This window comes from Leptosomus discolor, chromosome Z (assembly GCF_034619465.1).
Source record: "Leptosomus discolor isolate bLepDis1 chromosome Z, bLepDis1.hap2, whole genome shotgun sequence".
Taxonomy (NCBI): Eukaryota; Metazoa; Chordata; class Aves; order Leptosomiformes; family Leptosomidae; genus Leptosomus; species Leptosomus discolor.
The window spans coordinates 64600483-64722378 of NC_141419.1; the positions used below are offsets into that span (position 1 = coordinate 64600483).

A 121896-nucleotide genomic window follows, 5' to 3' on the forward strand; every position below is an offset into this window, starting at 1 on the left:
AGGGTGCTCTTTCCCAGATTCTTCACTGCCTTCCGATGCCTTTCCTAGGCTTGCAGGTTTGGTCTTTCTCCTGGCGGCATTTCTGTTCACTGTCTGCACTGGTTTCCAGCAGGTTGGTGACCCCACTTCTTCTTGTGGTGCAACAGAGGCTAGCAGCTTGTCACAAGGATGTGCAGCTCTCTGGTTCCTGGCAGGGTGGTTCCTGGCACTACCAACCATGGGGGCTGGGGAGCCTGTCTTGTGGAAGCCCTTAGCTGTGCCTGGCCCCTCTCATAGCCCTCCCTAGGCACCTGCACTGGCCTTTCTTGGAGAAAGATGGGTTACATGGACCTTTAAGTCAGACTGGCCGCAGCTGCTGTCATGGTTTTGTAACTAGGCCATAGGAGTTAACTGAGTTATTCCTACCTCAAGAGCTTAACTCCTGACACATCTTTAGAAAAGTATTGAGGTGAGAGCATTAGGAAATTGCTCTATTGGTTAATTACATTTGCTAATTTTTAAAAAGGAGCTCTTTTTTTTACAGTAATTAATCTGGCTTCTTCTTCTAGCCATTTGATCTTTTTAAGTTTCTTCCGACTGAAGAGCTCTCTGTTAGTAGCAACCAGCTCTACATGCAACTGCTCCTGGACAGGGAGAAAGTCACCTCTTAAACTTCCCTTGGCCGAATTGACTAGACTGTACTTCTTCAGTAATTATCTTTTCCTGGATCTCCCATCGTTCTCCTTGTTTTTCCCTGAGCTCTTTCAATGCTGCAATGGGTCTGTCTTGGAGGCTTCTGGCAGAGATGTGGGATTCCATAGTGGCTGTACAAATGCCACGTATAGCTACAGGGTAACACATCCCTACTTATTCTGGTCGTAGTCCTGTGCTTATTACTTATTTTGTCAGGCACACTGCCAGGGCAGGATTAGTGGGTTAACCTGTTTGACTCTGAACATTTTTGAATCCTGGCTTTCCAAACTATGACTGCATTTTGCATATAGCCTTCACTCCTACATGCATATCTACAGACATAATGCAACATGTTAATTTGAAATTGTCTTACCATTGCGATACAGATCTGACAGTAGTCATGACCCAACCTAGTCACCATTCCACCAGTTCTGCCTCATCTTCTAACTTTTCCAGCTGTATGTTTGCCGTTTTCTAGAGGAAAACACACCAAATATCACTGGACTGTGAACGGATTCCTTTGGCCCACCAGAAACACAGCCACTTACCATCTCTCATTGTAGTTTTGAGATCTAGCAGCAGGAAGACCTCTGCCAAACTGATACACAAAAGCATCTTCTGGCCAAGTTTACGCTGGTGGGTAGGGTTTATCCAGTGTGTGACTCAAAACGGGACTGAAAACTCTGTTGAAGTAATGCTTGGTAGAGATCCAGGTTCTGTGTACTTCATAATTCATTCCAGTCTTCAGACCATGGCCAGTCCCCTGTGGCCGATTAAGAGTAATTTTCCAGGAGTTAAACTATGAAGTATGTTATGAAGGCATGCTTTGAAAAAAAAGAAAAAAAGAAAGAAAAAATAAGTAAAAAAAAAAACAAACCGAAAACAGAGAAACAAAAACCACCAAAAGAGCCCTTCGTGGATTTGGTGGCAGCAGAGTGAGAGCTGTGGTGGCCCTAAGGAACAGATGAACATAGAAATGCAAGCTTGCTAGGCTTGTGACTCTGTGTTGGACTGAGTCACAAATTAGGTCGACTGTTGCTAGCTGTGTGGGGTGGGTTGGTTAGTTTGCTTGGTTTTACACCTACAGACCTGAATTCCTTGGCCAGCTCCTGGGACTGCTGCCATCAGGTTTTGTTCCCTCTGCCCTCCAGCCTCACAGTGTGGACATGAAGCACCGGGCCTGGCCCCAGGCATGCTTCTCCCTCTGTCTGCTGCTTTCCTCACCTGTAACTTGCTGCAGCCTGCAGTTTTTGCTGAAAGTAAAGGCTTGGTAGCTCTAGAAGAGCTAAGCAGGCAAAAGCCTGCTTTGAGGCAAGAAGGGCAGCTGGCACACTGGAGAATTTCAAGACAGAGAGGGGCTGGGAAAGACAAACAGGTAGCAATATGAATGGGGAGAGCACCATCTGAGGATGAGCAAGGGTGCTTGAGTCTGTGTGATTGAGCAGGAAGACATGTGGCTGAGGGAGCAGAATGGAAGTCGTGGTTTTGATGGAAGTTGTTGCTTTGAGCCTGAGGCTGTGCTGAAGGAGCGCGAAACTTCCAGAATGTCTCATGAAATAATCCTGCACCTCTGAATATGCAATACTTTTATTCATGCAAATGTCCCAAGAACACTTGACAGAAAAAGTTGTTCACTGCAGGAAAAGAGGGAGTCCAGGCCGCACATACTTCAGCCACAAGTTCTCTGTCCTTTCAGTGTGGAAAAATAAAATAAAAAGTAGACTTGGGTACTGAGATTCAATGGGTTTGTGCTATCAAATGATTTATATCTTCTCAGCTTTATTGCAGTGAAGATAATAAAGTAGAGATAGCTCACTGTGGTTTGAAGGTGAGTGATCACTGGGACATTACATATACTGTGTTTTTCTTAATGTGTTTACTGAGAACTTCACTGACTCTAAGTATTTTGCATTTATCAGTGGTTTTTTGAGGTCATATCTTTTATGTGGCAATTATCTATAAAGTTAATGCAAACATCTAGGACTTTTTTCTCTGTAGATATTTAGTTTCTAATTACTGGTCACCAAACAGGGGCCTGCTGGACTTTCGTGCATGTGACCACTTCTCGATGAGCTGTGGATAGACTGCTCAAATACAGTGATTTTTGTCTTCTTTTTTTTTTTATATCTATCCTGCAAGCTGGTTTCTTCCACAGTGATAAAACCTCATGTTGCTGCTAGAATAAAACTCAAACAGTCTAATATGAATGTTCATTTATCACTTGTGGAAATGAATTTCCAAATAAAGCCTTATATATTGTCCTCCATTCAATAGCAAAAAAGCAAACTTAAAAAAATAATAATTAAAAAAAAAAACCCCACAAAACAAAGCACAGCTATTTACTGTGGAGTGTTTCCTAAAGGCAGCAAAAAATTACAAATGTCTCATTAAAAAGATATTCCATATCTCAGAGGCAGCATAAACTACTGTATGATGTGGCAGTTTCTATAGTGACTACTCGCTTTCCTTTGAAAGCACACTAAGCAGTCAGACAAAATCAGACAAAACCAGAGCGACTGGCTGAGGTGTTGTGTAATTATTCCCCGCCCCCCTCCCCCCGCCCGCCCCCCCCCCCCCCCCCCGCCCCAATACCGAATACACAGATTTTCTACCCTTGAATTGGAAATGCCCCTCCCTGTGAAAGAGCCTTTGTTGCAGGGTAGAAAGGAGGAGGCCGCTTCAGATACAGCTCAGCACGGCGTGGAAAGCAGAAAATCAGTCAACCAGCTGAACTGGCTCCTGGCTTGCAGTCTGGCATTTGGCTGGCTGCAGCAGGACCCTCGGTGGGACGGCTGCCCCCCAGTCACGCCACCCCTGCCCCTCAAGGCACTGCAGCCGCCTCAGTCTCTCTGTCGTTGGAGGCAAATCACCAAGCAGAATAACGTAAAGAACATTAACAGCACAATGTTACACTTGGGCTTCCCGAAAACCTCTGGGCTGTGCTGTGGGGAAACGCAAAGCGTGGTTATAGACCTCGCTTCCCCTCACCCCTGAAGTTCTTTGTTCTCTTCTATCATCTTTGCCCTACTTTTATTTGATAGGGGTTTAACAACACTTTTTTGCTTTGTGATACGAGTGTTTCATGGCAGAGCACTGAGTGAAATCATGTGCTTGATTCCTGCTGTAAGTTTTCAGATGATTTTTATGAATGCCTTGTTGAGCACTAATTCCTAGAGAACAGAGAATCGGAGACAGTTTATTTTTTTTTTTCCACTCGTGGCTGCTCCTACTATATTAGTAGCATCCGCCTTGACATTGTCACTCAGCACTTCAAGAGCTGCCAGACAATCCCCTGTGGCTGACGGATAAGAAGTGGATATAAGCAGTTTAGTCATGGGGAAAAAAACCCCAAACCACTTGGTGTCCAAAGAAATATGACTCACCTGACAGTGCAGGCTGCAGTAACATTGAGTTTAACCTCACTTCTAAAGCAATACTACTCCAAATATGTCCTGGCTAGTTCTGAGTAAACAATTCAGTGGTGCATGATTTATTTGATTTGTTTCAGCTCTCCTTCTGCTCACAGAATGGTGGTGAGACAATCTTGATTTCCTGTCCTTGAGTTTCTCAGTAAAGTTTCCCCTCTCTTCCCTAACTCTGGATTTATGGCAAACATTTTGCTGTGAGAATTCAGTGCTTAAGACTGGAGGCACATTAACTAGAGCATCAATCACACAGCGTTGCTGTTGTGTTTTGGGTTTCATGCCTTTTCTGGATGGATATAGCTTGTGATCAAAAGCTTGGGACATAACAGCTGTTTGAAGAGGGGTGTTTTGGATATCAAACCTGTGAATTTAAAATTTGCTCTCTGCAGGTACCATGGGAATAAAGTGAAATTACACCAATAATCATGGGAAATGAGCACAAAAGGAAAGATTGTATTTCAAAGAACAGAGAGACAAAAACGTGCTTGTACCTTTGCTGGTAGCACTTCAAAAGATAAGTTGGCACACTGACTATGAACTGTTCTTGTGGTAGTTAGTTTTATTGTTGCTGAAAAATGTTCTGGTGCTAAAACTGAGTACAACTATACTGTGCCTTTGGAAGGACAATCCTGGTTTTGATGTATTAATATTCTAATACAGAGTAAGACAAGAGCTTTGAAAAGGAAAAGGGGATGCTGCAGGGTGGGTTTTTGGTGAGAGAAGCATCATTAAAATTGTTGCTGCTCTTAACATAAAATGCACTTTGATGATGTTTTAGTTAAAAAAAAAAATCATGTTGTCAACTGCCTTTAAGTTGAGGAAATTGAGTTGTGGATGAGATTATGACTTCAGTAACTCATCTTCAGTCTGATGCAGTATGTTTCTTCTGTGCCTGTGACAAATCCAGCTGTTCTAGACACAGTTCGTAAAGGAGCACCACAAAGTAACATGGTGTCCACACATAAATGCTGAAGAAAGGGTGACAAGCTGATAAAAATGGTGCTCCAGAAATTAGAAAAAGGCCGATTTTAATACTTGACTCTGACATAGACTTTCTCTGAGACCTTGAGCAGACCCTTGAAGCCTGGTCAACGTGAAGCAGTCTGGTGCATAATCTGAGCTGGGATACTGTCACTGATGTAGCAGTCCACAGGGCAGGGTCCCAAGTTAGTCTGGCATAAGGTGCTTTACACTGGAATGGCTTATTGCCTTCTCAGAAGGGAATATACTTTATGGGTACAAATAATAGGGTTCATGGCTGGGATTCTCAGTATTTCTCAGAGTCGACCTCATTTTCTTCTGCAGGATCAGAATCAGGGTAATGCAAGCTGGCTTTGAAAATCTAGCTCTACAATGTCGTTTCAACACTACTGCTAGCATCAACTGGTTTGTTTGCAACAGCAGTAGAAAATGCCATCTGCATCACTTCTGTGACTTCTATATTATCATTGTAAAGGTGTTTGAAGAATATAAATTAATAATTTCATACCAAAGTTTGTTGTTTTACTACCTCCCAGGGTTTATTTACAGATTGTAAATGGATACATTAAAGACAAGTCAGCCATGTGATTTATGGAAACGTTTATCACCTCAGACTATTTTACTTGAGCACAGATGCATTTGTGAGATTTACACACAGGCTGGAGAGGAGCTCAGAGTGACCTTGCATTTTTTTCAAGATTCACAGGCAGGCTTTTGTGTGAAACAGCTTGCTCATTTCAGAAATAATGTTACTGATATGTATCTAGTCTTCTCAGGAGACAAAAGCAGCGACAGACCTTGCTGCTGTGTCTCATTTGACTACTCTGTAACCCCATGCTCTCCACTACATGGGCGCAAGCTGCTGTTTCAGCATTTTCCGCACCTGTAAGGTGTTTCCTCCCTCGTTTCAGACCAAGTCACTCTGTCACCCACCAGTGCCCAGGAAAGTAGTGGACTGGGCTAGTTTTTCTCTTGGTATTTGAGCCTGGCTGTTCCGATGACAAATTCATCTACACATTTCTAACATGTAGTGGAAAAGCGTTGGCAACTTTAAATGCTTGCATCTCCCTAGGTCTAGGGTCTGCTTTGTTCCACCCCAGGTAATGCCTCGCTCATTGCATTTTCATGTATTTCATGCTTTATTTTGCAAGTACAAGTGCTCCCTTTCAATGAAAGCTCACTTGTTTCCATGTTGCAGAACTGAATTTTGAATCGCTAGCAAGGTTTTGTCATCAGCTGAAATTAGAAGAGATAAAAATGACAACAGGATTTTTCAACTTGCTAAATACTCCTGTGGGAGAATAACAGAAGATCGATGAGGAGAATTGTAAACACACTCAAGTGACTTGCAGCTGGGGTGTCGAAAAACACAGATATCATACTAATTGTTGTTTAGTTCTGTGTGTTTGACAAGTAGAACATCTGTGATCAGATAACATAGGCCTGCAAAGGACTGGGAGGCACCTTACCAAACACACTTCAGATTTCTGCCCTGCTGTGGGAAAGATCAAAGCACAGTGGAAAAATACACCTCAAAAGTCCCTGATATAATAGGCGAAAAGCAGCAGGGTTTTTAGCTTTTTGCTCGCTAGCAGGACCAAGCTCTGCGGTGCCTGCATCCCTGCTTACATGCCTATGCCTGAGTGCTGCTGCAGAGATCCCCCGGATCACTAAGTAACGAGAATAAATTTGTTCTTTGCATTTCATCCATGGTTTTGTGGTTATTCCTGTGCCCTGTCTGTGCCGGCTCACACAACACCTTTGCAGGTTGCCCTGTGCAAGTATGTTCCTTCACAGAGGGCAAGAAGGTTGCATCAACCTTACAGGCAGGTCAGATGGGATGCAAAACAGGCAGCTCTTGCTTCAGGCAAGGGCAGAAGAAGGTTGTATACACGGTCTTGACTGATGTTTATCTGGCGTGGGGGAGGAGGGTTCACTAAAAGAGCACTTTCCTGAACCACAGGTGAGTGTTGAGGCCCCTCTGTGGGGGCATTGCTGTGCCATGTGTATGCCATGAGGAGGAGCGTGGAGCCTGAGGGTCATCAAATGATAAACTGGTAAGAGACAGGAGGCACACTCACTGCTATGAAGGCTCCCACCTCAGCAAAATCTCACTTGATGCAAAGAATAGTCTAAACCAAATCTGAGATGCAAGTGGTTGTGAGTGCAGAGGAAATATGGAAATAAATGTTGCAGCTAGCCCACCAATGGGAATGTAGGAGGTAGCATAGGTACCAGCCTGCAAGTATAGGTACGCAAAGATGTCATGTCCCAAAGCTTCCTTTCCTAAAGTATTATAAGAAACTCTGATATATCTGGTATAAAAGAAATATCCAGTATTATAAGAAACTTTGCTTGCAATGACATTTGCATCATGCAGGTGGTTAAAAAATGCCCTGTCCACAAAACCAGCTAATTTTTAGCATCAGAAAACTGTTTGGTTCCAAAGAAGAAAGTAGAAGTATTTGTCTTGGATTAGATAGAAAGATGTAGTAGTTAGAAATGTCCTGATATCCAAAGAAGGAGTTTGTTAATGAGACATCATTTGTCTCAGCTGGTAATATTTTCAAAAATTGTTTACATGATGAATTAGCAAGGAAGTTTTATAGTTAACTCTGGCTCTCTGTAGATTCTTTTGCTTTCATAACAATGAAACAATATTGTCCTGTATTGTTGGAGGTATTTAAAACTTGCCTGGACATGCTTTGGGGAAACCTGCTGACCCTGAGCCTGCTGAGGCAGGGAGGGTGGGACTACAAGTGCCAGTCAGTCCCCACGATTTTGTGAATCTTTTTTTCCCAATGCTAAAGCTGCTATTGATTTCCCCGCCCCGCCCCCCCCCCCGAAATGAACAGATTTGACAGGTGCATATATCATTTAGGTTTAGTGAGCAATTATCAATGAAATAGAAATTTAAAGAAGGATAAATAGGATTTTAAACTTAAAAATTTAGGGGCTAGAAATAAAACCAAGGCTGAAAACAGTAGGTTAAATGAGATCATTCATTCCTTGAAAAACACGTCAGAATATTCTAACAGTAAGGCAAGAGGAACTGAGGCAACACAGGATGGGCCCAGGTTGGTAAAGCTGAGGCCAGAACTATTTTTAAAAAAAGGCAATGCTCCCGTGTAGACAGAGGACAACCCCGCGAGCACCAGAGGGGTGCCGCATGCTATCTGCTTTATTTGTCTCCATCCTGAGATACTGACCCAACTGTCCCAGTTCTTTCTCATCGGCTTGTCAGACTGGCCACTTCCATGTATTGGGGAAAACCCTGACAGCAGGTCATGGCCAGAGGTCCATGGCATAGTTCTGAAGGGCCAAGTACTAGTCCTTGAAGCGGCAAAGCTGCTGTGGGATGCAGGGGTCCTTCCTGCAGTAAAGGCATTGACAGGATGTCTAGGGGAAAGGAAAGTGAGACCCACTGGGCGATCAGTTAGCGTGAGTTAATTGTGCCACTGCTCTGCTGCTGCTAATGCTCAATTAGCACTTGTTGGGACCATACTATGCCAGACTTTAGCTCAGGTGATAAAGGCAACTGAGAGTAAAATCAGACATTGCTTTTAATTCAGTGTTTTCAGTTATCAAAAGAAATGTACCATTCTTCACAGGTAGGTGCTGATTGTAAGGCCTTGCAAAGGAATAAATGAAGTTAGATTTCTAAGCAATTATACTGATCGTTAGAGAGGCAAATGCTCATGGAGCCACTTCTGAAGTCGCTGGGACCAAAGGAACAGGAGTTAAATATTTCACTCTTCTTGCCAACGGCACCAGTAGAATGTGAGATCTGTCATTTTCCTTGTGGTAAGGATGAAAGACAAGTGGCTTTGACAGTCTTGATTAAAATCCTACCCTGAAGCAAAAAAATAGGGTTCAGACAATTGAACTGGTGATTTTACCCTGACCAATCTCTCTGTAAGGCCACCAGTTCTTTTATCATTTCTCCATTATCCAGTATATTTTGGCTGCGATGGCCACGTGAGAAATATCTTTGCATGAATCCTCTGAACACTGAAAAGCTGCAGAACTGTAGTAGCTGTAGTAACTGCAGGGAAACTTCGTCTCCACTTGTTGGAAATAGATCCATGCCCTGGAATAAATGCTGCACAGGATGAAATTTCTGTGACCATCTGTCCATGGCAAAACAGCCAGCAACAAGTCTAATGCAGCAATGTGTCTTGCAATGAGACTTTCTTGTGACCAGATGTCCATAGTAGTGATTTTATAATGAAAAATATGCAGGAAGAGGACAAAAAACAAAATGGTGTTGTTCTTGGTATCTGAAAGATGTTTGCAAGAAAAAAATCCTTTGTGGGAATTAAATTAGAAAACACTGACATGCATCATTAAATTTTAACACTCATCCCTAATAAAAAGGGGAAAACTAAAGGAGACTGGGCAAGTGATTGATGCAGGCTCGGCAAACCGTAATTCTATTAAGGCAGCTAGATAACTGGTAAGCCTCTGGAAATGCTCTGTCAACTGTACTTGAATTAACTTGCCAACTCCAGCCCTTCTCCTGCTTCTACAGCTGTGCTGAGTCCCGTAGCCAGAGTGGGGATACTGCTGCCATGGGAGAAGCAATGCTGGCAGGTGCTGTGAGGACTCAGTTTGTGACCGTTCCTCCTGCATGGCAATATGTCCTGCTTCCCTCTAAAGAGGGTGGTGTGGGAAGTGGGGGGAGGCAGTAAAAACCCTCTTCTGTTCCAATACTAAGATTTATTGATTCTTGAGAACATTGCATTTTACAGTGATCTGCCTTTTCCAGTTAATGCAACTTGAATCTGAACCTGGAAAATTTATGATGGCTTTTTAGATCAATACAAGCCTGCCCAGAAACACACCATTTATGCAGTGACCAAAAAAGGAAGAGAAGACAAGGTTAGGTATTTCAGCTGCAGATTAAGGAACAATAAATATGCTTTGGAGATGAAGCCTAATTTTTCTAGGAGGAGATCCAGCTGTTTGGTGCTCTGGGAAGAGATCACAAAATATGCCACAGCCTACAAGTAATCTTGTTTAGCTGTAAACAAAAATTTTGAGCGAGGACAGCATTGAAATATTGCCTCTTAAAAAAAAAAAAAAAAAAAAAAGCATCTAATCTCTTTCATGCAGTGCCAGAAACAGGCTGCACAGTTTTCAAAGAGAAGAAAGTATTGGCCCTAATAGCACAGCTGAGTTCTGCAGATGTGTTTTCCACATAAACATGTAGTTTATACATTTCAGAAATCCTGTCTGTTACTGAGATCTCAATCCTTCTTTGCCAATGGGCCAGTCTAGGTGACTTGTCTAGGTCTCTGCCAGACTTCCCTTCGTCCTCGAGGCTGCATCTCAGGATTTGAGGGGGGGGGGGGGGGCTTAGATCAGACCATTGCCTGAGACAGCCTCCTGAGGCAGATGAGAACTCATATGAACAGCTAGAAAAGTCCTGAAGGCTCCACGTATTTTTTTAGTTCAATTATTTTCTTTCAACAGGGTGCCATATTAAAGCTATAAAACTAAAAGCACTGCAATGGGAAATACTGCAGTATAGGAATAGTGGTTACATATGGTAACCCTCCATGATATTTCATACCAGATGAAGTTGCCTTAACAATGGTGTGTGATCAACAAATGGTTGTGCAGTGTCCTCTATTTTATTTTTTTCCCCTCTTCCTTTCATAGCCATAATGATGGGCATCCAAATTTTGAATATCTCTTATCAAGACTGTAGAATCAAGTGACACCCCCTCCCTACTCCTCCCTTTCCCCACCCCAGCTTAACCTAGACGAACTGGTGTTGCTCTGAGCCTCCAATAAACTTTGGTAAGCATGAATTGCATGTTTTATTAGGACACCAGCTTAACTCTCAGTTGCATGGACCATGCATAAATGCCACTGTCAACTTCTTCACTGTGGTTCTTGACTTTTTTCTTTCTTTTTTTTTCAGAAACATGTTCCAAACATACCTATCACAGAATTGCAAAGCCCTCCATCTCAAAACCTCCAGGTTCGGTAAAAATGTTGTTGTTCTGGCCAGTACCAAGGTCATTGGAACTTGTGTGAGTTGTCAATACTTGGCATATAACTAGCAGGAGAGCCTAAGCACCAGCTCAGTAGCCATGAATAAGGTAAGGTGTGTGCCCCTGACCTCATTGCCCATTTTTTGTGTTTCAGCCCTTTGCCACCCTGAAGGCTGTGTCCATTTAGGGGAAGCCGCCACAAGGTTTCCATTCTGCTGCACCCAGAGGAGTGAAGATATCCATCTGTGGCCTGTAATGGGGGCAACAGCACATGGCCTAGCCACTGCACACTTCCAGAGCATTACCAGTGGGGTGGAGGGCAGCAGGCAGAAGATCAGCCTAACCTGCAATTGCCCTCCACAAATTACTTAATCCAGTGTCGGCTTCCACCTAAAAACCTAGACAACTGTGCAATCTCCTAAATGGCGCTCTCTAACTAACTTCTTCAGCTCCAGTTCTGGGTGTGAAGAGGCTTTTGTTAGGGGAATACAACATACATATGCAACAGCATACATACACAGGCAGTCTCATACTCACCCCATGGGTAACCATGCTCCTGTTAAGTGTACTAAACCCTTCCCCTCATCAGGGTCACGGGTGCAGAGCCCACCCTACTCTGCTCTGAATACAAGACGCATGCATTTCTTAAACTAAGAGCATCCTTTAGGTTGCTGGGAAACAATGCAGATGTAAGATCCTGAGTGGTTGGGACTCAGCAACAAATTGCTGAAATAAAAGCAAAATGGTGGTCAGGTCCTTGCTGCCAAACACTGCTGAGTTCTGGAACTCACCTTGTCCCTGTTTGGCTTTTGAAAGGCTTTGTGCAAGCACCTAGGATCCACTGAGGAGGTCTGTGAGTCACATGAGCAATAAAGATATGAAGAAAAGGACAGAAATGTTTTTAAAAGACTGAAAAGTCAACAAAGAAATGTGTTAGGGAGGCATCAAGATGTCCATTCCCAACAAGCCTCTGTTTTTATTTCAGTGAGTGTTTGAAATGTGCTTGGCCTTCCAAAGGAAAGTTAGAGTCCTCCAGAATAAACTTCTAATCTCAGGCAGTTTATGGTTTTCCATCACTGCTTTCCCAATACAGCTGCAGTGGATTGCAAAGCATTTCACAGATGCCAAGCCTCTGTGATTCAACCCTTTCGCCTGACAGTCTGCGACAAATGCGCTCATTTTCAATAAAGGTCATAAGTTAAAGGGAAGCAGGAGAGCTATAAAATGAAAACGTATGCTATCTGCAACACTGTGACAGAAACAATATAGAGAAGATATTGGTAATGCAATGTAAACACTGGATGCAAGCCCAGTAACAAAGCTAGAAAAGCAGCATTTCAGCTAGCAAAACCTTCTTTCAGAAGAACTGGAACTATGGGAAAGAGTTTTAAGCTTGTCAGCCTCTGTTTTGCCCCAATGGTTTGAAATTGCAGCAGCAGGGGTTCTTGTTTAGAAAAGACATCTTTCATGTCCATGCTGCCAGGGACAGTGAAAGGCATCACACGCTTATTTTTTTCCATGGCCAATTTGAAGAGTGAGGCAAATCAGAAGGGAAGGTGTAGCAACGACCTTTGTGTAAGTAAGGGCAAAATGACGTGGGATAACAGGTAGTGAGCTGGAAGTGGACTTGCAGGCCACTCTCTGCAGAGCCAGACCTGTTTTCATTTGTTGCTGCTTTGTGCTGGAGGGGCATTTCCCTGAGGAAATGTTGTGTGGGTGTGTGGGCATGTGGGGGTGTAGGGGTGTCTATGCGTCTATGTCCTTGCTTTTCTTATTCAGCTTTCCCGGGAGCAGCCCATAGATGACAGCTGAAAGTCCCTGGTGGAGACCATGGTTAATGGCCCCAATTTTAATTGGGGATGCTCACCCGCCAACTTTAGAGTTTATTTAATGTTTGATCTAGAGGTTGTTTGCTGCTTATTAAAGGTTAGACACTAAGATGTGAGTATTTGGACTCAGTTGCAAAAGTTCAGTGTAGAATTATTAGTTGTCCCCAGTTTGTAAAAAAATGTTGGTAAATTTTCAATTTTATCTCCCTAAATGAATCGTAATTGTGTTTGGTGTATTTCAGTTGGGATTAGTAACACTTCATGCTTTCATTCAAAATAAATCTGAAATAGCTCAGTGCATCAATGATTGTCTGATTTCAGTAGTGTCACTTATTGCTCATATTTTGGATGAAAACAGAGCCTCCCCCTCTTCTTATTTTTGCACATTCCTGCCTCGGAATTTGAGCTGGTGAGTGGTAAAGATCAAGATGTCAGCGAGACTCAAACTGATGTTTGAGTTCATACGTACCTACATTGAACCTTCTTTATTTCTGCTTTTAGAATTAACATTTCTGTATGTGTGCAAAGGACAACTAGGAAGTATCTAACAATGAACATACGAATTTGCTTGAATGAATACCTACTTGCATGCAAAAATACATACCTGTATGCATCATAAACAGTTTTAGAGGCAGAATTTTAAAAACTAGTACTGAAAACAGAACCTTAAAGTAGGCAGAAGTGGCAAGAGGCTGGAGACAACTTGATGTGATGACTATAAAGAACTGCAGACCTGTCATGAAACAATATCTATGGTACAAAAGCTGACTTGCGTAAGGGTGAGTGATAGCAAAATTGCTATGGGTGGTTCAGTGTATAATGAATTTCAAGTTTTTAATGCTGTGTCAGCTATTGAATATACTATTACATGGCCAAAGGCGGTTGATATGAACAGTGATTAAATCTTATGACCCTTTCAGCAAATTCAGTATTAGAGATGCGACATGCCAAATCTGTCAGTATGTGTTATGCTAATCTCCTGCCGACTTTTGAGCAGTTCCCCTTTCAGGATGGTGGCAAATGGCCAAGGGTCTGAGGCAGGTGGCAGAGTCCCGAAAAATTTACAAATGGAAAAATAAGATAATTTTGTTATCAAGCAACTTTAGACATGCTGGAATTCAAATCTTGTTGCTATCTTTTAATGGGTCTTTGTGAGGGATACTCTGGGAAGTACTTTGTCTTCAGTTTTGAGACTCTCCAACAACAGAAAGAGAGTAAACCCGAGTCTCTGAAAATTCTAGTAGATTATATTAAACACATGTATGGAAAAAAGAGCCCAGAACATCGAAGGTTAAGTACAATGCTTTTGAAATTAGAAGGGAAGAGTATCTGAGGAAACTTCAGAGGGCAGGGCAGGCAACATGACTCATCTTCTCGTCACTGCGACCAGGCAGTGTGCGAGAGCTGCCTGGGCACTGTCTTCACTGAAGCCTTACAGTACCAGTGCCATTACTATGGAAAAGGCTGCAGCAACAGGCTTAAGATTCTCCCTTTTCATTAATTTGTTTTTGCAGCTTGTCCTGAGGTGCTATATATCTGTTGATTTTGTTTCACGCAAGTAGGGCCTCCATTGCCGTGATTAGCTGATTTTGTAGAGTTCAGGTTTTCCTCTCACACAACATGCTAGGTTGGAGAGTAGTGTTTCATTACAGATCCAACATGACTTGCAGTTTCCTGTTTTCTTGCATCGCTCCTGAGGGCTGTGTTGTTGACTATTTAAACACCCTCTTATTAGCAAGTGTCCTTCTGTGTTGAGCAAGCAGACATCGGCTTTATTAAACAATATTTCCTCTACAAATTTAGGCAATTATTAAGTCATTAGAAAGCAGAGACAGCAAAAAGTAAGCTAAAAAGCTCATTTAGCGAAATGGGAGTGTTAAAATAATCATTGAAAAATGAGAAGAGGTTTGATCAATTTTGGAAGTCCCTGATTCATCATAAATATTTTTGCGCTCGTGTTTTCCCTACCAGTAAGAATGCAAAGTAATACATACTGTTTGAAAAACGACAGTGTAGACAGTATCTAAACTTTTTTTAAAAAAAGTACATCTTGGAAGTGTCTAATTGGGAAGGAGGAAAGGGGGAAGAGAGGAAAGCGGCATTGAGAGGATATGAAAGATGGACTGAACAAAGTAAAAATGAAACACAGCAGGACAGAAGAAAGCAGCAGAGATGGAGAAGGTATCATTTAGAAAACCCAAATGCAAGGCTCTTCTGCAGGCAGAGGCCACCTAGGAGGCTGCTGGAGTAGAGGAAGGCTTCCTGCACTCTATCACAGAGCTCACCTACACATTTATATGCAAATGATGGACTCTGCTCCTCTCCTGTTGTTAAGCAATGAGCAAGGGGACCAACTCCCAGTGGTCACCCGAAATCCACACAGGCCTGAGCAGGTGTTATGTCCCCTGTAGTCATTCGGATCTTAGTATTTTTTCCCAGCCTAGCTTTTAAAAGAGATGTTTTTGCAGCATAGAGGAATACCTTGGGGAAAGAATAGCATCAGAACAGGACATTCTTGATTGCTTATAGCTGAGAAAAACTGGAAGTAGTGTGTTTGTAGCCTTACCTTTTGTGGGACACTTGTGAAGCCAAAAGGGTTCTGTGCAGTGTCAATTAGTCAAAAATACAGATGAGGCTATTTCTGAAATGTAGTAGTAAACTTATGGGGCCTGAATTATTCAGCTCTATGTTTTGCCTTCATAACTCATAGCAAAGCATCAGGTTTACTTACAAAAACCCTAAAGCTACAAGAATGCAAATGGAGAGCTGGATTATCATGCCCTTTTGAAGTCAATTCACTCTCACTACTGATCAGCCCATGCAATTGGAAACACTGAGTTTGGTTTCTGCAAGGCTGGGAGACCCTAATATGCCTATGACCCTTCCTGCTTATTCATATTTCAGAGCTGCAAGGATGCTTCTCTGTGCTTGGAAGAAAATAGTCTTCATAAAACCTCGGTGGGGCTGATTGAGACATATGGGTGGTTGAGGGTGAGCTGGCTCTTCAGTGTAGGAAAAGCCCTTTCCTCGGGAAGCCAGCAGCCCTAGGAGCCGTGTGTTCAGCTCCTCCAGGGAGAGTGCTTTCTGTCCAGATCCAAAGGTTGCAAACAGGAGCTGTAGCCATAAGAGTGAAAATGACATCATCCATTACATTTTTAGCCACTGCTTTATTTTAAGCAGTTATTTGCAAATGTGATTTTAACAGGGGTTAGTCGATATGTTTGTTTCTATCTGACACAAAGCTGAATGAGCAACTCATGCACAAAATATATCAAGACTTGTTAGATTTCCATTAATTCTGTGAAAAGGGAATTTGCCCTACAGACGAAATGTGTATTATAATAATTAAAAACTAATGTGTGGAAACTTGAATTTGGATTTCTATTGCTGCCTTTCTCTCATGAATGTCCATGTATACACTTTTAAAATACCTTTAAAAGATGGTTCACCCTACAGAACTCTAGTGTATAGCTGCATGTATATAGAGAAATACGTTTGTGTGTGTGTATATTTGTGCACGCATGCAGAGATAGCACATACATGTAGATATACACATTAGTCTCTCTACATAGTGTATACGTTTTATATATATATTTAAAGAACCACAGTGCAAGTGTACAATGTGTATTTTCAGCATGGCTGAAATGCAGCCATCATGACGAGGCAGAAGGAGGACCATTAATAATCATTGTACAGGAAACAGCCTTTTCAGGCAAATGCATCAGGCAAATTCCCACTCTTTTGTGAGACCCAGTGCTATCTTGAACATGCAGGTAACAAGGAAGCAGGCACTGAGTTAAACTGTGCACAGCTAATCTACATGAACACAGGCTCAGGTTATCCCTGCTCTATCCTCCTCCTCATGCATCTATTTGTTTGGGGCAATTGTTTAATAATTTAACTGTTAATTGGTGGAAATATGTTGGCCTTAGATACTGCATAGTCTGTGCTTTTATAGGAAGAGCCAGGATTGAGCCAGAGAAGGACATTTTCATCTGTCTGAAGTAGCCACTGTTGTTTCTTTTCAGAGTTCTGGAGCACCCTGCACCAAACTGCATTTGTGCTAAAGGGTAATTATGTAACACAAATTGATAGTGTTAATTATCCCTGAGTGTACATGAAGCAAAACTGAATAATTCAACAACTAAACAAAAAAAAGAAAAAAGAAAAAAAATTTTCCAAGGAAAACATATACTTCTAGCCAAGTGGAGTAATTAAAGGCTTGTGACCTCTATGAGAGAATGTCTTTGCTCTAGATAGCACAATGTGCTTGTTTCTTACATTAGGAAAACTGTATCTTTATCTTGTCAGACTATCTCAAAGACTGGGGAATTAAGAGGTTTGTGACTTCAGTGTGGCTATGAAAATAGGGTGAACTTTACCGGGAAATTTTGTTCTCAGCCCCTTTGCAGTGTTTCGACAGATGGATTCGCTGCTGCATCTGAGCTTTCCCAGGACACTAGGTGGGCAGCATCCCCACATATATACACGCTAGACTGGGAGCTGGGCGGAGTCCAGCCTCATGCCCCAAAATCCCACAGGAAAGCACTGCCTGGTAGTGTTACTCAGGCTTCCAAATTCCCACTGACCTTCTGGGTGCGTAGCCAGGGAGCCCACAATATATTGCTTGATACTCATGCCTCATACTCTATTGTTGCCACTGGTGGAGCTTCAGCAGGGATCATGTGAGGGAAGAAAGGCTATTGTCCATCCTGGCTACAGCTGCGGGATGAATGGAAGGGGGATGGGCAGGGGGCTGCATAGCCACTGGGGTCTCCTGCACTCCTGGACATGTGCAGGGTTAGTGTGCATGGGTGTGTGGTAAGACAGAGCATATTTCCATACCTCTCCCTCCTCGTCCTGTAGAACAAAGGACATGCCTGACTTCAGGCACATAGCCAGTGAGAACATGGGGAAAAAAGTGATATCCTTGGAAGGCTGTGGAATAAAATGTGTTTAATACAGAAGATCCATGTGCAGTGGGAAAAAAAAGTGCATATAGGACTGCTATTTTTCTTATCTTTAGAACCACACTGCAACTATTATATGTTAGTATACTACATACAAGATTCAGGCAAATGAGCTCACTGCTGATTTTTTTTTTTTTTTTTGGAAATGCGATGGTTTCTGTGCTATAGAAGCCACTTTGAAGTTAATCAAACTGTACATAAAAGGCTGGCACATGTTTCATTTTAATATGTTATCCTATTCTGTATTTACAGTATCTTCACATACAGCAGGCAGGTTGCTGATTTCATTTCTACCAGTACAAATCCAGAATCTATTGGCTTTGATGTCAACACACAGCAATGATAATATGACAGCGCAGTGTGCTCATTTATTTACCAGCTGTCACCTGTTAACTGTTGGTCACATGCTCCCGAAATAGTGTTTAACCTTAAGAGCAGCAGGGCCATCCTAGTCAATCGTATGGCCTTGGGCCCGGGTTTTGCACATGTGCAACGTTGCATACTCACAGCAGTACCTCTGATGTGACCTCTGTGCCTGCGCAGAGCCGTTCTGTGACCTCGTCAGTGAGAGCTGGTTCTGGGTAGCAGGGCAGGCTGAGCTGCTCTACCTGTACCAGGCTCATTGGCCGTCTCTGCTGTGGGTGGTGCGACTCGCACTTGCTGTAGGGAAATTTTCAAACTGATGGCTTGGCTTTTTTTGGGAGGTATGCATGGAGATGAGATGGCAGTGAGTAGAAAAGGCTCCTTACCAAAGAAGAAGAGATTTTAACATAGCAGACAGCTAAATTAATGTCATCTTACCTGATGATACAATAGGCCATTCTTGACTGAAGCCCTTAAATTTTGAAGAGCAGGGATCAGTTAGCTCTTCAAAAATCCCTAAGTAATCTCAGAGCTCCTGAGACCCCCTTTTTAAAAATCGTGGCAGATGGGTGTTCCCTGCCCTGTATCCTAAACTTCATTGAACCACTCCCAGCAGCTTAAGACAGTCTCAGAATAGCATCACAAAGTGGAAACTCTCACTGTTTCTTATTTCATGAATAAGAGTTTGGCAAGTGGTGTAATTACTAGGATCAAATCCAGCACCATCATGATTCCTTCATGAATTTTCTGACCCAACTGCTAGTAAACTTTATCTGTGTGTGCAATTAAATAACGTGCACTCAAGAGATGCGATTAATAAATTACTATAGATCAGTGCAATGTCTTTGGGAAGCAGTGCCCAGTCTCACACTGGTGTGAGTGGCTCTGGACAATAAGACAGTGGCAACTTTTTTTCTGATAGAAGAAAGACTGCTCTGTAATTCTGCTCCTGGTGTTTCACTCTGGTGCATCAAATGCCTGCCGGCCTCCTCCTGCATCCACTGAAAAGCAAGTTTTCTGTACATAAATGAATAAATAAAAGGTCTGGAGAATATTTTGGAATGCAAACACTTCATTTATTTTCTATTACTTTAATCCAGAAGCACAGCATAGAAGCTGTAGCTGCTGTGAACCAGTGTGTCACTACTGTGACATGAAGCACATGTGTCTGTGCTTTGAAAGAAAGCACCACTGACTTGTAGTTTTTTTCCATTTTGCCAGCTGTAGCATCAAAAAACCTTCATTTTTTTATCCCCCATTCATTAAATATCAAAGGTAAACACCATTTCTCAATAAAACACAATATGATTTTCCATTTTGACAGCCAAAAGATCTCTTTTATTTATAGGAAGATCTCTGTATGCATCTAACTTTTTTAATTATTGCATTCCCAACATTGCCAGCTGAGGCAGGAATGTGAACCCAGTGAAACGAAGATGTCTGGGTTTTGGAAAACCAAGTGAAAGACTTTGCTATGTTGTACTGAACAAGGAATCATACCATCGAAGAATCTGTGTTAATGGGCTACTTTTGAGTGAAAGAAAGAAAAGTCTGTAAGGTAATAATTAAACAAATAAGAAAAAAGCACAAATAATAAGGTCTCATTATGGTTCAAAGTTATCATTAAAAATGAACAAATAGTGAGCCTTCACCACATCTGTGAGCTATTTGGCATGTGAATTGACAAGCACCACATACACCAACTGCTGTACATGTACGGAAGAAAGTGGTAAATGACATGTAAAAGTGCAAGTAAAATGACATTGCAAAGGCAATGATTCTTTCTTAAAAGCAAATTAAAAAAGGGACCTATAAAGGCAGGAGTATGGAAGTGTTCTTTTCCAGGACCTTAGATCATAAGTTCATGACTGCAGGGTATAAAAATCAAAATCGCAAGGAGTGACATGCCACAACCATAAGAAATCTCGCCATCAGCCTCCTGGGATACCATTAAACTAATTGAGGACAAGATCAAAATGGTCTGGGTAGTAATTTTCAGAGTTATACTGACGACATCCATCCAACAGCTCCAGCATCATGCAGGTTGCAAATGAAGGGGAGCTGTCAAAAACCATCTTGTGTTTATGTTAGAGCATTGCTTTGTGTTAAAAGCCTATACTTACACAAAGTAAACTTTCTGTCTTTTTTTTTTTTCCAAAGTTGTACACGCATATCAAGCATGCAGACAGCTTTAAACTATGTTTTAGCTCAGCTATCACCAGTATACCCCATTATTTTTTTTGTTCAGTGGAAGGGAAGGAATAAAGAATATGATGGGTTTAAGTGAAGGCAAAATGATACCCATGGCATATGCCTCTTGTTTGGTAAATACAGTCTTGGCAAAAGGAGGAATAGAATATTTCTTCTATATTTCTATTGCTACTGTACTGTAAATTCTATGTTATACTCTATAAACACATTAGCACCAAAAGGAGGGTAAGGGTAACCTCCATCCTTTATTGGATGTGGGGGGAAACATAATGACAAAGGACAAGGAAAAGGCTGATGTACTTAATGCCTTCTTTGCCTCAGTCTTTATTAGTAAGACCAGCTGTTCTCGGGGTACCCAAACCGCTGAGCTGGGAGACAGGGACAGGGAGAAGAAAGAAGCCCCCATAATCCAAGGGGAAACGGTTAGTGAACTGCTACACCACTTAGACACACACAATTCTGTGGGGATGGACTCACTCAGGGGTACTGAGGGAGCTGGCAGAAGTGCTCACCAACACACTTTCCATCATTTATCAGCTGTCCTGGGTAACCAGGGAGGTCCCAGTTGATTGGAGGTTAGCAAACATGATGCCCATTTACAGGAAGGACCAGAAGGAGAATCCGGGGAACTATAGGCCTGTCAGGCTGACCTCAGTGGTGAGGAAGGTTATGGAGCAGATCATCTTGAGTGCCATCACACGGCATGTAGAGGACAACCAGGTGATCAGGCCCAGTCAGCATGGATTTATGAAAGGCAGATCCTGTTTGACTAACCAGATCTCTTCCTATGAGAAGATGATCTGCTTAGCGAATGAGGGAGAGGCTGTAGATACTTACCCAGACTCTAGTAAAGCCTTTGACACAGCTTCCCACAGTATCCTCCTGGAGAAACTGGCTGCTCATGGCTTGGATGGGCATACTCTTCACTGGGTAAAAAACTGGCTGGATGGCCGGGCCCAAAGAGTTCTGGTGAGTGGAGTTCAATCTAGTTGGCGGTCGGTCACAAGTGGTATTCCCCAGGGCTCAGTATTGGAGCCAGTTCTGTTTAATATCTTTATCAAGTACCTGGAAGAGAGGATCTAGTGCATGCTCAGAAGTTTGCAGATGACATGAAGCCGGGCAGGAGTGTTGATCTGCCCAGGGATAGAAAGGCTCTACATTGAGACCTGGACAGGCTGGATCAATGGGCTGAGGTCAGTTGTATGAGGTCCAACAAGGCCAAGTGCTGGGTCCTGCACCTGGGTCACAACAACCCCATGCAGCGCTACAGGCTTGGGGAGGAGTGGCTGGAAAGTTGCCTGGCAGAAAAGGACCTGGGGGTGCTGGTCGACACCTGGCTGAACATGAGCCAGCAGTGTGCCCAGGTGGCCAAGAAGGCCAACAGCATCCTGGCCTGTATCAGCAACAGTGTGGCCAGCAGGAGTAGGGAGGTGGTGGTGTCCCTGTACTGGTCACTGGTGAGGCCGCACCTTGAATACTGTGTGCAGTTTTGGGCGCCTCACTACAAGAAGGACATTGAGATGCTGGAGCATGTCCAGAGAAGGGCAACGAAGCTGGTGAGGGGTCTGGAGAACAGGTCTTGTGAGGAGCGGCTGAGGGAACTGGGGTTGTTTAGTCTGGAGAAGAGTAGGCTGAGGGGAAACCTTATCGCTCTCCACAACTACCTGAAAGGAGGTTGTAGTGAGGTGGGTTCAGTCTTTTTTAAAACTAACAGGTGCTAGGACAAGATGAAATGGCCTCAAGTTGTGCTAGGGGAGATTCAGATTGGACATCAGGAAAAATTTCTTCACTGAAAGGGTTGTCAAGTGTTGGATCAGGCTGTTCAGGGAAGTGGTTGAGTCACTACATGTTAAAAGACATGTAGATGCTGCACTTAGGGACATGTTTTAGTGGTGGACTTGGCAGTGTTAAGTTAATGGTTGGACTTGATCTTAAAGCTCTTTTCCAATCTAAACAATTCTATGATTCTAGGTATTTTCCAGTTTCAGGTACCAGCAGTGAGAGGTAGAGTACTGAATCACTATTTTGGATATCAAGTGTCCTGATTACTAAATACTGTGTTTGGGCAAGTGATTATAAATGTATACATTAGGTATCAAACACGTGAAAACATAAATGAACAAACATTTAAACAATATAGAAACCATTCTGGTCATTTATCTTATAAAAAAACATTTCATGCAAAGTCCCTTTGCAATGTCCCTGCCAAACCATTTTCATCTGAAGCAAAATACCATTGATCACTGTGGCACTGCTCTTATTTTCACTAATGGACGTGGGGATAGCTCTGGTCCTCATCTATAGATGTACTTACCCAAGCCTGCAAGAACTGTTTCAGAAACTCAAAGCTGTTATTTGCCTAAAGCTGATTCTTAGCCAAAAGTTGATTCATCAAAGTGGTTGCTGAGCTTTGATTAGGAAAAATGAAGACCCAGTAACTGAAACAATCCAGGACGAGAGATTAGAGTTAAAGACATTTTTCTTTTTGGGAGATGAAAATGTCCATGACAATGCCAAAAATTCTTTGTGGCTCTTACTTTATGCCTGTTCTCATTCTGCTTTTCACTTTGGCAGAATTTGGCCCTTGGTTATCCATTAAATTCAAGAGGCTACAGGAGCATTACCAGAGAGAGACATTTGGCCCCAAACAGATAGGATACTTCTAAGAGAAGTGGTTTTGTGTACATATGTATTTTGGGGGTGCATAGATTTGAGATCTTTTTAGCCTGTTGGGAGGTTGCATGTAATCCACAACTTCAGATGGAATATTCTTTATTGCTGCTTGGGAGCATATGAAGCCATGCAGTGTCAAAGCTGTGCAGTGCCTCCTTCGGTACAGAGTGAAGTTCACGTCCTGTCTTGGGGTTGTTCCATGTGATAGGTAGTCCAAGAGTGATGATATTGTTATGTGCATTGTACATGCTGTGTGCTTCATCAGGGAGATGTTATAACGGTTCTTTCTGTGCTAGCTGCAGTAATCTAAAGCAAGCCATTCAGACATGTGTGAGCCTGGAAGACACACAATACCAGGTTTCATGGAATAACATAACAGTGTTGGGCTTGAATTTCTACCAAAACTGGGGCTGTTGAAAATTAGAGAGTAAACTGTTTTCAGTGAAGTAGTGCAATAAACCATGAGAATTGTTCTAGCTATAGAGCAAAAAAGGAACAAACTTTACTGTCATGCTCTGTAAATGTTCTTTGTCAAAACCCACACAGTTTGAATTACCAGACGAGCCTCTTTTTATGGTGACCATGATGTCAGGATTGCTTTGATTTTTCTCGTTTGTTGAAATAAACAGAAAATATCCTTGTCTGCTAGTAACTACCAGTGAACTATAAGCTCCTTGAATAAGCCTTATCAAAAAGCCCTTTGGCCAAGTTCTGCGTTAGAAAATTACACTGAATTAAAAAATTGGAATGAAAAAAACTTTAACTTGGTAATCTCTAGTATTTTCTCAAAATTTCAGCTAATTAATTGTCTTTTAAGATTTCTGCATGGCTCTGAATGTGGTATTTCTGTTCTCACACTTCCTGCTGACCTTACACTTCAAGTTACCTTTACCTCTGTTTTGTCATCTTGATACTCTGCTATGTTCAGGAGTAACCTGGGGACTACTTGTCCAATCACAGATCCTTTCAATGCTCTGGTAGAGGTGACAAAATTTACCACTGTTGTATTACCTCTCAGAGTTTTTTGCCAACGGTGAATTAAACTAAAACAGCACTGAAAATTATGATTTTCGAAAAATCCAAGAGAAAGGGCTGAAGAAATTGGCTCTTTCATGAGGAGATCTATAAGTCATGGCAGTCTTTTTTCATTCGAATATAAGATATTTGGAATTTAATTATTATCTGGGATTCACCTAAATGCATTTACCTTAACTCTCCACATATCCACAGGGGTGGATATGTGATCTTTGTATGGAGATGGATTTTTTGTTAGTCCCTGCGTGATAAATGTAGTGCAGGAGAAGGGGCTGGGAGACAATGGTAATCTCTAGTTCATCAACTGTTTATATTTTTCAGGAGTACAAAACCAGTGATCCACTCCATTGTACCTCAGGAAAAGCTGAAGCTTTATTTCTTGTTTCATCTTTCAGGCCATAAATGGATGCTGACAGTAATCAGCTGGGGGGTGGGTGTCTTCTGAGCATGCCTAGTGGGGAGGCTTGTTTTTTCCAAAGCACAGTTTCTATATTGAGAAAGAAAGGAGGGAGCTGAGTTGTGCTGCATTTCTCTCCCTTGCAGTCTGTTCTGGCTCAATGCCCTAGGCTGTGCAAGGGAGTTCAGCCATCCTCCAGCACGGCCTTTGGATAGGAGTTAGAACTAATGAAGATTGAGGACCAAAAGTGCTACAGCAAGAAGAGTGAAAAAAGGTTTTTGGAGGTGAAGGATGAAAATAACGTAAAATATAGCCCCTTGTTTTGTACAAAACTGATGCCGGAACGCAATACTAACCTATTTTCATAGCTAGGTACACATGAGAAGCCTCAATGTCCCCCATTTCGCTAGTCCAGAGAAAACGTGAAAAAAGCAAACAATACAAAGGAAATCTGAAGTACTGTTGTTTGAGACAAGCAACCTTCCTTGCCTGCATCGAAGAGGATACTCTCCATCTAGCTTAGCTGATTGTAAGCTTTGCTTTATCATCACTGCTGAGCCACCAGTTGGATGGGATCCTAGAGCTAAAAGCCTGAAACTTGCAGAGGAGTACATTTGGCAGCAGTTGCTGATGTCATGGTACCTTTCAGGACAACTTGCTTCTAAGCAATCAAACTGGAAATTTCTTCACAGCTTGGTGGTACAGACTGCGCTTGTCTTCTGCAGTCACCTGCAGAGCTTCGGTTTTAAACCAGCTTTTGACCCCATCATGCCACCAAAGAGAGTGGCACAGTGACAAAAATCTTCCCTTGCCTTCTTTTTTTTCTGCTCCATTCCCCATTTATGCTTTATGGAAAACTTCATGGATGGCACTTTCCTTTGGCCTTACAATAGCAAATTAAAACTTAAAGCAGGGGGTTTGCTGTGTTTGCCTGTGCTTTCCAGTGTTACATACTGCGATGAACATTTTGATAACAGGAAGGAGAAGCCACGTTGGGCTGGCAGCAGTATAGTCACAGGATACATTTCTTCTAAGCTGCCAGGGAAGCAAGAGGCAGCATAGCTATTCAGGGCAGGGCCAAAGCTGGGAAAAGGAGGGCTGTGATAGCTCTACTTCTCTTGTGCAGCTCTGCTCTTGGAAACACAGTTCGCAAGCCTCTGGTGACGGTGTTACTATAGAGACGATGTCCTGTGCCACTTGCCCTTCCACTGCAGCAACTTGCATGAATAAAGTCTGACAAAAGATTTCTGCTCTTTTCTCTAAGATGGAGGGTTTATATGACATGTAAATATGCACTCAAATGCTCTCCTTATTAATCATTACACAGAAATTTTGCACATTCCTGATTTCCCAAAGCAGAATGTCTGCTCTGCTTGAATTTTTTCTTTCACAAGATTGATTTAGATGACAAGTTAATACTGTACTCTCCCAATCTATGTAAGGGCTCACAGGTCTGCCTGCAGCACTTATTTTTACTGCAGACCAATTACTGATCACAGCTATGGAGATTTTTTTTTTTTTGCCAGGTAATTATTTTACTAAGTGCTACATAGAGTACAACACAAGCAAACCAACAGACCATGTGGTCACAGATAAGAAATCAAATGGCATCTTCTGTCCCGAGCTTGTCCCTCTGCTGCAATCCACTTGACCAAGGCATGTACAAGAGCAAGCCATTGTTAGATAGCCACCTAAACTGGTCTGCCTCTCAAACAGGCAACTGAAATTACCATTGCATGTTACAAATTCCCTTCTGTGTTACAGCGAATTGCAGAGACTCATGGAGTTTAAATGGTGTTTCCAGCTGGGTTTTGAAAGCCTTGGGACTGGTGTGATCACACTGTCTGTCGGCTTCTCTCCTTCCTCCTCCCTGGGACTTCTGGATTTTATGGGCAGCTTTCATTCAAGTTTGAGTTAGTGGATGGTGTCGCAAATGCAATTAAGTTCTTGCACACATTATAAGCATTAGGGGCAGAGTACAGAGAGACAAATTAGGGCCCCTGTTTCAGAGAAAGGTAGTAAAATGTGATTATTATATGCTGTTTGGAAGTAACCTGGGGCTAGCCCATGGCTGTATCCTGCTCAGTTGTATGTGTAACCCTTGACTAGACTCAGTAGGCATACTCAGGTGGCAGTACCACAGAAAACATAGCAAGGGAAAGCTGGGCTCATTGTAGTGAGATTGAAATAAAGGAGGCAGAAGATGCCAACAGGGGCTGAAATCATCCTTCTTAGAATATTTAGCATCTTGTAAATGAAAGTGCCTGCTTCTGCAGTCCTGTGAACATGAGACTGCTTTCATTTAACAACAGTTTCTAGCTTACATGTTTTTTGAGAAAAGCTTAGAAGCAAGACCTATGAGTTTCAAAAGGCAAATTAAAAAAAAAAACAACAACAAACCAACCAAATGAACTTTGAAAGTTTCTCTTTTCAAATCTCATAGTATTTTAAAAAATCTCTCGATCTGGGGTGAGAGGACAGAATGTATTCCTAATGAGTACATATGCTTGTTTTAAGTTCATAAGACAAGATCCTTATCTAATGCTCTTCTGAGTATGACACACCTGCAATCAAACTGCCCATTTACCTCCTTGAGACGAAACCTGCTATCCTATGTGCTGTTCTACAATATAGAGATGTAGAATAGCTGATATCCTAGGAACTAATCACATAAGAAGGAAAATTTAAGGCAAGTAGTGAGCTTGTTTTTCAGACAACGTGTTTCTTCTCAAAAAAAAAAAAAATCAGTTTCATGAGTTGGTGGGAAAGCAAGTCAATACACCTTACACATAAAATACTGGCAAAATGCTTACGGTTACCACATACTGTGTATAGATGTAATAATGAACTACAAGATTAGTAATTTTGTCTCTGAAGATAGAAACAATATTTTATTGTATTTAAGCTTCATTTAACTCCACGTTTGGAAATACTATTTTTCTTGTGTGTGGGATGCTTTTAAGTTACAAAGTTTAAAAACATTTTCAGCGTTCATAGCGTATTATCTGAAGACTGAAAGTGCTGAAAAGTGTATGTCTTTTTTATAGTTTTTATATATGCTTAGGCATAGAAAGCCATAAAAGCAAAGTACATAAAAGTTTAGAATCAGTGGAAAAAAGTTATTTTTAACATTCTTATTGAATTGTGAAGTTCTTATTAATATCTTGAAGATAGTTGAGTCAGATTCCCAAAACACCGCAGGTGCACAAACCCCATCAACACAAACCTTGTCACGGTTTGAGGCTGGGCTGGCCACTAACAAATGACAAACGCTCTCTACTAACCCCTCTCCCCTCCCAAAAGGGAAAAGGAGAGAGAGCAGGAGAGAGAGACTTTACAGTTTGGAAAAGAAAACAGCTTTAATGGAACAATAACAATAAAAGAAAAGATAATAGTAAGAATAAGGAAAAAATGAAATATATAAAATATGTACAAATATATACAAAACCAATACCAAACCCAACTGCCCCCACCCTGATGACGATAATACGTCACCACCACACCGCAGGGCTGGCACTGGGGCAGTCCCAGGCTGGACTCGGCAGCAGACAGGGATGGGATACAGGAGCTGGACTCAGGCACTGGATTCAGGGATGCACAGATCAGTCCTCCTCAGATGTCGGACATCGAAGAAGAGAGGAAGAGACGAAGAGCGCAAGACCCTCGTGATCTCTCAGCTTTATACTGAATATGATGTATATGGGATGGAATACTCTGTTGGTCAGGTTTGGGTCACCTGTCCGGTTCGCTCCTCCCTGTAGGTGCGACCCTTTTCACTCTTGGCACCCCAATATGGAGCACAAGATTTAGCAGTGACCTTGGTCGCCATAAGAACAACTATAAGCAAGGGCCTCTCTGCACACCATTCCTTGGTAAGAACTATAAACATCAGGCCTTATCACTGCTAGAAGCAGTCACTGTCTGGAAAAACATGCTGCTGTTTCAGAAAATGCCGTTAGTTAGAGGAGACTTAACTGAAAAGTTAAAAGCACTAAAACAGAATTAGTTCTGATTTAGCCCAAACCAGGACAAACCTGTTCCCTTGTCGTTCATGGATGCTCCCTTCATGGCCATGGTTACGCAGAGGTTTGTCCGTGACTGCCCACACTGTACGTTGGGTTTTCCCGCGTGAGCCTCACTGACCATGCAGAATGTTAAGTACACAAAGAATATGTTTGAAGACCAGGGCTTCAGTCAGCAACTAAATACCTTCATATTTTATTATTTTATGGGTTAAACATCAGGGAGGGTGTATACCAAATGGAGGACAACTGCAAAGATGCTCTGATACTTGGATTGAGTATGTGACCAAGAAAGTGTTGGGACTTGGGAAGGTTCAAAAGTTGCTCTGCACTTCAGTTGCACTGAATTGTGTAATGAGTGGGAATTTATATTTCTCTACTTTTTATTTTGGAATTATCTTAGAACCACAGAATCATAGAATTATGTAGATTGGAAAAGACCTTTAAGATCATCGAGTTCCACTGTTAACCTAACACTGCCAAGTCCACCACTAAACCATCTCCCTAAGTGCCACATCTACATGTCTTTTAATGTGTAGTGACTCTACATCTTCCCTGGAAAGCCTGTTCCAATGCTTGACAACCCTTTCAGTGAGGAAATTTTTCTAACATCCAATCTAAATCTCCCTTGGTGCAACTTGAGGCCATTTTCTCTTGTCCTATCACTTATTACTTTAAAAACAGACCAACACCCACCTCACTACAACCGCCTTTCAAGTAGTTGTGGAGATCAATAAGGTCTCCCCTCAGCCTCTTTTTCTCCAGGCTGAACAACCCCAGTTCTCTCAGAGGCTCCTCATAAGACTTGTGCTCTAGAGCCCTTACCAGCTTCGTTGCCATTCTCTGGGCACGCTCCAGCACCTCAGTGTCTTTATTGTAGTGAGGGGCCCACAACTGAACACAGTGTTCAAGATGCAGTCTCACCAGTTATGACAGATGCACTCGACTTCCCCCTTAACCAAACCAGTAGCAGTTTGGTACAGGCTCCAAAGGAGGTAAAGGCCTGAGCTGTAGCCAGGCCAAGAACTCCTCCAGGAAACCCACGAAGAAGCAGAGCCAACAAAGACAGTTGTGGGCACAAGGACTCTCATGCATACCTTTCCCATTGTGTGCTATTTGACTACAAGCCAATGACTTTATGCCATGACAGTCTAACTGAGCCTTCTTTGAACTCTCCCTGCTAGGCAGGGAGGCTGCACGGCAGTAATCTCCAGCAATGCGATCTTTTACCAATGACAGATTGCTGGATGAGCCCAATTTGAATTCTCCTTGGATGGCAACTGGACTGCACACCAGGCAACTCTCCCCTTAGGCAGGTACACCTCTCAATGCTAAGAGATATTAGTCATTTAGCTTAAATAAATAAGTTTTAAAGAGAATGAATCACTTAAGAGTTATAATGTTGTGTGATTTAGTATGCTGTTTGTTTAGCTTTTCTTAGCATGAGCAGCTGGATTTGCTGAAGCCTTAGGCTGCAAGCTGTAAATTTCCATTTAGATTTACTGAACATGTACCTACTTATTCAAAACAGGGCCTCCAGAACCTGCATAAATCAGAAGATGAGGAGGCTTCAAGGCTACAACCGTCAATGGCAGGTGCAACTATACAAGATAACGACCTGTCTGAAGACAGTGAAGTAATTCAACAAGGAGTCAGAAGATGTTCAGACCAGAATCACTATTGGATCTGATGAGGAACAAGAAGACCGCAGACTCAAATACTACTATTGGAATGAACTACTGTGTGAGGGACGGGTCAATAGCCTGTAAGAGTATAATTGTCCAGGGACTTCTTTGTTCGGTCCTTCCTTTTTCAGCTCCTTTTGGGGGACCCCTCTTCAGAGACACCCTGTGCGACATGACCCTGCTGCTGTACCACTCTATTATTTATTTTTATAAAATCCAGTGCCTGAGGGTCTGCTTTGGGAAACCTAGAGTTTGAACTTCGAAGTGAACGAATACTGGATGCCTGGACGAAAGGTAAGAGAATTGGAAATAAGCCTGCTGAAACTTTGATATTTTAGCTAAGTGATATAAAGGATTGAGTGAACACATATAATCCTTTAGCCATAAACCATTAACTAAGTCTGGGACTAGGAGTGGAACTAGCTGCATCTAGAATCCTCTCTGAGAAGGAATTTAGAAAGCAAGGTGGTCCTCTCTGAACCTCATGACTCAATAGGAGGGTCATCCTTACCTTTCTGCATCTCCGGTGTCCGTGTAAATCATTCCAAATTGATTCTAACTTGATTTTCCCTTGAGTACTTCCTCCATGCAGTAAATAACAGAGTGAACCTTGCCATTGAACTCTGTTAAGTCACACTTCTATAAATTCTTTAAGTGATCTAAAACACTCACCCATGACACCAGTGCCCAGTACAGGGACAGGATCACTTCCCTACTCCTGCTGGCCACACTATTGCTGATACAGGCCAGGATGCTGTTGGCCTTCTTGGCCACCTGGGCACACTGCTGGCTAACGTTCAGCCGGCTGTCGACCAGCACCCCCAGGTCCTTTTCTGCCGGGCAGCTTTCCAGCCACTCATCCCCAAGCCTGTAGCACTGCATGGGGTTGTTGTGACCCAAGTGAAGGACCTGGCACTTGGCCTTGTTGAACTTCAGAGCATTGGCCTCAGCCCATTGATCCAGCCTGTCCAGATCCCTCTGCAGAGACTTCCTACCCTTGAGCAGATCAACACTCCCTCCCAGCTTCATGTCATCTGCAAATGAGGGTGCATTAGATCCTCTCTTCCAGGTAGTTGATAAAGATATCAAACAGAACTGGCCCCAATACTGAGCCCTGGGGAACACCACTTGTGGCCAGCTGCCAACTAGATTGAACTCCACTCACCACAACTCTTTGGGCCTGGCCATCCAGACAGTTTTTTACCCAGTGAAGAGTATGCCCATCCAAGCCATGAGCAGCCAGTTTCTCCAGGAGGATGCTGTGGGATAAGTACTCCAGAAAAAAAATTTGATTTACTATACATTCTTCTGTGGATCTGTGGCATACGTATTGCTGATGAGTTACTTAGTCTGTGTTCATTTAAATCTGAATAACAGTTTTAGAAGACTCCAAGGACAAAAAAAGATTAGAGCCTATAATGGAAGGAGACAACAGTGTTGGCAGTGGAATATGTTAGATATATATTTTCTGCTTTCTGTGTCCAGAGCTGAAATACATGTTAGCATATGTACAGCTAGGATTTTTTTAGTGGGGTTTTTGGTGGTTTGGTTTTTTTTTTTTTTCAATAGGTGTCTCCAGTAATATTCAATTGCCTATAGGAAGCCAGTCAGGAAACTCCACTTAAAAATTTGATTATGCTTTAAATACAGATACGGGTCTCTAGCTTCAGGAGCACGTCTTTCAAAATCTCTGCTCTCATGCTCCAGAGTTTGACACAGCCTGACTTGTGTCAGTTTATAGCCATATTTTCAGAAAACATGGTCATTTTTACACTGACATGAAAGCACAGTAAATCCTCTTGGCACACACATGTCTATGGGTGTACACACACATACTTGTGTTTGCAGATGCTCACCATTTCCCTCGTCCTGTGCACAAGGCTCAGAGCATGGGAGCAGGTGTCAAGCTCAATATGTAGCCAAGTGCCATCTCTTCACAAAGCTGCTGGCTTCTGCCTCATCAAGGAGTGCGTGCACAGACCCGGGGGACAACAGGCTGAGCAGCGAGGTTGGCCACATCTGGCACTGGGGTCCCAGGGCTGGAGAGAGCTGGGGACACTGTGCCTGGAACCCAAAACCTTACATAAAGGAGGTGAAATATTCCCAAGAAATACAACCACACTGCCCAGTGTTTGTAGCTGTGCCTGAATACAGCCCTATTAGCCTGAGACTGGATATAGATCAAACTTTGTACGTATAGTCTGACACTTATTAATGCTGTACTGTGACCTTGGAATTGTAACTATATTAGGACTAGCCAGCAGGACTAGCATACAAATGATGAAGAAAAATGATGCAATGAGGATGAAAGACCTTCCTACAAACTCTTGGAAATTTTTTTCAAAGATGACTTGGTGAATAGCTGATCCAAAGGGCTTGGCTTGACCTGCTGTGAAATTCAGGAAGTAGGTGGTGAACTGTAGGGTAAGGAGCAGAAAACTACCAAGACAATGTAAAAAATGACTAATTTGCAAGAGTTTGGAAGCTCTTTCAGGAACTAGACAGCTTGTCTAGAAGATTTCCTCTTCTTTTATATCCTGCTCTGTTCCTATCATAAGGTTGATCAATACATTGTTTTAAGGAATCTATGATATTCCATCAGCCACAGACTCACAAAGGGAATAACGTCAATACTGGACCCAGTCAGGCCTCCCGGGTAAGGATGATCACTGCTCTCATTTAGCACTTAGCATAAAAATGGGTAAAGAGCATGATGGGTTTTCTGAAGGGATAACACTAGAGAGGAGAAGCAGCTGAGTTGCAGCTATTTGCCTAACCATGAACACTGTCAATTTAGAAAACAGCTCCATTTTGATTTTAGTTAGAAATATTTGCAAAGAAAATAAACCTCATTTCTAAGTGGTGCATAGAATTTTGTGTTAATGCACTTACTGAATTTGCATTCTGAAGTGTGGAAAAAACAGTACAAAATTATATTCCAGAGGCAACCCTCAAGGCAAAACTGCTTACAGGCCCTTGACTTATTAAGAACAGAAAATCAATTTTCCTTGAAACATCTTATTGGACAGTACTTGTAAGCATCCTAATAATGGCATTATTAATGATTTTGTACTGTGACTCAATAGTTTATTGTACAGATCCAGAGAGAGCTGAAAGCTTAGTAAAGTCCCATAAAGATTTTTTCATTGAGAAAGTAAAAAAGCATGGCACAACGTCCTTTTCTTCTGGAATTGGGCTAACTTTGCCTTTCATGCCCCAAGACAAGGATTTTTAGAAATCTAGCATAATTTGCATACTGCTCAGTAAATACTCACTGTAGGCATTTATATCAGAGACCACAGTTAGGAGGCTTGTCTTTCTCACCTTCCAGTACAGTCAACATGGCAGAGGCCAGGGAAGATCTTGCAGTTCAACTCCCTGACCTCCCCAACTGCAAATAAGACTTAAGTAACCTTTCTTGCTACTCTGGTTGTCCTATGCACCGTAATGATGACAGAGCAGTGGTGCAGATCCCACCCTGAGAACAGGAAGAACTAAACTGCAATGCTGGTATATCTGAAGGAAAGAATTTTTATTGAAGAGATATGGTTGCCATAATGAATTATTCAGTCTTTTGCATTTTTGAGGGACCTTCCATTATTTCATTAAATTTCAGTTTCGATGCCAGCAAAACTTCTTTGATAGAAAACAAACCTTTTATAGAATGACCTGAATTACAAAATGGCTGTGACCTGCGTTACTAGAGAACCAGGTAATGTTTGGTGAGAACAAACCCAAATCAATATTATAGGATGAGGTTATAGGTCAGCATCTACAAATATGACACGGATGCAGAGGAAAAACAGCAAAGTAAATGAGCTTTCTTTCATCTAAGGTATACATCAATGTTTCTTCCTTCAGGGCATCCTAGCGGTCAACAAGTATTTCAAGAAACACAATCAAGAGGTTCATCTCCAGTCATTCCATTAGCTACCTTTTTATTTGGACATTTAAGTTTAGATGAAACTTAGCAATGAGACCACTGAGTAAGTCACAAAGTGTTCATTCACTTCAGCTGGGCTTCTTTACACACCAATGGTGGATGTTACTCAGTATCTTCTAAGAACAGTAAGTTATCATCAGCTGAGCACCCAAATCTGCTTTAGCCTTCGTTTAAAACTAGTAACTCAGTCACTTTGCATATACAATAAAAAAATTTAACATTATAAGCTTAAGTTATGACAGTTAATTTTTTAGGCATCTAGTGTCCTGAATGGAAAGGTTCAGCATCCTCAGTCCCCACTGCAATGAGCGGAGAAAAAGAGGCGGTCCCACAGAGCACCCCAGGTTAGCCTCATGCTCTGAACATCATCTCATCTTCTCCTGACGATACAGGGAGCAGACAGAGATTTCCTTCTTAACCTAGAAACTCAAGTTTGGCGTCTTACTTAGAGAGCATGACTGTTCCAAATGCTCATGGTGCCGTTTTCAAACTTGTAATGGCTATTGTTGGGGAACCCTGATGTGATCATTACCCAGTGCACATGTATGCAGGATAAGTAGCAATGCATAAGGACAGACTGTTGTGTTATTAAGGCTGTAATGAAGACAAGAGATGCAGTTATTGAGGTCTGGACTAGAGAAGCACTACAAATTTTAACCTGCTGGTATCCCGAAACTGTGAAACAACCAGGCCTCAATTCTCATTCCATTAAAAGAAGATTTTTGCAGTGACTTCACTATGCCCCAGATTAGACCCAGTGTGAGCTAACGCTTGAAAAGTTACACAAAAATATTTGAAAATCAAGGCAATAATTGATTAAACTGGACATCAGACGATGAAGTGTCCATATTGAGGCTATCCCATTTTCTGGAAATGTAACCTTTTAGGATAGGTTAAGTCAATTGAATGCAAAAATCTAAAGTATTTCAAAAAAGAAGACCAGAAGCTATTCGGGTCAATTTACACATTGCTACAGTCACTATGAAATGTTGACCACACATTTAAAATCATGTGGCTCGTGCACACCTTATTCCTTAGTCATACCCTACGCTTATCCAAGGATGCTGCCTTTTTCTGGCCCTTTCTCCAAACCTGAAACACCTGCAGTCAGGTGTCTCAGCTTATAATAACACCCACAGCTGCATTTTGGTGCTCTACTTGGGGAATAAGGGCCTATTGTTATACCTTGGGCCATGTGTTTGTCCCCATCAGCCATTAAACCAGCAGCAATGTTCACCCTGATCATTACTACTTAATTCAGTATCAGTCTAGTTATGAAGCAGATGAGCTCTTACCAGGGTGATTAGGATGTGATAACCACATAGCTGCAAGCAAATCAGATCATTCCCTACCACTATCCACAATATGGGTAAAAAGAATTCTTCTGGATGGTTCAAAGCAGTTGGCCGTGTGCCTAACAACTCACCTAGGCATTCTGGAATTGCATAATAAAATACTACTTGTCATGTCTTATTGCTTAATTATTGTTATCAGCTTCCAGAATTTCAGTAAACTGGGCGTACTGCATAACGAGGTTATAGCAAGCCAGAGGCATTGTATCACAAGTACAACAAGAGCTATGCTACTATATTGTCCTGGATGTACTATTGCCTCAACACAGTAAACTTATCAGTCTCATATATTTTTTCCTAGGGAAAAACCCCATTGTTTACAGTAGACATCTCTTCAGTGTGCCTGGATCTTAAATTCTCTGAGAACAATAAACTCTCTGATACAACAAATTCCCTTTGTTAATATTATCACAGCATGCTTAAAACATAGCTGCAGAGTAGGTGAGGAGACCACTCAGGCTAGGAGACAGCAAAAGGGAAAGCAAAAGGAGAACGATCATCTTCTCACGTTATGAAATCTCACCTTCACCCATTTGCATAGTGACATCTCCTTGCTTTTTGAATCAATGACATAGGGGCATAAATGCTTAAGGTAAAAAAACACAAATAACGGAGTAACACAAGCAGAAAGCTCCTTAAAAACAAAATATATATGCAGGAAATCGAGCAGAAGAAAATGAATGGAAACAAAAATTCAGAGGAGAAATATCTCCGGGTTTGCTGTTCTCTAAGAATTCATATCTGTCTTTTCTCCTATGTATTTCAAACAAATTTCCAAACCCAAGCAAATCTGCAGTTTGTAAATGAGAAAACAGAAGAATAACGAAGGTCAAATAAATGATCTAACATAAACACACCTATGTGACAAATGTAAAATACATTGTTTCCTTTGGCAGGTGGGCTCCCCTCATTCTTTCAGAATTACCTAAGCTTACTATCCTCACTAAAATAAGATTTTATTATTTTTTACTGCCATTAGCAGTAGAGAACAAATTCAGCTCTTGGAAGATGAGCTGGATTTTATTCTGGTTTATTTATCATCAAAAGAACTGTTAATTAAATTCTCAGTGCAAAATACCACTGTAGATGCATCAACCCAAAATAACCCAGCTTGCCTTTCAGTGTTTATTAGATTCTGGTGTATGTTTTCCTGCTCATGCTCAGGAAAAACATAGCAAAACAAAACAAAACCGAACCCTAAAAAAAGCTTTTAAAAGGAAATTTGTCTAGAAGACACTGGAAAACAATTCTCGTGGAAGGAAAATTTTAGTGGCTACCCCTGGTCAGACAGCAAGGCAACACGAAGCTGGAGGTAGGTTAGATGCTCCTGATTAGTCTTGTGCACTAGCTGCTGGTGCAATAGCAGATGGACAGGCCAAGCCACCAGTGGCACAATGCAGAGATAGAGTGAGACAGGGGTCTGCAAGCAATCTTGAGAAATTTCTCCCCAAAGACGCAGAGTTCAGAGACATCACAGTGCACTCAGTCCAGAAAATGCTTACTCATGAGAGCATGCCATCAGCTTTTGGACTTGGAGCCAGAGTGTGTTGGCACTGCCTGAAAAGAAGTTGAAGAGCAGCATGATGTATACCAATCCTGTGATGTGACGCTGTGCTCCTGCTTTGGATGAACAGTCCTGTTGATTACAGCAGGGGTTTTAGTGTGGTCTGTAGGTGTGTGGGAATCTTCAGGTGCCCTCTGAGAAACTGTAGAAAGCAACTTGGAAAATCTAGTCTGTTCTCAATAGGTTTAAATTCTCACTGTGGTAATCTGCACCTCTACGGGACAGCCTATACATTCGATAAAGGATGAAATTGAATTAAAATAATGAGGAGCTGTTTGCTCAGTCTTAAAATCCTGGATTCAGCTGGTGAGTGCAGTCATATTGGTCACCTTTCATAAGTGCCCAGCAAAGAAAATAAGAGCCGTTGCAGACATCCTGAGAGTCAGAATCCTGTAACTAGCAGTGTTCCCTAGGGATCAGTACTAGGTCCAGTCTTATTCAATGTATTCACGAGTGACCTGGATGAAGGGACAGAGTGCACCCTCAGCAAGTTTGCTGATGAGACAAAACTGGGAGGAGTGGCTGACACACCAGAAGGCTGTGCTGCCATTCAGCAAGACCTGGACAGGCTGGATAGCTGGGTGGAGAGGAACATAATGAGGTTCAATAAAGGCAAGTGTAGGGTCCTGCACCTGGGGAGGAATAACCCCATCTACCAGTAGAGGCTGGGGTTTGACCTGCTGGAGAGCAGCTCTGTGAAGGACCTGGGAGCTCTGGTGGACAGCAAGTTGACATGAGCCAGCCATGTGGCCAAGAAGGCCAATGGTATCCTGGGGTGCATTCAGAAGTGTGGCCAGCAGGTCGAGAGAGGTTCTCTTCCCCCTCTACTCTGCCCTGGTGAGGCCACATCTACAGTGTTGTGTCCAGTTCTGGGCCCCCCAGTTCAAGAGAGACAAGGAAGAGAGTCCAGCGGAGGGCTACTAAGATGATGAGGCATCTGAAGCATCTCTCTTATGAGGAAAGGCTGTGAGACCTGGGGCTCTTTAGGCTGGAGAAGAGATGAGACCAAGAGCAGACTTTATAAATGCTTACAAATATCTAAAGGGCTGGTGTCAAGAGGATGGGGCCAGTCTCTTTTCAGTGGTGATCAGGGACAGGACAAGGCACAACGGGCATAAAGTGGAGCACAGGAAGTTCCACCTGAACATGAGGAAAAACTTCTTTCCTCTGAGGGTGACAGAGCACTGGAACAGGCTGCTCAGGGAGACTGTGGAGTGTTCTTCTCTGGAGATATTAAAAACCTGCCTGGATGCGATTCTGTGTGACTTGCTGTAGGTGAACCTGCTTTAGCAGACGGTTTGGACTAGATGATCTCCAGAGGTCCCTTATAACACCTACCATTCTGTGATTCTGTGATGAGATGCCAGAGGTGCTGACTGCATGGCTGGTGCTCTGCTCCATGGGGAATGCAGACGACTGCTGCTGCAAGAAATCATTCTGCTTGTCTGAGGGGATGAAGTGACTTGTTTGGCCAGGTTGCACCTTGACTTACCCTTTGTGCAATGCCTTGGATTTTGCAGGGTTAAGGCTGAAGGGGAATTGTGCCAGAATTAACCTTCTCACCCTTTTCCCCCCAAATGATGAATTCCCATCCCACATCTGGGACATCCCATCCCAAAGACAGTGCATGGGAAGTTACCAGATTTAATGTTTGCTTAGTTTCCTACAGCATCTGTTCAAATCTCTTCCTACAGCTTCCCATCCTTTACTTATGTAATTGCTTTCCAAATTCGATTGACAATGCCATGGCCTGCTTGCTAGTCAGCTCTTTGCTCTTACTCTACTCTTCCCTCAGCACCCACAGCCTGAAAGCAGGTACTGACAGGTACTACCACAGAAAGTTGCACAGTACCTGGGGAATTTTTCTCAGCCAAAGTAAACATGACTCCTTCTTGATTTCATGTTGTTCTTAGTCAGAAACTTTTCCTCTTAAAAATCTTTCACAGTTCTTATGTTTACCCCTTTCCTGTGCTGGATGCTAGTGGAGCATGGGCTTTGCCAGTCAGCAACGTACCTCAGCATTGGTGATAGCACCTTCTAACTGCAAGACTTCGCTACCACGGCAACAGGTCCCCCGAAGAACAGAGGACAACAGGTGCACACCATGCCTGACTTCAAGCACGTACAGTACAACCTACTGAGCATGCCCCAGGCCCAGGATCAGAGGCTCAGACCCTCTGGAAATTTCCAGGACAGTACTGGCCATGCTCCCCACCAGCAGGTGTGAGGCATGGACATGTAAACTAATTCCAAATGTGGAGTGTGACATCTTTATAAAAGGGCAGAAGCTGTGAAGAACAGGGGCTGGCGCGCTCTCTCATCTTTTGCTGTGGACAGATCTCTTTGCCGCTGGACATCAGAGACACGAAGACCCTAAAGACTCATCGGATTGACAGGACACCGAAGATCCGTGGTAGCTATCTGGCAACTGTCTCTTTCTCTCTCTCTCTCCCCTCTACCCTTCTTTCTCTCTTTCTCTTTCTCGCTTCTTCTTCACATGAACATCGGTAGTTCAATAAATCAAGTTAGCACTTGACTCCGTTTGAGTCTTTGTTCTGTTTATGAGAATCATGAACCTGAATCACAAGAAAACGTCTAGTCAAGCATCACTCAGGAGTTAAGCTCAGCCACCCCCAGCCACCCAGGATTACCTGAGGTCAGTTAGAAAGCAAAGGGGTTTAACCTCTGCCAAATTGTTCCACCATTGGATCAGATCGTGACACCACCTAACTCAACTTTCTGAAAAAGACAATGGCAAAAAAGCTTGTCATCAACCCTCATCATGCTTAGAGCATAAAACCAAACCCTAGACTTCAGAGAATATTTCTGAAGGAGAAAATATCTCTTTGTCCATTTTGTTATAACTTCAGTAACGTCCTTTGTATTTTGTTTCCCAATTTTTACTTCTTCTATTCACGACTCTTAGTACTTTGCACCATAAAGTGGTTTTAGCAGTTTTCTTCTAGATATAGTTTCACTCGTCCTTCTACCATGGTCTCACGGACAGCTGCTTTATACTGCCCACTGAGTTTGTTAATATCAAATGAGATTGAGACACTAATTGAACCCAAGGAAAATGCTGTGGTCAGACTGGAAGCCTGAGCCTACCTACAGCTTTGAGATCTTGGAAAATGAATAGGTAATCATACGCTTCCCTGGAGATAAGCAAAACTTTTCATTGAAGGAATCATCTACAATGATTTTAATGCTGTTAAAAATAGAACGTGTGAATGCAGGAATATAACAACGAACAATTTTATGACCTGTGGGTCATAAGGAATTGTTTGTATGCTTTTTCTCAATGATGACAAAAGCTACTGTGGCTGAACTTACCCAGCGCAAATCCTCCAAAGAAAACATGTGGCGCTTGTGCTAAGGATGTCCAGATACATACCACTGTTCTCTCAATTTATTAGTAAACCTGTCCCCTACTACAGAGTTGACACATCACCGTTTGCGGAACAGGGATTTTCTCAGTGAAACGTGAAAAAACAGCTCTGACCACATATTGCTAAAATCCAGAGCCTTTGTATTACCCAAAAATGGAGATTACATTCTGTCTGTGCAATGTAAGTCCGTGATTTAGCTTGGAAAAGATATGTTCTTTCATGTCTTTTCAAAAAACTGAGTGCAACTGCAGTCTGCTGTGTGTTAGCCCAGAAATAGCAGCATTTCAGTGCTGGAAAAAAATACTCCTCTGTGTAAAAAGTTGTAGCTGCAGAATTACTGGGAGGAGAAAAAGGCTTTACATATATCATTTACATGATATATACAAATGCATAGTATTATGCCACATAATGACAATATAATAGCTGCTATCTCAAAAGTGTGTATGCAGGGTGACTGCAGTAAACTATGTCAGATCTGGCTAATATAAATCTTGCCTTCCTTCAGTTTTGAAGACTAAGCCATGACCTTTTAAATTCTGAATTCAAAAAATTGTTGGAACCAGCATAAGGAGAAGTTGGAAAAAACACCATAACCAAAGAAGTTCAAGCTTTCTTGGGTGAGACTGAATGGAGTATTTGGGAAAGAACATTAAGAATAATGCTCCTTCTCTGCATTTTGAAATTTTCTTGGTCATGGATCTATATTTTGCATTGGAAATCATACTTTTCAGCAATGGTGCTAACACTGTTGCTCTACTGCCTTTGCAAGTAATGAAGAAGAACAAAATTTCTCTGTATTTGAGAAATACAGTAACGGCACTCTAACATTACCCAAAGAAGTCGTCATGCAACATCTAGTAAACAGGATACCTGACAAAAATCAGGACAATTCTTAGGGAGAAATTGTGGCAGACCCTTGTCTGTCCCATGGCACAGTTCCAGCTCCACAAGGACTCTTGGGGCACTGCCATGGCAGGACCACTAGAGACTCCCATGGGTGAAAGGCAACACTGATGGTGACCTCCTCTATATCAGAATGCACAGTGGTGGTGGTCCCTGCCCACTACCAAAACACGGAGCCTTTAGCACAATACTCAGCTCACTGCCCTCTTTGAGCAGGCCTGCTGCATGCTTTCCACTCGGGCCATTCACTAAATTCTGTAGTCAGCACATCCCAAACAACTGCAAAATACTAATGAATAGGAATGACTTATTAAATTAAAGAGCAGATAAAGTAGAAAGAAAGAAAAGATCAGAGGATAAACATCCTTAAATCATCTTTACTTTGTGTCAGCCTATTGGAGTGCATGGAGCTGACAGATAAATAGTAGACAGACACCAAAGGGAAGCAAAAAAAGAAAGCTGCTGCAAAAAAGCTGCTGCAAAATTGTACCAATAGTAATGCTGCTATTAAGCCACAACAGAAAGTGCAAGAAGGTGGAAAGGAAGCAGATGGTCAGTCTCGTAGGTGGTCTGAATGAACAACTCTGGAATTTGTTTTGCGAGACAGGTAAAATGAAATTAACCATTTCTACTGTTTATTCTGTAAGAGTATCAAGTATTATGCAAAAAGCATGAGGTTTTGTTGGAGTTGAAACGGTTAATGAACTGGATTATTGTGGCAGTAAGACTAAAAGGTATATCAATAGAATGACTAAGATCTGTCTAGGCAACATCAGAGTCACAAATTATTCTCATACAAATAGGTCACGTTTCATTGTAACTTACTGCACCTATTTAGGTGAAAATTCTGAAAGAGGGCTAGAATGAAATGCCTCATCAAGACCCTTGCAGGAATGTAGTCTGCATGCACAGAACATCCTGGGTAAGGGTGGAAAATGATGCACCACCCTCGTTGCAGCTATGACATATGTGAAATCACTGTGGCATTGAAGAGCTGGGATGTTTCCAGTGCAAGACTGTGGTCTGCTGGACCTCTGCAGTAGGCAGATCCAGCAGTTCCCCAGTTTCCATGTTCAGAAGCCTGCCAGTGCACCCTATGAAGTAATGCTTGCCTGGATGTCTTGCTTCTAATTCTCTATGCAGTCACATATTCTAGTGTGATCAAGAGAACACGAGAATGGACCCTTACAAAATAATAGCAATAAGTTTTTAATCCTATAGAACTAGCAGAGCTAGGCAACCTCTGCAAAGTATTTTAAGGCATGTCTTAAAGCTAGATGTAAACTGTCATGTAAACTACCTACTTGCCTTTGGGTTCCCAGAGGCAGCTTTAGATGATTCAGCCTGGGGCGAAAACCAAAAACTCAGCCTTTGCTCTAGAGCACCTACATGTGCTTATGTCACCTGAGTAGCTAGGATGGAGCAGCATGTGACTGACAGCTCATCGGTCTCTATCGCCTTTGTGCTTAGAGGCTATGAGTTATGAGACTAACACCTGGCATACAAGACAGCTGATGGTCTTCCAGCAGGGCCGCAGACAGGGTGTGCTACCAGGCCAGAAAGGTTTCAGGCAGCCTGCAGCCAGGCTGAATACACGTGTTACTGCAGCCGTAGGAACTCTCAGCTTCCAGCTGCCCCCAAAATTAAGCAGTGCACATACAGTCATTCAAAATCCACGTCCTGATTTGCCGCCCTCTTAAGTCAGGAGGAAGCTCTAAAAGAGCTTGAAAAGAAGCGTACATTGAGACCCTGGACTGCAGGGCTCCTTGGGTTGGTGTGATGGAAGTGAATTGTACCTTGTCCCTAGAAGCCAAATGTAATTCTATAACTTGCAGTTCTTCAACAGGAATTAAACCCCTGCAGAACCCACCTCCTGAAACCCAAACTATACCCCATATCAACAGAGCACTCTTCCTTCTCATGTTCAGAACAGTTCAAAAATGCTCAAAGGAAGCTCAAAACTACTGACTGATGCCAATTCACATTGTCTTACCATTGTTTTTGCTGCTGCTGCTGATTCAGTTACACATCCAGCTTCTGGTACAATGTGTATCATTGCTTTCAAAGTTTTTGTTATCATTTATCGCTGAATTTTAAGTGTCATCCTAATCAGTAAACAGGATCTAGCTACTTAAAACTGCTTTATTTTCTCTCCAATGGTGGAGAAGCAATCAGTTTATTTTGATGCAAAACTATGCATTTTTTCATAGCAAATTTCAGGATAAGTTTTTTCAAAATTATTAATTTTCTAATTTGTCTTTTTTTATGTCAAGAGAAAATTCTTTTTTTTTTTTCATTTCATTCTCCCCGACGTTAAATAAAGTATTTTTCCTTTTTTTACTTCTAATTTCTTTTTCCATTGAACAAAAGAGGGAAATTACTCTGATTAAAAAAAAAAATTAACTTTTTCCATTGGGAACGAAAGCAAAAAAGTTATTTGGTATTATTTTTCTCTCACTTCAAGAAAGAAAGTTGAAAGTGAGAGAAAATGTTATTTTTAAAAGCAATAGTGTTGCTTTCCTCACTTTTTTTTTTTTAATTAATATATAACTCCCTCTTTTCTACGGGGAAGTGGGAGGAGTGGGAAACAGATGAAATATCGGCTGAAAAGGATATTTCGCTATAAGCAAATAAAAACATTCTTTCTTTTGCTGTTTAAAAAGTAATTGTTAGCATTGAATAATACAATTTAAAATACTTGAAATGGCTGTCAGACAAGTAATTTTTATTTTGCATGTAGTTAAACATAAAGCTTGCTATCTTAAAAAGTAAAGTCAGTATTTCCCCTCTTTAAGAGTCCCTCCTGGAGTCCAGTCCCTGGCTGCTCACTCAGGTACAGGTCTCTCTGGTGCTTCTGGCCTTTGCCTTATCACTGCTGCAGGAGAAAGTCCTCCAGCAGTGCCAGCTTGAGGATGTCAGGGATGAGGATGCCTCCCTGCCTAAAAAAATGGAGGAAGGCAAGAGGAGCTGTCTTGACAAACCGTGTTGCTAGGTTCTTGCAGGGATGTGCAGGGCTCCTAACTAATCACATCATGGCCAGTGGCTGCAGGATGGCACTTCTGCTCTGCTGGGGTCATGGTTGACTGTCCCTCTGTGCCTGCACTGCTGCTGCGTGCTCTTCTGAGTTGCCCTGAAGGAGCAATGCATGGAAGCAACTCTGAGAGGTAAAGGCTGGACCATGTGGGGATGGTAGAGCTGCTGACTGTAGGAAATGGGGAGTGTGGTGTCACACATGGAGGAGTGGCAGTATTGAGAGTGACAGTAGGTCACATTGGGAAGGCATCAGGTAAGGTACAAAATACCATGGGTCTTATTTGCTATAATATTGGTGGCATATTCTTGACTTTATCATGCATTAGGAAACACTTTTTCACTGTGAGAGTGACGAAACACTGGCACAGGATGTCCAGAGAGGTGGTGGAGTCTCCATCCATGGAGACACTCAAACCCAAGCAACCTGCTGTAGGTGGCCCTGCTTAAGCAGGGGGATTAGACAAGATGACTGCAGACATCCCTTCCAACCTCAGCCATTCTGTGATTCTCTCACCTCTGGTGTAGGCTAGCAAGGCTCCGTCTCTAAAATACATTATGCCTTACTGCCCCTTCTTATGAAAACCTACGCACTTCAGCAACCCACTTCATGATATGTTGTGCAGTCCTCAGACTGACAGTTCTCTCAGTGAAAACAGCCTCCTGAACCACTTCACTTTCAATGAATTCTTAAATTGGTCTGAAGTAATGCACATGGATATGTATTTCTTTTATGCTAGGGGTGACATTTGGCCTTGGACAAAGGGCCAGCCTAAGGGTTTGTGCATCACTGAAATATCATTTAAAACCTGAAGATAGGACTTGAACGAAACCTGAATATTAGTGGGTTACAAACGGCACACACCACCAAGAAGTATGTTCCAGTTTAAGTCTTCAAGCACTTTATTTAAAACTGCCTGTTTATTTTAAAAAATACCCGATCCGCAAGAAAAATACAGCTCTACATGTCATGTTTCACTATATTCAATCGGGGGACACCAACTTGTATTGAACACACTAAAGGAACAAAACCAAACCAAACAAAAGCCAGACAGCAGCGGCTATCAATCATTGTCTCTTTAAAATAGCAAGACATATTCCATAGTCCACATGAGTTTTGCCATCCCTTCTACTGAAGTGGCATATCTATGTGATTTAGCTGCAGCTAGGAAGCTGGTATCGCTTTCAAACAGCGAGGGTCACATGACACTGAGTCAGCTTTATACAGCACATCGCCACATTTCACCCAGCAGTGGATCTGTTGATATGCTCCATATCGCAGAATATAAGTGAGTTTCCAAATAGGGAAAGATGATGACAAACAAAACTACCCAAGTGAGATACAGCAAGGGCAATTCACAGTGTGAACAATGACCATGGAGCTGGGAACCTGCAGCTTCCTCAGACATATATCCAGGAGGTTAAAACATCTTTTCTTCTCTAATGTCAACCTCAGATCAAGTGGCATATGCTTGTGAATAGATGAGGGCAGAGTTCTGCATCCCTTGAAGAGTCTAGCACAAGACCTTTTCCTTACAAAGGCAGCCTCATCTCCTTCAGAATTTAATGTGTGACACATCTCTCATCACAAGACAGTTTGACTGTAACAGTTCACGTTTTATCATACCATGGTCTCACTGTATATTATTTTACAGCACACTATAATATAGCAGACTACCTCGGCAGGCTATTTCAAACCTATCTGTACTACCTACCTGTACGTAAGCATTTGTTTCTTCAATACAATACGTTATTTTCACCTGTTACTTTTCAAATTCCAAGGCATTTTTTCCAGTTTTTTGTTTTGTTTTGTTTTGTTTTGTTTTGTTTTAAATAAGAAAGTGCTGAAAAGCACATACAATGCATTTTGTGTACTGGTGTGCATTTCGCAGAGTAATGCATTTAACCTGCTGTGCTTGTCAGGCAAGTAATTGTTTTATATTTATGTCTGGGAACCACTACCAGTCTATGCTGCAACCAGTTAGCAACTCCCCTTGGCAAGCCACTTCCATGCTCCAGAGACCAGCTGCTCTTGTTGGTGACTGAAATAAAGGCATATCCCAAAGCTACATATTGCAGTGGCAGAAGCCAGAGCTGGCTTTCTGCAGTGGGCACCATCTGGCAAGTCTTGAGGGTATCTATAATTAGAAGAGATTATTAGGGTGGGGGTCACAGAATCACAAAATCACAGAAAGTTATGGGTTTGGAAGAGACCTAGAAAGATCATCCAGTCCAACCCCCCTGCCAGAGCAGGACCACCTAGAGTAGGTCACACAGGAACGCGTCCAGGTGGGTTTTGAATATCTCCAGAGAAGGAGACTCCACAACCTCTCTGGGCAGCCTGTTCCACTGCTCTGTCACCCTCACAGTGAAAAAGTTTTTCCTTATGTTAATGTGGAACCTCATGTGCTCCCGTTGCTCCTTATTCTGTCATTGGCCATCACCTAGAAGAGCCCGGCTCCATCCTCCCGACACTTGCTCTTTACATATTGATAAACATTAACGAGGTCACCCCTCAGTCTCCTCTTCTCCAAGCTAAAGAGACCCACAGGGGAGTGGACGTTATTTCTAGGTAGACATCAATACTACCCCATGGAAACTCCCAGGATCAGCGAGGAAACACAAAAGTCACTGCTGGGCTTAGATGAACAGGGGTACTTTGTCCTGCTTTGGGCTAAACCAGAACTAATTCTGGTTTAGTGCTTTAACTTTTCAGTTAAGTCTCCTCTAACTAACAGCACTTTCTGAAACAGCAGCGTGTTTTTCCAGACAGTGACTGCTTCTAGCAGTGATAAGGCCTGATGTTTACAGTTCGTACCAAGGAATGGTATGCAGAGAGGCCCTTGCTTACACTTGTTCTTATGGCGACCAAGGTCACTGCTGAATCTTGTACTGTGTGTTGGAGTGCCGGGAGTGAAAAGGGTCGCACCTGCAGGAAGGAGCGAACCGGACAGGTGACCCAAACCTGACCAACAGAGTATTCCATCCCATATATGCCATATTCAGTATAAAGCTGAGAAATCACGAGGGTCTCTCTCTCTTCTTTGACAGCTGACATCTGAGGAGAACTCTGTCTGTTCTTCTGTCATCGATCCCGATCTGTGCATCCCTGAATCCAATGCCTGAGTCCAGCTCCTGTATCCCGTTCCCGTCTGCTGCCGAGTCCAGCCTGTGACAGCCCCAGTGCCAGCCCTGCAGTGTGGTGGTGACGTATCGTCATCAGGGTGGGGGGAGCTGGGTTCGGTATTGGTTTTGTATCTATTTGTACATTCTGTATATATTTCATTATTTTCTTATTCTTACTCTTAGCTTTTCATTTATTGTTACTGTTTCACTAAAGCTGTTTTAGTTTTCTTTTCCAAACTGTAAAGTCTCTCTCCGTTGCTCTCTCTCCTTTTCCCTTTTGGGAGGGGAGAGGGGTTAACAGAGAGCGTCTGTCATTTGTTAGTGGTCGGACCAGCCTCAAACCGTGACAAGTACCCAAAGACCAACGCTCTGTACCTATGAATACCTAGTGAACTTGAGAAGAAATCCTGCTAGTTCTCCATTTATGCCACTGTATTTGTTCTGTCAGCAGTGTCAGCTCTACTGAAGAATGAGCACCCTTGCTCTTTACCGCTGTGTCATCTCAGCCACCCAACATGGCTGTAAAAACGCTTGTCCACACTCTACAATCTTCAGACTAATGGCAGCTCAGAAAAATAGTCTACTTTGGATGCAATATCCAAACACATCACGTCGTATTAGCCAAGGCTCTCAATGCTTTATTTATGCAGAGGAACTATTCATAATAAAAAAACACTAGGTGCTATAGGCAGATATGACGTTGTGGACCAGCACCTAGAACAATGGTGTTTCAACCTTAGTGGGTGCCTCTACGCAAGTAAGACAAATAACTTAGTAGTGACAACCTGAAATGCATGTTAATGAGTCTGGTGTGCCCTGGAAAAAAGTACATATTCTAAGAAAACAGGACTGCTGTGTCAGTTCATCCAGGCAAGCACTCTGTGCTTCTAGGCAGCAGGAAGTGAATTTGAGCAGTCAGTACTGGAAGGTGCTGCACACAGAGGCAGTGTCTTCTCTGTCAGGGACCAGAGGTTATCTTAAAAAACAGACTATGAAAGTTCATATCCTTTCCTAGGTGATTTCTCCCACATCACTCTAGCCATATAAACAAGAGGCTTAGTGTAAACCAGTGCCTTCCTTCTGTCAGTAAAGTGAGAGGAACATCTCAGAGAGGCTCATTTATCTGACTGCTCTATCCCATTTTAGGAGAGGATAAGACTTTTAGGAGGTGATTTAGTTTATCTCCTGTGAGGGTCTCAGTGAGCATTGGGGAGCCGATGTCTCAACTTCTATGTGAAGAGTTTACAAAACATGTGGGTTTGTAATTGTAAATGTTTTCCAATACCATTGCTACCTGGAGGTGCTTGAGCCTGGTCAAAATTAGTTACCCAAGGCCCTCTGAACTTCTGGAGCCTTAACAGTATGCATTTCAGCAGCTTGTCCAAACCCAGTGCTTTTCTACTTTAAGTCATATATCCATGGGCCTTGAATATGTGCAGAAAGGCTATGTTCGAAGTATCTTACTAAATGAACTGCTTTCAAATGACAAAGAAGGTAGCAGGGATGTTCAGATTGCCGGTTGTGTGCGTGGGGGAAGTGTGACTCTCAATTTTGCTGCAGTGCTACAGCGAGATGCAGGAGACAGGACCCTTGGCCTTGGACAGTGGAACCGCCTTTTCACCTCTCGGCCTCAGCGGTGCGGCTGAAGCCCCGACGCCGGCTTTCCCCGAGCGGCTCCCCGGGTCTGACAGGGCATCACCTGCGGCTCCTCACCGCCGTGCTTCATGGCTAGGACTCCGGCAGGGCGTCGGGGCGCCGAGGCAGCAGAGCTAGACCCCGGGGGTGGCCAGCCCGGCAGGGTCACGCCCCGCAGGGCCACAGCGGGCCAGCGACGCGGGACGGCCGATGGGCGCGGGCGGGGCGCCGGCCGTGGCAGTGCAGGCGGCGGGGTCCCGCCGCCGGGGCCCGGAGCGGGGCCCGTGGCGCACCCCTTGGCGTCCCCTCGGGGCGTTGTTCGCCCCCCGCGTCCTTCCTGCTTCCGGGGGCCGCCGCGGGGAGGATTTGCCGCAGATGACATCAGCCGTGGATGCTGGAAACGCGGCGGCGGCGCGGGGATGCGCCGGCTCCCCCCCCTTCCTCCTCCTCCTCCTCCTCCTCGCCAGGTCCCTGCCCTGCACCGTCTCCGTATAAAAGCGCCGCCGCCTCCCCACCCGCCCTCATTCTCTCCCTGCCGCCTGCGGAACCGCCGCCGAGCAGCCCTTCTCCCCTCAGCGACGCGGAGCCGCGGGGCGGAGCGGGGCGGCGGCGATGGCCACCGTGGTGGTGGAAGTGGACTCGGAGCCCTCCTGCAGCATCCCCAACCCCGCTGCACCCTCGCCTAGCCTCTCCCACCGCTTCCTGGACAGCAAGTTTTACCTGCTGGTGGTCATCGGCGAGCTGGTGACCGAGGAGCACCTGCGTCGGGCCATCGCCAACATCGAGCGAGGTGAGGCGGCGGGGAGCGGGGACGCCGCCGGCAGCGCCGCGGCACCCCCCCCGCCGGCGCCTTCCCCCTCCTCGGACGCGGCGGGGACTCACCCCCCCACCCACCCACCGCACGAAGGGCACGGGGCACTCGAGCCGCCAAGTCGCGGTCTCCGCTTCTTTATTCCACGAGGGTCCCGCCGCAGCGCCCCCGCCTCCGCCTCCCCCCCGCCCCATCCTCTCCCGGTGGGGTGCGGGCGCTGCGGACCAACGGCTGGGGGCCGGGCCCCGCTGCCGCCCGCACAGAGAGCCGCAGCGGGCTGCCCCGCCAGCCCGGCAGCGAGCCCCCTGCCCGCCATTGTTGGGGCGGAGGTGCCGGGGCGGGAGCCCAGCGCCCCCGCCGCCGAGCCCGTCTGCCCGGAGACACCGGCGGTGGGCGTGGCGCAGTCCGCACTGCGGTCCCTATGGCAGCCCGGAGCGGACAAAGGGCGGCCGCGGCGCCGGCGGCAAGCGCGGCTGGGGATGGGTTGGGCGGGGGCTGCGGGGCGGTGGCTGCCGCTGCTGCCCGCGAACCCCCGTCCCCTGCCGCCAAACCGGCGGGATTCGGGGCGTTTTCCTCCTCGGCAGCAACGAGGGGGAGCGCAGCCGTGCCTTTGTGTTTAACTTTGGGCAGTGAGACTTTTCTCTTGACTGGAGAATTTTTCAGGACTCAAGCTTTGCGTGCACACACACACATACACACATATATATATCAATAAAGAAAATCCATATGGCTGACAAGGCTAATACCTGAGCGCTCAGCCTAATTATTGTCTGGTGACGGGCTGCTTTGACGCCCTGTTTATTTGTCCTTTTCTTAAGACGGTGATACAGGAATGTATCGCAAGTGAAATGACAGTTTTGTAAGTTCTCGATGTGGTTTCTCATACAATAGATTGCAGCGTACATGCAGTGGGGAAAAAAAGCCCTGTTGCAGTAATAGTGGTATGAAGCACAAAGAAAATTATTGCCGGACCTTATAGTTTGCTAAACTCAATTGATACCTGATTTTGTAACGTGTTTTTCTTCTGGGCTGGTAAAATCAGAGATTTCAGAAACCTGCTATTGTTAAAGGGAAGGAAGAGACCCTGGAACGGGGAATTGGTAGCAGCCTTGTCATGTAGGTGTGGTTCAGCAGTCCAGCTAGGACTTCGTTTGTCCCTATTGTTGCTTTCTCAAGCATTGTTGCTTTAGTTGGCTACTTCTCTTGATTCTTTTTCATGACTGTTTGTGGTAAAGGGCTGCCTCATCACAGCTAACCAGCTTCACCATGACCTGTTCATCTTTATTGCTACCATTGTCTCCTAGGGAGAACCACTGAGGCAGATGCTTTGTCATTCAGAGCCTTCAGCATTGCACTTTCTTAATGCTATCTATTTTTTGGTTGTCTCTGAAGTGAATCGGCTACATTTTTAATTAAATTTCAAAAATTATAAAGCAAATGGATAAAACTTCTTCCCTCAAGACAGCTGATGTCATCCTTCCTCTGAAGAAATGCTCTTCAGTCTCTTCTTGAAGCTTCTATTGTACAGTTGCTGCTGCATAGCTCTGGTGCTGCTACCTCCAGTGTAACACCCACTTACAGTTTTAGATGTTCAGAGGGAATGCTTTGGCCTTTTTATTCATCATTTTGGATTAGAAGTCACCTCGCTGCTCCTGGTGTCAGATGATCTGATTGAGATTTTTGCCTGCTAGGAAAACCTTGATCAAATTTTGAGGTGCATTTTTCTGGATGAGTACACTCGGAGTCTGAAGCTCTATCTGCGTGAGGAAAATACAGGCTCGACTAATCTCATTCTCTTTGGAAAGCATGCTGTAGTCTGGAAAACCCTGCTTCTTTCAACCTCTATTCTCAATAGAGCCTTGAATGTGTTTGGGGTTCTTGATAACTCTGCCTCACTGTCTTTTCTGGTACATCTCCTGAGTACCATCACTGAATACTGTGGATTCTGCGCCAAACTGCAGAGCAACGTGTCAAAGAAAACATCTGCTGATAACACATCAGTGGCGTGATGCTACGCAACCTGGTGGAATGCAGAGTCATTTCTTAATATATCATGAAGAGGGAATGGTGTGGTGAGATGCATTTTCAGTAATCACATTTGGGATGTGACTTTGCTAAGAGGGCAATCCTCCAACCCACTGTCCGTCAAGAAAAAAGAGAGGAGTGAAGTGAAAGCTTCAAGATTTTTCCACTGATTTGGCAAATGCTACTGAGTGTGCCCCGCCTGCTGTCTGATTAGTCCTGTGTCTGGTGGCATTGCACTCCTAAGACTGCAAAACGAAATAGCTCTAGTTCAGCCATGCTTCCAGTAGTTATGTCCATGCTGTTAATGATCTACATCATTGGACTGACCTTGGATTTTAGTTGCAGATTTACCTCTGTTCTACTCAAGCCTGATTTGGTTATATAATACATTATGCTGCTTTATAATGTACATGCATATTTTTTGCATCCAGACTGCTGAATCATGCAGCTGCAGGTTTGGGATATTCTATCCAAAACCCCAGCTTTAGCTACCGTGTACATGGGATATTTAGGCTTTTTGTTGGGTTTTTTTTGTTTGTTTATTTTGCATCAAGTCCTGTATTTTGGACATTGTCTGGCTCAGCAGTCTTGCCTATGCGTAATCAGAATCTTATCCCTACAGAAAATTTGGATTCATGACAGAAGCAGCTACAGATAGTGGACAGGCCCTATCACTAGCAGCATTGCTGAATCATAGTCCATATTGCTTAACTGACCTCCAGAAGACTTTGTAGTCTCCACACACAAGCTTGCTGTCAGAAGCCAATGAGCCACTTATCTTCAAGCTTCTTGAAGTTCAGCGCTCATCCATTCAACATACTTCAGCTTCATGATCAATGTCAGTTTACTAGTCATAGTTTTCATATGCACTGTACATGCATGGTATTATCATCTTTACTTTCTTGCTGTCAAATATTCCAACACCTGGAAAACTTTAAAGCCTGTTGAGCTGTATTTGTCTGCCAAAACTATGCCCCAAAAAAGCACCATATGGCGTTTACGAGGTTTTTGAGAAATGAAAATAAGGAGACTTGCAGAAGAGATTCACTGCTTGTGCCTCTGAACAATGATGCATCAGTCAGGAAGTGGAGGTGGCCGGTTATAGCTCAGTTATTTTTCTCTTGAGTGGTTATGAAACACAGGCAATACTGCATTTCCAAAATTTAGAATTTCAAATGGCAGCTACTTAATGGCTTGTAACATATCCCAGTAGTAAGCATGTTCCTACCTGGACTGGGATGCTGACAAGGAAGAGCCCTGTATGAATTCTTCCTGGAGAGGCTTCAGGCTCTTGAAATGCAGATATTCATATTTGCATGGAGAATTTACCCAGACCTGCAATGAGAGACCGACACTGCCGATCTGGTTTCTCTGCTCTTCCCCCTCTTTCTCCTCTTCATCCTTCAGCCCGACAACATGGCTTCTGCCAGCGCGAGTCCTGATGGTTCTGTTGCTGTGAAAGAGAATATAGCATGGGAAGTAGCGTTGACAGTAACGTTCACAGCCTGAAACCATGACAGAGTTACCAGCAGGAGTGTTAATGCACATCTCATGGTGAGGGGTTGGCCCCACACCTCTTCAGGCATCTCCTCACTAGACCCCGAAGTGGTTTAATTCAACAATTTCATGCAAAAGGCATGGTCAGGCATGTGGGGAGGGGCCACCAGATACTTCCTCACCTGCAGTCCCTTCTGTGTTTTTGCCAGCTAATTTGTATAAGTCTAATGATGTTCCTTTAGAAAAAAAAAAAATCACTGCAATGTTGGTGTTCAAAATTGCACACCAGTACCTGGACTTACCTGTAGTGCCTTTGTAATGTAATGTAATGTAATGCCTGCTCATTATTTTTCAAAACTAGAAGATTTTTCAGAACAACTTCAAACCAAGAAAATTACAGAAAAATGTTAAGCATGTTCTGGGGGTTTTTTTTGCTTGTTTGGTTTTGTGTTGGTTTTTTGTTTATTTGGTTGTTTTTTTTATTTAGTCATCAAAGTCTTATGGAAGGAAACTATAAATTTGTCTTTTGTCTGCAATGATTTTTTTTTCTGGTCAAATTTCAATCCTTAAAAATATATTTTGGAATAATACATTTTTTGATCATGTATGTGTCAAGTGTCTCACTTTCTAAATAGCTGGGGGGAAAAAATGGTAGGGAACAGAAATGTGCCGTTTAGTTTTTAAAAGAAAAAGGTCAAGCATAGCATTTTAAATCTCAAAACTAGAATATTGATACTTCGTAAATAAAAGGTCACTTACGTTTTAGTTTACAATATGCGATGTTTCAAAGCTTTTGAATGAGGAACTCAGCAATTTAATACTTTGTATTTAAATACTAATTTGCAACATGCTAGGTGATGCTGTCTTTTATGTCTTTTATTTTTTTTATCACAGGAACAAGTACAATAATGGTCCTGCAATGTGACTAAAGTGTCCTCAGAGTGATTCATTCTTTTAGTTTTGTAAATCAGTGTATTGCCATTTTAAAATTAATTCAGGGGCATCGGTAACTTCTCGTGGCAACTGGGATGTGGGACCAGCAGTCCTAAAACTGGTACCTTGAAGGATGGTCACCTTTTCCTTGTGATTGCTGTCCAGAGTGCTCCTTCTGAGCACTCAGTCACTTGCCAAAAAATAGCTGTGTGCCTTCAAAGGAGGAGAGGCTGGGTTTGGAATTTAGAAATGTGCAAATAGCATGAATGCAAATGGAGAAATACTCAGTTAAAACTTCCAGTGCTCATGTGTCAAGCTAGATGTGTTTTGTATTTTGAATTTTAGGAATCCGATCATGGGACACAAACTTGATTGAATGCAACTTGGATCAAGAACTGAAACTTTTTGTGTCTCGCCATTCAGCTCGATTCTCTCCTGAAGTGAGAGGTGAGTTTTTGGAAGTGTTTGATAAAGGTTTTTTGCAGGTTTGTTTGTTTGTTTGTTTTTTAAGAGCAGAATTAATGAATGCACTCTGGAATTGTATGGCCCACTTTCATTTGTGATTCTTTACAATGAATAGTTTTTTCTTTTATTTTAAAATATGGCTTGAGAACTATAACTAGTTCAAACTTTCTCACAACATAACTTTAAAATAATGAGCCTTTTAGTTTAGCTTCATGTGTGTCATGATTACTTTGGTAGTAGATGTTAGTTTTAGGGATGCATTAGAGTTAATAAAATTCAATTTTTGACTGAACAAAACCTTGTTTACGTAGCACTAGTTTAGTAGTCCCAGAGACTGAAGCTTATCATGGTAGGTAGAGTACCTACAAAAAAATAACCTGAAAGGTTACCTCTACCATTTGAGAGCCAGAAAAGGTGTCACGGCTGTTGTGCAAGCGTGGCTTAAGCCCCATCTTTCTTCCCAAAGGGACTTTTGGACTTTTCTGTTTCTTCAAAAGCTGAGGGATGGAGGGTCTACCTTGGCTCATCACAGGAGCTATTTTTGGCTTCTATGAGGAAATCAGAAATTTACAGGCCTCATAAGACTAAATCTCTTTTGCTGCCTTCAAGCCTGTCCTCCCTTTAGAGGATTCATACCATAAAGCAAAACAAAACGAAAAAAAGTCCAATTTTGTGAAGTGTAAAATTTTTTTAGTTGGTTGCATGGGAATCAAGTATTTGGTAAGTTTTCTAATGCCTCATTGCATTAACACAAATGCTGAGTGAGCATGCATGAAATTAATCATGTTTTCTTGTAAAAATATATACTTTCTCAAAGGAGCAGACATTGCTTTTGTTGGTGAAATTATTGTGACCGTGTGCACATTGACTAGTATAACCTTGTACTGACAAGTGTTACAAATTCTAGGTTCAGGAACATCTCTTAAGTGTGGTGGAAAAGGGCTATGAAATGTTCTGTCATGCTACTAAATCACATTCCTAGGGTCAGTTGATATACGCTGTTGACCAAGACATCCCGATGTCTTGCTAGCATGACGGCATTGGCCTGATGGTTTCAAGTAATGTCTTGTGCAACTAATTCTTCCACTTGCAGCATAGGTTATAGCAGTCTTTGCCATATCTCCTTATATGTATAGAGAGTAAAACATTGACAGAGGTAAAAAAAAAAAGGGGGGGGTGGGGGGTGAGAACAAAACCAACAGCCTCTATGATTCTTCCCCTGGTTTCCAAACCGTCAGAACCAATATAACAATACTCAGTGTGAAGATTTGGAGTCAAGGCATGTAATTTCTGATTTACATGTAAGTAAACTCAGGCCCAGAATGTGTATCTTTGATTGCAGTTTAAATGTCATGAAGCCGATTCAACTTCTCGGTGACACTAGATGCTTTGTTTTACAAAGAGGGTATTCTGATAAGTGAAATTAGTAGAATTTATCTTTATGGAATGTAAGATGCAATGTATCCCATTTTTAACATCTATGTGTTTTACTTTAAAACTTTAGGGACAAAAAAGATCCTGTGCTTCTCCTTTAGTAAAAATATTCCAGCATGCCTAATATTTTTTCCTGTCTTGTCTAGATGATATATCCTGATACCATTGCATGAATTAAAATAAGCAAATACTCTGCTTTCATATGATAAATAAAATAAGATTATGCACCACTTTTTCAACAGAATGATTATAGAATCCTCTAGGAATTTTTCTCTAGGAACTGTATTTTTGGTTAATTTTTTTTTCCTGTTTGTCTAGACTTGCCTATTTAGTCTGTCATTGTGTTGAATTACAGCTTAATTGCATGTGACTGGAATTCATCAACATCTCTGTGACAAGCAGTAATGAATGTGTTTTTCACCACTGCTCAATCTTTAAACAATAAACTGCCGAAATCTATATTGAAAGAGCATTAAGGGAGCCTGAAACTTGGATAAAGGGAACATCCAGGAATAAAGCTAGCCCCGTTGACCAATTTCTTGTCTAAGATTTTGTGGGGAAGCCCATTGGCACCTTCAGAATCCCACTGCACACATCAGAAGATCGTTTATTTTAGTTTCTCTCTGTGGTTCTCTGATGTTGAATCTGCATGAGGCTCCTTTGTATCCTCTCTACTGTTCGGTAGGGAGAAGGGGGGTTTTTGTTGACATTTTAAAATAAAATTTCAGAGTGTTTACTATCTGTTACAACGGCTAAATATTGAATTTTGAGTGTTTAACTTGTGAAATGGTCAATGTTCATACTAAAGAGATGATTGTAAGTACATATTCCCTTATGGTCCCAAACTCAGAAATTCTGCGGAATTTGGGTAACTAGGTGACCTTTCGTCCAAGGAAAATATTCATCCAAGGTGACAGGGTAGTCTATGGGATGTAATTAAACAGCCTTTTTTTCAGTCCTTTAAGACTGGACTCTTTGTGCAAATTGCACTTAGGGACGGTTTACTCTTGAGGAAGGGTAGAGTCATCTACTCTGTCTGCACAGCTCCTGCTGTAGTCAGTTCTGACTGCTGACTGAAGACTGTTTGATTATAATGTTTAATTATGGTAATTGCAGTACCATCTCAGTACATGCTTGTAGGCTTCTCAAAGCTCAAGGATATGCACAGCAACAATGTGAAGGGTAGGGCTCTTTCTCTGAAAGGAAGCTTGGAGGAAATGGGACCAACCCTGTCTCCATGCCATATGCATGTGATCTCGAAGGACAGACGTGCAAGAGAATATGTCTGTCAAAGCATTCATCTATTTTCACTTGCGGAATTTGAGGTCTAATCCTTCTCCCTGTGTAGTGAATAGCAATGTACATATTGATACTGCAGGAAGCATGACCAGATCCCAACACTTCTTTGTCCTCTTTTGAAGGGAATGGATTGTCACAGTGGTATTTGTGCATCCTATATTCAGCTGCTGGACAATTTATGGATGATTTATGTTCCTGAAAGATAGGATTCAGAATGGAAATGCCAGCAGGTCTTTTCTGGTACCTTGTAAAGCAGCTGAGTTAGCAGACTCCTTAATAATATCAAATCTTGCAAAGATGTTGTTGTCAGGTGCTGGTGAAAAATGAGTAGCAGAGCTTATTAACTGGTTGCCAAGACAACATGCAACATGACTTAAAATGGGTACTCCAGTGCTTGTCTTTTTTTTCTGTCATGTACTGATCGCTTCCATCTTATATTAACATGACAATAACAAAAAAAATCAAACAATGAATGGTAACATGTACGTGCGGGAAAATCAACTGTGTGTCTGGTAGTGAGGCAGAGCAAGTGGAGAGTCTTGTAAGGAGCTCTATTGAAATTGCAGCTGTACTGACCAATCTTTCTTAATTAAAAAAAAGGTTTCAGCCACATGAGGCAGCTTCACAAAAGATCAAGTGAATGGGTTTTGGGGTGGGGGAGGATGAAGCCATTGAAAGCACTTCTGCAAGACTTCCACACCTGCCGTTTCGTCCCTCAACTTCTACCTGGGGACACTTCACTGTTGCATCAGTGCGTATTCAAGCACTTGTCTAGATGAAATCTGTTTTATTTAAATAGCTGTTCAGTAGCTACTCCCAGCTAACCTGCTGAGAAATACTGTCCAAACAATGCACTGTGGCTACTTTGTCCTGTTTTTATGAAGAATGTTTATCTGTGGAAGATGCTTTTCCTATCTTAGAAGTACTGGGAGGTCTCCTGTTGCTCGTTAAGTCGGCAGTTGGTGACTGCACTGGCTTAAGTGAGTCCTTCCTTACCTGTGCCCAAGACTATTTTCACCAGCCTGCTGGCAGCCAGGGGAGACTTGACAAAGTGCAAGATATGTTTGGTGTCCCCTCGGCAGCCACCTCCATCAGCAGCAGCAGTGGGCTTACCTCCTTCAGGCTGCCTAAAGAAGGTCATTGTTCTCTGAAACTGTCATTACCCCAAAAAGCCTTAACAGCTTTCATTCTGAAAGTTGCCATTTCAAAAGTTACTGTTTAGGACTATTAGTACCCTGTAGAGAATTTTTGGCTCTGTGAATTTTGTTCATCAGTTCCCACAACCCCATACTTTGCTGAAGTGGTGTATAGTCCCATTGCCTTTGTCAAAACAGATCTAAATCCAGTTACTATCACACCTAGTAGCTTGCAATGTGACCTCGTGGAGTCATTGATAAAATCCTAAAGCGATAGCTTTAGTGCTGTATTACTGAAAACTGCAGTGCATCAGAATTTGTCAAGCAAGTGTTCACAGGTACTTAAGCAAAACCAAGAGCTAAGAAGTCAAGACCAGATTTCTTCAGCTGGTATCACAGCACCATCACTAAGTGCCTAGTAATTAATTTTGCTTAAAATCTCAAGTAGTCTGATATGCACATTTAGGGGCATCCTATAAATATGATTCTTCAGCTATTAGAGACTATGATAGCTGGATTAGCTATCGAGTGGAGTCATTTTAGCCTATTAGATGGTTGGAGAGGTTAATTTTGATTGGCTACCAGACTTGTTTTGTGTCTCAAAGTATTTGTGCTTTGGAAGAAAGAAAATGGAGGCAGAATAGGAGCGGGGAATTGAGCTGACTCATGCTGCTGCTGCTGTGAATGGTGTCCCCCCAGGGCGTTGCTGCCATCAGTCCAGGGCTGCAGCAGTGGGGCTGCCCAGCGGTGCGAGGCCAGGGAGCCCCTGTGTCCTTGTGGGGTAATCAGCTGGGGGTCACATGCAGTGCTCTTATCCGCCCACGAGCTATTTTTTGTGGGGGATTTTGGTGGGTCAGGAGAGGATTACAGTGTAACAGCCTATATGTTCAGATACGTGAGTTGTCAAAGTCCTCCTTTCTTAGTAATAGCCAAATTCCAGAGATGTGCTAATAAGTGACTTTATCTTTTTTTCAGTGAATAAATTGTTGCACTTAGGTGACAATCGTTCTGGCACTGACTTCCATTTATGCCTTTTTAGGAATGATCTCAAAATTAGCATGAATTTACGTTGCTGCCAAAACACCAGTACCTGCTGATGCTAAGCTGTTAGCGTGAATCAGCAGAATGACTGAGAGGTTATTTTTAAATGCCTTGTATTGCGAGTACATACAATGAATTCAGTGGTCTTAGAATAGCCCATATTTCATGGGAACAGGTTTTCAACCTGTGTGAGGCAGCTACCAGAGGCAGGGGATTAAGTTAGTTGTGAATAATGTCAGAATTTTAACTCCTTTATGAAATTTGAATCCCTATTCCTCTCTATTAGGATGATAATTCAGCATACCTAATGGTATATTCACAAGGGTTATTCTGTTAAGGGTTGTTTTAACAAAAACTTACAGAATTATAATTCTTAATTTGTCCCTCACGAGACTCCCCAATGTTTCTTTCCAAACATTCTGTCTATGTGAAACACCTGAAATTGAAGACTTAAACAATATTTTTGAGTCTTGCAATGAGCAATATTTTTCTCAGATGTCTGTTTTTCTTAATTTTGTTAAGACTTATGTTTTTTAATTGCCTGGATTTTCTGTTACTTTCTGCTACAGTTTATAAAGCACTTGAGAGAAGTGTTTGTAATTAGACTTTATTATGAGAAAAGACTTGATTCAAAGGCCACTGAGATAATTGGATTAGACTTTGGATTAGAGGAAATACTATCTAGTATTTTTAAGGTAGAACAAGCACCAAATTTTCAGATAACGAGGGAGAAAGTCAGCGTTTTAACCTCTTCCTTGACAGATAAAATCGTTGCTTTATTTGCAGTGAGTTGCCTACCACTGCATTCAGTAATAGGACCAGACTCAGGGAAGAAGAGTTGAGACACTCCTTGTCTCTAGACTGAGTGGAATGGGAAGCACATGTTCATCCCTGTTGCCAACTGTAAAATGAGAGTTGCCACCATGGCTGCTGCTATCAGCCTTGCAACAGCGTGAGGAGCTCCAGCTGTCATGTACCTTGTAAAGACAAATGCAAGAGATGCATTAGTGCTGGCTGGAGATGCAGGTGTTTCTGTCTGTAGACTGCTTGGGGTATCCCATAGTACCTCTCAGTCCCTATGAGTAGGTAGGGAAGATATACTCTTTGGTCAGTAATAGTCACAAATAGAAAGCTGTGTAGTTCTGTAACAGAGGCCCCTGCTTTTACATCAAAGCACCAGATGGTCCCACCAAAAATACGTGATGGTTACTTTTGGCTTGTAGTTGCTGGTGGCAATCTGTTCAGAGAGTCAAGAAGAAAAGCCAGTGCTCTTAATGACCTGGGTTTGCATGCTGTCTGTGTGTGAAGCATAGACTCATAAATGTAAGGACATGACTCTTCTGGTTCCTGGCTTTTCTACTGCTTGGAATTAGTCTGTTTGTGACCCAAAACTTGTTTCTGATATTACTATTCAGTCCATTGAACAATATAATATGATCGTGCATTATATACACTTACATAAAAATGTCTGGTTTTGGCTTCTGGATTGATTCATGGCCTGTATGCTCCCTTTGTAATTAAATTGTTTAAACTGAAAGCAAGTTCTGAGCCAAGTAATCAGTTTCCTGCTGGGAATCTGGAAGAAATTTGGAGATTTGCTGTATTTTACAGGTGTCTAGTTTTTTTAGTTTCACACAGCATGTTACGTATTTGCAGAGTTGATGCTCCTCTAACTTCCAGTCCATTCCTGACTTGAGTCCTTTTCCCTGCTGCTATTGGAGACAGCTGGGCATCTATGAATTTACCTGTATCCTCACATGCTTTTTAGGCCTTCCTAGAGTGCTCTGACAATCAAATGAGTTTTTAACACAGTGCCTGCTGCTTTCCAGGGGAGTAGTAGTTAGTGTGGTGTATTCAGCCTAGGGCAATGTTCCAGTCCAGGCATGGAAACACTTTCTCCATTCTTGTCTTGACTTGCAGTCACAAAAAAGCAGGGATGACCTTAAAAGAAGGGATCACTCTAAAAGCTTTCTTTTACAATTGGAAGGGAAAGAGTGCTGGTACAAGGCAGCCCTATGTAGAGCTACCCATCAGCTCCAGGTGAGCTGGTCCCTCTACCCGGGACAGTCCAGCCCCAGAATTCAGTCCCTGGGAGCAGAATGATCTCATCAGTGATGGGCCTCTCAGAAGACTGCCAGGAGGGTCTTATCACGTCAGTATTTAGCTTTGCCACAGCTCTGAGTGGTTCTGAGACAACTTTGGTGTCTCTGCAAGGGCAGTTTTTGCATGGACAAAGCATAGGTCAAATGCTTTATTCTGTGACACTGACATCCAAAACTATTTTTCCATTTTCTTGACTTTTTTTTTTTTTAATTTCTTCAACTTATTTTAAGCATTATATCCTATTCCTTTCTGCTTTCCTAAAATAAGTGAAATGCTGGGTTTTGATATTAGCGGATGTTTTCAATACTACAGAGGAGTGTGTGTTCATCCTAGATGACACTTAGTCTTCTTCCTTTCCCCATGCTCTTCCTCCTGCACTCTTGCCACATGTCACAGTAAGTCATGGTAATTTAGTGGTAAAATGTGAATGGCATCCTGTCAGTACTGGCACTTCCATGCTTGCTGCCTTTCTTGGAGCCACACCATAGCTAACAACAAAGGAATGTTTACTTCTTTAGGAGATGAGTTTAGAAAAAGCTGTGGTCAGGGATGTCCCTGTTTGCAAATGATGTTTTGTACTTTTTCTTCCTTCTACTTCTGGCTTTCCTCTGCTATTAAATATGTTGGAGACTACTTCTGGCACTTCCAGCTTTTTTGCTGATCTTCCTTTTGAGCAGGTTGCTGTCTCTTTGTCAGCGATTGTTACCTTAATCTAGGCAACAATCAAATTAGATTTAGACCAAAGTCTTTGCTGAACCCCAGCAAGTATTACTCCCTGTACTATTGCGTGTCTGTGGCTTACTTGCAAAGATGGGACACTCTCAGAGAATATTAGGGCAATATTAGACCAACTCTTTTTCATTAGATGTCTAGGTAATCTGATTGTTTGGTAGGTGTGGAATGGACACAATAACAAAAAATCTCATTGATAATTATTGAGGGAAAAAAAAATGTTTTCAAACCGACAGAGATGGTTCTTAAATGAGCAGAGATGTAGCTTACGTGGCTCTGACTTCCCATAGTACTATGATAACAGTTACTGCTTTGTAAGTGGAGTTAACAGGACAGATATTCTCCAGTGAGATGACTGAGATCAAATCACAAATTGGCTGGGTAAAGCTTGGACTCACGGTTGCTATAGCTGATGGCACAATAACAAACAGATTCACTTTTGAGTTTGATGCTTTTTCAGATTTTAGTGTCAAAGGTTTAGACTCTGAATTTTTCACTAAATATTTAAAGAACTCTTGAGAGTAATTTTTGAGATCCTGTGAAATAAGAGGAAGCGTAGGAAAGTACGAGCAATCTCAGTCTTGCAGATCTATTCATATTTTCTCATTATCTCTGATCTCTTTTAAATTGTTACTATTTTCAAACATTATCCTTTTCCAGTCCAAAATTTAGTTGTAATACACATTTCGAGTTCAAAACTCAGCATCGTATTATGCAGTTACAACTACTTGGCTTAAAAAACTTGAAAAGAGCATTTTAAAAAAACCAAACAAACTAATGACCCACATCATGTTTTCTTACCCTTTCCCTTTTTTGGAAATCGCCTGCCATGGAATTATGCTCCCTCGTGCTTTTTTGCCAGTAGGTGGCATTCTCAATGCCCACACTCGCTACCGTGCTGTAAACAAGCACATACTAGTCAGTATCAATAGTTCTGTACTATTTTTAGGTCATAGTGCTTAATATGACACGTGTTTCTGTTTGCTCTGAGATCTTGCTTGGAGTTTAAATTTCAGACAATTCAGCTCTGTTGACTGTGAAGGATGAATTCCTCAATGTGAAATGAACTCGGCAGAATTCAGATCTCTCATAGTCAACAGAGGAAAAGCAGAGTATATCTCATGCAGAGTGAGAGCTCTCTTTTAGTTTGAAGACCACGGATAGTGGTCATTTATGAAAACGCTTAGCATTACATTAACTCCATAGAGCCAGTAGGGAGAAAAGCAAAACCATTACACAGACAGCTATATTTGTGCATAAATTAACACATGCTGTAGATATAGCTGAGGAAATCAGCCTTACAGGTCATATATTCTCTGTATTTTTGAGATATCTGTAACAGACATGAGCTTCCCCTGTTTTGAAGCCACGATATAACCACATCAAGATGTATAGTAGTGCCTCCTCTCCCATGCTGAGTTTAGAGTAAAGCATGCAGTGAAAGACCTGAGACCTAAGCAAGTAGACTCTGACTCACTTGTCAAGTTTAGTATATCTCAGTTTTTTTCTCCTGTCTCAGTCTGTGCTATGATTGTCTTTTCGGAATATAGGAATATAGTTGCATGTAGTTTGACAAAGCATTTCATTATTGTCTGTCTAAAAATACTTATTCATATAAGTTCAATCCCAATGTGTCCTTTTGTCTTTCTTAGGGACAGAAAAAAAAAAAAAATCACAGCTTTCTAAGTGACTGTAGAACACATGATATATCCTAAAGCAGGAGACCTGAAGTTTAGTCCTAGAATTTGCCCCTCAACTACATAAAGACTGTGTCTGTCCCACTCAGATGCTGTGGACAATCCTTGATCTGGATTATTCAGTTGCAGGGACGCAATGACATTTAATTCTTTTTGTCTTGCTACAGCTTCCCATCAAGGACTGCTCTGCAAAGTGTGCCAGTAGAGAATCTAATGTCAGTGGTTTATGCAGCGTGGTCTTCATTAAGAATTCAAAATGAGGCCACCAACTCTCTTCAAATAAGCTACCAGACAGATGTTAGAAAGTAATCACTACAGGGATCACTCAACTTGATTTGAAAATATACTAAAGATGAAAAGCTGAGATTAGTCATTCTCCAATTTGTGTAACTCCTTCAGATTTCTGACTTGTATTTAAAAAAAAAAAAAAAAGTGAGGACTGTTTTATGAAACTGAACATCTGCATATATCTGCATGGGCAAAACCTTTTGATATATGCAAATACTGGTAAATGGACATTCAAATACTTTCTAGTTTATTTAATTGTGGGCAAAGTAGCAGGGTCCTGGATGCTTGCTGGGAGCAGCTATCCATTACCACTTATTTAAAAAAAAGCAACGCAAGCAACAAACAAAAACTCAAAACCGTCCAAAAACATAGCCAGCAGTTTGTCTTAAATTGTGATTACTACATCACTTTGACAAATTCCACTTTTAACAACTGTAAATTATGAGTAATTTTGCTGAAAACAGAAGGGTCCTTCCAGATCTACCCCATTATGTGTTAGGGCAGCATTGGAGTTCTGTTGAAGAATTGCAATTTGTAGATCCCATCTATAGGCAGTTGGAGGGAAATGGTTGTAGGGAGCTGGTCTATAGCTTGTGACAGGTTTCCACATAAAATGAAATGCAGCGCTGCTGCGTTGCTGTGGCACTGCTTGAAATAAAGCCCAGCAATTCTCTCCTATGGTTTCCTTGAGAGTCTGGGCGGTGCTGGAGTTGGCAATAAATCAGCTGATTTCCACTAGACCTAAAGCTCTGTAGGAAGCTGAGTGTCTGTGCAAAACATAAACCAAGCTGGTGAAATATTGTCTGCCATCTCTAACAAAGCTCCATGTCAAGTGGGAGTGAAATGCTTTTAAGTGCTGCTGCATGTCTGTGAAAATGTGTGCTTTATGATTACTAAAACATTGTTGCCGGTCCTAAATCCAGGGATGCTTACAAGGTTAAAGTTAAAATGCCATGGGGAGATTAAGCAAATGACATTTTGATTACCCCTATGAGTTTGGCCTAGTGACTGACACAACCTTCAAATCCCGGGGGAAGAGAAGTGGCAAAGAGTAGTCTTTTGCCTTTTGTCACCTCTGCTGTGCCATCCTTGCCTCTGCCCAGGTGCTTATCTCGGATGAGAGTTAATTAGAAGACTTTGAGGCTGAAGTTGTGGAAGGGAATTTAAATTGCATCTGTCTGGATTACGATCTGGTGGAGTTCATTAGCATGCAGGCGGAGTTTGTGTGCCTCTCTGCCTCTCTTCCCAGAGACTTCCAGGCATTTCCACACTCTGGCGATTCTGTTATGCCTTATGGGCTTGGCCCCCATTTTCATATTAGCACAGTTTAATTAGGCAAGGAGAGATTGCTGTGTCTCCAGAATGATCTATGGATACGATAGATCAATATTTATTACAAAGATTCTTTCAAATAAATGTCTGCTCTGTTAGACGGGTTTGCTTATTCAGAGGCCCTGGAGCCATTTACGAAACAATTAAATCCTCTCTGGTGTGAAGCGGAATATTAAAAAGGATTAAGACTGACAGACCAAGTATTCTTTCTAGTTTCAGCTGCATTCCTATGCCTTGCTACTCTCATCTGATACATAGGTTTGATAGAGGGCGTTGTGTTCGGGAACTGTTGCCCATGCCTTGCAGCAGTCTAAAGCATACAGAAGGTTGTAAAATGGGTCAAGGCATTGGCAAAAAATGATCAAGCCCAAACAGAAATATGTAGCTGTAGAGGAATATATAACCTCTGTGCTGGGAAGAACTTTTGAGAGCGTAATTCCATAAAATTTGTCCTGGCTATCCAAATTTGTTGTGAAAGGTGAGTATGAAGCGGTCCAGTCTTCTAAACACTCAAGTGAGTAGCCAGGCTTACAGTGACCCTCCAGTAAATGCCACATGAGGAGAGCTTGCATGATCATGTCATTGCTGATCTTTTTTTTTCCTGATTTTTTAAAAAATTAATTTTAGTGTTCCATGCAAGGGAAGTGGTTTTCCCTTTAGGGAGCATGTTGGAACAATATGCAAAATCTGCTCATTTGTGAGCATTCACAAAGGACCTGAAACAGAAGCCATAAATCAAAACTTTTCAACCAAAAAATTCAAGGTGAAAGACTTTGTGATGTCAACTAATAAGAAGAAATTATATCATTTGTACAGAAAACAAACATTTCCCTTTCTAAGTTTTGTGGAATTCAGATTTATTTACATGGTTGAGTTTGCATCTCACGTTTTTGTGCATATTCCTTATATATGACTTTAATATATGTTTATAATACTATGTATTATACATATTCATATTTTTAATTTTTCATTTTTCAGGTTAATGTCTTACAAACTACATAGTAGTGTAAATTTGTAGAAGTGTAGCCATCTCAAAAAAATGGAGTAAGGACCACAATCACCAAGTTAGAAAGTGTTCTCAAACTGGCAAATACAGCTGATTTGACTAGTTCAGCGTAAGTGAACCTCCCTTTTCTTTGCGGGAGTCTTCAAATATAAACTGAATTTGTAGCAAGAAAAGTCTTGTATCCAAAATTGCTCCTTTTGGAAGTCAGTCAGAACTTTGCACTTGATCCCAGTGAAGGCAGGATCAACCCCAACATTATTTATTATTCCTGTTCTCCATGGGTAAGTTTTTCTTAAGAAAGAATACTTCTGCATTTGCACAAGTTTAGAGCTATCATCAGGTGTAGGTCAGTTGATTAACATCTAGTAAAAGTTCTCCTTTTAGTGTAACTCCCTTAGAAATTCAGTGTGCCAGACCTACAGTGTTATCATCGTTCTTATGGAGAAAAGAGAAACAATGCAACTCTGCCTATCATGCAAGACAGTGGAAGCTTCCAATGGAAATCTAATCACAATCTTTACGTTTCTTTGTCAAGAGAAAATATTAAAACTCACGGGATTCCTTGTCCCAAAGAAGAGAAAATAAATTAAATACTGAATTATTTTAATCTTTGGGGAAAAAACGCAACTATATTGGTATCATATTCCTTAAGCATCCCCCTGCATTTTTTTTTCAAATTATGATGATTCTAAAAGTGTAATTGAGTTGTGTTTATTTAATACTGGGTGGGTTAAATGTCTCACTAATGCCCACACTTTGTCATTCTAATGAAGTACAATTCATGAGTGTCTGTAATTATGCAGTCTCTGTGCAATCAGCAAGATTTCTAAAAAGAGTGCATCACATCTGAAATAACATTTTCTTCACTGCATAGTCTAATTTCACCTGACATTTTACCAGTCAGGGCACAAGCTTTCTGCAGGAAGCAGCAGAGTATCTCTGGTATCCTTTAGACAAAAGAAGGTGGAAAATTAAGTTACTATAAATCTTCTAATTGTGTTAATGAAATATTACATCATGTAGATTGACCTGCTGTAGATCTTAGATATTTCTTTTATTGTTTTAGTAATTTGCTCTACTTGTTATGCATGCAAAATGCTTTTGATAACCCATGCTGATCATACTTGCTAATGAACCAATGCCTTCAATTATTGCACTTAAGGAAATATCTTCAGAACATACAATGTTAGAGGGTTGATCATGAGCACAACAGTAGCTGAAGACACTGATTAATTTAATCAGGGTTATTTTGCCTGCTGCCAAAGTATTGGAGGATGGATGCTGCTGCTGGAAAATGCTGAAGCATTTAACCTTTGGCTATATATTTAAGGAAAAAATCAGTTCAGCCAGCCTGTTTCAGAAACAGTGATAATCATAGAATCACAGAACAGTTTGGTTTGGAAGGGACCTTAAAGATCTAGTTCCAACCCCACTGCCATGGGCAGGGACACCTTCCACTGTACACCAGGTTGCTCAAAGCACCATCTAACCTGGCCTTGAACACTGCCAGGGAGGGGGCTGCCACAGCTTCTCTGGAAAACATCTTCCAGTGTCATGCAAAATGTTTTCTCTATTATAAAGGCAGTAGGTATTTACTACCTTGTTCAGATCAATTTATTATGAAGCAGCATGACACTTTGTACTGTGAATGTTAATAATGCCCGGAGGCATTCATAAGAAAATTGCTCATTTAATTTTCACTGCATTACTTTTCTCATTTAAACAACAATAATAAAGTAAAGTAAAGTGCAGAGCTCCAATAGCTTGCAAGGGTCCTTTCCCAATATTCTCAACCTAATTTTGAAAGATTAATCTTTTTGAAATAGAGCTTCAGATTTCAAAGATCAATTTTTTGGTTTTTTTTGGGTTTTTTTGGCCTCATGTGGAAAGCTGAATATTTCTTACTAGTTCTCTTAGTTCAGCCAAAGCAGCATGCTTGTCACCAAAGGATAAAGGCCGTTTTTAAAGGCAAAACTTCCTTCAACCCAGCTGATTGAAAGAAAATGTGTAATAAACATAACTTGCACTAGGTCAGTGATTTCCATTATCAAAAAAAAGGGGCCCAGCACAACACTACACTATGTGGTTGGAAACCAGACACTTAAAAGAGGTACTTTGTCACTGAGATGGATATTGCTAATGGAATTGCCTGTGAGAGCGTTGTCTGCCAGATGATGAATAGATCAGCTCTAGCACAGCCTCTCCGAGGCTGCAGATACCATCCTCTAAGGCAAAGGAGGAGTAATGTGTTAGTGACGGCAGCTCTCGGGGGAGGAACAGTAGGGGCTGAGGAATAAATATAACAAGGGGAAGATCAGTGGTAAACAGATAGACTGGATGGCTTTTACTCACCTTCTATGAAATCTCTCGATGTACCCCATGGCTATAAAAGAAGGAAATGGCAGAAATTTACTGTCGTTGTATCATTCACTAATACATGGGCTGAAAGAATGTCTTTCAATTCCTTTAGATTGACTTATGTCCAGTTTTCCAATATTTTCATGTCAAAACACCATCAAGAAATGGGTTTTATTTGGTGGCTGCTGCTAGCAGCAGCCCTGTAGAGAGAAGGATTTTTTGCTTCCATTTCTATCCTTTAGCGTGCTCTTTCTGGCAAAATGCTCCCAAGTCACCTCCGTGTGGGAGGCAGAGTCTATGGTCTGCTCAGACCTCTTGCAGTACATGGTCACGTGTCTTCTGACAGGCTCAAGCTTTTAACAAGAATGGCCAGCTACCTAAGATAGGGTTGGCCAGAGACCCTCAGTTTTCACAGCTACCAACTGCTTTCTTGCTCTCTCAATGATAAGAACAGATCACACAAGCCAAAGTTGCTGCAGGCATTAAAATGAGAGCCAAGCTTGACTACTACTTTTCTGCATTTTCCGATTGAACGTCGTCCAGGTAAGACTGCAAGAAAAGAGCTCCAGAATCACTCTGGATGTTATAGAAAAGGCTTGGATTTGTTTCTTGTTCCAGCTTTGTTTTGAGTTAGCTTTTAAAACTAAACCACCCTAAAGTGCTAGACCTGGTACATCCGTCCACTCTGCAGCCAGCCCTAGAAGAGAATTGGACTAATGCTGACCAAGAAGAAGTTGAGGGAGACTGGATATATCTTTCTTTTCCTGGGTATTACTCAGAGACTCAGTAAGCGGGCTTTATTCCTTACTAGGGAAAATGTTTTGTTGGCTATATCAAACTGCAACGTAACTAGTATTGTCTTCACTTTACTTATATTTGAAAAAGCTATTTAAAAAAGTAAGTGTTGTATCTAGACCTGCAAAAAGCCTGTTATTCCCCTTATATCAGTCCAAGGGAAACCTTGCTGTTTCCACGATAACAATTTTTTTTCCCTGGAGTCAATACTTATTAATAGCCTATACTGAAATTCAGACCTGGGAATTGATTTTGTGTTCACATGAAAAAAAATCAGTGCAGTACATATTCCATGTTACATGTGCTCTTCAATCATCATTTCCAGGTTAATCAGTACTAAAGAATTCTTATGCGGCTTAAACCTTTAAAGTTTTACTAGGTGAGTGGCTCTTCACTAGTCAGAAAACATGTTCAGACCAGTCATCCGCATGATAATATTTGAGGGTGGAGATAATTCACTACTGTGTTTCTTTATGGCTGGGTTTTATTGATTATCTCTTTCTTTGCTAACAGCTCCTTCCTACTGTACTAACCTGATAATTGGTGGTAAATTGCAGCAAATCTTGACATGGTCACATATTTCAGAACTTTAAATGGTTGGTTTAATTACGAAGAAATCTGCATTTCTTTACAAAGTAATAAAATGCAGAAATAGGGACACCACACATGCTACTACTAATCTTGCACAGGAATGCTTACTCTGCATAAATAGTTTGCAGTTTATATGTGTATGTATCATTTGCATAAACAGTGTAAAAGCCAGAGTTGACACAAGATGCTTTGAAAAATGATTTTAGTATTATTTTTTCTTTCACTTCCTCTTTAATGAAACATAAGAGATGGGAAGCCAAGCCTTCCCTTTGTGTCTTATTTAAAGAGATTTCTATTCCGAATTTCTGTTGAGAGAAGGCTGAGAAAATTGCCATTGATACTTTATGTAGTCCATGTGTTATCAAATATGACTAGTCAGTGCTGCTAAAAGCTGTTATATCTACAGGTAACTGTTGATGTCACATCAGTTATATGGCCCATATGGTTGTGTGGACCACAGCGTAGTGCACACTAACAGAAATGGAGGCATACAGGGAAGCTGATTCGCCCTGTGGAGCATCCCTTCTTCTGGATGCAGGAGTTGGAGATCCCAGGGACTGACAGTGTGTGCTTGTCCTCTTGGAAACCCTTTGTACTTCCAGACTGTCAGATCCTTCTCCTGGCAGCTGCCAACCCAGTTCCTCTTCTGTGGAGAAGGATCCCCAATCTACAGTGCTCTCTCTCTGTTTCCCTTTCTCAGTGCTTCCTTGGACTGTCTCAAATGTTTCTTATGCTACTCCACTTCCTTTGCGGGTTTCCCATCTAGTTAGACTCTAAGCCTGGCAGCATAGGAAATACATAATTTTCATAAAAGAGAAGAACACCAGGTTATTATAAAGGCCAGAAGTAGATGATTCACAGGAAAATTTTAAGCTAAGGGAGATAATTTTAAAGGAGAGTTTGTTTTTTTCTTTATTTGTAGAAGAAACAAAAACAATTTGGCCACTAGAAATGTAACTAAACCCCAATGTTTTTGTGAACTTTCATTCTCATTTTAAAATAGTACAATAGACTTTTATCTTCCCATGCTTTTTTTCTAAGTGAAGCAAATGACAATAGTCAAATTATAAACTACTCAAAACCAGTTGCTTATGAAAAAAGCCCTGAAAATATCTTATTTGTAGCTATACTTCTGGGCCATTCTTCTGATGCAGTTACAACCTAGCTTTGACAGGTATACTACAAAGGATCTTATACTGTCAGATGAATTCTAAGTACAGATATACTGAGATCCCAGGAGGAAATACAAGAAAACAATTTTTTGTCAGGCAATTACGTTATGGTTGTATCTCATTCTGTCAACTTCCTTTGCTACACCGTTTCATATATACTGCCATAGATCTAGACATTGTCTTACATTTGTGCCTACTCCACACAGAAAGTAGAGATGGCAGCTCATGGTACGTCTACGTATAAGTCTTACTAAAACTATTTGATATATTACTATAAAAAGTAGCCAGAATTTTTGAGAGGAATCATGCAGTAATGTGATACAGAGTGAACACGAGATAACACTGCAAGAAACTCAAGCCTTGTTTCAAGAAAACACTTAATGAATTCTTAAATCTTTCCTTGTCTAGGAAAGTGCTGAAGTATAAGCCTTAGTTTTAAGCCTTAAGCTGTAATGGTCAAAGCCACAAAGGTATACAAGATGGGTTTTTTTTTTTTCCACACATCAGGTCCTTGGGCTTTAAAGGACAGAATTTTAATGTTTTCTCCATTTCTGTCAAGTGACCAATCTGAAGTTTATAGCAATACTACTGTCATTGTTAACTTTATTAATTCTCTACTGTATTATCACTGTGCTGAACTAGTGAAATTAGACAGACAGTACTTAAATCTGTATCAGCTGAAGAGATCAATGTGGATTTGGTGGTCTGCAAGTAGGGATTGTGAGATAAAAGCCCCTAAACCAAATGCCAGTGCTAGTTTGAATAGGCGATTGAAAACTGTCTTTTATATTAATGGAGAGGGAAACTTGTACGTCATAATATATTTCAGATGTTCCAATTCAAAGATGTTTGCACAGTCCCTGATTTTGGGGGGCTTTGTTTTAATATGTCTTCAAACAGGATGGAACATAAATTTTTTTTCCTTTTTGAAGTACTTGCACTCTGATGTACTAAAGTGTTATTCTGTTGTAACTTAAAAGTCCTTTTCAGTGGTAGTGAAAGATCTGTGATCAGAATCTCGAGGCTTTGCAGGCCTTGTTGTGTCATACTAACTGTACAGTCCTTTCCACTCATCTTCAGATTCCCAAGCAGCAGTGGCATGAGTAAAGTGCTCATCTTTGATCTTGTGCCAACAGCTGCCCATGCGAGGTCTGACTACAAGGAAAATTCACACTCCAGCTGGAAAGCCAGTTGGCTCCTTCACAGATTGTCATAGGATCATAGAATCAAAAAATCATAGAATTGTTCAGGTTGGAAAAGACCTTTAAGATCATCAGCTCCAACCATTAAAGTAGCCCTGCCAAGTCCACCACTAAACCATCTCCCTTAGTACCATGTTTACACATCTTTTGAACACCTTCAGGGATGGTGACCTAACCACCTCCCTGGACAGCCTCTTCCAATGCTTGACAACTCTTTCAGTAAAGAAATTTTTCCTAAGATCCAGTCTAAATCTCCCCTTGTGCAATTTGAGGCCATTTCCTCTTGTCCTGTTGCTTTTTACTTGAGAGACTAACACCCACCTTGCTACAACCTCCTTTCAGGTGGATGTAGAGAGCGATAAGGTCTCCCCTCAGCTTCCTCTTTTCCAGGCTGAACAGCCCCAGTTCCCTCAGCCGCTCATAAGACCTTCAGACCCCTCACCAGCTTCTTTGCCCTTCTCTGGACGTGCTCCAGCACCTCAGTGTCTTTCTTCTAGTGAGAGGCCCAAAACTGCGCACAGTATTCGAGGTGCAGCCTCACCAGTGCCCAGTACAGGGGCACGATCACCTCCCTGCTCCTGCTGGCCACACTATTTCTGATACAGGCCAGGATGCTGGTGGCCTTCTTGACCACTTGAGCACACTGCTGGCTCACGTTCAGCAGCACCCCCTTGTCCTTTTCCACCAGGCAGCTTTCCAGCCACTCATCTCCAAGCTTGTAGCGCTGCATGGGGTTGTTGTGACCCAAGTGCAGGACCCAACACTTGGCCTTGGCCTCAGCCCATCAATCCAGCCTGTCCAGGTCTCACTGTAGAGCCTTTCCACCCCAGGGCAGATCAACACTCCTGCCCAGCTTGGTATTGTCTGCAAACTTACTGAGGTTGCACTCAGTCCCCTCGTCCAGATCATCAATAAAGATATCAAACAGAACTGGCCCCAATACTGAGCCCTGGGGAACACCACTTGTGACTAGTTGCCAAGTGGATTGAACTCCATTCACCACAACTCTTTGGGCCCATCCATCCATCCAGTTTTTAACCTAGTGAAGAGCACACCCATCCAAGCCATAAGCAGCAGTAGAATGCCATGGAAATTGGTGTCAAAGGCTTTACTAAAGTCTAGATAGACATCCCTCATCCACTGGTTGTCTTGTCATAGAAGGAGATGCAGTTAGTCCAGCAGGACCTGCCTTTCGTAAATGTGTGCTGACTGGGCCTGATCACCTGGTTGTCCTGTATGTGCTGCGTGATGGCACTTAGATGATCTGCTCCATAACCTTCCCCAGCATTGAGGTCAAACTGACAGGCCTGTAGTTCCCTGTATTCTCCTTCTGGCCCTTCCTGTAGACGGGTGTCACATTTACTAACCTCCAGTCAGCTGGGACCTCTCTGGTTAGCCAGGACTGCTGATAAATGATGGAAAGTGTCTTGGTGAGCACTTCTGCCAGCAACTTCAGTACCATTGGGTGGATCCCATCCAGCCCCTAGACTTGTGTGCAACTAAGTGATGTAGAGGTTGCTAATCATTTCCCCCTGGATTATGGCAACTTCATTCTGCTCCTTACCTCTGTCTTCCATTTCAGAAGGCTGGGTAGCCTGAGAACAATTGGTCTTACTATTAAAGACTGAGGCATTAAAGAAAGCATTAAGTACATCAGCCTTTTTCTCATCCTTTGTCTCTGTGTTCCTCCCCACATCCAATACAGAATGGAGATTCTCCTTAGCCCTCCTTTTGTTGCTAGTGTATTTATAGAAACATTTTTTGTTATCTTTTATGGCAGTAGCCAGATTAATTTCTAATTGGGCTTTGGCCCTTCTAATTTTCTACCTGCATAACCTCATGATATACTTGTAGTACTCCTAAGTTGCCTGCCCCTTCTTCCAAAGGTCATAACTTCTCTTTTTTTTTTCCCGAGTTCCAGCCAAAGCTGTCTGTTCAGCCAGGCTAGTCATCTTCCCGGCCAGCTCGTCTTTCAGTTCATGGGGGTGCCCTGCTCCTGCACCTTTAAGAGTTCCTTCTTGAAGCATATCTAGCCTTCCTGGGCTCATTTGCTCTTTAGGACTGCCTCCCAAGGGACTTTGTCATCCAGTCTGCTAAACAGGCCAAAATCTGCCCTCCAGAAGTCCAAGGGAGCAGTTCTGCTGACCCTCCTCCTTTCTTCTCCAAGAATTGAAAGCTATCATTTCATGATCGCTATGCCCAAGATGGCCTCCAATCATCACATCACCCACAAGCCCTTTTCTGTTCACAAACAATAGGTCCAGCGGTGCGCCTTCCCTAGTTGGTTTCTTCACCAGCTGTGTCAGAAAGTTATCTTCCACACACTCTAAGAAACTCCTGGACTGTTTCCTTTCTGTCTGCTGCATTGTATTTCCAGCAGCCACCTGATAAGTTGAAGTCCACCACGAGAACAACGACTACCAATTGTAGAACTTCTCCCAGCTGCTTATAAAATATTTTGTCTGCCTCTTCATCCTGGTTGTGTGGTCTATAACAGACTCCTACCATGATATCTGCCTTATTCACCTTCCCCCTGATTTTTCCCATAAACAGTCAATGCTACCATCACCATCATTAAGCTCTAGACAATCAAAACACTCCCTAACATACAGGGCTACCCCGCCACCTCTCCTTCCTTTCCTATCCCTTCTGAAGAGTTTATAGCCATCCATTGTAGCACTCCAGTTGTGCAGTTGATTTTAAAATAGCTTTCTGTAGGAATTGTTGCGTTTTTTCTCTGTTGCCACTGAAGGCATCTGAGAACTAGACTAATTACTAGTTGCTAGACAGCGCTGCAAGAAATTGAGAGATGTCAGAAGACAACAGTATTTATTTACCCTTAGGGACAAGGGTAGAAGTCTGACCAGGCAGTTTGTTTATATTTAGCAAACCCTTTTCTCTGCTCTTGTAGAATATTTATTATGCATTTATTTTTGTGTCAGTTGATAAGCTGTCTGCTGTACAACAGGAGATCACAAAAGACATGAATAAAATCAGACATGCTAGGAAGTAAGAGAGGGAAGTGGTGTAACTTTTCTTTTAACATTTCACTTGTCCTTAAGTTGTCTCTGGATAAGTATCTGATGTGATAGCACTTGTCTTCAACAGCAGAAGAGAACATAAACTAGAAGGTGCTGGCAATCTGGGTGGTGGTTTCAATGTACACTTAGAGATAAGCATCTATTAGAGTTAAAAGGTGATGATTTAAAGTAGCACCTTCCCCAATATATTTCTCAAAAATACATTTTTAAACATTACTGTGAGACACAATAAAAAGCTAATACATGGGATGAATAGATATGAAAGAAAGAGATTGTCTTCTGAAATTTTTAGAACAACTTTAGTATTACAATAACTGTAGTACTCCATGGTTGGGTCTTCTTCTGAACTTACTACTCCACTCATTCAGTGAACTTACAGATTTGGCTGGATCCTGTCCTTCGAAGATGTAAGCACTTAATGTTTTAGCATAGTCATTTTACAGATTTAAAAAATAGCACTTTGAATTGTGGCATTTTTTAAACTTCTCTTTGTCTCTAATTTGTTTCCTTAGTCTGATTTTGTTGAGAAAAGCTTGAATGAGATGATAAAAAAGGGTGCACATATCTGCAGATGTTTGGACCTAAGTTAGTAAAATTAGACCAATGCCTTTAATGTAAGTTGGTTTTAAGCATTATACTGAAACACTGTCTTTTCTTTATAGTGTTTACTACAGCTCTTAGTGCATCTGGTAGACAAAGCAGAGAGTTTATGCTGGGACCGCTGCTGCACGCATATGTTGCAAAACGCAGTCCACAGGAGCTGTTTAGTTACTAAAGGCCTTCTCGAGTAAAATTTCTCAGGCCAATTGCTAAGTGCATGCTAAACACAGGATAACTGTGAATTCACTGTTGCTATGCCAATTTACATTACGTGGAATCTGAGCTGGGGGGTAATTTCCATGTAACTTGCAGATGGGATATAGAACTATATGAGAGAAGATGAATAATTTATGTCTGAGTTCACAATATTAGATGAAGAATCAACTTGCTAACTTATTCTTGAAGCCATGGGAAGATTCACATTGTGGTGCATGGTGAATGTATTAATTCACTGAAAATTTACTAATTTGCAAGTTAGAATTTTTGGCAGTGTGAAAAATCCTGTATTTTTATCTTGTAAAACATATTTTCTAGACTGTTGTTTTTAATTACTCTCTCTCTCTAGTGACTTTGTCGAATTCCTACTGAAGTCAGTGGAAAAAGTTCTGTTGTCTGAAGACCAGTTGGGTCAGCCCTTCGTCTATGTAACTTAGGATGTCTCTTCTTTTTCCAACATCTGTGATAGCCGATGCATGAGAAATATACAGTCGCATTATCTCTGTACAGAAGAACAATATCTTATATTCTGTAGTGCTTCTGATATTTTTGTTACAAATCATGCATAATAGCCGTAACGAGAACAAAGACCCTTGTGCCCAGCAAGTTATAAAAGACAAGTATTTCCAAAATGTTTATTAAACAACTTTACAAACAGAAATGCAAACAGTAAACAGACATTGCCTTATTCGAAGTGCAGCTGTGGAGCAAAATGTATGACAACTTTATTAACAGCACCCAGAAAGTTATCACAAAAACTAGCAAAAATACTAGCCAGGGAGGTACTAAGCAGCTGGAAAACAAACTACTTCTGGGTAGGAAGAATTAGTTGACACACAGACTATTCTGCAAGATGTCGAGAAATGCTTTGTGGATAGGACCTTGGTTTTGTGTCTTGCTGAGTCACTATAGCTGTGAGTGCATCCTGACATCTACAAAGAGATGAGATAAGTCCCTTTGGATCTAGCTGTCCTTTGAACATTTCCCGTCAAGGACTGGAAGGCAGAATAGTAACCTTGATTCTGCCAGTGTTTTGCAAAAATGATTTGTCTAGGCCTGCCTCATCTCTGAAGAGGGCAAGAAAGGGAGAGAGAGTTGAAGGGAGGACCAATATCTAACTATTCTCACTGAGGGTGCACTGAGGAACCCAGAGGGCCATTAAGAAACAAAGTACTCTTGCTATTAGTGTCCCAGCCATCAGCTTAAGAGACCTGATGTCATAGCCACAGGCTCAGTGTGGCCATTTCAAATCCCACTGCTCCGCTGCTCCCCAGGGAATAGGCAAAAATGCCAGAAATGTTCTTTGGTATTTGGAGGCAGTGATGTATATCATTTGGAAGTACAGTGGGTCATGGGTGACAGTGGTGTTTGGAAGCAGGGCAGAAGAAACAGGATTAAATGACAGTCAAGGCTGTTACGAGGAGCAGGACTGAATGCTGACTTTACAGCAGGAGTAGCCAGAGTGATTAGTTGGGGTATAGATGGAAGAGTGCTCTTCATTCTGCTCCCCAAAGAAGATCCACCCACTCGGAGACATGCTAGTGCAGTAGGGACACCTTGCAGAAGTGCTGCCATGCCACCATGAAGCATATAAACTGAGGTTGTATCTACCTTTGTTGTAGACAGTGTCCATGGAGTTTGCATAGGGATGTTGCTGCCTTTTCTATTTCCCTCTAGAATCTCTATTTAAAACACTGCCTGAAGTTACTCCGTTATATCTGACACTAACCTCCAAAGTAAGTTTTCAAATTCTCGATCAGTTCAAGTGAGAAATGACCTAAAGGACATGGGAAGAGGGCTGAGATAGGTGTCAATCTGTGAACTGCAAATCAAACTTCCAGCTAAGAAATGCAGACTTCTATAGCACAAGAAATATTTGGTAGAGCAGCATAAGATACTTGGGGGAGGAAAAGTTATTAAGCCTCAATTTCTTCTCTATTGCACTGTTTTTTGCATTGTATTTTAATGTGTTTAAGCTTGGCAATAGAGGTGATTACCTATTGAAAAATAGGTTACCACCAGCTGTAGAAGAAGTTTCCTTTTTAAATCACAGATTTTGGCATATGAGTACTGTTGATTTCACCTGAAATGGTACTCAACATTAGGGACTGTGCAATCTTGCCAAGTTTTCGATGTTTCAGTACTTCAGCAGCTGAGTCAGATTAATAAAAGGCATTTGTTTTCTATGCAGAACTTCAATTTATTTTGTAGTTCATTGCTTCCATTCATTCTGTTTGAAATGCAAATAATAGCAGAAACGGTAGGCCAACAGCTGCAGCTGTGAAACATGGCACTCACTCCAAATGTAAATGCAGCACACAGGGACTGACCCCCCATCCCTGTGGCCTGGAGGAGTTTTGTCAGGAATAAAGCAAGCAAGTGCTCCCAGAAGCTAGGGAAGTGAGCTGGAAAGAGTGCTGAAAGGAAAACAAAAGTAGAATGTTGACCTCTGTCAATAGAAAATAAAGATTGCAAAGCTGGTCAAAAATTTTAGCCTAGTATAATTTAATTTAAAATACCCTTTCAATAACATTCATGTTCTGCTAAAATGTCTTTTTTTTTTTTCCTTAGATGAAAGATTTTTCAGATATAAGCAAAATGTGTCAAATCTTATCTTCCTTTCGCTGTCCCCACAATTTGAAATTGAAATTTGAAATCCAAATTGAACATGATGTAAAAATTCGGTTCCATTTAAAAAATATTACCAGAAAAGCATGTTTTCCATACAGTGTAAGACTGGCTTTATCAGGGACATTTATACAAAGGCTTCCTTTCCTCCAATTTGTTCAGGGAGCAGGGTGAAGGAGGAACAGGGTCTGCATAGCTGAGGCATGGGTACTTACTCAGGTCGTAAGTAGTAGCAACAGCTGTGGCCTGATGTGCTGATACTGCCCATGCCCACTCCCCTGGGGGATGTGCAGGTAGAGGATGTCCTGGACATCTACCTTACCTCAACACACCTAATACACGCTGGGCTGATAGCCAGCGCATGCTGCTCTTGTGTTACTTGTTTATATTTCATGTTTGTGTCAGTTCACATACTTCTCACAAGAGTTTTTGCCCCTGAAAATTACAATTAAGACAGAAAGGAGACAAGGGATAAGTAGAGAAAGGGACGAGTGGAGAAAGGGTGGAGGTTTTATAGCTAATTAGCACAAACATATTCAACATTTTGTGATGTGGGTGGTGCAAGGGAAATGAAATCCATGGTGTAGCGTAGGGGAGTGACCTCATTGTAAGGTAAGACAGTCAAATCTTCCCAGGGAATCTGGTTTCTTTCCTATTTCCTTCCAAGTCACCAGGAGCTACAGGTGGCCAGCACTGGATTTGGCCAGTGAAGACAGATCCTCGCACGCTGCCAGGCTGCACCCAAATGGTGGCAGTTCCTCTGACTGGTGTTCAGAGCTTGGGTTTACAAACAGGAAAGAGGTAAATTGTGGAATTAAGTTGTTCAGACTCAGAATTGAGATCATCCATGGTTCAGAAAGGTCTAGAATTTACTGCCATACAAACTATGAAGATGTACTGCAATCTAATCAAAATGAACACACTGTTTAATCTATTATCTGATGCTAAGACTGGTAATGAATATTTTTCTTGAAGATTAAAATGACAGAAAGGAGGGCACTATAGGAACTGTATGTGGATGTAGAATGGCATATGTAATAAGTCTGACAATGGTGGAGTGATCAGTGCTCAGATATTTGGAGTGGATAAGCAAAATGTGGGCATATTAATGTTGTTGTAGATCAACTTTTAGAGAAATGAGAATGAAGCACCATCTCATAGGTATGTTAATATATAGGAATGTTAATATATAGAATTCAAGTGGGGGAAAAAAAGTTCTGATATAGGATGGACCAAACTGTATCAGTGTAATTAAACCACCAAGTCAGATCTACTAATTTGTTTTATGCTTGTGAATATATCCTCCCCCCGCAAACACAGCTGGCATCCACAAGTCGTGTGGCTTGAAAACTGATACACATACTCTGAAGATATAAATGAGCCCTTAATATTTTTAAGAACTGTCTGGTCTGACTTAGTTCAATGTTATAAAGTGTTTCTGAGAGTTTCATGCATTAAATGAAATATTACAATGCCAGCTGAATTCTCAGTATTCCTAAGCAGATCATGAGAACAATTTATAGCATTCAAAGGAGAGTGGCATGGGACGTTTTTAAATATATTGAAATAACAACAAACATGCTATGGCTTGATGATACATCTATAAAATTTAAGATCACATGCTTTGAGGGAACAACAGAGATGTTTTTACAGTTGCATGTCAAGATCTAATATTCACTAGCAGCAAACATATTAAATCTATACACAATGAGAGCTGTGCCAAAAAACGTGAGTATTTTGTTTTATAGCAACCAAGCCAAGGGCAGTTTGGAAATAAATGTGCCAATTTTTGTGTGATTCTTTGGTGGGTTTTTTTGTTCTTTGGCTTATGAAAGAGAAAATGTTTCCCTCAATTGTAACTATCATTATGAGGGTTTTATTGATGAATACATGAAATATTGATGTCAGGGTCTGGTATACATACAAGACAATAACTGTGCTTAGAATTTTATTAGTCTCTAGCCCAATCTTTGTACCAAAAGCACAAGTACTGTCTCACAATATTTGGAGAAAACAGGGCAAGAAAGACCTGTTGGAAATCTGGGAATTTTGCTGAGACCTTCAAGCTGGGAAGTAAGGGATGCTAGGGAGGGGGCCAGAGGCATTGTTTTGAGAAATCTAAATGGGATTTATTCCTACTCCATTACTGATTACTTAAAGCACTGGAAAGCATGGCTGTGACCCACCAGGTTTTTCCTGGAAGTGACGGGGAAGAAAATTTACCCACCTCCGCAAATTTCTCTGATCTCAGCCGAGCTCAGTGTGCGTCATCGCAAAGGATGGGTCCTAAGACTGGGTTGCAATCTCCCTGTGGATTCCTGGTGTGAACTATCCTGAGGTAGTGACAAGGTCCTTTCACGTTTGGGTGATACCTGCTCTCCTCAAAGGTGACCTTCATTTGTTTCTAAAACCCTCACACCTTGCAGATCAGTAAATGGGTCTTCTTCTGGTTCTCTTCTTTAACTGGGTGTATACAAGCAGCTCTAGCATACATGCTGAATGTTCCCAGCAGTTCCCAGCGATGTAAGTATAAACGTATATGTTTTTCTTTTTATCTTTCTTAACTATATGCAAAGAATAACCTTTGTATGTAAAGATACAGTCCCTTACCCCATGCTTACCAGCAGTCATATCCAGTTTTTCCTTAAACATTCATAAAAAATGAATGAAATTTTGCCCATACGCCTATAAAAAATTGAATAACAGCACATGGGATGTAGCCCACACTGCTAGATTAATGTGGGGAAAGCCAGTGTAATCAACAGCTCTTTTTATAATCACTGGATATTTATTTTTTCCAGGTGCTTAAAAATTGTCTATTTCAGTGTTGTGCTGTGCCAGTTTTGTTGCAAATGAGGGAGTTATATGGTTCTCAGGATTTGGTGAGGTTTTCATCAGTCTAGGTAGGACTGCATAGTAATGAGGAGTGTGAGATATGGAGCACATCCTGCTGCGCTGGTGGGCTAAAAGTTGAATAGGAAAGTCGTTTTATGTATCAGCTGAAAATTAAAAAAAACCAAACCCGTGCGCTGACTGTTCTTTGAAGAGCAGGTCTTCAGAAATTACCTTTAAGTTAAGAAATGCGCGCAATATAGAATACTCTTTTTCTTAGAACACAGGGAAATCCCACCCTTTGTGCAAAGTTGATGTTTGCTTGCCTCCTGCCACATGGGCAGACCTAGTGCATATTGTTCATCATAAGACAGATGTGGCTTGAGGCACATTTAGTCTTGACTGTCCTAATGCTACTTTTGGACTTGTTTTTCTTAATTTACCCTGTAGATATCTGTTCTTAGACAACACACAATGTTACACCATCATATCTGAATCAGGAAAATGTTTTTCTCTTTATTTTTCCAGAGGTTTTCTTCAAGATATCTTGGAATAGGCCTCCTTTTGGGCATGCTGTCCAAGGGGACACCATTAAAACTTATGAATATCCTTAGGGAGTGTTGCCAAATGTTATAAAAATCCCACTTGTGCTGCTCTAGATTCTGCAGAATTTTAGGGGGGAAACCCCACAGGAATTTTTGAGACTAGCTGGATGAAAATTAAGAGGTTGGTTATTGAGAAATGATTTATACTTATAAAATTTCAACAAAACTGACCTTACTCTATTTACTGAATTTACAACACTCCCTCATTCTCATCTACGTGAGAGCTGAGATTTTTTTCCTCTATTGTCTGGATTTTCTGTCTATCATCTTCTTTTAAGAAACTCCCAAGACCTGGGTTTTTTTGGTTCTTGGGTTTCCCAGTTGTTTTATCTGGGGAAACACAGTATGAAGATAATTTCAACAGTTATGACCCTTGGGGCTACAAGGAGGAGCCTTCAGACTTGAGGACTCCTGGAGCACGTTTCTGGGGACAATCAGTGCACAAAGATAAAGGCAAAGCCTGGAGCCTGCTGGGGAGAGGGGCCAGAGACTTGGAGGGACCATCTTTATACATGAGAAAGTGGGCTGGCTCTCTTAAAAAATCTGAGCTGTTCTAGATCCCCTGATTTAAACAGAACCTTTACATCTCTAGAATCCACCCAGTATTGCTCAAGAGCTACCACTTTAATAAATTATCATTGTAAATTGTTATGAAATCCCCAGATGGAGTATGGATACAACACATCTTTTAAAGCGTACGAAATAAAAGTACTGTACATTTCTTTCTTCAGTGTTTCCATTTTAATTGCAGCCCTCGTTTCTCTATGTCTGTATTAACACATCAGCTCTATTAATAATATTCTGCCAACACATCTGTAGATTTCAGTTTTGACACATTTGTAAGTGCATCTTCTCTAATTATCTTTAAAGTCTCATCTTGACAATCCATTGCTGGAGGCTACTTGGTGTCAATTGCCAAAACCGATTCGAAAGACTAAGTTTGTTTAAAAAGTTGGTGACCACCATTCTTCCTGCTTGTAGCTTAAAACATTGTAACTGGATGCAAGCTAGAGGAATTCATTCTAATATTGAGCCTTGTGTGAACAAGTCTCTTTCTTAAATTTATTTTTTTGTAAATTTCTAGATTTCAGATACAGAAACGGGTTGCCAGTGGTAAATTTTTTTTCACAGCATGATGAAATCAGTATGATGAAACCAGCTTTAGTTGTTCAGTTGCTGCCTGCAAACAGTTGCTTAGTGATTGCTGGCCTTTCTGTTCAAATCTGCAGTAAAACTGGTTTGTGGGCTGGGTCGCTAGCTGGTTTAAGTTGGCGTAACTCTGCTGATTTAATTGATATGCACTAAGTCAACCTAGTTAAAAATATTTCTGTATACTTAAGAATAGTATGGATAGCTTCTACAAACAAGACAATGCTGACCAATAAAAGAGACATCCCATATGGTTTTCAGTGTACCAGTTTCTGTTTTATAGATTTCTGTATTTTGTCTGATTGCTGTTTTGAAGACTACTTAAAATCAGCCCTACAGCAATTTTAATTTTGGAAAGTACTAGGTGAAGCCAATCATATAGTAACTCAAGATGACAAGACTGTGTGAAGTTTGCACTGAAAAGCATCACAGTGTATTCATTCCTAAATAAACAGCTTTGCATTTTAATCCATTATTCTTAATAATATTTTTTTAAGCATTTCTGTAGTTAAAATTAATTAAAACTGCTCTGTTGTTTAGTTACAGATATTCAAACTTAAAATAAAAACACATGTTGTTCTCAATGGGGGAGAAAGTGTCAGGAGAATAGATTCATAGCAGCTTACAGATTAATCTCCTAAGCAGAGACTGGTCTGTGCATGTGTTATGGAAGCAGCTTTCCAGTTACAGGGCACCAGGTGGACACCTATGGTTGATTTAAGAAGCAAACACTTCCATAAATGCTATTAGTATAGTGTGTAATGAGATTAACTCCCCATAGTACTTGCAATATCCTTGAGGTTTTTCCCTAAAGCAGCACAGAGCTGATCACCACCTCTTAAACAATGAAGACTTTAATCTTTCATTGTTGTATGTACCTAACTCTTATCGGCGTTAATAGGACTTATGCATGCACATAAAGGGAAGAATAGACCTTAAAGTTTAAGTAATCATGGTATACTAAAGGTTTCCAACAATTTCACAAAGGACCAGGCCAAAATTGTACAACTATTCCCACTGGGTGACATTAAGTGTTTTCAGAGATTTGTATTTTTGAGGCATAAAGGGTGATTAGCGATTCCAAAATAACAGTGAAGATTTAGGAAAAGATAAGAAGACTTAGATGCAAGAGGCAGAACCTGAGGCAGAGCTCTTATTTAATTAAATGTTTTTCCTTTCCGTGACAGGAAGAGCTTTTGCTTTCTTTCATTTTAAAGTAAATAGTTTTGATGTGCACTGAGCATTGCAGTGGACTTCCTGGGAGTTAGGTGGCCATTTCTCTACTTAGAGATAACACACTTCTGTCCATCAGTTCTTGTGTATGCAGGAGGAAACTGTTTCGCTAGGTGAGAATTCTGTGCCCTCCTGTAAAAGCTTTCTGTGGCTGTATAAGCAGAAATGATCCTCCCATTCTGTGTCAGCAAGAGTAGTCCACTGCTCCTCAGCTCAGAACTGAACTGTTTCTGGGGAAATCTGCTTCTTCCTAGGATGAAGACTGGGAGTACAAAAGGGTATCAGAAATAGTAACTCAATCACTTGAAGATTAAAATAGGTGTTTTCAGAACTAAATCTATTCCTCACTTGTTTTTCCATACAGAAGCTGATGCAGGGAGAGTGTACAAGGCTAGTAAAGAAAAAAAAAATAATCCAAGCTAGACTCTTGAGTGGCCTCTGGAGTCTGCCCACTTTGTCATGCGGAGGGACAGCTTTTTGCTTTTCTTACTTGCTAGTCCATTGATTTCTAATTTCCAAGCTCTTTGACTTTTGTTAGTGGATTTTTTTTTTCTCGTATCAGTGGATATGAGCTATCACTATTTGTTGTTCATACATTGCTTTTTGATACTACAGTTTCCACCACTGATTAGGGTAATTGCTTTGTTAAATTTTAGAGTTTAGGTATCAAAAAACATTGACTTTTCAAGATAATATTTGGATATGAGTGTGTATTTTCTGAAGATACTTGATGTTTTTTCCCTCCCTCCCTGTTTTTGATGTTCTAATTACAGGATAGCAGCCTTATAATGTAGTCCAATTTGTTGTACATCATCAGGAGCACATCATCAGAAAATTTAAGGCCAAAGGGTGGAGGGACTACTTTATGACTTGTTTTAATTCCAGAAATGAAAGCCAAAAGAATGTTCCCTTTTGTGCTGAAACATCTAGCTGGCAGGTGCTCCTTCTCATTTTCTTCTTTGTAAAACCTGGAATCAATTAATAGTACTTTCCTATATTGTATGCAGAGGCAATTGATTTCATATTACGTTTGCAACTTGCATAAACCCATCACAGAGGAGAATTGCACACATCCAGTAAAGAATTGGAGGACTGAAGGTGTTTTGAGGCTTTCAAGTGAGTTTCTGTCTTGGCAGAGCAAGATCTCTGCCTCTGGGTAGAACAGTTGCTGTGCTCTTTCACACCAGGAAAGCAGTTGCTGCTAGAATGAGACAGTGAATTCATGTCCAGAAATTGATTAGCAACACTGCTTATCGTCATGGCTTTTTTTGCTGACTATATGTAAAGCAAAACAAAGGCTTTGGGCAAGTTGTTCTATGGAGCTGGGAAGCAGGATGGTTGCCAGGAGAAAAGCTTAAACCGAGTTCTCATTCAAGGCTTAGAAACAGAGCATCTTGTTAGGTTTTGCAGTGGTTGAAGAGGCTCAGGGATACACCATAGCCATTAAATTAGTTGGTAGTAATAATACTGAACAAGTTTCTAAAGCACACAAACCCAAGTATTCAAAAATACAACTTTTCCACTGTAACACAGCTATTATAGTTGTGTGACTTGTTCAGGAAACAGCAATAAAGCTGTGATATTACTTGTGAAGAACTTTTCTTCAAAGAGCACCACTAGGTAAATTATGTTTAAGGAGGTATTTTGGCAAACAACCTGGGATTTTTATTGTACACTAAACGTTACAGTACAAGTATCAAGGGTAGGTTATAAACTGTGGGTTTTTTCCCAAGAAAACTTAATTGATTGCCAAACTGTAGGGAGATTCAACTGTAAATAGTGTTACATACTGAAAAGTTAAGTATTTAATCTTGAGTGCAAGGCTCCCTGCGACAGCCCTTAGTGCTTGCAAACAGATCTGTCATTCATTATTCAGTGACTGCCAAGGCAATGAAATCCTTCTCTGATCTGAACTAGGAGGAAGGGTAGAAATTACATATAAACTGAGAAATTTTAATAAATACACGTCAAAGAAAATGTGCTTGAGGGAAAGAATGGGTTCCCCATGTGTGAAACCCCTATAGATTGTATTGACTTGTCTGCCTTTCCACAGAGATGGCAGATGAACTTAAAACTAAGTGGCATATGCAGTAATGACCCCAAGACCAGAAATATCCCCCAGAGGGTTTTAATTGGAGCTTTGGGTTTGGCTTCAGCTGCCATAGAGATGAAAACCCATTAGTGGCAATTTGGAGACATTAACAGAGACATTCTGAATTAATCAAAATTCAGAGACTTCTCCCTAAAGGGAGGGAGTAAAAGACTAAAAAAGTATTTAGGTAGAGGTGTCTGGGAAGAGGAAGGGCAGACTTCTGAAATACTCATTTCAGTATTTATCCCTTTACTGCACATTTTGCATTTACATCATCTTTTCCCTAATGCTGCTGTGCTCCATTTTCCATATGAAGCTGGGAGTTGCAGTGAAGTGCAAGAAAGCATCTGCACAGTGTGCTGCAGAGAAAAGTAAAAAACTCTTAGCAAACTTCCCCTCCCTGGCAGTCGGGTTGGTGAGGGCAGAATTGTACAGCCAGGCACTGCAGCACAGAGAAGCAAAATAGAAGGATGTAAAAAGATGGTTTTAGCAATGGCAACATTTGAAAGGAAATAAGTACGTTTAACTGAGGTTGGTTTTGTTGTTTTGTTGGTTTTTTTTTTAAACACAGGAAGGATCTTGGCTACTTGCTTAAATTCCATTAAGGAGAAACATGATGCTGATGTTCCCTATCGTGTTTTCAACAGCAGATATTTATAATCAGAGAACCTTTTCCATTCCTCATAGAGCTCAGTGGCAATTTTCCTATGGAGTGCACTTGGATTTGAGTTAGACACTATGTGGTTTAATGCAGATTGGCACAATCATATTTTGTTATAAGAAGTTATTAAAGTAAATCTGATATTTATTTCCCATAAAAAGCAGCCCTTGGAAAAGGTCCCAAGCACTTTTCCTTTAATGCACAAATTTGCTTGTCATCTTTTAACAGCCCAGTAAATGGTTTTGTTTGTAATGTGAATGTATCAGGCCCTTGGTATAACAAAAGAACACTTAAGCTTCTAACCAGTCCTGTGATTAGGATACATGGTGCTGTTCAATAAACAGTGAGTGGAGTGTGAGGTAATGAGCCACAAAGGTATTGAGAAAGAAGTAGTATTTTTCTCAAATAAGATTTTATTTGGCTATTTGACAGTTAACACCGAATTGGGATGTGAAAGAGAGATTCCTTTTCTGAATAACTGAACAAAGTTAAAATACCACATTGTGGAGACTATTGCAAATAAATTATACTGGGAAAAGGTCTGCTCTGCTCAGGATTATTTTAGTTTCTGGGTCTGAGATATTTTCCAGTGGCTTTAAAAGAAGAAATTTATTTCATTCTAGACAGAGAAGGTGGGTTTTGGAAGAGCTTGGAAGTTGTGAAGCTCTCTTTCTTTTCCTTAGGTAGTAATACTCCCAAATGCAGGCTCAGATGAGGACTTTCATTGACCTTCCGGACTGATGAATCAGCTCTGCATCACTGCAATCTCCCATTGTGGAGCGTGTTGGCTGCCTGTTTCTATGCAGTACCCAGGCAATGTGCTGTGCAGCTGAAAACTAAAGCTCCAGATCCACAGATCAGTTCTGCAGTGTGTCATAGATCTGCCCTTGCCATTTTCTGTGCATTTAAGATTTAAGGATAGGAGAGACACTAATGTGAGACAATGAAAGGACTATAGCCTAAAAATAAAGGGCTGACCGTAGTATATGTGCCATTAATTTGCTAACTTGCTACTAACAGCTTTTTAAGATTATTACTTGTAAAGGAGATGTGTGACTCAAGACAACTGCTTGGAGAATCTTACATTTGCCTACCTGCCTGCCTCAAGCTTATGAAATACAAAAACTGAGAGAGGAAAATAGTAAATTGCTTTGCTTTTGCCTAGATAGTCCCGGACAGATTTCTCACAAATTTCAGTGGGTGTTGGCTTCTGTTTTCAATTGCCGTTTGTAGCTAGAGTTTCAAGGTCTGCAGTGGTAACATTATTATTTGTTAAATAGTATTCAGGAAATAAATGATGTCTTAATATCCGGGAAAGTGGTTTATGGAAGAATTTCGGCTCTGGGAAGTAGTTAAAGGTGACTTAGGGGGTCCACCTAAAAAAATAATCCATTATGCATACCTTTTTAAGTATTCAGTATTTTCTAATGCACAACATAGTGATGTACCTTGCAGAACATACAAAAGGATTGTATAGATGCAGGACTCTGGTTGGCTTCTAAAGATTCAGGTTTCTGCTTCTGTATGACCTTGGAAATTGTTTCCCTATCTCTATTTTATGAGGTTAAAATCCTTTCACACCTATCAGATGTATTCTAAAGATAATGTTCGTTCTGGAAGTAGTTGTTCAGAAATCACAGTGTCTCTAGAGTTTTAATCTACAAAGTCAATATATGAAAATATTCCTACACTAGATTAAAATATGCATTTCAGGAAGCCACTCTAAACTATGAAAAATTTGTAGGAAGATTGTAAGTTTTGTTTATGTGGAGCATAAATAATGCTACATATTGCCTTGAAAATAATGGAAAAGACTACATAATTTATATAAAAGGTCTTTAAGGGCATAACAATTGAAGAATAAGACATAAAGGTACATATGAAGATTTCCATGTTGATGAGTGCAGCAGTCTTCTAGCTGTCTCTGCAACCTCTCATTTCAAGGTTCAAAGAGTGATTCCTGAGGGAGATGGTGATTCAGGTAAATGAATTGTTGGTGAAAGCCCATGTTAGACACTTGGGAAGGGGTGTTGGCTTCTCAAAGCCACACTGACTACAGCTTTGCTATTGAACAAGGCAGTTCTCATAACTAGGGACATTGCATGGCCCTCTGGTAAACAGCCATTGCTCTTCCCTCTCTTTCTGCCCAGGTATTAAAACTGTGCAGCTCTCTAAACACTCTTTTTTTTTTCCTTCCTATAATTACAGGAGATCATTTCTTGGAGTAGGGTCATAAAGTGCACTCACCTGTCTGCAAAGCATAATTCACCTGTGCTGGTTCAGATTTATGTCCTTTGCTTGCCATTTTCTGACTGAAATTACAGTGCTGCCAAATAGTGGTGGGCAAGTCTTCTGGGATTTGTGCTTTATCCACCACGTGGATTGTAAACGACACAGGTCTATGAAAGAACAGAAATGGCAGAGTTCAGAGACAGCCATGCCTGACTACAGCAACAATTTGGCATCAAATGGGAAAGCAAAGACTGCTGCCAGGGACCCACTCTCTCTCCAAAAACTGGTTAGGATATTGGGTAGATCCCCCAGAAATAAGAAATCCTCAGTATTGGGAATAATTAGTTATCATAGGAGGGATAAGGAATGTTTAGTTTCCTAATCAAAGAAGTATTCCAAAGGCAGTCACTCACTTCAAGAAGAGGCTTGTCTTTTTTGTGTTGGTAGTGGGTTTTAATACTTGATAGCAGTAACTTGCAGCTGAACTCATTGATCTTTCAAGGCCCCTTCCAACCCCTAACATTCTGTGATTCTGTGTGATTCTGTGAACAGAGTGGTGCTGTTGACTGACTACTGAATATATATTATTTTCTTAAGCTAAGTCAAAGGTGAGCCCATTTATCAGGAGCACTGGATTCCACTACTGTTGCAAGTTCAGTATACAAACAGGAGGTGTATTCTTGTTCTCTTTGACTCTGATTTTATTGAGGTCTTCAGCCATCTTGATTTTAAATTTCAATCCTGTCCAGAGTCTCAGTGAAATTGGTAATGAAATCCATTGGGTATTGATTTAGTTTTTGTGGCATATCCCTTTTTTGGGATATAAACTTATTTTACTAGGCATTAAAAATATAACATAGAAACTTTTGTTGTTACAGTGTTATTGATTTGTCTCAACTTCTTTTTCAGAGTACTTTTTGTAGTACTACTTTGTTCAGAAGAGATTTTTAGTGCATTAGCAGTCCTTCATAGGGCCCTGAAATTGTAAAACATCAAGAATTACATGAAAAATACTGTTTCTGAAGGTGAGGAATGACAGTTGAGGGTAATAATTTGCCCCTGATAGTAACAGATAGGAGTGAAAGGCCAGCAGTTTGCTTCCACTTGATAAATGGCTGTATTTTGACAGCAAATGAGATGTCACATGAAGTTGGCATATAGTGCAAGAAATCAATATTTAGTGTGAAAAGTTGATACAATTAGTCAGTTGATCAACAGGGTGTGTGAAAACACGATTTAATGCCTTGAATTTACTTCAGGAGATTTCAGTGGGAATGGATTGCAAAGCAGTGAAGTTTCCTGCAATGACTTGTAGCTAGCACAGCTCAGTTCATAAATCTGCAAGTATTACAGATTAAAGTTTGAGGCAGAAGATATGAATCTAGCTATGAGCATTGGTGCAAACAGGTCAGCTTGCTTTCCCTCACTGCTGTTCAAGAGTCCTGAGCAATGACTGGTGGACTGGGTTCGTGTACAGTAACTGGAGGCTGAATCTTGCTGTTCAGGCTGCATCATCATCTTCTGTCTAGCCTTCCACATTCAGGGCTCTATTACCACCTAGAAGTATAAACCCACATGAGATCTGGCTGATAAATACTTATCCAAGAACTAAAATTAAATTATATGCAACTAGCCTTATTTCATTAAACAATCATGAACATAAAAATCCTAAAATACAATATGCTGCAGGACATTGCCCTTAGGACTTGTAGTTAATAAGTAGTTGCAAGTCAGATGTGAGTAGGAAAAAAGTTTCAGCTATCACCAGGCTGGAGCTGAACCATATGAATCTCGAATATGAATTCCATTTATGCAGGGAGAGGGAGAAGATGAACCAGGGATTTATGCCTCCTGCAGAGTCACAACATAGTTCAATATTCCAGCAGATCAGATGCAAGAAAGATTAATGTAACTTTGCAGAGACAATGCATGATTCTCTATAAAAAACACGTAACATTAGATATGAATCTGAACTAACTATTGTGTTCAGAGCAAGCAGGTTTAAACAATTACAAGGAAAACAGTCACACTTTGCAGTCAGTGTCACTCTTCCAAATCTTTGTCACCATCAGAGGGCTCAGCAATGTTAGCAGAGCTGACTTTATGTTCGCAGCTGTCACACCAACTCAGCATCCTAGCAGGTATGGATTTTCTTTTCACCTAGAAATGTGTAAAGTACTCTGATATTCGTACATATATAAGAGTTCTTGCTGGAAAAAATTACCTTCCTTGCACCCAGCTTAAATTTAAGAAGTCATTGGGCTGTATTGAGCCCTGGAGGCAGTGAATCTTTCTTCTCTGTCATAAATGGAGTTATGTCTGTGTTATGCACTCTCCATCATGTCAGCTAGTTACAAGACTGACTGATTAGCTTCTGCAGCCCTTGACATCACCTGCAGGGCTTTCAGAGCATGCCTGGACGGGACCTTCTGAAGTTCTGCTCTCATAGTCCAGTGCCTGGACATTATACAGCCATTTCTCCGTCAAGTCTGCAAATCATTCTCTTTTTACTTGTATATACAGAACTCCAGATCCTTACAACATTAAAATTTGCTTTGGCAACTCTGTAAAACCCACTACCTTGCTTACTGTTGTAAGCTGTATGTAAGTAAGTTACGTATTTCTCCAGCTTGCAGTAGGTCAGCAGGAAACTTAATGTGCTCTGGTGGCCCCGCCTGAATGAAGAAAGGGAAGGGGATGGAGTGCTCCATATCATTTGCACAATATTTCTTCAGATAATTAATAATCTACTATAAAAGGGTATCTCACATGGAATCAGAGAATCACAGAATGTTATGGGTTGGAAGGGACCTCGAAAGATCATCTAGTCCAGCCCCGCTACCAGAGCAGGACCACCTGGAGTAGATCACAAAGGAACACATCCAGGTGGGTTTTGAACGTCTCCAGAGAAGGAGACTCCACAACCTCTCTGGGCAGCCTGTTCCAGTGCTCTGTCACCCTCACAGTGAAAAAGTTTTTCCTTATGTTACTGTGGAACCTCCCATGCTCCAGCTTGCACCCGTTGCCCTTTGTCCTGTCATTGGCCATCACCGAGAAGAGCCCAGCTCCATCCTCCTGACACTCACCCTTTACATATTTATAAACATTGATGAGGTCACCCCTCAGTCTCCTCTTCTCCAAGCTAAAGAGACCCAGCTCCTCAGCCTTTCGTTGTAAGGGAAGATGTTCCATCTTCTTCATCATCTCTGTGGCTCTGTGCTGGACTCTTTCAAGCAGTTCCCTGTCCTTCTTGAACTGAGGGGCCCAGAACTGGACACACTATTCCAGATGCAGTCTCACCAGGGCAGAGTGGAGGGGGAGGAGAACCTCTCTCGACCTACTGACCACAGCCCTTCCCATACACGCCAGGATGCCACTGGCCTTCTTGGCCACGAGGGCACATCGCTGGCTCATGGCCACCCCGCTGTCCACCAGGACCCCCAGGCCCCTTTCCCCTACTCTCTAACAGCTCAGTTCCCAGCCCATACTGGTACGTGGGGTTGGTCTTTCCCAGATGCAAGACTCTACACTTGCCCTTGTTGTATTTCATTGAATTTCTCCCCACCCAGCTCTCCAGCCTGTCCAGGTCCCCCTGAATGGCAGCACGGCCTTCTGGCGTGTCAGCCACTCTTCCCAGTTTTGTGTCATCAGCAAACTCACTGACAGTGCACTCTGTTCCCTTGTCCAGGTCATTGATGAATATATTGAATATTACTGGTCCCAGTACTGACCCCTGAGGGACTCCACTAGATACAGGCCTCCAACTAGACTCTGTCTCATTGACCACATCTCTCTGACTTCTTTCCTTCAACCAATTCACAGTCCACCTCACTACCCCATCATGCAGACCACACTGCCACAGTTTAGCTGCAAGGATGTGGTCTGGAGTCATTGTTGCAATGTAGTGTCTCCAGGTTGACAGTGGGGAGGTTTGAGGACTGGTCACAATTACAACAATATTTGACAATTTATGCCCAATTAGCTCTGTGTGAAAACATTGAAAAATAGATTTACTCAGTTAGTATAAGACAGAACAACCATCAGATGACCAGTCATCCAGAACTGTAAATACACTGTTGATAACAGAACAACCATGCTGAGCACAAGTTTAACATGTCTTTTTTGGAGGACAAATTCAGAGTCCCCACTAGAAAAAGAAGGTGAAACAATGAGCAGTTTGAAGTTATTTAAAGCGTATAAGTTAATGCATTACTGTGGCTAGGCAAAAAACTTCTTTTTTTTTCCAAAGGAATTTATTGCTTTAAATATATCATGTGCAAGAGATACGATAACCTTCCGATAACCTTTATCAGACATGGTAAATCTGAAACGGATGCACTTGAGACAGTTCTTTCACATTCGTTATTGCTTTCCAGCATACTGACTTATAAACCCCAATACTGTCTTTCAGCTTAGTAGCTCAAAGACTGTGCTTCATCTGACCTCTTGTTCAGTGACAAAGAAAGACCTTTGTTGTGTTCCTCAGGCTATTTATTACTTCTGGTTTTGCTAAAGACATATTTTCTTCTACCAAATTAAATAAATGTAAAAGAGTGTCTGATTTGCCCATGTTTTGACCTTTAGTGTTTGGATGCACAGAAATGGGAGTGTAAAACCCCTCCTCTCTTCCCCCACCTTGTCTCCAAGCCCCATCACGTATCTGAAATCCATAGCTGGTTCAGTCATCCAGCTCTTGCTTATGGATATAAAGGCAACAAGAACTAAAGCTTTTAAGATATTACTATGCGTGGATATCAATAACCAGTGTATGAGTAGGAATTAAAATACACCAAGCCTTTCCAGCCACCTATACCCAGAAATGTCACTAACTATGAAGTGAGAAGTTTTTGTGGCAAATAAAAAGTGACGATTTCTTTTGTTTCGTTACCAACAGTGAAGATTAGATACGATGACTCTGCCTGATTTCTCAATTTGAGGGAAATCTGCTGAATAACTAAAATATCAGATCACAGAGCATCTTCTGAAGGAGCCATCTTGATGTTTTATTAAATGTAGCCTTTTATATGAATTCCTGTTAGACAAGGAAGCAGAGCTATAAAAATAAATTGAATTACGAAGGGTAATGCCAGAACTGGGTGTGGGAGAGGGAGACCTGCTCTCCTCCCCTTTCGTCATGTACACTCTGTCTCCTTCTTTCAAGAAGTACAGCAAAAAGCATATAGGTTAAGAAAACTAGGTTTCTTCAAACAAATTAGGTTATTATCCACAAGTCTGTAGGCACTGTCATGCACAAGAGAGTAGACTACAACCCCGTCTTATATTTTACTTGAGAACATTATTTTTTTTCCTTTCTCCTTCGTTTTCTATCATTTGGTTGTAAACTCTTACACTTATAAATGCAGAGCTTCCTCAGAGCAGCAGCGAAAGACGCAGCACATTGCGAACTCCGTGGGCGAGGAGGCGGAGGAGCAGGAGGGCAGGAGCGGTGCGGGCAGAGCGAGGAGAAGGAGGGCATCACGGGCGCAGGCAGGGCTCGCTGCCTGTGGGGGGCTGCCCGGGGAAGGGCCCGGGGCAGCACCGGGGCTGCCCCGGGTGGGGGGCGGTGTGGGAAAGGCTGGCTGCCCACCCTCCCAGGCTGGCCCCACACCGCCTGGCGCTGTCAGGAATGCGGAGATCTTTCAGCGTGGCCGTTCTCGGGCTCGCTATTTTACGGCTCTTTACAGGGGAGTTTTTCTAAGCTGGCAAATAGGTGACTTGTTCTGTGTCCCTTCTACTTCCTTTTAAGCGCAGTTAATTATTTTAATTGATTAATATTGCACCGAGCAGTTTGCTCAGAAGGGACAGCTCTTCTGTTTTTTTGGACTAATTACCAGTCTGGATTTCTGAATGACAATACGGCTGCTAATTAATCTCACTGCAGTTCTCACAGAAAGAGACCCTGATAAGAACTTGCCAATTAACATAAGAAAAAAAAAATGTCAAGAGTCCTGTTGTGTTTTTCTGGCATCCACTCCCAGTCAAATGAATATCACCATTAAATACAGAGACAGACTAACTACTAAGTATGAAAGCCAGTGGGCTGCGAAGCTGCTGCAAACTTGCCCAGACGTTATTCATTCACGAGCTAGCTGTTATTTGTACGCCCATTCACTCTTGTTGCCTAACATTGCGTGCTACGGTTTTTGTAAGCAGCAGGAAGATGAGGCAGGACAGCGTGGCAATTGTCTGACCATCCCCACAGGGAATATCTCGCAGTGCCCTGATGTTAATCAATATTAGCAGAAGGCTGAAAGAGGAGTTTCGGCAGGGCAGGTCCCAGCTTTCACCTCGTTTGTCTGGTGCGGCCAGAGACCTGGGGTCTGCATGGGGTGCTGCCTGGCTCAGGAGCACTCCCACGGTGTGCGTGATGCCATGTGGAACAGTGCTGGTGGTGGTGGGCAGCAGGGACACCCCTGGGCTCCTTTGCTTGTCTCACAAATTGTGCACGTTAGCCATGGTGGGCAGCACCAAGCTACACTTTGCTTCTTGCAGGGGAAGTTTGCAGCCTGGGCTGACTTTCCTGCTTCTGTAGCTAAACTGCTAATAGTTCCTGCAAAAGCTCATTTAAAACCACCTGGGCATGTTACAGGACTGAGTAATCTCAGCTGTATCTGTGGTGTAGATACCTCCGTGAAAATACAGGGCCAATGCTTCAGTCCCTGATTGCACCAGCTCTGTGGGACCAAAGTGAGTTACAGGGACTACTCTGTCCATGGGGAAGGGGCAGGACCTGGTGCTGTTGCCAGTTTGTTTTTATTACCTTGAATTTTCCTGAGCAGTGTTTCTGACCCACAGGACCACATGCTACAGGTGTTTCTGAAGAGGTGAGCAGCACAGCAGTTGCTGTGGCCGGTGTGCACTGCTCTGGGTGACCAGAAAGCTGTCGCACAGCGGGACATACAACAAGGTCATTGGGAAGTGCTGGTTTAAACCATGTTGGTTGAATTTCTTTTTTTTTTTTTTTTTTTTCTCTCTGTGCTTGCAGGTCAGAAGATTCTTCACCACAGAAGTGATGTCTTAGAAACTGTAGTCCTGATCAATCCCTCAGATGAAGCAGTTAGTACTGAGGTAAGTCAGAAAAACTTCATTGGATGCGTCATAAAAGCTCCATTAAGTGAACAGGATGAGAGTAGTGAAGCAGGTGTAGTTGAGATGATTCTTGAGTATCAGCTACTGCCTTCCAGCTTAGTAACTGAAAAACGCCAATACTGTGTTTCTAAGTCTTAGCAGACTAAGAGCAGGTGCTAACTGTGGATGAAAGGACATGTGAGGAGCAAATATCATGAAAAACATCAGCCATCCCTTGATTTTTCTCCCTCGTTTCCCAGACTCCTAACAAAACATTAGAGGCATAGGACAGAAACAAACCTCTAATCCCAGCATTCCTTTTCTCATAATGCACCAAATTCCCTTCTTGATGAAGTGGAGGCAGCTGTGGTGAAACTGCATCTGCTTTTCTTCAGCTCCTCCACTGTTTGGTAGCTCTGGATGCTTATTTTACACATGGAAAAAAGTGCCCAAAGGTGCTGGGACACAAATTTAGGTCTTTGAGAAGAATTACTAGCTCGGTGGTAGTAGCTCTAGGTTGATCTATCTGTGCTTCAAAAAGCATGTGACATGATCAATAGACTCTGGGGAGTGCCCCAGAAGAGGACTGCCAATTCCTTATGAACTTACTGCAGCAGAGTCAAAGAACAGAGCATATAGCTGAAAGACAAAATTGACAAATCTAGCTAGTGAGACTGAAGGTTGAAAAATTAGGGATAATTGCTCTGCTATCCTTGCTGGGAAGCACTGATATAGTACCATTTCTGTTGAGAAATGAAGTGGCTCTGCTTGTAGTACATAGTGAAAAATCTGTTTTGTTACCAACCTGGAGTGATATTAAACACAAATAGGAGGAAGGACTCAGAAACAAATGAAGTTTCTGAGATTGTAAAAGTTTAAGTAACTAAGTCACTTCAGTTAATGGCAACTCATTCGCTAAAAAATTATGCATGAAAATCTCTTACAAGGTATTAGAGGTACTTGGTAAGGAGCAAGAGGGTCAGCTGGGTAGCAGCTCTTAATACACTCGGACATTCAGAGTAAAAAGCTCTAGTGTGTGTGTGTGTGTGAGTGTGAGTGTAGAGAGGGAAGAGCCAAAGGAACTGCCAAAAGTAGGGAAATGGTGTTTCTGTCTCTGTTGCTTATCGTACCTTTAATGGATGACATGGAAGAACACAGTCGGAGGCCTATTAATGCCTTCTGAACCCTGGCTTTACTTCTTTGGCTCTGGAAGATGTTTGGCTAGGTTACTTTGCTTTCATCTTGCCAAACTGGTCACAGCCAGAAGTTACAAGCTGAGATTTACCTTGGCTGGCTAAGCAAGACTCTGACTGGATGCAAGCCAGAAAAAGACAGTAAGAAGGAGACAGGAGAATTAAATTGGAGGTTGGAATAGACATGCTCTGCCCATTATGGCAAATAGAAAACTTAGTTTCATGTATCAAGAGATTTCTGGGTTGCATCAGGGGAGACAGTGATATACCATGAAGCTCTGACTTCACCAAAAGAGAAACTTGAATTTATCCATTCAGGAAAAACGAAAGAAAATTATATTCAAATAAATTCCTGCTGATCTGGCTGGTAATAGCCATACTGGTGGTAACCTGAACATGGTTCTGCCCAGAGCTCCTGTCATGTTCTGTCAAAAGCTAAAATGAAAGCCCAGAAGAGAGAGGCCCAAAGGGAGAGAGACTGTAGTTTCCCAAAGAAAACAAGTTTCTGAAACCCCTACAAACAGTTGCTTCCTTCTTAAGACCCCACCCTGTTGCTCTAACAATCCTGTGACTGTACCAAGTCTGGGAAACTGCTGATCTGCTGACGTTCCTCTCATGCTCCATTTTTATCTCCGTTTTTTCTGAGGCTACATCTTGCTGTTGTCTTCCTTCAAACATTTGGGACTTCAGCCACGTCTAAAGCTGAACAGAATCGTGATCCTGCAGTATTTCTTCTGAAATGGAGTGGTCCTGAAATCAGGAGATGAATTTCTGGTAGTCCTTTGGGAAGCCTTGCTTATACCCAGACACAGAGTTGATGTGTGTCTTGAAGGTTTTCCATGTGTATCATACATTATGCTCTGTAATCTGCAAGCATTTATTTACTTTTTTCTTGCCAGAGTTTACTAGCTCTGCAGAACTTATTTCACCATCAATTAATAAAATAGGTTGAAGGGGAATTATGTGACAGTCACATATCAGTGATTTACAAGTCAGAAAATAATTTTGCTGTTGGAAAACGTGGTGAGTTTACACATAAGTTGGCAGACTGCCCAGCACTGCTGCCAGCAATGAGTGAAAACATAAAAGAGGAAACCAGTTCTTTTATGGTTTTAATACAGCTAAAACAGACAAGATTTGAGCAACACGCATCAGACAGCTGGCTGCACTTATCTGTATTTTTGTCTAAAATAGAAATAGATGCACTCGTTCCAGCAAGGGTATTGCTGAATTTATTAATTATTTAGTGCAATTAATGACAGAGCAACATTAGTCTTGCATTTAATTAAAGGAACTTTCTGGTACTCAGCATCAGGGTCACTTATTTAATAAAGTAACAATGAAAATGTGGTACAGTGGGATCTTCTTTCAGATACATAGTCTTCAGTGCCTCTTTTCTACTTTTACTGAAAACGTGAGCTGTTCAGCAGAGATTCAGGTCGAGCCTTCCTGGCTCAGCCTCCCTGGTGTGAGCAGGAATTATTTCTGGGTTGCTTCACAATCAATATAAAAATTTGAAAGAATAGTTTGCTAGGAGAGCTGAGGTGATTATGTCATCTCCATGGAGATGTAGCTTGGATGCAATATCATGAGGAGTTGCTCCAGATGGACTCTGCTCATTTAGTTTAATACGTGGATAGCCTTGTTCTGGAATCACTATTGTGGTTTAACTTAATTCCTCCTTAAATAGAGGAATTAGTGCACTTGAAATTCATACCTTACCGTAGGCTGAATTGATTTTTCAGTGTTGGACAAGACTTTTGAAGTATTTGCAAAAAATTTACTCAACAGGTTTTGTTCTGTTTTGTTCTTAAATTTAAGTTCAACTCAGCCAGCAAAAGTATACTGAATACATGGATTTCTCTTAGCATGCAAGTAAATCTCCCCCTGGGGGAAAACAGGAATTATTAGTAGCTGTAGTGAGGGTCAAGTAAAGTAATGAGCATCTACTTCAAAATAGTTAGGAGTTATTTCAAAATGCAGAAGAAGGTTATTTCTCAGTAGCAAGCTCATTTGTGCCATCAGGCATGCGCTTAATTTACTACTGTATATTGAAAAAGGTCTTGGGTTGGCACACTTAAAAAAACTTAGGTTGTCCATAGTTAGTGACATTATGGGGTGTAAATGGTGCTAATGAGGGACATGAGTGCTTGAAGTTCAAGTTTATGATTATGGAATGAAGCAGAATCATCCCTTAACTTTCTAGATGACTGAGTTTACTACAGAATGACAGTCTAAATATGACACTTCTATGTGTGATATGTAGCTGTTACTTGTCAGCAACATTTTCACAACTGAATTGCAAATAATGCTGTACTCTGGGAGAAGAAGAGCAGCCTTCCTAAAACTGAGTCTGACACATGCAGTTGTCCCTCATTAGCATGTAGGACACAGCTTACCGAGGCTGTCTTGATACCGTGCTATTAAAATTCACCTAGAGTTATACAAGAAATATGTTTGTTCATTGAAAATACTATTTTTTTCATTCAAATTTTGTTCTGTTCTGCTCTTTGCTCCTTTTTCCATGTCATTAATTTGGTTTGTTCATCAGACCTTCTAATTGCTTCTTGTCCCTCCCTCCTTTTTTCCCTTTTGCACCTTTCTCATTGTCTTTTGTAAACAGCACTATAACTTGATAATGTTTCCACAGACCTGGGAGACTCTGGTGCCAAACATGTTTTAAATTAGGAGAGATAAATTGCATGTTCTCAGTGGAATATAGAGACACATGGTAACTCCCATTATTGATGTATTTTTTTCCTTCACTCTAGGTGCGCTTAATGATCACAGATGCTGCAAGACACAAGCTCCTTGTACTAACTGGACAGTGCTTTGAAAACACAGGAGAACTCATTCTTCAGTCAGGGTCCTTCTCCTTCCAGAACTTCATTGAGATCTTCACTGATCAAGAGGTGTGTTTAGAAAAGTGTCTTTCATATATTGTCATGTGATAGCAGAGGTTTCTAGAAGACTAAAAAGACTGTGTGCTTTTAGAGTTAGTGTGGGCAGCCTGATGCTGATGCTCTTTACTCGTCATTAATAAGCTTTCTTTCAAAACATTTATTTTATTTACTTTAGATTTGATGTAAATTGCTTAATAAAATAATTACATTTTAATTTGGGGAATTAAATTGTAACTTCCAGAAACAGAAAATCAAGGAACCTGATGACAAGGGAAGAAGATAGTGCTGCATTTAAAATAAACAAGTTGTTTATCTAAGGTGCACATACAAACCCGTCAAATTGAACTTGACACCAGATTCTTGCCTGGTGGCAGCTAAATAATAGGTGACATTAAATAAGACAGAGGCTGTCTGTTGGAATATCAGTACTTTTTTGCACCACCTACCTGTTTGGCTTCTTTATAGTAGTATTTAAAATTTGGCCAGTGAAATCTGTGAATCTTGTGATTTTTACATACCAAAAAGATAAGTATGGAGTGTATCAGTATTTAATGTCATTTGTTTCATGATTTGTTATTTTACTCTTGATGTACCATGTCTGAAAGCTCCCATAGGGCAGGAACCCATAGTAAACAAGCTGTCACTCTTAATTTGGCTGCTGTGTAAAGAATTTATCTAAATAAACTATATGGCTGCATCCCTAGGAATTTAGTTTCCAAAATTAATTAGGAGCATGTCAGTAGAGTGAGATTTGAAAGTTCAGCACTGAAGAAGCAAAGTTTGTGTGAGCTCCAGTGTGACCTTATTGCATCCATTTGATTGCATTCTCAAAGCCTCCTTGTTCAGCATATGGTTGTAGGGTTGAGGAAAGACCTGCATTCCTGCTCTCTGAAACACACATGATGCCTAAAACTCACTGGCAGTTTGCAGAGTTACTTTTCTGTGAAATTGCAAACCCAAGCTCCTTGCATCTCTGGCTAATTAGCGACACATAATTACTTTATGAACCACATGCAAAACTAAGTGCAACTCCTACCCATTATGATTAGGAAGTGAAATTCTTGACTAGAAGGAGAAGGGGTGGTGTTTGGCCATGAGCTACAGCCACCAAGGGATTGCTGCAGTGGTGGGCATGCAGGGTCTATACCCGTGGGCTATGAGTAAGGCTCACTTGGCTCGTCTCTGCATCTGGGAGCACCAGCCAGCCAGCATGGCTCTTTCAAAGTACTGGCTTCCACCTTATTGTTTCTGAAGCCTTGGGATCTCACTGCTTCTACAAGATTCCACAAAAGCAAAGAAAGATCGCATTTGCCATACTGCAGTCTGCGCATGCCAAATATTTTTTAAAGGGTCTCGTTACCAGGAAATTTTTAGGTGGTCTACAAGTTGGAAAAAAGGTTAGAAAAAAGGGCTAGAAAAGAGTGGTTAGTGGTTTTCGAACTGGTGACCAGAAGAAATAATGTCCTGACCCTGATGTACTTGGCAGAGTTAGGTTTATGGTTAGACTCAATGATCTTAAGGGTCTTTTCCAATCAAAATGGTTCTATGATTCTATAAGCATGTAAGGTTTGATGGGTACTGTGTAGAGCTGGTGTTTTGGGCCTCTGCCCGTTTTTACTTCACTGAAACCAAACCTGAACTGTGGTCAAGATACGTGCTTACAAATAAGTGAATACCCTTTGGGGGATACTCTTATGAAGTCTAATCTTTAGCATGCAGAACTCCCTGCAGGCAATGCCTAGAAGTGCTGTTTTCAACAACTTCTGTGCCAGAATATTGAACCCCTCCCATTCCACTGCCTCTGCAACACCAGCTAGCAGAGGGAAACCTTTTTTTTTTTTCCTTTGTGGTCCAGGGTAGGAAACAATCTTGTGTTTTCTCTGAGCAGCCAACTTGCTGTTTGCTTTCATCAGCTGTACCACTTTTAAAACTTGAGGATTCTTCAACAGATGTCTCTCAGTGCTTGAAAAGATGATCAGGTTCAGAGATACATTTCTTTGCTCTCAGAGTGACTTTGAATCCAGAGCAGTTACATCTCTGTGTTATCACATAGCGTAAGCAGTGGAACTGTCGATATCCTTGGTGTCACCATTAGAAATGCAAATCAATTGAGGCCTTTTCTGGAGCATTTCTGAACTTGCTATTCCTAACAGATATGATCTAGGTCTGGGATAAGTTTTCCCCAGCTTTTCATTGGCCTGCGCTACCAGTGGCTTAACACTGTCTGCATTATGCGTGCCAACTTTTAGGAGCAAAGGAAGTCAGAATTTAGGAGTATGAAGCAGAAGCCCAAATATGGCATAATACAAGCTGAAGAGGACTAACCCCAAACTTTGGCCCAGTATATTCATTAGCTCAGGTATTACTGTATGACTTTTTAAATTATCTAGCCAGAAAATTTGCCCTACATGAGAAAGAGTCTGTGCTCAAGTTATCTCCTTATATGCGCAGCAGACTTGGATTTATTCATCCAGAGGAAGTGACTTTTCACTACTTTTGTCTCTCCCTAGTAATGTGTTTTCAACCCTGATCAGAGATACAACATATGGAACACATTTGAGATCCTAAATCCATTTCAGAGCTGTGGTCTGTGCTGCCCCTCTTTTCTTATTTCTGCAATAGCAACAGGAATAGTTCTCTTGTTTTCCTTATCTTTCATCATTTTCTCCTTTTGTTTTGCTTTGGATTTTTCCTTTGCTCTTTTTAAAAGACATGTCTGATGTGTGGGTGAGATTTATTTATACTCAGGTCAAATGGTTTGGCTACTAAGCAAGGCTGACAAAGGGAGATAGAAAATATTTATTTTCTGCTTTGTTTAGGTATTGTTTGGATTATTTTTCTTTGGATAACAGCCACTGCATCTTTGTTGATTTTTATTTTTGGTAAATGCTGAAAATAAATTATGTAACACAAAGAAAGGAAGTGACACGCACATGGAGGCCCAAAGAGATCTAATGCAATCAAGCATCATTAATTTTTTATATATTAATTTCTTCTGCTGTTTCAGCTTGTGATCCAAGACTTTCAAACTATTCAGCTGTAGCATAATCTGTATCATTCTTATGAAAACTATTCTTACAGCATGAACTGACAATTGCATCTCTGCAAAGAAGATTGGGGTATTTTGCATGATGGTGTGCTGGCATATTTTGCAGTGATATTTGATCTCTGAATTTCTTCTTCTCTGAATTTTACATAATTTGGTTGTCTCTTTGTTAGGAGTGAATAGAAAAGAAATGGGCTATGTTTAACCTAATAGTCAGATGAAAGTATCTGTGAAACTGTGAGAAGGTATAAAATGTCACACTTTTTCTGTCTATCAATGTGGGACCATCAAATACTGTTTTTTAGTTCAAACTGGAACAGAACAGCAGCTCTTCATACTATGGCATAGAACAACTTATTTTGTGTGCCTTTATTTCAGCAGCTGGTTTTGGTACTAGCATGTTATCAAATATTGTTAAAATTAATGGACCTATTCAAGATTTCAACTTTTTTGGTCTGTGAGTTTTAGATCAAAATAATGACAAGAGCATTTTTAACCCTTTTAACACTTTTTTTTTCTGTCTCTTTCTTTAGCTGTTTGTCATGTAGTCTCAGAAATAAAAAACTTCTAGCTGTTTGCATTTTTGAAGCAGTAACTCATTTCTTAGTGTTCTGGAAAACTCTCCTGCAGTCAGTCATGCTAATCTGGGGGTGGTTGTGGCTTTTCAGGAGCCAGCCTGTGGAAAGAACTGGAGTAATGATGATGTGGTGGAATATATCCCATGAAAGAAGGGGTGAAGATGACAGCTGCCCCTGGAAGGATAATGGCCTCCTTTGTGTTGTGATTGCTCTCTGCCTGTTAAGAGGATGTGCTTCGTCCCTTAGATATTTGTCTGGCTCTTCTGGATGGACTGGGGCAGCAGGGAGACTCATGAGCTAGTGGTAGAGATAGTGGCAGCTCTGGCAGCGTTAGCCTCATGGTCCTCATACCCTCTCAATATAAAAGCTTGTACCATCCTCCTATAAAGGGTGGTTGAGGGAAGGGGGAACCTTGGGGTACTGTCATCCTTTGGGCAATAGGGACCAGGAATAAGGTTCTTTGTATTTAAAAAAATGTAGTAAACAAATTGTAGTAACAGGTCCCTTTAGCTTCTAGGTCAGGTACTCACCAGTGCAGAAGCAAATGGAAAAGGTTTTATCTATCTGATCAGGAAATACTGTGTTCTGATATTAATTGTCATTAAAAAATGAATTTACATGCGTCTTTTGTGTTTTTGTTTTACAACCCTAGATTGGTGAATTATTGAGCACCACACACCCTGCCAACAAAGCCAGCCTAACGCTTTTCTGCCCTGAGGAAGGGGACTGGAAAAATTCCAACCTTGACAGACACAACCTTCAAGATTTTATTAACATTAAACTCAACTCAGCTTCCATATTGCCTGAAATGGAAGGACTCTCTGAATTCACAGAGTATCTGTCAGAATCAGTAGAGGTGCCATCACCTTTTGACATACTGGAACCTCCAACCTCAGGAGGCTTCTTGAAACTCTCCAAACCCTGCTGTTATATTTTCCCAGGGGGAAGAGGGGACTCTGCATTGTTTGCAGTGAATGGATTCAACATGCTTATCAATGGAGGATCTGAAAGAAAATCTTGTTTTTGGAAACTTATCCGGCACTTGGACAGAGTAGATTCCATTCTGCTCACTCACATTGGAGATGACAACCTGCCAGGAATCAACAGTATGCTTCAGCGAAAGATAGCTGAACTAGAAGAGGAACAGTCCCAAGGGTCTACTACCAACAGTGATTGGATGAAAAATCTGATCTCACCTGATTTAGGAGTTGTATTCCTTAATGTACCTGAGAACTTGAAGAACCTGGATCCTAACTTCAGAGTGAAAAGGAGTGTAGAAGAAGCTTGTTTTACTCTCCAGTATTTACATAAATTGTCTATGAAACCAGAACCTCTTTTCAGAAATACAGGAAATACCATTGACCCCATAGTTTTATTTGAGAAAATGGGAGTTGGCAAACTTGAGATGTATGTGCTTAATCCTGTGAAAACTAGCAAAGAGATGCAATATTTTATGCAGCAGTGGAGTGGTACGAACAAAGATAAAGCTGAATTCCTACTACCAAATGGCCAAGAACTAGACATTCCGTTATCCTACTTCACCTCTGTCTCATCCCTGATTGTGTGGCATCCAGCTAATCCTGCAGAAAAAATAATCCGAGTTCTGTTTCCTGGAAACAGCACCCAATATAATATTCTAGAAGGACTAGAAAAACTCAAACACTTAGACTTCCTTAAACAACCAGTGGTTACACAAAAAGACCTAACTGGGAACATTGCTAGTCCAGCTGTGAAACAAGCAAAGTTGAAGCAAAGAACAGACAGCAAGGAGAGTCTCAAGCCTGCTGCAAAGACACCACCAAGCAAGCCTGTCAGAAAAGAATCTAAAGAAGAAACACCAGAGCCTGTGAAGGCTAGTCCAGCACCAGAAAAGCCTCAGAAGTTGGAAAGCAAAGAAAAAGTTCCAGTTAAAAAAGAGAAACCAGCAAAAGTGGAGACCAAACCCATAGTGGCAGAAAAGGACATAACAAGTAAAGAAGAACAATTAGTAAAATCTGAAACTCCTGAAAAACAAACTACAGATGTAAAACCAAAAGCATCAAAGGAGAAGACAGTGAAAAAGGAAGTCAAAGCAAAGCCTGAAGAAAAGAAAGAGGAAAAAGAAAAACCAAAGAAAGAAGTTTCTAAAAAAGAGGAGAAAACACCCAACAAAAAAGAGGAAAAACCCAAAAAAGAAGAGATCAGGAAAGAAGTTAAGAAAGAGATGAAAAAAGAAGAGAAGAAGGAAACTAAGAAGGAAGTAAAGAAAGAAGCTTCACTAAAGGAAGCTAAAAAAGAAGAGAAGAAGGAAATTAAGAAGGAAGAAGCCAAAAAGGACATCAAAAAGGTTCCTAAAGAAACAAAGAAGACAGCTACACCTTCAGCTGAAGCCAAAAAGCCAGCAGCAAAGCCTAAACCACAAAAGAAGGAAGAACCTGCTAAAAAAGAAGCAGTACCTGCTGGAAAGCCAAAGGAAAAAGGAAAAGGTAAAACTGTTAAGAAGGAGATCAAAGCCAGTGGAGCACAAGCTGCCCTTGCAGCAGTTGGAGTTGCTGCCACAACTGTAGCAGCTGTAGCAGCTGCAGAAATTACAGCCAGTGGAAAGGAGCTTGAAGCGGAGAGATCCCTTATGTCTTCACCAGAGGATTTAACAAAGGATTTTGAGGAATTAAAAGCTGAAGAAGTAGAAACAATAAAAGAAACAAAACCTCAAGTTGCACCTGTAGAGGATGAACTGAAACTCACTGGCACAGTACAAAAAGAGGCCTTTGAAGTACAAAAAGAAAAATTAGATAATGAAGGACCTGCTGAGTCCTCTGATGAAGGCATAACTACCACAGAGGCTGAGGGTGAGTGTGAACACACACCTGAAGAATTGGAACCTGTGGAAAAGCACAGGGTTGATGACAATGAAAAGTTTGAAGATGAGGGAACTGGCTTGGAAGAATCATCTGAAGCAGGAGATTATGAGGAAAAGGCAGAGACAGAAGAAGCTGAAGAACGAGGTGAAGATGAAGAAGAAAAGACACCACTGGGCACCACAAAACCGTATATGGAGGAACGAAGAAAAACTGAAGAATGCTCAGAAGAAATAATGGCTGAAGCAGATGCTAACATTAAAGATGAAAAGTATATTGAAAAGGCAGATTATGAGGCATCAGATGAACGGGCTGAGGAAGACAGGGAAGAAGCAATAGAAAAGGCAGAAACTGAAGAGACTGAAGAAGATGAGGAAGACAAAGCAGAAGACATCAGAGATGAAGAGGAAACTGAACAAGTGGAGCCTGAAGAAGACTATGTGATGGCTGTGGTAGACAAAGCTGCAGAAGCTGATGAAGTTGAAGATAAATATGGCCTACTCATAATTACACCAACAAAACGGTCAGAGCCTCAGTCTCCAGCAGTTGAACCAGCCTCTTCTATCCATGATGAGACATTACCTGGTGGTTCAGAAAGTGAAGCCACTGTTTCTGATGAAGAAAACAGAGAAGATCAACCTGAGGAATTCACTGCTACTTCAGGTTACACACAGTCTACCATCGAAATATCCAGTGAACCAACTCCGATGGATGAAATGTCTACACCCCGGGATGTCATGAGTGATGAAACTAACAATGAGGAAAGTGAGTCACCCTCTCAGGAGTATGTGAACGTTACCAAGTATGAGACGTTACTGTACTCTCAAGAGTTGGGCAGATCTAAACTTTCTCCACTTCCAGATGCTTTTAATGGATTATCTGAAGGATCAAAAACAGAGGCCACAGAAGGTAAAGACTATAATGCCTCAGCTTCCACCATCTCACCACCATCTTCATTAGAGGAAGACAAATTCTGCAAATCTGCATTCCAAGATGTATACCGGCAAAAAGAAAGTGAAATCCAAGCCACTGCCAAATTAGAAATCAAAGAAGCCTGTCAAGAAGATGTTGGTGGAAAACGTAGTCCAGCCAAGAGTCCAGCTGACAGTTTGTCCCCTCCATCACCTGTTGCCAAAACACCACTGAGTGAACGTAGTGTGAACTTTTCACTCGCTCCCAACGAGATCAAGGTCTCATCTGAGCCTGTGCCCACTGCTACATTGCCTGGTGTACCTCGAGAAATTACTGAAGAGCACTGTGCAAGCCCTGAAGATAAAACATTAGAAGTAGCATCTCCCTCACAGTCTGCTGCTGGTAGTGCTGGCCACACACCTTATTATCAGTCTCCCACTGATGAAAAGTCCAGTCAGCTTCCCTCTGAAACCAGTGAAAAGTCAACAGAAGCTCCTGTTAGCTTTGAATTCAGTGAAGTCAAAGAGGAGTCTGCAAAACCTAGAATAAGCCCTATGGATGAGCCTGTGCCAGATTCAGAATCTCCTATTGAAAAGGTTCTCTCACCTCTACGGAGTCCCCCACTGATAGGTTCAGAGACCACTTATGATACATTTTTGAGTGCTGATTTGAAGTCTCCCCCCAGAGATTACGGAAGTCCTTCTGAGGAAAAACCTGAAAAAGAAGAATCACCTGTTCAGATGAGCCCAGCTTCTGAAGCCAGTTCTCTGGGCCTTTTCCAAGAAAAACAAGATGAAAAAAGGATGGAATTTATGGTAATTAAGGAAGGCTTCAGCCTAGAAAGGAAAACGGAGGATACAGAACCCAGCAGCTCCCAGTCTTCACTGGTTTTGGATGAGCGGAAGTTAGCAGGTGATCTCTCACCTACTCAAATAGATATCAGTCAGTTTGGCTCTTTAAAAGAAGATACCAAAATGTCAATTTCTGAAGGCACTGTTTCTGACAAGTCTGCAACTCCTGTTGATGAGGTTGTAGCAGAAGACACCTATTCCCACATAGAAGGAGTAGCTTCTGTCTCTACAGCATCTGTTGCTACTAGTTCATTTCCAGAACCAACTACTGATGATGTGTCTCCTTCTTTGCATGCTGAGGTTGGATCTCCACACTCTACTGAAGTGGATGATTCCCTTTCAGTGTCAGTTGTACAAACACCAACAACTTTTCAGGAAACAGAAATGTCTCCATCTAAGGAAGAGTGCCCAAGGCCCATGTCAATTTCTCCACCAGATTTCTCACCTAAAACTGCAAAATCAAGTACACCGGTGCATGATCACAGATCTTCTGAGCAGCCAGCTATGTCAGTAGGATTTGGTCAGGAGTCCCCCGTGCAGTCTTTAGCAATGGACTTTAGTAGGCAATCTCCAGAATATCCTACAGTAGGCACTAGTATTCACCATATATCTGAAAATGGACCAACAGAAGTAGATTATAGCCCTTCAGATATACAGGAGCCTACTTTTGCACAGAAGATTTCCCCTGTGGAGCAGTCATCTTACTCTCAGGAGAAAGATATTTCAGAAATTATTTCAGTTTCTCAAATTGAAGCTTCATCCTCAACTTCATCAGCTCATACACCTTCCCAAGTAACTTCACCACTGCCAGAGGAAACTTTTTCAGGTGCTGTTCCATCTAGGGATATGTCACTACATTCTTCTTTTACCTCAGAAAAGGTGCAGAGCCTAGGAGAAAAGCTGTCACCAAAGTCTGACCTATCTCCGTTAACTCCAAGGGAATCTTCTCCTCTGTACTCTCCTAGTTTCCCAGATTCATCTCCTGCAGTCACAGAAATGGTCTCAGCTAGTACTACACCTTTGTTGTCACTGCAAGTGTCCTCTGTCAAAGCATTTGGTTACCAGGAACCCCTAACAAAGCGCAGTCCAGAACCTTTACTCAGCCCAGAAAAAGAAGATTCAGAGAAAAGCAGCAGGTCACCAGAAGAACTTAGTTATTCTTATGAGACCACAGAGAAAACTACCAGGTCACCAGAGGATATTAGCTACTCCTATGAGGCAGCTGGAAAATCTACTAGATCACCCCAGGCCACGGACTATTCATATGAGACAGCTGGGAAAACTACTAGTTCACCTGAAGCCACAGATTATTCATATGAGATATTTGCAAAAAATATGAGGTCATCTGAGTCCATAGATTATTCTTATGAGATGATAGGGAAAACCACCAGATCACCAGAGGCCACAGGTTATTCCTATGAGACAATTGGGAAAACCACCAAATCACCTGAGGCCACAGATTATTCCTATGAGAGAACTGGGAAAGCTACCAGATCACTCGATACTATGGGTTACTCCTATGAGACAACAGAGAAAACCACTAAGTCACCAGAAGCCATTAGCTACTGCTATGAGACAACTGGGAAAACCACCAGGTCACCAGAGGCCGTGGTTTACTCCTATGCGACAACAGGGAAAGCCTCCGGTTCACCTGAAGCCACAGACTACTCATTTGAGACAACTGGGAGAGCCAGCAGGTCACCTGAAGCTACTAGCTATTCCTATGAAGCAAGTGCACATTTCACTCCAGGAAAATCGTTAGCAGAATCCCGTCAAGATGTTGACTTATGCCTTGTGTCCTCTTGTGAATATAAACATCCCAAAACTGAACTTTCCCCCTCATTTATCAACCCAAACCCCCTTGAGTGGTTTGCAAGTGAAGAACAGTCTCAAGATCTAGAGAAGCCATTAACTCAATCCGGGGGAGCTCAGCCACCTTCTGAGGGAAAGCAGCAAGGGCGGCAATGTGATGAAACCCCTCCCACATCCGTAAGCGAGTCTGCCCCATCTCAGACTGATTCGGATGTTCCCCCGGAGACTGAGGAATGTCCTTCCATCACTGCAGATGCTAACATTGACTCAGAAGATGAGTCAGAAACCATTCCGACAGACAAGACAATTACATACAAACACATTGACCCGCTGCCTGTCCCAATGCAGGATCGCAGCCCTTCCCCTAGGCACCCTGATGTTTCCATGGTTGATCCAGAGGCTCTTCCTGTTGATCAGAATTTAGGTAAACCTTTGAAGAAGGACCTCAAAGAAAAGACAAAGACAAAAAAGCAGGGTACTAAGACCAAGTCGTCTTCTCCTGTTAAAAAAAGTGATGGTAAATCAAAGCAAGTGGCTTCACCAAAGCCAGCTATAAAAGAATCTTTAGATAAAATTTCCAAAACAGCTTCTCCAAAAAACAAGGAGTCTGTGGAGAAGGCAACGAAATATATCTCTAGTCCAGAAGTAAAGCCTCGAGTGCAAGAGAAAGATAAGGACACCAAGAATGCAGCAAATACAACAACATCCAAGTCAGCAAAGACTGCAACCACAGGTAAAGACAGTAGTTCCCTAGTGTTAGGATTTTCTTAGTTGTTGCAGTGAAGTTAGTGTGCCTTTATATCGGCTGAGAATGTGCTTTGTAGCAAACCGCCAAAGTAAGTCCAGGTTTTAAATACAAATCCAGCATGTAAAGTCCACATTTAAATGCATGAAATTTACTAATTTAACTTTCGTAATCTAAGAAACGTGTCATAATGCTTAGAGAGTGCATGAAATATAAAGAACTTAATACTAGCTGTATAAACTGTTAACCAACTAATAGAATTAAAAGTATGACTTTTGTAAGTGAAGTGAAATCAGTAGCAAAGTGAACCACTGTATTCCTTGTAAGAAATGTGACCACTTCATTCATTGTTAGGTCAACAAAGCTGGTGAGGGGTCTGGAAAACACATCTTCTGAGGAGCACTTGAGGGAACTGGGATTGTTTAGACTGGAAGAGAGGAAGCTGAGGGGAGACCTTATTGCTCTCTACAACTACCTGAAAGGAGGCTGTAGTGAGGTGGGGGTCGGTCTCTTCTCCCAAGTAACTAATGACAAGACAAGAGGTAATGGCCTCAAGCTGCACCAGGGGAGATTTAGATTGGATATTTGGAAAAATTTCTTTACTGAAAGAGTGGTCAAACATTGGAACAGGCTGCCCAGGAAGGTGGTGGAGTCACCATCCCTGGAGGTGTTTGAAAGTATAGATGTGGTGCGTAGGGACATGGTTTAGGGGTGGGCTTGGTAGTGTTAGGATAATGGTTGGACCTGATGATCTTAAAAGTCTTTTCCAACTAATATGATTCTATGATTCTAAATAAGTAGGCACAACTCTCTTAGTACAGATTAGTGCAATTTAATATTGTGGGAAGTAAAGGTGCCATCGGCTGTTGGATGCTTTTGTTACTTTGCTGGATTAATTTTAAAAGGAATATTAAAAAAAAATTGTAACAGTAGTAAGAGCACTTTCAGTGAACTAAGCATGTACATCACATAGTCCAGTTAAGTGATGACTAAACATACAGGAAGTTAATGTCATTTTGAATGACTGTGGTGTATTCTAAGAAGTAATAAAATATTAATTATGTTACAGAAGGAAGCATTGTGCTCATCTGTTGTTTCTGGCAGATCTTGTTAAAGAGTGTTTGGAGGATACTTTGATTTTGCTGTTGTCTGGACTGATGTTCTGTTGAAGGCTTTTTTGCAAGGAGAAGGTCTAGGGTTCAGTACAAACCAACATTCAACTGTCTTTAGTTCCTCATTTTAAGTGGTCTACTATTCCTTTCTTACACCATCATTTGCATGCCTCTGTTGGTAGATGTGTTACAAAGCAGCAGTATAGTTCTTCCAGCTGTACATTGCTCCAGCACTTTAGCTCCATATGAGATTCTTCTTCCTTAAAGCATACTTCTCACGTATACACTAGAGCAGAAGACAAGGCTTTATTTGATAATGACATTTAAGTGTAAAATGTAATGTCTAATATTTTATCCAGTGTTGGTATCCACAATTCAGAAAGATGTATCACAGATTTTTTATGATAAAAGATTTTGTAACGTAACCAATAGTAAAATCTCTCTACTTCAGGAAATCTTATTATATCATGATGCTTATTTGGCATATTACCCTATGATGAACAGCAGAACATGCTAGACAACTGTGATGGACGTTGCTGGCCTTACAGTATGTGACCCTAAATAGGGTGTATTGCTCAGATAATTGTTTACTAAGTTTCATCCTCTGTAACAACATGAGAATGGTAATAGAACATAAATGGTGATCATCTGGATAAAGTTACTGATTGAATCCTGATTTTCAGTTCACACCATGATCCAGCAAAAGCCACTTTTTTGGGGGTAGTATTTTTAATGTGTTTAAACTTTGAAATTCCTTTTCACTGAAGCTCTTCTTAGAACAAGTGCTATATTATGTCCAGGAGCAAAAACATGCTTCCCTCTATGTTTTGTGATAAGTGGCTCATTTGTGTATGCAAATAAGGGTCCAGCAGGCAAACAAACTTTTGTTTTAAGTTCCCTGAAGAATTGCTTTACAAGTTTCTCTCTGTCCTCCCAAGTTCCTCTTTGACACTCTTTCTGCTCATGTGTCGTAGCTTCCTTATGCACCTGCAAGGCAGTCGGAGCATATCAACAGCTACCATGTCTTGCTGTGTGCCGATACTCCAAATCTCAGGACTGCCTCAAATCTGCATGGGTCCCTGTGTGACCTTAGGTGTTATAATTGTGCATACCTGAGAATTTTGAAAATCTGTACTTCTTAACCTGGAAAATAATACCACCATTTATTGAATGGTAATTCAGTAATCCCTGCATAATAATTGTTGGATAATAGCAGTGTATCACTGGGAAAGGTTCAGTCAATTTTTGGTTATGTGGTAGTGAATTTTTATTGTATTATATAGTTACAGTTATTCAGGTCTTTCCTCCCATTACAATCGTAATTGGGATACAACACAGCTGGAACATGTCACTAGATGTAGGAGGATAATGCCATAATTGGACACGTCTCACCTCAGTGGTTATAACAGTGATTAATAAATGCATGTTTTTAACCAGACTGCAATATATACTTTTGTTGTTTGATTTCCAAAGGACCTGGGAATACCAAGGTGGCAAAATGTACAGCAGTGCCTCCAGGACCTCCGGTGTATTTGGATCTGGTGTACATTCCCAACCACAGCAATAGCAAGAACGTTGATGTCGAGTTTTTCAAGAGGGTGCGGTCATCCTACTACGTGGTGAGCGGGAACGATTCTGCAGCTGAGGAGCCGAGCAGGGCTGTTCTGGACTCCCTGCTGGAGGGCAAGGCACAGTGGGAGAGCAACATGCAGGTAGGATCTTCACTAGTATCTCTACCTGGCAACTATGGGAAGCCAGAGCACCTCTGGAGTGGACGGTGGCTACCAGGGAATGGGGTCCCAAGGCTGGGCACCTCATTTCACTGATGTTTTGAGACGACCTGTGTGTGAAGCACAGAACTGCACTGCACTCCGCGGCTCCCCCATTTCTGTCCCTTCTGACCTGTTCCTCATGAATAAAACATCTGGGAGCTGGTTTACAGGGACATTTGGCTATTTCATCTCATTACTATATCATATATGATCCAAGTTTGAAAACATTGCAGTCTCTAAGTAGGAAAGAAAAGTGAATGTTTCATGGTTTGTATGGTAATCACATACGCTTTGAAACTTCATATGCCTTTCCATCATGATCAATAAGTAAAATAAATACTTGGCCATAATCTGAAGAGCTATCAGTGCAGACTACAGACTACTACTTCTCTGGAAAGCTGCATCTCAGCACCTTACAAAACCAAGGTTTTGTTTTGATAAACTACTTTTTTGCAGTCATTTTACCTTACCTACGTGTTTGTTTACTTCCTTTTATCCATCCATTTTTCAAGTATTTATTGCATAAAGACCCACTCTTTCCAAGAGGGAAGCATATTTGTTGGCCGGGGCTTCTTACAAAGATGAGTTTGTTATCAGCTGTTTCTGTTGTCCATTCCTCAGGACTTCTACTGTTTTGTGTTGCAGGTGACCTTAATCCCAACCCATGACTCAGAAGTGATGAGGGAATGGTACCAAGAGACCCATGAGAAACAGCAGGACCTCAACATCATGGTTTTGGCAAGCAGCAGCACTGTTGTTATGCAAGATGAATCTTTTCCCGCATGCAAGATTGAACTGTAAGAACGAGATCACACAACGCAAGATTAAACTTTCTTTCCAGAAATTCTTCAGTTTGAAAACACCTTTTCTAAAAATTCAACCCGTATATTTCAACTGCTGAACTATATACCTGCCAAATGCTATACTATGTCACAGTGATGCAAGTCACTAATATTTTTCAGTCTTTGCTGATTGCTAAGGGAAGTAACAGTGTTCCCATAGTAGGGTTCAAATTACTGCAAAAATACAGATCCAGTTTCATCTCTGCTGAACGTTGGAAACCATGCACTAGCAACCCCAACTGACTTCTGCCAGGTGGAGGCATTTGCCCTCTAAAGAAAGACAAAGAAAGAGAAAGAGAGAGAGGGGTAGGAGGAGAAAGTAATAAATAATTAGATCTGCGTTAGTCTCATGGCTGTAGATGTATCGCTTACTGCTGTCTGCTTACGCTCTCACATGAAAATAAAGTTTTCAATTTATATTAATCTGAGCTATTGCATAGGGGATCCTTTTTTTACAGAATTACGTTAGCTGGAAAATAAAAAGAAAGAGAATGTGGCTAGGAAGGGACATACAACCTAAACGCTCATCAGCAGTTTTCCACTTTAATTTGAACTCTGCATACTGACATACAATGACAATCATAGGCCAAATATGCATGTAGCCTGCATGCCATCTAGAAGTCTAAAACCTTTCTTTTGTATGCACAATTTTTGGTCTAAGGCATGCTCCCAGTGAAAGTCCACTCACTTCAGCCAGAACTGACCAGTCCACATGCTAAACACTCATGTCCACTGTCAATTAACTGAAGCAAAATACCAAAGCAGTCAGGAGTACATACAGTAGACAATTTGCCTTAGAAAGTGACTTGAATGTACAAAGAAACTTGTTGCACTTATTTTTTAATGTTGAGACAGCAAATTTATAAAACATCTGTGTAGGATCATAGTTACACCAGTAAAGAAGTGTGAGTGTGCATGTGTGGTACTAGAAACCTGTCTGACTGGTCAAACGGCTTGGTGCTATGAATTACGTATGTTAGTTATGTGAACACTTCATTGATGCACCTGGACAGCTCAACAAGGCACGAGGAGCATTTTTTGGAAAGCTTTTTTTGTACTGTGGAAGCAGGATTGAAGTGGTGTGTCCAGTATCAGAGTTGCAAAGCTGAGCGAAACATTCAGAATAATGAAAAAGGTTACCTGCGAGCCTGTATTCAACCTTCCTTTGCCATACCTTATTTTATTTGTTTAATTTAAGAGTGAATATGGGAACAAATGTACAGAAACCTTTTTTTAGTGCTGTGTGAACTTTTAATAGATGAATTTTTAACAAACATTTTCATTTACAGGAAAATGCAAAGAAAAATTTTTCAGGTGAAGGCAATTTTTTAGTAGTTTTGTAAGATAAATGAATAATGTTTAAGGTTCTAGCAAGAATGGGTATTGAGGTAAAATTTATTGAAAATAGTCAACTGCCAATACCTTTGCGGGGGAGGGGAGGTGGAAGGGCACCCACGTGGTAAGAGTAATCTATTGATGATGACAGAAAACGGGATTTTAAAAGTGGATTGCCTAATATTTACAAGGGTGTAACCTACATTCTCAACCCTCACAAGATCTTGGAAAAAGATAGAATAAGCAATAAGCTAAAATAAGTTTCCCTTTCCCTTTCCCTTTCCCTTTCCCTTTCCCTTTCCCTTTCCCTTTCCCTTTCCCTTTCCCTTTCCCTTTCCCTTTCCCTTTCCCTTTCCCTTTCCCTTTCCCTTTCCCTTTCCCTTTCCCTTTCCCTTTCCCTTTCCCTTTCCCTTTCCCTTTCCCTTTCCCTTTCCCTTTCCCTTTCCCTTTCCCTTTCCCTTTCCCTTTCCCTTTCCCTTTCCCTTTCCCTTTCCCTTTCCCTTTCCCTTTCCCTTTCCCTTTCCCTTTCCCTTTCCCTTTCCCTTTCCCTTTCCCTTTCCCTTCCTCCTCTGATTGCCTCTTCTTTTCCTCTTACTTTCCTCTTCCTTTCCTTTCCTCCTTCCTCTCCCCCTCCCTTCTTTATACTGCTTGCAGAGCAACAGCATCGCTGTTCTGTGGTTTAAGAGAGTTTGGATTTTTTTTGTCTCAGAAGTTTAACCCAAATTAAAAACAACTTTCTTACGTTGTAGAAGGTTTGCAAATCTGAATTTAAAGGTGTAAAGGCCTCCAGAGATATGTGCTGGTCTATGATTCACCATTATGGCTGGTATTAAGTTTCACAACGTAGTGAACTATGACCTCATTTTAGTTTCTTTACTTATAATTTATTTCAATTTTACATGGTTAGGCTATTTTTTTTTAATAGGTATATGTTTGCACTCCTAATTTTTATGAGGGTTTTTTTTCTACTGCTTTAGGGTCCTTTAAATGTGGGTTCCTGAGGCCAGTTTAATGCTGTGAATTACTGTTTGTCATTTGTTGGGGGTTTTGATTTATTTTTATTGTCTTCTCTTTTTTTAGGTATCTCTAACAATGCTGTTTTATTTATTGCTATACCTTTGAAGTCATTAAGAATAACTCAGAATGACTATGGCACAAAAGGCAGATGGAAATGTATTGTGAAAACAAGCATGTTTGCTGGGCTCATAATCATTCACCTTAAAATTGCTTTTGTAATACATAGTCTACAAAGTTACAGGCAAAATGTTTGGCAGAATAGTTGTGCTATTTCTACAATTCTTTCTGCTTTGTCTACTTTCTTATGTAGGTCAGAATTCAAACTTTTTGAGCGGGTGGGAAGAAATTTTTCTGATTTTCTGACTATATCTGAAATGGTTTGTATCTCTGCTTTGGTAGAAAATCTGTTTTAAGTACAGCAGTGGTCCTGAGACTAATCTCATCTATGCCACTCACTCCTGTTAATCAGGAGCAATTTCCCTGCAGTCAGGGAGTTACAGTCATTTGATCCTACTGTAAAATAAATTGGAATCAAGCCTTAAGTCTCCCCAAGCAAGTTTGTGATGGCTCAAGCATTTGTTTTACTTTTAAAATAATAATAATAATTAGACCATTACAGCTCATCCTAAAGTGTACATTCGCTTTTTTTGCTGCTACGAGAGTATTAAAACCCTGGCCTGGCTATTCTGAGGTATTGTAATGCCAACTATGCCTGTTCCATCCATTCCCTTTCAAATGGCAATGGTGCCTGGGTGCAGCACAGCGACAAACTCCTCCATTAGCTCCTCTTGCCCTTAATGTCTTTCCTGCCTGTGGAACTAATCTAACTGTGCTAGTCCTAGTGCTACACAATTAGTTTAGTGTAACAGTCATCAAAATGTACCGTGTACATTAACGATGAGTGCTGTTGATCAGCATAGATTTCTAGGAGCATGGTTTGTTATTGATTACTCTAATTATAAAGATTCAATATCTGAGTGTAAAGGACACTCCATTTAAATGATGGTATTAACCATAACAGCATCCGCAGTCATGATCTTTATGCTATTCCTATACTGCTTCATATAATTCAATGAAGATTAACTTTGGGGATCCCACCCCACTCCTGACCTTGGACAGGGCCTCTCTTGCATGCCTTTTCAAAGTCCTGTGGTGGGTCTAACTTCATTGACCTCTATTTTCACCCCATCTTTCATAGAAATCACTTTTGATTATTTTTTTTACTTTACATACTGTGGTGAATGGAGATAACTGTGTATATGAATGTTCTTTTTTTTAAATTGTCTATGATAGCTTATGCATTTTAGGAGAGTTCTGGTACTCATTTACTAAGATTTAATCAATTTGTTAATTGAATTTTCAATCCTTCCCACCATAAGCAAGTCAGCTCCAAAGAGCGCTTACTGTGCGTTTGGGACATCTCTGTCATACGCTTCTCTTTGTTCATCTGTCGCCAGAGGTTCTTGCTCAGTAATGATGTTTTGAGAGAAATAGTAATTTTGTTGGTCTGGATTTATTAGAAAAAGAAAAACTATAATGTTTACACTTGAAAGAAACTGTACGCTTTCATCTTTTCACTTAATGATGAACAAAACACTAAAAGCAACTAGGGGTAAGCATTTCTTAGAATGCAGTTATATTCACCTGGTTTAAAATGTTTGCTATTTAAAATAAAAAAAAGAAAAAAGGTCTGTTTGTGACTTTACAAAAAACCTAAAAAAAATTAAGTAACTAAATAAAACAATGGCATAAAAATATAGAAAGAAAAAAAAATGAAAAAAGCAGCTTCTCTGCACTAGACTAGCTAGGAGCTCCAGATGGCAGGAGCTACCTCTTCAAGACTGGGCTGTAATCACAACTGTAAAAGAGGAAATTTGAAATACGCTTTCACGCATTTGCATGCAGCCATTACCTTCCAAACTATGGAAAGAAACAGTCTTGTTGCTGGCTGAGAAGCACCTCACACACCTCCTCTCTCTTGTTCTGAATGGTGTTTGTGTCAGTCTGCAGCTGTGTATGGTATTATGTCTTATAATCCTGCATCACTTCTATTCTATCCAGTCATATCTAATGTAGAAAATTAGTTTCCAGTGAAAGTAATATGTAGTGCTTTTATGATATTTGTGTGCAATATCCCCTCTTCCATTGAGGATATTTGATGTAAAGGAAGCAAACTCAGTTCCACAATAAAATACAAAAGTGGTAAAGTGGTGTTGACATGTTTCTTGTCTTTGTGTATGTATGTATTTTTAAGTTTTCCCTTTCCTTCAGTCATGATTACCTACCATATGGGTTTTTTCTCAAAAGATCAAAGAGTATTTAAATGCTACGTAAGAACAAATCTCTATTTCGAATTTGGATAAAAAAATGCAGAAGATTACTTTTATCTCTTGTGGCATAGAACATTACCCTGATGTACCATGACATGGCTTCTTTTTATTGTTCTCATTTCTGTATCCCGTAGCAGCATGAGAAAACACCTCATTTTCAGTAAGTACACATTCAAGGGGCTGAGTCAGAAATGATACCCAATAAAGTTATATCAAACTGAGCCCACCCTGGTTTGGAAAAGAGGTCTTTTCCAAAGTTGCAGTTTAATAAGAGTGCGCAGCTTGTCTCTGGTGGACGTGGACCCTTCCCAACCACTGCAGCCCAGTAATACGTTAGAGAGGACAGAGCTTCTTGGAGGAAGCTGGGTTCTCAGTTTAGTTTTTTAGTTTATAGACATCAGAGTTTTCCTCTACTGCTGTTAAAGGGATGCTGTAAGATCAGGCTTTCTGCCTTTGTAGTCTTGCTTGCCGCTGCGATGCCTGCCATGGTGAGGTGCAGCAGTCAACGCTTAGGTTTTTTAGCTCGAGGAGATAGTGATGACATGAAAGCAGGTAAATGCAAGGAGTGCTTGCTCCCAGGAGAAGCAGTGGCCCTGCGGGATTTCCTTCACCGTCAGATGGCAGTCTTTATTGTGGGCACTTACTCATTTCCAACATCTACGGTTTCATTTGTAACTTCTAATGGCATTAATAAGAAATACTGCGCCTGGCTTGAATTGGGCTGAGCATGGTGAAGTAGAGAGAAATGACCAGATAAGGGGTGTCAGCTGCTGCAAGTCTTATCTCTCAAATATAATCCTGCATATATCTGTGTCAAGGTTTTTTGAACTGTTGTGGTAAAGTAGCCTGATGCTGCTTAAAATATATTAAAGTGATTGTGCAAAGCAGACCATGTCAGACTCCAACCCCTATTATTCACCTGCAGTTGAATGGTGAAGTTCTGAATTTGCACAGGTGGGACCACTCATGGTACCTGTGGATAAGGGCCAGCCAGCCTCATCTGTAGCATTTGGCTTGCTGCTTCCAAAGGCCAAAAAAAGCTCCTTTCTTCAACACAGCTGCTGAGGAGGAGAAATTTTATTTCCACTAGTGTTGTAATGAACAAATTCAATCAGCTTCTGAAGTATGGG

General features: G+C 41.5%; 1 protein-coding gene across 3 annotated transcripts; it reads left to right on the forward strand.

Annotated features, from left to right (window-relative positions):
• Positions 1 to 49819: 49819 nt before the first annotated feature.
• Positions 49820 to 116043, forward strand: MAP1B (microtubule associated protein 1B). Of its 3 annotated transcripts, XM_086479255.1 has the most exons (10): positions 49820 to 49997; positions 54819 to 54920; positions 97399 to 97481; positions 101446 to 101586; positions 105854 to 107440; positions 107498 to 111123; positions 111226 to 111396; positions 111499 to 112346; positions 114944 to 115182; positions 115888 to 116043. In XM_086479255.1, exons 1-10 carry the CDS (start codon positions 49820 to 49822, stop codon positions 116041 to 116043), a joined length of 7131 nt encoding a protein of 2376 aa, XP_086335381.1. The 3 variants fall into 3 exon arrangements, with proteins under 3 accessions (XP_086335381.1, XP_086335380.1, XP_086335379.1); XM_086479254.1 differs by having other exon boundaries at positions 105854 to 111209; positions 111261 to 112346; XM_086479253.1 differs by having other exon boundaries at positions 105854 to 112346.
• Positions 116044 to 121896: the final 5853 nt, after the last annotated feature.

Excerpts from the sequence above, each read along its gene's own strand:
- MAP1B (XM_086479253.1), top strand. The coding sequence starts at position 49,820 with ATGGCCACCGTGGTGGTGGAAGTGGACTCGGAGCCCTCCTGCAGCATC. Across the intron at positions 97,482-101,445 it reads ATGAAGCAGTTAGTACTGAG|GTGCGCTTAATGATCACAGA; the intron begins GTAAGTCAGAAA and ends CCTTCACTCTAG. Across the intron at positions 115,183-115,887 it reads AGTGGGAGAGCAACATGCAG|GTGACCTTAATCCCAACCCA; the intron begins GTAGGATCTTCA and ends TTTGTGTTGCAG.